At 36.7% G+C, this 144,179-nt stretch overlaps 8 protein-coding genes across 10 annotated transcripts in view; 2 read left to right on the top strand and 6 right to left on the bottom strand.

The window, feature by feature from the left end:
• The window catches only part of LOC117995614 (LETM1 domain-containing protein 1), a 5,166-nt gene extending 1,602 nt beyond the window's left edge, over positions 1-3,564 (bottom strand). The window contains exons 1-4 of one of the 2 annotated variants that reach the window (XM_034983605.2): positions 3,262-3,564; positions 2,392-2,754; positions 1,807-2,095; positions 1-566 (exon numbers count right to left, since the gene is read on the bottom strand). The exon at positions 1-566 is cut by the window's left edge and continues 1,602 nt beyond it. In XM_034983605.2, the coding sequence (XP_034839496.1) occupies positions 243-566; positions 1,807-2,095; positions 2,392-2,754; positions 3,262-3,380 (1,095 nt within the window). In that variant the 5' untranslated portion in view covers positions 3,381-3,564 and the 3' untranslated portion in view covers positions 1-242. The remainder of the gene's footprint in view (positions 567-1,806; positions 2,096-2,391; positions 2,755-3,261) is intronic. The other variant, XM_069508533.1, reaches the window with a different exon arrangement.
• Positions 3,565-10,773: 7,209 nt separating this feature from the next.
• LOC117995616 (band 7 protein AAEL010189) lies at positions 10,774-21,984 on the bottom strand. 2 transcript variants are annotated; one of them, XM_034983607.2, is made up of 7 exons: positions 21,894-21,984; positions 21,402-21,511; positions 19,837-19,909; positions 18,506-18,588; positions 16,218-16,477; positions 13,645-13,825; positions 10,774-11,552 (listed from the first exon to the last, which is right to left on the bottom strand). In XM_034983607.2, the coding sequence occupies exons 1-7, from the start codon at positions 21,913-21,915 to the stop codon at positions 11,454-11,456; spliced, it is 828 nt and encodes a 275-aa protein (XP_034839498.1). In that variant the 5' UTR covers positions 21,916-21,984; the 3' UTR covers positions 10,774-11,453. The 2 variants fall into 2 exon arrangements, with proteins under 2 accessions (XP_034839498.1, XP_069364638.1); XM_069508537.1 differs by lacking the exon at positions 21,894-21,984 and adding an exon at positions 21,598-21,723.
• A 5,009-nt stretch (positions 21,985-26,993) lies between these two features.
• Positions 26,994-39,077, bottom strand: LOC117995738 (uncharacterized). Its single transcript, XM_069508826.1, has 9 exons — positions 39,073-39,077; positions 38,678-38,772; positions 38,078-38,230; positions 37,190-37,325; positions 36,180-36,307; positions 35,151-35,276; positions 29,865-30,029; positions 28,075-28,299; positions 26,994-27,115 (listed from the first exon to the last, which is right to left on the bottom strand). The coding sequence occupies exons 1-9, from the start codon at positions 39,075-39,077 to the stop codon at positions 26,994-26,996; spliced, it is 1,155 nt and encodes a 384-aa protein (XP_069364927.1).
• A 5,879-nt stretch (positions 39,078-44,956) lies between these two features.
• On the top strand, positions 44,957-46,251 carry LOC138404485 (uncharacterized). The gene is made up of 2 exons (XM_069508589.1): positions 44,957-45,490; positions 45,994-46,251. Exons 1-2 carry the CDS (start codon positions 45,410-45,412, stop codon positions 46,078-46,080), a joined length of 168 nt encoding a protein of 55 aa, XP_069364690.1. The 5' UTR covers positions 44,957-45,409; the 3' UTR covers positions 46,081-46,251.
• Positions 46,252-47,588: 1,337 nt separating this feature from the next.
• Positions 47,589-54,410, top strand: LOC117995737 (DNA (cytosine-5)-methyltransferase PliMCI-like). Its single transcript, XM_069508782.1, is given in 6 exon segments — positions 47,589-48,171; positions 48,669-48,885; positions 49,176-52,236; positions 52,421-52,601; positions 53,347-53,528; positions 54,130-54,410. Coding segments are annotated over 6 exon segments (3,978 nt in total). The 5' UTR covers positions 47,589-47,912; the 3' UTR covers positions 54,208-54,410.
• A 4,005-nt stretch (positions 54,411-58,415) lies between these two features.
• Positions 58,416-93,978, bottom strand: TrpA1 (Transient receptor potential cation channel A1). Its single transcript, XM_069508522.1, has 21 exons — positions 93,867-93,978; positions 86,690-86,845; positions 80,134-80,290; positions 78,194-78,284; positions 77,962-78,031; positions 76,875-77,000; positions 76,071-76,367; positions 75,082-75,321; positions 74,409-74,516; positions 73,517-73,695; positions 72,551-72,830; positions 71,835-72,004; positions 71,048-71,192; positions 69,493-69,600; positions 68,026-68,272; positions 67,557-67,765; positions 66,578-66,766; positions 64,483-64,755; positions 62,807-62,966; positions 61,672-61,805; positions 58,416-60,982 (listed from the first exon to the last, which is right to left on the bottom strand). The coding sequence occupies exons 1-21, from the start codon at positions 93,900-93,902 to the stop codon at positions 60,845-60,847; spliced, it is 3,513 nt and encodes a 1,170-aa protein (XP_069364623.1). The 5' UTR covers positions 93,903-93,978; the 3' UTR covers positions 58,416-60,844.
• A 5,630-nt stretch (positions 93,979-99,608) lies between these two features.
• Positions 99,609-101,296, bottom strand: LOC117995613 (carcinine transporter-like). Its single transcript, XM_034983604.2, has one exon. It carries the CDS (start codon positions 101,162-101,164, stop codon positions 99,626-99,628), a length of 1,539 nt encoding a protein of 512 aa, XP_034839495.2. The 5' UTR covers positions 101,165-101,296; the 3' UTR covers positions 99,609-99,625.
• A 5,427-nt stretch (positions 101,297-106,723) lies between these two features.
• On the bottom strand, positions 106,724-143,963 carry LOC117995734 (otoferlin-like). The gene is made up of 31 exons (XM_069508825.1): positions 143,701-143,963; positions 142,128-142,268; positions 141,175-141,319; positions 140,567-140,720; positions 139,962-140,121; positions 138,470-138,656; positions 137,626-137,816; positions 136,799-136,940; positions 135,846-135,872; positions 135,135-135,307; positions 134,035-134,271; positions 131,675-131,848; positions 130,713-130,865; positions 129,188-129,370; positions 127,357-127,473; positions 121,994-122,125; positions 120,544-120,693; positions 119,228-119,370; positions 118,121-118,470; positions 117,280-117,542; positions 117,062-117,106; positions 116,465-116,679; positions 115,657-115,848; positions 114,863-115,033; positions 114,225-114,373; positions 113,118-113,272; positions 111,921-112,105; positions 110,707-110,827; positions 109,883-109,994; positions 107,795-107,976; positions 106,724-106,828 (listed from the first exon to the last, which is right to left on the bottom strand). Exons 1-31 carry the CDS (start codon positions 143,806-143,808, stop codon positions 106,724-106,726), a joined length of 4,962 nt encoding a protein of 1,653 aa, XP_069364926.1. The 5' UTR covers positions 143,809-143,963.
• Between the last annotated feature and the right edge of the window lie 216 nt (positions 143,964-144,179).

Raw genomic sequence — 144,179 nt, 5'->3', positions numbered from 1 at the left:
ATACGTGTTTCACGATTTTTGGAAATTCTACTACCAAGGGGGTTAAATAGGGGATGAAAGTTTGTATGAGAGTCCGTCATTTTTCAAGTTATTTGCATGAAAATTGGTATTTGGGTTTTCGGCAACAAATGATTGTGGAATTGGATTGAATTGCGGATTTGTGGAAATTCAACCCCCACCTCGATTTTCTAAATTCCATCCGAGCGAAGCCGGGGCGGGTCAGCTAGTTTAAGTTATAAAAATTAATATATAAGGACCCAATTTTGTGGATGATTATATGCAAAAAATATTGGACAGTGAAGTAACAATGAATATGTACTTGAATCTATATACTGTGATACATGTAGCCACTGCTGAAGCCAATCTCTCATGTCTTGGTTGCTTAAATGACTACTATGTAACCCTCGGATTAGACATGCATTTCGTAAAGAGTCTGTACTTAAATTTTCTACACCGCCTTCCCTTACAATTGCTTTATCCATTTCAAATAATAATAATGCTCTGTATTTTAATTTTTTTCTTCTGAATAAACTGCGTCTAAGTCCATACATCTTCAGTAAATAGCCCTGAAAAAATTTGAAAAGGAAGCAATGTAAGAACAATAAATCTATACCAGATTTGTGCTGCAGATGTTCATGGGCGGCGACAATCACTTAACATCAGCGGGATGATTCGCTGACACAGTATTGAATACTGATTGACATAACCACTTTTATTTTTATACATTGAACGTTTTCTACGGAAAACTATTTTGATATCAGTTAGAGAAGCAGTATTGTGGAATTAACCAAATGACAATTTTATTTAGCTTGGAGGCCCGAGGCATTCAGTGTTGAACACTGATTTAGAATTATTCTGCAGGTAGCTGACCTGCTTGTTTGCTCGTTATTTATATATCTAATCAAGAAAATGTTTCTGTTACAAAATGTAAAAAACTACAGCTGCTTCTTTGTATATTTTTTTGCAGTTCCATAACATGGGACTTTGCAAGTTCCATGTTATATCTACTTTACCTCCTTAAAATTTGTTTTATAAAATTATTCCTTTTTATTGAATAATAAATACAAACAAGTTTGTGACTGTTAAAAGTCAGTAAGATAGATGTGTGGCAATGGGCAGGGCACATAGTTCGTACAACCGATAGACTTTGGGGTCCCAAGGTGCGTGAACGGCGACCTCGCACCGAAAGACGTAGCGTTGGAAGACCCCCCACTAGGTGGACGGACGACATCAGACGAGTCGCAGGGAGCCGCTGGATCCAGGCGGCGCAAGACCGTGGCGTGTGGAAGTCCCTACAAGAGACCTATGTGATGATGATGATGAAGATAGATGTATTTCACTTTTATATGATACTAGGTGACGCTGACGGATTTAGATTTCATAAAATTCTCGTGGGAACTCTGATTTTCCAGGAAAAGTTGTCTATATCAATTTCCGGAATGCAAAAGACCAAATTTCATCAAAATCGGTGAAACTGTTGTGCCGTGAAGAGCTAGCAGACAGACAGACACACTTTTGCATTTATGATATTAGTATGGACTAGATGATGCCAGTGACTTCGCCCACGTGGATTTACGTTTTTTAAAATCCCGTGGGAACTCTCTGACTTTCCGGAATCAAAAGCAGCTTATGTCTTTCAGGATGCAAGCTATCTCTGTACCAAATTTTGTCAAAATCGGTTGAACTTATGGGCCGTGAAAGGCTAGCAGACAGACAGATAGATAGACAGACAGACAGACACACTTTCACATTTATAATATTAGTATGGATATAGAGATATTTTAACAATATACTGCATAGACTCACCATGTGTGCATACGACAGGTATGGAAGACTGTATGGTTCTTTTCGGAACAAATCTCTACATCTTAATACTTCTTGTGCAGTGGGATGAACACCAGATCCCACCAATGCAAGAATCCTCTCCCAATGTTCCTTAATTTCACCCGGCGGAATATGATCGGCTTTTGCTTGAAGAGCTCGAAATACTGGCTTGTTATACCTAAGACGATCTTTCAGATCTTCAGTTGAGAATTCAACCCTTTGTTGTATAGACCAAAAGTGTGAACATAATAATTTCTTTGGCTTTAAAAACCTAAAATAAAAGCCACATTCACATGAAATGTTACACTAAATCTTATGACAAACAGATTGGACTGAAAACATTTTTGTTAGTGATTGGTTGGTCACTCAAAATGGTTTAAGTCAACTGAGTTTTTTGTCTTTGTTAATTGTATGGGATTGTATAACAGAGAATGCCATATAGGAACTTCTCTCCTTGGATAGAGTATAAATAACTAATTTCTATGTTATAGGTAGGAAGTTTTTCATTACAATTAGTGTTATAAAGAGTTTATTTGTAGGTGTATAATAGCTTGTTGTAATACTTACGCTAATGGAAATATCACATAGTTTCCAAATGGAACTGCAGACAATATCAAAACAGGAGCGATCCTCCACATGTCTGAAGGCATTTTTTGGTAAAGCTCAATATCTTGCCGTGACAAATTTGAGAAGCCACCATTTTTTGTGATTTTTATCCTCAAGGTAATGAAGGTTTTTAAGTCCTTTAAAAAATCTTTTATGCCAATACTGAAGATTCTATACATTCGCATGGCTGATGGGAATCTCTGCTCAAATAATCGAGTGTAATTTTTTACATAGTCAATGTATCTTTGTGTCAAGTAAGTTCTTAGTTTCTCTCTTTCTTTTTTTATTGTTTGCGTATGCTTTGTGCGTTGAATTGTGTGGATTCTGAAAATAGACATTGAAAGTATAAACCAAAGTGAACAAAAATATTATTGTTGATTCATAGATTTGTCATCATTATCCTTGCCGTATTACACTACTAGTATATACAGTCTCTTCTCAGAATGAGAAGGGTTTGGCATAGTGTGCACCACAGGCCAATTGCAGATTGGCAGACGTCACATACCTTTAGAAACAACATGAAGAACTCTCAGACAGATCGGGCTGAAATTTCGCATGCAGATATCTATTATGACGTAGGCACACGCTAAGAAAGGATTTTTGAAAATTCAACCCCTAAAGGGTAGAAATAGGGGTTTGAAATTTGTGTAGTCCAAGCGGACGAAGTCATGAGCATAAGCTAGTAATAGTACAAAACATAATCTTGTCAACCCACCTAACATAATGGTTATTTTTTTTAAACATAGGTACCTAACAAAGATAATTTCATAATTTTAAATAAAAAATGCCTAGGTATTAATTTATGCAGAAATCATAATTATATATACATACATGTTATAATTAAAATTGTTTACTTGCTGGAATTGGTTAGGGCTCCCACCAAAAGAAGCGCAATAACGATTGCTCTGTAGAATTAACCTAGACACTGCTCCTATTCTATAAGTAGACATTTTATTGTATTAATGTAAAAATATCACAATAGTTTATTTGAAACTTGATTTAGGTACTTTAATTATTAAATAGATGAAAATTAAAAATTAACTAGCAAGCATTTATCATTTTAGCATGATTGGCGAGTTTTTTTTTTGTGATTTTTACCATAAGATTTTGTTTTGTTATAGTCAGTGTGACAAGCACGTGACAAGGTTCTTTTGGCGTGTGGCCAAAAACGGAACCACAGAGTACTTTGTAATATAGGTATGAAATACAGACCAAACTTCGAGCCTAAAATTGGAAATGCATCACAAGCGCCCCTAGATTTGAAATTTGGAACTATAGTGATTGAATCTATATCTACGTATATATGTAATACATAGGTATAGGTACTATATACATTTATACGTATAATATAGGTACGTAGGTACTAGGTACCTATATTATCCTACTTTCTTATTATTATTCTAGATTTGGGTTACTTGGCTGATTTTTCAATCGTCAAATAACGATGGATTTTGTGAGTTTTATTTGACGATTGAAAAAATCAGCCCTGAATAAAACAAAGTTATTTTTAAAATAATGTAGGTTATATTTTCTATACTTAATTAAAACAAAATTGATCATTTACATCGTAAAATGTTTTGCTGATGACATGACTACACTATAATTTACACTAGAAGTAACTTTAATACACTAAATATGCACTAAAAGTTTAATACAATGAATAAAATACACTGAATACCTACTAACAAATCCTGTCTAGTGTTCCACGCGCAGAACAAAGACAGTAAATAGTTGCGCAAATATCACTGTAATGAACCTGACCGCATGAACTAAAGCTCAACTTAAAGGCCTCAGGCAAATTCACATTTCGCACGTACCAAAAATCTTAGATTAGGTTATTTAATCCAAAAAATACAACACAACTCATGCGTCCGACATTTTCATTCATTGACTTTTGTTGTTTTGGCAATGACAATCTTAATATTATAAACTTATTAAAAGTAAAAGTTGTATTTTTTTACTAACTAAAGGAAACTAAACCTGTATGCCATGTCTCCATAATGTTCTTTGTGGTGTGTGAATTCTACCAATCAACACTTGGCCAAGGTCATCTCACACTGAGAATCTTACTCAGAAGTAATGAAGGTGCTATCTATATGAAGGGATGTATGATGATAAATTAAATACTTACTTTGTCTTTGAAACTTCTTTTTGTTGGTCTCGAGCATTAAGTACATCCTGAAATTAATAAAACTAGTTAGTTTTTATAATTAACTAGCTTGTGCCTGCGGCTTCGTCCGCATGGACTGGACAAATTATAAACCCCTAGTTCACCCCCGTAGGGATTGAATTTTCCAACATCTTAGCGGATGTCTACATCACACTAGCCATCTGCATGCCAAATTTCAGCCCAATCCGTCCAGTAGTTTAAGCTGAGCATTGATAGATCAGTCAGTCAGCTTTTTTTTCATATATTTATACTAGCTTATGCTCGCGACTTCGTCCGCGTGGACTACAAAATTTCAAAACCCTATTTCACCCCCTTAGGAGTTGAATTTTCAAAAATCCTTTCTTAGCGGATGCCTACGTCATAATAGCTATCTGCATGCCAAATTTCAGCCGGATCCGTCCAGTAGTTTGAGCTGTGCGTTGATAGATCAGTCAGTCAGTCAGTCAGTCAGTCACCTTTTCCTTTTATATATTTATATATTAAAGATTAATTAAGTAGCTTATGCTTATCTGCATGTGTGCATCAAAATCACACACCACCCGTACATTGATATTGATATTCAAAAAATTTATATTTCACAATAGACAGGTTACTTGTGGTTAGTTTTTGGATCTTATGTTATAGGTAAGGTGACATAACATAAACTGCAGCATGCGATGTATGACATTCAGTATTATAATGTACCTACCTATGAAATGACTAGCATGTTTTTTAAATACTAATAGGTAAAAATAACTCACTCTTTGCCAATGTTCAGCAGTTTTGGTCTTTGGACACACCTCCAACAGCGATTAGCTGGAGGGCAACGGTTGGCCCTCAAGCGCATATGGACAAGTCGCGTTGGGTCTGCGAACTCTACTAAGAGTTCGAACTGTCGGACCGACACCCTTCTAGTTGTATGTAGCCATCTATAAAGGCAAGAAGTCAGTTAAAAAGGGCAATTCATGACTCACATTCAAGTTCTATGCTGAAGAACTAATATTAACTAGGTATTATGCTACTGTACACAACAAAATCACTCACGAATACCGGTATTCTACAGTATAGTCATAGTTATTCTACATTAATATGTTTTTCACTTACTTTTCAAAACAAAACCGTAGATCAAATTAAGAAAACATCAGCTAAAAATTAAAATAAGTCTGTTTATCAAAACAAACATTAGGTCGTAACTCGTAATGTCAATGTCAAATGTCCATAGATAATAATTGAAAACTAGTGTAAGTCGTACAAATTAAAAAGTCTTACATTTCTACTACGCTTCCTGTCAGGCAGAGATATTTAATTTAGCCATATAAAGTCGATAAAATACGCTAGTATGTTAATGTTGGCCAACTGCCAAATGTTAGATATTCGTAACTAGTTATCCACGCATGCGATACGGAATACAAAATCACGTGACCTAAATTTCATGGATTTCCAACTGGACTCAAAGTCTAACGAAAACTTTCAAAGATACAGCATAGCCCTGCTGTGCTGCCAGTGTGATTTAGCAGAAATTCAACTAAATAAAGATAAATTCAAAATATTTTATTTTTAACTTCTTAGAAAGAACTACGAAAAAAGCTATACAAAAAAATTTATACTTAACTTCTTCTTTTTTTCTTCTATTCGGCTCTTTATACCGTCGTTTTGTGATTCGCAAAAATTCCGTCAATGTAAATTTAGTAGAGAAACAACGTGATAATTGTTATTTTACTTTTTCTTTTCTTTTCTTTTCTTTTGAATACAAGTTAATTACTTTTAATAAAAAAATAAAATATAAAATAACGCTTTTAATAAAAGCTACCTACCACTTTAGTTGTTTTTTTTGTGCTGGTATAATCATGGAATGAGACCTACCGCCATCTATTGACGACATTGGAAAACATACGCAACACTACTGCCCTCTGAACTTGAATTTTTGAATTACTTGATTATAATACTGCTAAATTAAAAATACTTGTTAAATAAGTAACAACCCCGAATTTTGCGTACTATGTAATTTTGCAGTATAGTACGCAATACATTTCCCTACTTTTTGATCTAAGTTTACGCACCCTGAACGGAACTAACGCTGCCATCTTGTGAAGTGTCATGCTGTCGCTTGGCTGTCCCCTCCAGTCCCCTCATATGCGGTGTTGCTAAATAAAAAAACTAAAACTGTTTTTAAAACATTAGCGACATTCCATATTATATTATACATAACATCACAATGTATCCTGATTATGGATACAGCATAAATGTGTCCGAATCTTATAGCTATATTTAGCACTAGATAAATATAGTAGGTATTTGAGCAGGTGACCATGATAAGTTGCAAGTCCATGGCCTATACTTAAATAATTTTTATTATTCTTTCTCGATTTAGAAATAGGAATGGCTTTCCCAGTTTCTCATTCAGTTAAAATTAGATAGAACATACCGTAAAACGGGGTGAATAGGAACCGGGGTGTGAATAGGGACAAAACTGGGAATGAGATTTGAACGTAAAAATAATACCCAAAACAGCTTAGAATTTTGGTAGCATTGTTTTTCCCTATAGTAGAATATTTGATCTTTTATTTGGCATCACTAAACCAGAGACAAATTGACATTAAAATAACGAAAGCGTCATTGCAAAAACGTTGTTCAAAACACGCTAAGCCGTAGGTCTCAAAACTTTGTTTACTTTGACGCAGTACGAGAATAAAACAGTAGAAAAACTATTAGAAATCATTAAACATTTATCTAAGAGGCGTCACAAAAGCAGATTTGTCTAAATGTTACATATTTTTCTGTAAAAAAGAAAAAATTGGAAACCAGGTGTTTTTGGCTTTGCCATGGGGATTATAGGTACGGGAAAGGGGTGGATAGGAACGCTATACTTACTGAATTGGAACGAATCAAGGTTAAATAGGAACAGTAAGGTTTATATAGGGACAGGGCTGTCACTTTAAATATTTAATTAAATTGTTCAAAAAAATTCTTCCTTCTTGTGTAGTCGACTAGTAAAATTTAGTTAAATGGCATTTTACTGTTTAATATTGATACATAAATAAATAAATAAAAATATTTTTTATTCAATTAAACTTTTACAAGTATAGGTAACTACACTACCTACTTGTAACAGTTTAATTAAATAAAAAATATTTTTATTTATTTATTTTTGAATCGTCAAACCACTGATTCGGAATGCCAGCAACCAGCAAGAAACTCGGCGGTTGCTTTTTTTTAAAGATTTGATACCTACTATGCCATGTATAATAACATTTGGTATGAAGATAACTATTAAGACATAGGCATCCGCTAAGAAAGGATTTTTGAAAACTCAACCCCTAAGGGGTTGAAATAGGGGTTTGAAATTTGTGTCGGACGAAGTCGCGAGCATAAGCTAGTTTTATAATATTAGAGGATAGAGCTAACTTGTGTTTGACAACCCTAACCTTTTTTCCCTATTCACCCCTTTGCCATTCCGTTACACCCCGGATCAAGTATAAATAGGGACAGCATATATTTTGATTAAAATATACCAGTAATTTATCATTATTTTATATTTTTTGGATGTTTCCTTAGAATTCTTACAACCGGAGATGCTTACAAACAGTTAAAGCATCATAATTTGTACCAAAACATCCGTAAATTTCAATGCTAAGTTAGATTTCGTACCTATTCACCCCGTTTTACGGTACTCGACTTTCGACATTGACATTTGCTACACATTCCGTAAAATTGAGGAGATTTTATTTGCTGGCAGCCTTTGTTCTACAACTACGCCCCCCTGTCAATGTCTTTCAAGTGCCAAAAGGTCGTACGTATATTTTGACAATGACATTGACACCATTTTCTTTTTTTTCTTTTTTAATGAAAATATTACAATAAAACTTAAAGCTAGCCTTATCTAATTACTATATAAATCATGACCGCGTGGAATGGTGCCAAGAATACTGGCTGCATTTCCGCGCTGGACAGCCATTTTGATTTTTGACATTGACATATTTTGACATTCATAGAGTCCATAGCATAGACTAAGGAACTATGATAGTCCATAGAGGTAGAATAGGCCTAACAGCGATCATGCACTCATTCAATCCGAATCCGTGAAAATACGGATATAAAAAAATTCTACGTATGTCATAAGCTACTATATCAAACAAAAAGGAACATATTGCGTGCGTGACCGCCGTTAGCGATATTATCGATCGATTCGGTATTGAACCGTTTCGACGCGACGGTGAATTAAATTATTGTCGAAACCGAAACCGAATGACGAAGAAGACGCGATGAAAAGGTTGCAAGTCTTCTGAGACTTTTAAAATTGTTTTAAAAAAGTTGATCAAATGCGGGTCAGACTCAAACAAAAAGTTGCCTAAGTCAGTTTCCGGGACACAAGCTACCTCTATGCCAAATATCATCAAAATCTGTTAAACTGTTGGGCCGTGAAAATCTAGCAGACAGACAGACAGAATATTTATAGTATGGAATGTGGATAGTATGGATAATTGCTAAGATTGGCCTTAGGCCATTCTTAGCAATTATCCATATCCATCCATATCTATCCATAATTATCCTTAGGCCATCTTCTTAATATATAAAATACAAAATGTTTCTATCTGTGCTGTGTCCGTTATAGACTTTGAAACCATCCAACCGATGTGCCCCAAACCATTAGAAAGGCAATAATGAGAAGATGGTTTTAGAGTTACTTTTTAACGTAAGTAGAACTTACTTAGTATCACACGCGGGGTATCCGCTAGTGACATATAAAATAATAAATATTTACTTACCTAATCTTTAATTTTCCTAACTCGCATAACTATCAATTTTGTACTTATATAACTTCTGCTAATAATACTATTTATAATTATGTATATGCATTATCTAATAAGAGATTTGATAAGGAAGTACCTATACTTAATAATAATTATATTTGGGTGAAGGTAGTAGGTACATTAAAATAACATCAGCATTAAGACACGTTTATTAAATACCCAAAAATTGTAATCCTACGACAACCGAGTGATAATCTGCATAGGAAATATTATAATTAATGTCTACAATATTTATCATTTATGTACCTAGGTATTTATATTAATATACAGAATAATTTGTTGGGGGTGGTCTGTGAAGATCCATGAGCGACGACATGGTTCCGAGGACCAAATCCCTGTCCCAAATCTCTTCATACCTACTTAGTTTAAATTTTCGTTTCACTGATCGCTTGCAAATAAAAATCTCGTAGGAATTTATAATCAGGCCCATCTTTCCCACTGGGCACTCTGGGCACGAGCCCAGGGCCCACGATAGATAGGGACCCTCTAGTCCCAGCCAGATCACCAAACTATAACCGACCAACCGTTATTTTATTACCGAAAAACATATTATTTATTTCGATAAAATCAAAGGTCAAAAAGACCCAGTCAAACAGACCATAGAGATAGTAAGCTATAGGCAAGACTGACTTATATTCGATTCTTCTTGTTTACCCCCGACCCACTACTCTGTCAAGGTCATAGGGGCCCAATTATTCTAATGTGGCCCTAATATAGATAAATAAAGATGGCCCTGTTTATTATAGTGTCTAAATTGTCTGGTTTGCTGGGAGGCTACCACCGTGGCTAGCTACCACCCTACCTGTAAAGCTGTGCCACCAAGGAAATTGGCGATCCAGTACGATGCGATGCCGTGTAGAAACCGATAATGGGCATGGGTTCATTAAAAACTGCCACACCATTCCAAGTTATTCCGCTTCCATCTTAGACTACATCATCACTTACCACCAGGTGAGATCGCAGTGAAGGATTAATTTGTAATGGAATTAAAAAGAAGTAAACATACACGTGATTATCACATTCACCACGGAACCCTACACGCTTCAACAATGTGATGAAATTAGTAAATTTTAATAGTATCAAAGTCAGTGCTCTGTTCTCCTAACGTTCCGTGCGTTGCGGGCAATCGGCATGATCGCCCTGTGGAGTCCTCAATCCGTCGTTTAGTGAAAACTATTGAAACAACCGGGGCAGTAATCGATGAAGCAGTGCCTGTATGTCAAAGAAACGCATGATCCTTGGAGAATATTGTTGCCGTTCGGGACAGTGTGCGAGAAAACCGCAGACAGTCTATTCCGCGTCAGCTCGGTCTTCCTGTGACATCAACTTGGCGGATTTTGCGTCGAGACTTGAGTGTTTATTTATACAAAGTTCAATTAACTCAAGAGCTAAAAACCAACGACCACAAATGACAGCGCCGTGTAGGTATTTGCTGATTGGGCTTTAGAATATTTGCCATTTGCCAACTAAGCCTGCTTTTGGTAAGAAATAATCTTCTGTGATGAGGCTCATTTCTGGTTGAGTGGTCCTCTGTCCTTTACTTGAGGCGTGCCTAGATGACCACTTCGCGGCTCCATCATAAGACCATCTCCATGGTACCATATTATTGTATTTTCATTAAAGTTACCTAAGTACAACTTACGTGTGTAATTCAATTGCAAGATTTTACCACATGTGAGTAAGTATCTACTAGCACGGAAAGTAAATAAAAGCTTGTATCATAATAAATAAATAAGTTAAAACATTATTTTTATATCTTATACTATATAGTTATAACTTTACAATAATATGTTTGATATTTTATGATATGAATACTATCATCATCGATCTTTAAATGACCGATGAGTAGGTATTATAACATAATATTTAATATAAATTAATATTAACAAATATGTAATAATAATTAATTATATAATATCCTAATAATCTTTTATCAACTTCACAACAAGTTATTTACTTAAATCATTGATAATATATACTATTTCGATATTCGATACTTTTTTAATTTATTAGACGCTTGAGAAGTAAGCGATGATACAGCCTAAGTACCTACCACATTGAGATTAATTTTCTTCTTTGGCTTTCAAGAAATATGTCAGCAAATCGATAGGTAGTGGAAACACAATCGTAGAGTTCTTCTCGGCAGATATTGTGTTGAGAGTCTGTAAATAATAATAAAATTATGTTGTATAGTAGGTATCTATTATGTTTTTATTTATTAAATTACTAGAATGATGCCCGCGTTTTCGTCCGCATGGGTTTAGGTTTTAAAAACTCCGTGGGAATTCTTTGATTTCCCGGGATATAAAGTAATTAGCCTATGTCCGTCCCTGAGATGCAATCTATCTCTGGATCAAATAGACATAATGCCCGCTAGAAATTTGCCCACACAAATTTAGACCTTTTAAAAAATCCCGTGGGAACTCTTTAGATTTTCTGGGATGATAAAAATAGCCTTTGTGTGTCCTTGGGGATGATAGCTATCCTGGCTTAAGATAATATAGGTTATCTGCTCTTATAAATTAACAAAAAAACTTAACGATTTACATTGATGTAGGAGGATTCTAATAAGTTTCAGTCATCATCAGTTTTTATAGGTTTTTATAGGATGACATAAGGAAATCAGCATTAAGTATCCTATCTAAATGCTGATTTCCTATTACTTTCTTTTATCAGTGGGTCTTCTCCGTTTGGCCGGGACGGACGGCCAGACGGGGGTATGGGACTCGAGGCTTTACTTTCTTTTCCGTTACTTAATAATGATTGATCATCTTCAGGCTCCCTGTCTACTGGTGCGGAGCGGAGTGGAGATGTGTAACTACCTATAGTTGACCAGATGACGGAATAAAATCATTACGTTATTTACCGACAGTCTGATTGGTTTGCTCAACACCTCTCCGCTCCGCTCCGGTGGACAGACAGCCTAATAATTGATAAAATAACTGCAAGCATAAGGAGCTCAAAATTTTTCTTTATCTTAAAAGAAACGGTTCTAAGTAGGTTCTTTTAATTTTTTCACTCTCTGATTTTTTTGGAGTTGGAGAGTTAACTTTCAGCCTTACATAATTCAGCCTCTAGGCTGTGGCTCGCGTATTAACGCAACTGCTTAGCAGTGTACCTAATTCATAAACTTCAAGGCAAATTTGAAGAGGCTTCTTGGCAAGCGCGTTCCATTTTAAACTCCAAAGTCACTTTACAACAAGGGTCTTTGTTTTCAGGGAGTTATCGATAACATAGTATTATGTACCTACAGCATTCTTTTTATGATAATACTAAATGATGCCCGCGACTTCGTACGCATGGATTTAGGTGTCAAAAATCCCGTGAGAACTCTTTGATTTTCCGGGATAAAAACTCGGCTAAGTGCGAGTCAGACTCGCGCACCGAGAGTTCCATACAGCAATCGTATTATGCATAAAAATAATTAATAAAAATCTGTTTTAGAATGTACAGGTCCTTTTCTATACCAAATATCCTAATATGATACCTCACTTGATATAGGTAGTTATCTAACGTTGAAAGTTGAAAATAAGTACTAATTATTTGTTCTTGTACACATTTTTTTAAATGATGTAACCACAAATTCGCGGTTTTCAGATTTTTTCCCTTATGTGTACTATAAGACCCACCTACCTGCCATGATTCTAGGTCAACGGGAAGTACCTTATAGGTTTCTTAACAGACAGACAGACAACCAAGTGATCTTATAAGGGTTCCGTTTTTCCTTTTGAAGCAAGTTAATATTTCATTTTCTCCAGTTTCAATCCTTGTTTAAAATTTCAAGCCTCTATAAAATATTAAAAATATAGAAAAATTGTTCAGGGTGTATCATATTATATCATAACTGTGGTTTTTAAAGACCTAAGTATTCAATGACACACCACTTGCCGTACTCCATCGACTCATTTTTTATTCAAAGTCAAAGTCAAATACTGTAATTTATTTACATTACACTTTTTGATGGTCAGTTGTTGGATTTGTAAGATGATACTTAGTGGTGATACTTAATTTTTAAGCGATATTTTTTTCCAATCGCCGTCAGATCGCCATAATATTGTTTTTCTTAAAGTCTTTAGTAACCATAGAGTTATGATTAACACTAGAAAGATTGAAACAAATAAGTATATATTTAATCTCTACAGCGCCGTAAAGGAACAATTAAAATTATTATGTAGGTATACTTCACCCCTTTGCGTTGCACTGTCGTATAAAAATATGCTGTGCCTCTTCGTTTTGGTGTCAAAAAGTAATCACCTGCAGATAACGCAGTTGCAGAGCCGCAGGGCTATCACCAATTACTTCAGATGCCTCTCGAAGTGCCCTGGAAGCTTTCTGCTCTCCCTCAGCAGCAATCACCTTCGCGCGCGCCTCCCTAGCTGCCTCAGCCTCTGCTGCCATCGCGCGTTGCAATTGCACGGGCAGACGTACGTCTTTGCTATTTTGGCATAAATATATTGTAATTTTATCAAAAATTTCTCAAAACAATTGGAACTAATTTTTTTTTCTTAAAATTAATAAAGTAATTTATCTGTATAATTAAACAGATATATCAACGATATTTATAAAAGCTGAAAGTTCTCTATACTTAGACAAAAAAATTCACAGCTCTATTACCTACTAGCTTATGCCCGCGACTTCATCCGCGTGGACTACACAAATTTCAAACCCCTATTTCACCCCCTTAGGGGTTGAAATTTCAAAATTTTTGTTTCTTAGCGGATGCCTACGTCATAATAGCTATCTGCATGCCAAATTTCAGCCCGATCCGCCCAGTAGTTTGAGCTGTGCGTTGATAGATCAGTCAGTCAGTCAGTCACCTTTTCCTTTTATATATTCAGATTATCTCCCAAAGCAACATCCATGATCTAAACTCCATAGTCGCTGATCGTTCCTCCCTGTGTTGGAGACAAAACGCAGAGAAACTTTTAGCTTTTATAAAATAACGAAGGTCTGGCACGTGCTGGCTTTTAGTTCATAATACCTATTATTAAAACGCTCACGGCTACTATCAGCGCCAAAATGGCAAAAATTAAGTTGATACAAAAACAGGTCAGCAAGGCAATCATATTTCATAAGTCCAGCGTATACTTGTATTTGGTATTTGTAGAGATCAGTGTATACCACAAATATCGTGTCAGGATTATTGATTAGATAATGACGTAGGACTATCATACATTCGTAAAACTAGGTAATAGTTGATAAATACCGTTATCGAGGAAATAACAGTCATATTTAGTTCACTAAGCGACACTATTTGAGCAGCATTGTTGCTCGAACTCGATGTTAGTGGTTTATATTGTAGGTTGTAGGTATAGAATATTTTAAAACCTTGTAGGCAATCGAAGGGAAATTATAAACGTGCCTATCTATTTTAGAATTTCTGGTATATTAAGTATTTTGACATTTCACGATTTCTTCAGGATTGTTACATTACTTAAATCGACGTGGACGAAGTCGCAAGCGTAGCCTGTTATTGGCACTGAGATAACTTGCATCCTGGAGTCGGGCATAGGCATTATCCCGGAATTTTACATATATTTTTACACTTTCCTCACACATACAAACATAATTCTTTTCAGACGTATTTTTTTTTACAAACGTATTTTTTTCAGTAGGTTTAAGTTGGTTTACGTACGTAATATTTGAAACTAGATGATGCCCAAGACTTCGTCCACGTGTGCATTTTTTTTTAAATGCCGCGGCAACCTTTATCGGGATAAAAAGTCGCTTATTTGTGTTAAGTCAGGTTATAAGCTATTTCCATTCCAAATTTCAACCAAATAGGATTAGTCATTGTGACGTGAAGAAGGAATAAGCATCCAAACATTTTAAACTTCTAGATTTATAATCCTACCTACTTATAATCTTCTTCTTCCTTACCTTATCCCACGCTACGTCGTGGGGTTGGCAAAATATGTCTTCTTCTTCCACTCATATCATACTTATAATATAACTAGCTTATGCTTGCGACTTCATTCGCGTGGGTAACAAATTTCAAACCCCTAACTACTTTATCACCTTAGGGGTTCAATTTTCAAAAATCCTTTCTTAGCGGATGCTTACGTCATATTTTTTTTTTAAATTCAAATACAAGTTAGCCCTTGACTGCAATCTCACCTGGTGGTAAGTGACGATGCAGTCTAAGATGGAAGCAGGCTAACCTGGAAGGAGTATGGAAGTTTTTAATAAACCCCCATGCCCCTTTGGTTTCTACACGGCATCGTTTCGGAACGCTAAATCGCTTGGCAGCATGGCTTTGCCGGAAGGGTGGTAACTAGCCACGGCCAAAACCTCCCATCAGACCAGACCAGAAGTTTAGAAATTATAAAATTCTAAATCTCTGCCAGGAATCGAACCCGGGACCTCCCACTAATAAGACCACAGCGCTTACTACTGCGCCAGGGAGGTCGTCATATAATAGCTATCTGCAATCTGCATGCCAAATTTCAGCCCGATCCGTCCAGTGGTTTGAGCTGTGCGTTGATAGATCAGTCAGTCAGCCAGTCAGTTAGTCACCTTTTCCTTTTATATATTTAGATTATTTGGATAAATTAAATAATTTATCCAAATAAAGGTACTCTTATTATATTATTCTTCCCGGGTCAGGTCAAGTCATTGGGTATTTTGTCAAGAACTTCTCATTTGGGACCCGGACTTGGGAAGTTAGTGTTGAACTCGCGTGCCTCAGAGAGCACGTAAAGCCGTCAACCTGTGTCTGTTCTTTATTAAACGATGCTCTACTTATCCAAAGTTTTCTGCAATTTTGGCAACGAGTCTACAAAGTAAATTTTGCCAAGTAATTGTGTGAAAATTATAATGTCACTTACATTTCCACCCTCTCCACTTTAATGCCCCAAGCCTCGGTCGCTTCGTCGAGAGAAATTTGCATATTCCCTGAGATAGTCTCGCGCTCGCTTAGGATCTCGTGGAGCGGCCGTGTTCCCATTGTATTGCGCAGAGTAGTTTGGGCCAATAGTCGGGTTGAATGGTGGGCGTTTTCTACGTTGGCGATTGAAATCGTAGCATTATGAACTCGGTAGTACACAACTGCATCGACGGATACCGTCACAGAGTCCTTGGTGAGCACCTAAGAACAAAAAAGAAATGTAAAAGAAAATCCGTTCAATACAACGCGTGATAACGCGCACTTAATAATGATCTGCCTACTGGATTCGCTAATTCAGTGTCTAACACTGAATGATAGCCACCGAGCTCTTTGACATTTTATTTTTAATCCATTGAAGGTTTTCTACGAAAAAATATTTTATTTTCAGCAATTTAGAACCAAAGAATATGCCAAATCAGCTCGGTGTCTATTATTCAGTGTTGGACACTGAGTTAGCGAAGCACTCTGTGCGCTGTTCTAACCAGGCCTCAGAATGAATTAGTAAAGAAAACGAAATGAAACTAAGTATAAGACTGTATAGAGACAATTTTTTTAGGGTTCCGTACCTCAAAAGGAAAAACGGAACCCTTATAGGATCACTTTGTTGTTTGTCTGTCTATCTGTCCGTCTGTCTGTCAAGAAACCTACAGGGTACTTCCCGTTGACCTAGAATCATGAAATTTGGCAGGTAGGTAGGTCTTATACCTGGCATTAGGGAAAAATCTGAAAACCGTGAATTTGTGGTTACTTTACATAAAAAAATTTAATTGTGGTCATAAACTAATAATAGTATTTTCAATTTTCGAAGTAAGATAACTATATCAAGTGGGGTATCATATGAAAAGTCTTCACACAGTCTAAAACAGATTTTTATTTATTTTTATGCATCATAGTTTTTGAATTATCGTGCAAAATATCGAAAAAATACGACTGTTGCACGGAACCCTGGTTGTGCAAGCCTGATTCGCACTTGGCCGGTTTTTTTTCAATAAGTAGTTTCCTTTCCACTATAATTATATATATATATATATATATATATATATATATATATATATATATATATATATATATATAATTATAGTGGAAAGGAAGTATAAAGGCATATATATATATATATATATATATATATATATATATATATGCCTTTATAAAAATATGCAGAATCTTTGCCTTCAAAATGACTTTGCTTGCAATTTTTCATCACTTGAAAATTTTTACCCCTCAAGTCCCGCTATAAAAGAAAATAATCAGACGAGACTCTGTCCGTGCAGCTGCAGGGAATAATCGACATAAAATTCACTAGCTTGGAACGCCAGCAATACACAAGACCTTTAGAGAGTTTGTTCCTGCGTTTTTCTTAATCATGTGTCTGCTGAAACTAATAGCTATCCGTTGATGTGTGTTTATTTTTTACAGAGAAAACCTACATACGATGCAATATTTATTTCACAACATGTCGTAATAGTCATTATGGGAACACGTATAATACCTGTAGACACGTCCAAAGGCTTGCTCTGCCAATTCAGCTTAGTCAGCGACGCGTTTGACTGACGTGACGTAGGGCCGAGTGAACCACTTAGGCTAGGTTCGTCATCTATAAGTTTTTTTTAATTTATGCAGATACAAGTTAGCCCTTCAATGCAATCTCATCTGGTGGTAAGTGATGATGCAGTCTAAGTCGGAAGCGGGCTAACCTGGTAGGAGCATGACACTTTTGGTTTCTACACGGCATCGTAATAAATAATAAATACACTTTATTTGCACAACCACAAGAAGGATTACATTAAAGAATAAAAAACACAGACAGAAGGAAGATACAAAAGGCGGCCTTATCGCTAATTAGCGATCTCTACCAGGCAATCGTACCAGAACGTTAAATCACTTGGCGGTATGGTTTTGCTGGTAGTGTGGTAATTAGCCGCAGCCGAAGCCTCCCACCAGACTAAATCATAAAATCCCAATTTCCTCTGCTGGAAATCTGATCCGGGACCTCCCACTGATAAGACCACAGCACTCACCACTGGGCCAGGGAGGTCAAACAATAAGTCAATGTGTGAATCTGTTGTCGTACGTTATTTCGATCGAACCTTGTAAACGTTTGTGACGTAAGGAAAGTATAAATTACAGATGAGCTAGTCCTAGATAAATTATTAAATATTACCTATATTCGATTTTAGAAAAATAGCATACTCTATGTAATTTACAAAATAGTATTTTTCAGCTACTTACCTCTTGAGGTGGGACGTCATAGGTGCGAGTTCGAAGATCTACCCGTGCGTATGAGTCAATGCACGGTAGAATGAAGAAAATGCCTGAAAACCAATTGACTTTTTACAAAGGTTGATACATAATATTAGGGGTATATTGGACCACTACCTAAATTGGACAACCCTTATATCTCGAAAAGTATTATTCTAATTTTTTTAACAGCAACATCATACTATACGCACCTAATTTCCTAATTCATTGCATATCGGCCATATTCTTTAGGTACTAGACAAATTGAGCGTTCGCGTCTTGTTGCCGCAAATGTAAATAAGTGATTTGATCTAATTTTGAGTGATTCGTTCTAGGTAGGTAGATACTAATATCTTTACTAAAATGAGCACTTAAATATAATTTGTGATGTAAAAAAATCATGTCACTGTTAAGCCATAAAAGAAAATATTAATTCCACACTAATCTTAGATCCGTAGTCCATACATATTACATATAAATAAGTATATAAATTGTCTTCTGACTGACTGACTGATCTACTAATCTTACTACTAAGATAAGAACTTAAAATTTTGACAGTGTAGGTTCTCTTTAGGAAGGCAAGAAAAGATTTTTGGAAGTTCTACATCCAAGGATTAAATAGGTGATGAAAGTTTGTATGAAAGTCCGTAATTTTTCAATTTATTTCCATGAAAATTGATATTTGGGCCTTTGGTGTAAAAAGGGGAATAAATGTGTTTCGGGATTTTTTGGAAATTGCCTCGCCAATTTCCTAAATTATACTGAAGCGAAGCCAGGGTGGGTTAGTTAGTAAATTAATAGACCCAAAAGAATTCTTAACAACCCTTACTTAACAGCTTGCAATTGATTTTAACAATATGGGACTCAAAGCTTAAACACTACTTAGAAAAAGATATAAGACAATTTTGTCCCGAAAAAAGGGATTCATGCATCTCTATTCTCTACATAGTATAAAATAAAGTCGCTTCCCGCGTCTGTACGTATGTATGTATGTATGAACGCGTAGATCTTTTAAACTACGCAACGGATTTTAATGCGGTTTTCATCAATAGATAGAATGATTCAAGAGGAAGGTTTATAGTTATAGTTTAATTCTCAAAAAATTAGAGATCCCTAGAGAAATTGAAAAAATGTGAATTAGGTCGGAAAAAAATCCTCTCATTTGAGAGTTTCCGAGGCAATGACACCTCAATGACACCACATTAGTATCTACGTTGCACCCATGCGAAGCCGGGGCGGGTCGCTAGTGGTAAATAAAGCCTAAATAGATTCAACGAAGTCGTGAGTAAAAGCCTGTGGTAAAAGCTATCATAAATATTTACCAGGTCCCTTAGCTCCACCGGATAGCAGTCTTCCCAAACGAAATATTACAGCTCTCTCATATTCTTGCACGACCTAGTAATAGGAAGAGATAAATAAAACCAATTAGCTAGGAGTAGATGTTATTAAATAAAATCGATGTTTCAAGTAAAACTTATCGCAACAATAGATAGGAGAGACGACGTTGTGTCAAGTTTATTAAGGGATGCGATGGCATGGTTTGCCGCACGTCTGCCGCAAGTACGATGAATTTTACTTACTGTATATGTTCTATTTTGTCATATTAACTATAGCATTCCCTATAAAGAAGATAACTACATAAAATTCGAAGAAAAGTTATTACAATTATCGAGGGATACGTACCTATAAGCTTTTATTTTATCAAGATTGTGTAGCTCATCTCTATTCTATAGTTACAGAAGAAGCCAACCGCAAAAAACTATTTTGTACGTTACTTTTATTACGGAACAGTTATGAGCAAGAACAACTTTCCATTAAACAAAAAAAATCGTCTCGCGTAAAAGTTCCAAATTTTGTATAAAATATAACACTCGCAATCCATAAACCAGAGTTATTTGACTCTACATCTCTGTTAAAAGTTTTGCCGGAGGGTAATGTGACTGCGACCTACTTATGAATTCTTGTTTTAAGTACATATTGGTATGCCTAGATGTATATATGTGTATACTAGATGATGCCCGCGACTTGGTCTGCGTGGATTAGGTTTTAAAAATCGCGTGGGAAATGTTTAAATTTCTCTTTAAAAGCTCACGGATTATAATAACATACATAATATCATAAACAATATTAAAGCACAATTTAAATTCAGCTGATGGCTGAAAATAGCCTTGCAAAATAGAAAAGTTAAAATCATTTATTTTATGTAAGCCCTTAGTGTAAGCACAATTAAACTCTACCACTGCTTGTTGGTTACTATAGGTATAGTAATCTAAAATACATTTTTAGCATAAGGTACCTACCTACACACATTTTTATTTCTTTACAATAACCAAATAAATGATTTTATTTGATTTAAAACCTAAGTATAATGTAATAAACTAGTGATCTAAAAATTCGTTGAGTTTACTTACAGCTTATTGAGTAGGTATAATAAACAAATTGTATAATGGGGTCATAAATATTACAAATTACAATAAATAATAATCCGTAGATACCTACTTAGTTTTTGTTACTTTATATTCAATTGGAATTAAAAATTTGGCGCAATTCCCTGGAGCATTTCGCTTTAGGAAAATAAAATCGTATACCGTACGATTTAAGCTTTTCGCAGTAATAAAATTAAAAATTTATAGCATGAGACGATATTAATTTTATTCATCATCGCAAAGCGTCCAAAATGGGACCATTATGAGGTTATTGAAAGAGAGATTAAGGAATTCTATGCTACTCGAAAGTTAATGCCATACTTTTCATTCGACACGAAAAAGGTCTACAACAAAAGGCTTTAAAAATAAGTTGCTGCTTACCAAAGCGTAAATTTGTTCCATATATTTCATTTCGCAGAGCAAATGTACTTATAAGTTTACTTGTTTTATACGAAGCATACCTTAAAGCATACGAAGAGTGAGAACGGCATAGTCGCGATGACAAGTATCCAGGATAATACTACCAGGATCTTTCCGCATGTTTTGGACTCCGAGTCCGCATCATCATTTGCTTGAGAGAAACAAAAGCAAATAATAATTAAAACAATAAGGTCCAATGGTTTATTCCTCGCTTTTAATATTATTTTTGATATTTACTTCCAATGGCTATAGTCGGATATAACTGCTGTCGGCTGGACATTTCGAGCAAAGTGGTCATATGGACTAAAAAAAGACTTCGATCGTAAAATAATTACGAAATATGTAACACACCACAGGTAATTTGTTGACGACTGACCCGAGTCCCATAGTAGGCTATGAGGCTATTAAAAATTTATATGGGAAATGAAATATGACCATTCGAACCATATAACTTCGTTCAAACATACTATTTTTTGTCTGCAATATTATTATTGAAAAAAATCATTTAAATTTATTTTAATAATCATACTCACTGGAGGGTTCCGCAACTACCATTGTGGTGGAATCGGAATACCGTGCCAGGGTTGCGATTTATACACGTCCGTTCGTTACGAAATAAGGGAGTTTACTGCCAGGAAGCTGGAAGCATCATAGAATAAAAGAAGAGTCTCTAGCGAAGCATATTTTTGTAAAACCATGTCAAAGCCAATGAATAAATTTTACTCATTTACATGATAGTTGATTAATTTTTTTTCTATTTCCATGCACCATAACATAGTATAAAAATTACCTAGAACTGGTATTATAAGCCATGGTCTCGACGACAGCGGTGGGCAGAGCTGTAGCGGTGGCAAAAGCGGGGCGATTACAATACAAAACCCTTGCAAAATACCAGAGTGAACTAGTATAATATTATGACTTATTTCAATTTGCTGGCAGCGCGTGCGATCCAACTAGTACTTACTTACCAAACTAATTTTTAGTGAACTAAGTACTATTGTTTCTCACGCTTTTGAATCGGTGATTTTTTTTATAATTATTTAGAAACAAAATCATTTTTTATTTTTCCAATTTAATTCTATATTTCTTTATAAACAGTGGGAAAATTGTGCTGCTGCGAGAAGACAACCATTATTTCACGCTATATGGTGCTGCCCTGTCACAGTGAACTAGCACTTATGGATGTAGGAAGTAATAATTCTCTAGCTCTACCGCAGGATGGCACTACATCACTGCCCCGCTCTCGCTGTCGCTCCCTCCCCGTCCACCGCTTTTGTCGAAACCACGGCCTTACATTATTAATGTAAGTTGTAGGTACATAGCTCGCGTAATTCCATTGGGAATTCCGCGCGAATAGACAGCTTTATTTAATTAAAAAGAATAAACAAACTTCATACGTGCTTACTTAGCAGATCATTTACCCTTCCTATTTGTACTTATCACAAATATAATACTAAGACTTATATATTCACAATAAACATCAACAAAGTAAAAAAAGATGGTGTAAGTTATTGAGTTTTATTTTTAGTATTTCATACCTACTGGAACTGGATGATAAACACTGGAAAACTTGTGGAGTTACCACAGCGTCTGGCTGTCTCAGACGTTTTATTAAGAAAATAAATTATTCAGAAAATATAGAAAAGTTTTGAAAACAAAGATATTTGCATTTTTAAAATCATTATAATATGAGAATTATAATTTTGGTTTAGGTACGGTGAGAAGTTTTTTATTATGGGATTCTGGAAAAGGTCTCAAAACTTACAATTGAAAATGTACATAATCTATATTAAAAAATTATCCGATTTAGTTCTGAGAGTAGAGTTTATCGTAAATTAATAATTACTACTAGGCACAATCTATTAATGACATAATTTTTTTAATAACATGCGAAATAGTTAGGTATTTAAATAAAACATATTTGCTGTAAATGCAGATGAGAATTTAAATAGGTAGTTCATGGGTAGTTCTTATATTAATAAGAAAAAGTTTTATAATACATTCACGAAAATGTTAGGTATATTTTTGGTTATGTAAATAATATTGCGCCAGAAATTTCTGTTTATTAAATAAGTAAATAAATAAAAATATGTTTAACTCAATTAAACTTTTATAAGTATTTTGAATCGTCAGATGCATCTATAACTATTACTTATTCTTTGACCTGTTTCGATTGTGATCCGCCCCATGCCAACGCGGAGTTTGGGCAAGTGATAACACCCTTATCTTCTTGGAAGGAACAATAGACCAAGTTTTACGTTCGAAAATACTAGGTATTTAAGCATATTCTGCACCAGAGTCCTATTGTAATAGAATGCTGAAACTGAGTAGGTACCTACTTAATAACCTTTTGTGAATTCTCCCTAAGCTGGATATTGACTAGTAACATTTTGGTGTAATGTACCTATGTACTTATCGAGTTTTTGTAACTCAAATCAAAAACTGACTTGTAATGTTAGTTTGAATAAGTCCTGCAAATTGCTATTGCGCTGGAACCATGTCTCATTAATATCGAAATGACGTCATTTGACGTATATTTATGTAAAAATATACCATCAGCTCGAAACTTCAGTCTAGTGCTGACGTCACTAAAATAGCGGCCACGCGCATTAGCAATTTGCGGGACTTACAATGTATCTCGCGGCAAGCGCCGCGTGCTCCACTCGACTGTCTCGACTCGAATTCAATTTGAGCGTTATGGTCTAAGAGTCAGCACGTGCCAGGCCTTCCTTATTTTATAAAAGCTGAAAGTTCGCTGAAAACTAATTATCTAAAATCGGATATAAGATAATTAATTTTAAATAATTAATTATGGATCATGGTGGTTTTGAGAGATAACAGGTAATAAATCTCACGTCGAAGTAGGTATAAAGTCTAATTTTTTACATTTCCTTTAGAAATCACGTCATGCATTGCCAGACACTTAGTATGGTTACAACCCCCAGCCATTTTATACTTTGACGTAGGTAAGATTTTTTACACCTTTACTACCTGTTATCCCCCAAAGCCACCATGATTCAAACAAACATCCGAAAAAACGTTCCTCCTAGTGTTGGGGACAGTACGCAGAGAAACTTTCAGCTTTTATAAAATAAGGAAGGTCTGGCACGCACTGGCTCTTAGGCCATAAGCTTAAATAGGAAATTTATAATGTGTGTTATTGCGATTATCACAGTGTTATAATGACGATTTCCGTGTTAGCCACGCTGTTATGGATACTGGCTATTTATCTATAGGTGTGGTCCATTCTTGACCTCGATAAACCTGGTTGTTATAAAATCGATGGACCTAATGACATCAAAGCTATATATCCACACAACTAGCATTATAACAGAGGTTGAAGTGTTTGTTTTTCGCAGCTAAACTATATTTACCTAGTAAGGTATTATTATTAAAACGTGTTTTAATGTAGTGCAAATTTCTTATAGGTAGGTCCAGTTATCCAAAACTATGGCAGAATCATTGGCACCTACCAAATGACTGGAAAAATAGGAAATATATATTTTACCGGAAATATTTTACCGGAATTTTTATGCTAGGAACTGTATAAAAATCCGGGCCGATTTAAGCAGTGTGTATCTTTCCTAGGATTTATATACAACTAGCTGATGCCCGCGACTTCGTCCGATTTTTAAAAAACCCGTGGGAACTCTTTGATTTTCCGGGATAAAAAGTAGCCTATGACACTCTCCAAGTCTTTATCTATACCCATGCAAAAATCACGTCAATCCGTTGCACCGTTGCGACGTGATTGAAGGACAAACCAACAAACAAACACTTTCGCATTTATACTGAGGGTAAGTACTGATAAGGGTACTGATTCCTGAATCTTCTTCTTCTAGTGCCATCTACTATCGAAGATTTACAATCATAAAGGCTAACTGGATTTTGTTCACCGCTTGCCCTTAACATTGACCTTGTACCATGTTGAACCACTGCACTGGTGAAAGTTCTTCTGTCAGGATGTTCGTCTACGCCAGCGTTTCCCATTTGCCGGGTCGCGAGCCGGTACCGGACCATCAAAATAAAATCCCGGGTCGCAACATTCCTGCATTGTTTTAAAGAAATTACCAACTATCGATAATATTACCATTAATAAATGTGTATTATTTTACCTAATGAAACCAGCTTGGGTCAATAAATGTTAAGTGGGTCACGAAGGGGCAGTGTGAAAATTACCGGGCCATTTCAGAACAATGTTTGGGAAACACTGGTCTTCGCCTTTTATCTTGCACTGTATTATTTCTAAATGCTCCTCGGAAATGTATAAAATAAATCAGATGAACTGATACTCGTGATGATTATGATGATGATTGATGATACTCACCATAACCATAATCACGATTATGATGATCATGATTTTAATAATGATTATATGTTATTGGTAATGATGGTAATAATGATGGTGAGACGATGGTGAGATGATGGTGATGATAATGATTAAAGATGGTCTACACCAGAAAACTCGTTTCTTCACCCCTTCATTCAGCTTCATCTACTCAACCTTTATCTCACTATGGTTCGTTGTGGAGGTTACTGGTTCGCGTCTCTCGCCACCTCCCCCTATGCTCTATTTGGCCTCGTGGACTCGCTTCATTCAGGATCTCTAAGAAAAACACTCTAGGGGCAGATAAAACTGCGTCATAATAAAGGGAGATAAGGAATATTTGGAAACTTTTCTAAAATCGAATGATAAAAATGCAATGACCCATATTCCTTTATTCTTATTTTATGGATCACTGGAACCCGGCGTAAATTACCCGCGATATCATGCCGGGGTTATAAATTACGTATACAGTCGTAAAATAACGGTAGGTATCTATACCCAGTGGCGAATTATTTAGGGTGGCGCGAGGAGCGGTCGGCCTCGGGTATCTGGTCTAGGGGGTCTCCAAATCTTAAAAAATCCAACAAATTAATTAATTTAACAATCTTAAATCTTACTACAAAATTCTTAATTAGGTATGTTCAGTAGGTACTTACATAGGCAAGCTTGAAGTTTGAAGCCTTGTAGAAAATTAAAAAGTGAAAAGTTATAAACATCACAGGATCGTTTCTGAACAAAGAAAATAATTTGGACTCATTTTGTTCGCTCTTATATTTCACTAGCTTACTCCCCCAATTTAAGTGAAGTCTTTTCATATTATATCCCACTTGATATACCTAGTTATCTTACTTCGAAAATTGAAATTACTAATTTTTAATTCATGACCACAATTTTTTTGTGTGATGTAAGCACAAATTCACGGTTTTCAGATCTTTCCCCTAATGTCTGCTATAAGACCTACAATGTACCTGCCAAATTTCATGATTCTAGGTCAAATAGGTACCCTGTAGGTTTCTTGACAGACAGACAGAAAACAAAGTGATCCTATATGGGTTCCGTTTTTCCTTTTGAGGTACGGAACCCTAAAAATATGCACTTAACTTGCTCCTTTTCGGAAATCATTCAAATAAAAAATACAATAAAATAGGTATTCACTGAAGACGAGCTTAGTCCACATTAGACAGTAAAGTTTTTTTGCGAAAACCAGTTCCGGCCTGTATTATGTAGGTAAACATTAAAATACTATTTTACTATATGATTGATTTATTCAAAAATAAATGTAGATAGGTATATTATCTTATAAAAATTATAAAACACTATTGGTACACGGCTGTTGCACGTAGTTGAGACAAAAGCCACTGTTGTCTATGTCCACCGGAGCTTCAACGTTGTCTGAGTGAAACCACAGGCGGAATGGCTTCACCATACCTAGAAACATGGAATTGCTAAATTAAGGTAGATAGATTCCAGATCTAACTTTTCATACAATGTTATGAAAAATGACTCTGATGAATGATATATTATTTTTTGATATATTATTATTATAGTATGTTTTGTCACACGTTGGGAAAATTAAATTTTGTGTAATTTAACGGCACAAGGTTATTATAGCTACCGTGTAATGATGTGGGTGTCATCACGAGGCTGAAAGTTTTCAGAAAAGGTGACTGACTGATCTATCAACGCACAGCTCAAACTACTGGACAGATCGGGCTGAAAACATGCAGATAGCTATTACGACGTAGGCATCCGATAAGCAAGGATTTTTGAAAATTCAACCCCTGGGGGTGAAATAGAGGTTTGAAAATTGTGTAGTCCACGCGCATGAAGTCGCGAGCTTAAGATAGTATTATTATAAAAGGTAAAGATGATGCACTGGCTGATTGACTGACTGACTAATCTATCAACGCACTGCTCAAACCACTGGACTGGACTGAAATTTGTCGCACAGATAGCTGTTATGACGTACCCTAGGTATCGGCTAAGAAAGGAATTTTGAAAATTAATCCCCAAGAGGGTAAAAAAGTGGTTTGAAATTTGTAAAAAAGTTTGTCAGTTTTAAGGTTATAGCCAGGAAAAATTGGTAGTTACTTGGGCGTTTATATGGAAATATAATATAATATTTTAGAATTTTAGGAAATTCTTAGTGGAAGGGAAGGGAAAACTTAAATGCAGTTTCACAGGTAGGTAGAGGTTTAAGCGGAAGAAATGATCTAAGTAGTTTTTAAAAACCTAATTAAACAAGGACAAGGTCGAGGGCAAAAGCTAGTTACTCAATAAAAAAAATTATTTTGTTCTGTTTACTAAACAGTGTGGTAAGTAATAAACTAATTTTTCTGAAAAAAAATTACTCATTTCTTGCTTATATTCGACCTTATTAGACTCACTTAAGACAGAAGAAGCCTGCATAGAAAGATCGGCTGAAAAAGTTCCTCCACATATTCTGTCAGTGCATAATGCTTGAGCTGGCTGAATTCTTCCAACATTGGCAGCACATGGCACTAACAGCCAATCGTTGGCGCAATTATTTGGCCCAGCGCCAGATCCAATCATTGCGTTAACGGGATTGTTGCTGTTTCCGCTTAAAGTAAATGCTCGGGACCGATTATTCACTGAAAGAAAATGTGTTTAAACTTTAAGCTGAAACTTTTATTTAGCAATAAATAGCAATAAGAATATAATAGAATAATCACTAACAAAAGAGTTAAAAAAATATTTTGTAGATTTAAGTTTATTTAATTGTCTGTCCCTTTTTGAATCCCAATAATTATAAAATATATTTTCATAGGTCATCATCATCATGATCAACCCATCACCAGCTCACTACAGAGTACAGGTCTCCTCTCAGAGTGAGAAGGGTTTTGGCCATAGTCTACCACCCTGGCCAAGTGCGGATTGGCAGACTTCACACACCTTTGAGAACAATATGGAGAACTCTCAGGCATGCAGGTTTCCTCACGATGTTTTCCTTCACCGTTAAAGCAAGTGATATTTTAATTACTTAAAAACGCATATAACTCCGAAAAGTTAGAGGTGCGTGCCCGGGATCGAACCCCCGACCTTCGATTGGAAGGCGGACGTGCGTTTCCATAGGGATATGATATTATTATACAAAAAAATAATTGCAATATCTGTAATCTGTAATAATACGGTATTTTACACAAAGCGAGAAAAACCGGCCAAGTGCGAGTCAGGCTCGCGCAACGAGGGTTCCGTAATTCAGTCGTATTTTTTCGTCATTTTGCAAGATAACTCAAAAACTATGATGCATAAAAATAAACAAAAATCAGTTTTAGAATGCACAGGTAAAGACCTTTCATACGATGCCCCACTTGATATAGTTATCTTACTTCGAAAATTGAAAATATTAATTATTAGTTTATGACCATAAATTATTATTTTTTGTGTGATGTAACCACAAATTCACGGTTTTCAGATTTTTCCCCTAATGCCAGCTATCAGGCCCACCTACCTGCCAAATTTCATGATTCTAGGTCAACGGGAAGTACCCTGTAGGTTTCCTGACGGACAGACAGACAGACAACAAAGTGATCCTATCGGAAAGCTCGGAAAGCTTTGGCCAATGAATTCTTTAACGCTCATACCTCAGTTAAATAATTCGTTGGCCAGATCTCGTTTCTCGTTTTTTTATTTTATTTTATTTTATAACTTTTCCCTGAATTTTCTCTCCCCCAGTCGAGTTTTTTTGTTATTCTTATGTGTATTCTATCTGTGAAAACTTGTCATTAGCTTTAATCTTCTTCTGTTTTTACCTATTTATTTTTTCATATTAGCTGTAAGTTTTCCTGTTAAATAAAATAAATAAAATATAAGGGTTCCGTTTTTCCTTTTGAGGTACGGAACCCTAAAAATTTAAATTTATATTTATATTTTAATTATAATTCCCCCGCACGCGCGCTAACTATGCGCAAGCTTAACTTCGTTAATTAGTCAGTCGAACGCGCTGCTTCGTTGAGCATAGATAACACACTATGCACTAGAGAGTTAGCAGCGGTCATAAATATTGAAACGTCGCTATAATACGTTTCAGTATTCAGCCGTTACGTCCTAAGAGATTTTACTGTATTCGTTTGAATTATGCATTCATAAAAATTTGGATCTATTAACATGCTGGCGCCTTACGAAGTTAGTTGTAAGATAAATAACTGTCATGTACCTGGATCAATACAAGCTGTGTATTGAATGCCGCAAAAGTTTCTTTCCATTCGGACACAGATCCCGTAATCCTGGTTGCTAAGCTGTCGTCCTGATGTTGGGTCGTAATTGAAGGACTTAAGTTGTCCTGAAACGCCCGTGTAGTATTGCAGACAACCCTCATCTGCTGAAATAGGATTGACAAATTTATACCTACTAGCTGATGCCCGCGACTTCGTACGCATTACTGTATTACAACAACAAGTGATAAAAATTTCCAAATGGCCGCTATGAATAATAAAAAATATATAGATATATATTTACTGTAGGGACAATAGTACGGAACCCCTATACCACTTTCTATTCTTCTAAGATTTTTTAATTGGATATAAAAAAGTAAGATGAATGCTGTAAGAATAGACCTCAATTCTGTCTACACTTTCCTTCCCTTACAATCCTACATAGACATACTCACGCCCTTTATGTAGGATTGTACGTTGCATCGAAATATATATAAGTAAATATGTGAGTTTGTCAATAACTAGAAATGCACTAAGAAAAGTTTTTGAAACAGAAACACACTTTCGCATTTATAATAAAGGTTCTAATTTGAAGTTAATCTTCTAATATTTTTTGTTTTATAAGGTAACTGATACAAATAAGGCCTACCTTATTTAAATAGTTGATTACAAAATAAATATAGGTGTGTATCAAAAAAACTTCAATAAATTAGTATTAGATGTTTATTAATATCAAATTAATGGAGTAAAACATTAGCAATATCTAATAAAATGAAGACAAAATCAACAATACAAAAACCTTAGCTAGTGGCCATAATAAGTTACATCTACCAAATAAGGCCTGTAAACTTTAAACTCATAAAATCTTGTTAAAAAACTATTTATTTAAAAAAATACTATTTTACAGCCTTTATTTACCTTTTATCTTTTGATAACTAAGCTTTTTATTACAGTAATTAAACATTTATAAACACAGATGGCTTGTCAGACTTAAGCTCTCATATTAACAATAATATGAATAAACTATTTAAAAAAATATTGTCACTCGTAATTAAATAAATAAAGCACACATTCTGTAAAAAAACCGATTTTTTTACCAAAAAAAATAAAAAAAATATAGGCCTTATTAAATTGCACTGCTATATACAAGGCACTAAACTGCCGCTGCAGGCTGCTAAGCTTTCTTCCGACCAAGTAGCACGTTTAGGAGCCTTTTTAGATTTAGTTATTCGTAGTACTTTGAGAGCTAGACATCAAAATGCGTATTAAAATGCGGGATTTATATTAAGGCCTAGGGTTACAATTAAGGCCTAGGGCCTTATTCGGTACCGTACCAGATAAAATATAAAGTTCCATAATTCGTTCCATTATTCAAAGCAATAATTATCTAATATAATGGCTAAGGTATTATAACTACTCATTAGTTTATATAAAATGTCAATATAAAACCTAATAACATGCCTTGTTATTACGAAAATTTTATAGTGCGCCGCGGAAAACCCGACTTCCACAAAGAAGGTGTCGCAACAAGCTCAGGGAATAGGCGCAGGGCGCCTGAGCAGTTCGTACCTAATCATAGGGCCGTAGTATGTATGTGCGTGAAGAATCTTTTATGTTACATTTATTTAACCGGGTTTTCGGGAGAGTAGGCCTTTTTCGAGCATAGGCCTTATTTGTATCAAGTACCTTATTAAAAGACTGGTTTTTTTTCCTCGATTTCTTTTGCTTGAATATAAATTTTATGAAGATTCCGTTGAAATTTCTCAAAAACTTTTCTTAGTGCATTTCTAGTTATTGACAAACTCACATATTTACTTATATATATTTCGATGCAACGTACAATCCTACATAGACATACTCACGCCCTACCTCAAGGGCGTGAGTATGTCTATGTAGGATTGTAAGGGAAGGAAAGTGTAGACAGAATTGAGGTCTATTCTTACAGCAATCATCTTACTTTTTATATCCAATTAAAAAATCTTAGAAGAATAGAAAGTGGTATAGGGGATCCGTACCATTGTCCTTACAGTAAATATATATCTCTATATATTTTAATTTTCATAGCGGCCATTTGGAAATTTTTATCATTAATTGTTGTTGTAGCGGCAACAACGGCACATTCAGTGAAAATTTCAACTGTCTGTTTCTTACGGTTCACGAGTTCACGATCGCTGACAGACAGACATACGAACGGACGGATTGCAGCGGAGGCTTAGCAACCTTAGGAGGCTTAGGAGGTTTCGTTGGCACCCTTTGTGTACGGAACCCTAAAAATGATGATCGGTAACATTTAGTAAAACCATATCAAAAATATCCAGAAACCTTAAAAAAAATCGATATACATACACTAAAAAAAAGTCGAAAAAAAACGGGCCGAATTGAGAACCACCTCCTTTTTGGAAGTCGGTTAAAAAGGGCAATATTACGTACAAATAGAGAAATGAATCAATTAAAGCAAAATCTAATTAAGTAGGTCCTTACCTCTATCCTGCTTATTGCTTGACTAGTAATCGAAAATCACTGGAGAAAAGTGACTGAAAAGAGCGGATGAACTCTCTCGGAATAATTTATTCCTGCTGACTTAGTATATTTTAATTGAGTCGTTTCGTTTTACGATCGCAGCTTGATTGAAACGGTTACTTAAGAGTCTTGCTGTCATAAAATATAATATCCACTCTAATAAAGTAAATACTGCCCGCAACTTTGTCCGCGTGGATTTAGGTTTTGGAAAATTCCGTGGGAACTTTTCGATTTCCCGGAACAAATAGTAGCCTATGCCACTATCCAGGTAACTATACCCATGCTAAAAATCAGATCGATCTGTTGCGACGTGATTGAAGGACAAACCAACAAACAAACACACTTTCGCATTTATAGGGTAGTTTTTTTAATCAGAAAACCCCCTTTTATTTGCAGTAGCTTATGCTCGTGACTTCCTCTGCGTGAACTACACAAATTTCAAACCCCAATTTTTAAAAGTCATTTATTAGCGGATGCCTACGTTATAATAGCTATCTGGCTGGCTGGCATGCCATACTAAGATACTTTTCAGCACGATCCGTCCAGAAGTTTGAGCTAGCGTTGATAGATCAGCCAGTCAGTCAGTCAGTCAGTCAGTCAGTCAGTCAGTCAGTCAGTCAGTCACCTTTTCCTTTTATAAATTTAGATTTCGGGGTCCCTGAGTGTCAATAATTTATTATTCAGTTGTATTATAAAATAGTATCATTTAATCTATTTGTTTAGTATTAATAACCACTGCCCTCATGACACCGACGCCAAAGTTGTAGAATATGGGTAGTGAAGTAGGAATCAATGGGTAGTATATATGAATATGGATTATGTAAACATTTTAGTACCTACTCAGCAACAAAGTTTAATTTTTACACATTTTAGAGCTGCCAGAAGAAACCTCTTAAGTAGAGATAAGTTTTTGTTTTGTGCATGTCTTTTCACTGTACTAATCATTGATGTTGGAATCCCCCTCTACTAATAATATGTTTTAGTTTTAATAAATCCATCCTAATATTAAAAACGTGAAAGTGTGTCTGTCTGTCTGCTAGTTTTTGACGGCCTAAAAGTTCAACTAATTTTGATGAAATTTAGTAGGTACGGAGTTAGCTTACGTCCCGGGGAAGGAAGGGCATAGGCTACTTTAAACCCCGGAAAATCAAAAAGTTCCCATGGGACTTTTAAAAACCTAAATCCACGCGGACGATGTCGCGGGCATTATCTAGTACCTAAAAAATAAATAAATCATGATAGGAATGCACTGATTTATTCAAGTAGATACTCACTGGAACATGGAACGCCTCCGAATCATTCCAGCGGTTGGGGTTTGTTTTGCGTAATACTCAAGATTTTCAAAATTGTTACACGATAAAACTGCTATTTGACGCTTTGGTTCGTGCCAAGCTAGAAACCAGCGCTTGTATTTGGAATCCATATGAAAGCACTTACACCTTGCTACTTGAAAAGGTTCAAAAAGCCTTTCTAAGGTATTTATATAAAAAATTGCACGGGTATTACCCATTTATGTATCCCACAAAATTTCTCCAAGGGCACTTGGGTTTCCACTCGCTCAAAACCCGAAGAGACTGCGACCAAATTGGTACAATTTGCAAGATTCTTAGGGGTGTGATTGACTGCTCTGAACTACACAACAAGCTCTGCTGCGTTTATGCACCCTCTAATTACAGCTATCTCCGCCACCGCTCCAAATTTTTCGTAAGTCCGTTTAGTCGCACGGTAGCGCGTTCCAGGTCACCCATACCGCGCACTTTGGCTGCGCTCAACGCACTGCTGAAGGAGTCCCCTCGCTGTGACATATTTGCTGACAAATGGGCTGACCTCATGGGTCAGATCTTGCACTTTTGTGAAAATTTATAATTTTGCTTTTTAAAATTTATAATTTTAAGTTGTTAATTTTTGTAAGTATGTTTATGTTAGTTTGTACTCGTATTTTAATTAGTGTAATTGGCTTTATGGCCGTTCTGATTAAATAATAAATAAATAATAATAATAATAATAATAATAATAGAAGGGAACAATGTGATATGTTGTTACTGCAAGCAATTTTAACCGGCTCAATCGATTGTCCTAGCTTACTCTCAGCCTTTTCATTTAATGCTCAACCTTTAAGAACGCGTCACACGCGCCTTCTAAATATTCCCAAATCTAACTCAAATTATGCGCGAAATTCTATAATTCCACGCTTGGTACGTACTTATAACAATCAGTTCGCTGAGTTTGACTTATTTTCCTATCAAACAATAAATTTAAAAAGGAATTAAGAAACTATCATCGTAAAACAAAAAAAAAAAAGTAGCTAACATCTAAATATGCATGCAATCATACACTCCCAGTTACACACACACACATACACACACGCTCACACACACACACACATAAGCACACACTCACACACGCATACACACACACACACAATCATACACACACTGTTGTAATTTTATTTTATTATTGTATATACCTACATTTATTCTAACTCTATTCTGTTAAAATAGTTTAATTATAATTTTAAGTAATCTCTTTTGGCCTTCTGTTATACCTAGATTTAAATTTAAATAATAATTATGTATTTACGCTGTTGATTACTTTCAAATAAACAAAATAAAAAAAATAAAGTCATGTTTTACGTTCTTAATATTTTTTTTAGGTGGGTTCCTTTGAATCTCGAATGAAATATCATCTTCGACGCTAACATCACCTTTGCATCATCACTTACTATCAAGTGTAATAGTGTAATAGTAGCCAAGCGCAAGAAAACTTACCTTTATAAATAGTGCTGCAGGGTATTTGTGTAGTCTTAACTTTCCATAATCTCTCGAATGGATTGCCGCTTGTGACAAAAGTAAGTTTCACAGGATTCGTGGTACCAATGCCAGCGTCTATGTACACTAAAAATATACATAGAAAAACCATTCAAGTGCATGCACTGTCATGACCGACAGGTCAAGATGGTAATCGGGGTATGAGGCGGGAGGACGTCCCGCACACCCGCACATCACTCGGGCTATCCCGCACCGGGTTAGCGCGGGGGCTGTGCGTGTGTGCGGAGCGTCCCCACCCCGATTGCCATCTCGACCTGTTCCGATTTGTAAGGAAATGGGGATTGGATAATGGAATAGGTATACCCTTTCGGCTTTCCCAGTCTACTACAATTTTGGTACCTTCAATAGTTTATAAAGCGTTCCAATTAAGTTGCATCATTCTGGCATCATCACGGTCAAGCATAAAAACTTATCAAATGCGTATCAGAACACGAACAAGGTAGGATTATATAGTCATTCTTACAAAAACCTATTCCTTTTCTTTTCTTTCCTTCTTCGAAAATACCTGTTCAATGAGGCCCTACTCAAAACGTTATGCCAATTTTTTCTCACTTTTTATATTCAGGAGATATTAATTACTTAATAAATTTCTTTTTCAAAAATCTGAATAATAATATGCTTAAATCTACGCAGTGATAACATTTACTGTAACAGTTTCAATTTTACAGCTGTATTAGTTTCTTTTTAAAATGGCTGTGATACGCGGACATAGGGATTGGACGAAACTACAAGTCTGTGGCCCATGGTGGGAGCAGATGCGTCCTGCGGGGCGGTCAGCGTGTAGAACGAACTCTTACTACTTATTTAGTATTTAGGTACAAGAAATTAGATGGAGGGCGGGTCGAATGAGTATGGCATCGCGCCCGCTGGTCGCCCTGTAGGACGAATCCGCTCCCAACTGGACAGCAGACTTGGTACCGTGTTTCATTATGAGATCAAAAAAAATATATTGGTATTTGATTACTCAACTATGACCACCCTGGTTGAATCCACAGATAGCTGGTACAGGGTTGCCACCGGACACGATGAACTGATCTTGGTTACACACGTGGTTAATTCTCTCTGGCCCAGCTATTGTGAAACGGTCAAAATCTAACCTTGATAAAAGTAATCATTAGATAAATATTCAAAGTTATTATATTTCTGAAGCGGTGGCAGCTTGGTGATAAAGACGTCGGCTACCTATTTAGAAGCTATAAGAATATATATAGCTATAAGACTAAGCTAGTCTATACATATAAAAAGACTTCTCCTGACTGTCTGGCTGATTTATCAACGCATATAGCTTGAAATTTGAAATTTTCATAGTAGGATTCTCTTATGACTTAGGTGATTACAATATAGAGTTAAATAGAGTATGAAAGTTTGTGTAGCATCCGTCATTTTATCACAAGAACAATAATTTTCAGAGGCTAAGTAACTAATTCTATCAAGATTCTGAATTCTCATATTATTCGGCTTTACTGGGTAAAAAAAAAAAAAAGTGATATGAAATCAAGTTTGAGTAACTCCCAACTTTTACTTTAGAACTTAGTTCATCGTATTTTAGATTCAATTTTATTCTGAATACGAATAGGTAGGTACTTTTTGAACCAAATAATATTATCTAAACATGGATCGCTAAATGTGTCGCTGATCGCAAATCTCGAGAACAGCTGAACCGAAATCGCAATTTTTTTTTTATAATAGGTATTCCTTGAAGTACGAGGATGGTTCTTACGGAGAGAAAAATTTAAAAAATATGAATCGACGGTTAGGCGGTACGAAGTTCGCCGGGTCAGCTAGTATTAAATATATTACAGAATACAATATATATTATAACACGAACAAATCAGACTACTTTCTGCAATAACGTACAAGTAACGAACCACTTGATTGACGAAAGTACCTAAGAGTGCATCATAACAAAAACATATGTACATCAACACCGGCATCAATGGTCATGTTAGAGTATGTTACTTCGAATAAAAATGAAATACCTTATTTGGCACACATCAGGGTGTGATTTTATGACAGTAAGTTCACAGGAACCAGTGGCGTCATAGGTCGAAGGGTAGCCAGAATTCACAAAGTACGTGCCATTTTCAGAGGTACTACTGCCGCATGATGTCATAACTGAAACAATTGTGTATTTTTCTCTTGCTTTGGTGTAATCTATGAATAACAATAGCTATCTAAGAAAATGTAGCTCTCATACAATTAAATTGGGAACCATAACACATACCAACATACAGCAATACAAGTTATTCGGAGCTTGTAATCGTTTACTAAAGTAAATCCTCATTGAAAAAGCTGTGATAGTCTAGTAGGTAGGGCATTCGCCTTCTAATCGAAGGTCGGGGGTTCCATCCCGGGCACGCACCTCTAACTTTTCGGAGTTATGTGCGTTTTAAGTAATTAAATATCACTTCCTTTAACAGTGAAGGAAAACCTTGTAAGGAAACCTGCATGCCTGAGAGTTCTCTTTAATGTTCTCAAAGGTGCATGAAGTCTACCAATCCGCATATGGTCAGCGTGGTAGACTATGGCCAAAACTCTACTCACTTTGAGAGAAGTCCCGTGCTCTGTAGTGAGCCGGTGATGGGTTGATCATAATGATGATGATGATGATTCCTCATTGTTGAGGGTCATTACCCCTTTCTATTGATCAAAAATGGTAGGAGTTTTCTGAGGTTACCATTGCGGTGGGTTCCCAAACCCTTCCGCTTACAACTTAACTATTAGAAAAAAATCTAGTCTTTTTTAACAGTTACAGATGTTAGTGATAATAACCAGGACCGATGGCTTAACGTGTTCTCCGAATTACGAAGAAAACAAAAAGACCAAATTCAGCCCTCCAAAGTCACACGTCTCCCAATACTACTTACATATACAGCAAAGACCGAAGCCGTTGGCGCAGTATCCATTCGCGGAACCACCCCTGGAGGAGCACTCCCTTGCTGTCATGCATGTGCCATTGTCTCCGGAAGCACCGGTGCAGCCACCGTTTGGAAATGTTACCACGGTGAATAGAGATAGAACTGTAAGTTAGAACAAGTTAACGTAGATTACGAGGCTAGTCTACTAATTTCAATATGAAAAGAACTCTGCTCGGAATTTCTTTGAGGGATAATGTCCGAAACAGTGATTCCCCACAGCACTAAAGTAACATAGCACTCGACTAGCACGCCGAAGTGGAAGTAGGTCTGTAACTTAAAGCGTCTATTTAAATAAATAATAAATATTTATTTTAATAGGTACTACATAGTTTTTAATTTTTATTGTAACATGTTGGTAAATATTTAAATTAATCACAAAAACTAATTCTTGATAAAATCATATCGCTGATGTACTTTTAGTAGGTAGCAAAAGAATACATCAGATGCAGGGCTAGCGTAAGCATTGCATGCTTATAGCATAAATAAACAATCACAAAGCTAGTACATAAATTAATTGTAATAAATAAACAGTAATTAAATTATACTTACACCTACTTTCTTTTTGGATTGGCGGCGACGGCCAAAATCGGACCTCCTTTTGATAATCACGAACTTTATTGAAAGTAGCACTATTCCTTGACCATCTTGGGAAAAAGCCCCCAGTTAAAAGGCCTCTTCTGGGAATTACGTTAACAGAGCTATTCGATTTTTCCGGCTGACCAAAATTCAGTAATAAAGTGCTAAATAAAAGTAAAAGCATTGTACCCATGATGTAGGTAGAGGTGATATTTTTATGAATAACTATATGAATTTAAAACAAAATATAACTTTCACCTTCAATATATAATATGTGGTATGGGAAGGGGAACAATGGTGTTAAATTTCTCCTATTATGTTAGGGTGACAATAGGGTAATTTCTTTGCGCCACGCCAGGGAGACCAACGGCATGGAACGTGCTAATTTTTCCTAAACATTATAGTAATAATGCGTCGATGAAAGTGTAAATGTTTACGGTAACTCATTTTTCTATTAACTTTTTGGCAATTTTACGTGATGTACCTATCACTACAAAGTCCGTCGCGTCGCGAGCGCTGTAGATATGTGCAGAGCAGAGTACCTTTACCTGTTACATAGCAGTTACATCGGTGACCGATCAATTGACAAAAAACAAATGACAAAGTTTCATTTCCCAAACAAATTTTGGCAAAATTATGAATCGTTTTATGATCGTTATAAAACTTATGTTTCTACAAATAATTCATTTGATAAAACAAATTACCAGACAAATTGTTATTTCATAAAATATCATTTGACAAACAATTGATTTCTTTAATCGTGTTAATTAGTAAAACAACATATCGCATTTTTTTTTTGATAAAATGAATTGTTTGATAAAATGAACTGTTTGATAAATACTTTAAGAATTCACCAAATCTTTTATATGTCGACCGGGCCGACGGAAGAGACCGCTTACTATAATGGGGGGGTCTCTTTCCACCCAGAAAAAAGGAGCCCCTCCTCCGCTCCGTCGACGGGCCCCGGTCGACGAGAAGAGACCACCACTATGGTAGGGGGGGCTCTCTCATCCCCCGCGCTCCCACCATCAAGAGCGAGCGAAGCGAGCTCGGGACTTGGGGCACTCCGACTCGGAACGGTTAGGTTAGAAGGGGATGGCGGGGTCTGTAAGACCCCGCCATCCCCTTCGTGGGTTATTCCTTTTTTTACCACCCAGAAAAAAGGAGCCCCGCGCAGCGGGGCTCCGTCGACGGGCCCCGGTCGCCGAGAAGAGACCACCACTATGGTGGGGGGTCTCTTTCCTCCCCCCCGCTCCCACCATCAAGAGCGAGCGAAGCGAGCTCGGGACTTGGGGCACTCCGACTCGGAACGGTTAGGTTAGAAGGGGATGGCGGGGTCTGTAAGACCCCGCCATCCCCTTCGTGGGTTATTTCTTTTTTTACCACCCAGAAAAAAGGAGCCCCGCGAAGCGGGGCTCCGTCGACGGGCCCCGGTCGACGAGAAGAGACCACCACTATGGTGGGGGGTCTCTCTCATCCCCTCCCGCTCCCACCATCAAGAGCGAGCGAAGCGAGCTCGGGACTTGGGGCACTCCGACTCGGAACGGTTAGGTTAGAAGAGGATGGCGGGGTCTGAGACCCCGCCATCCCCTTCGTGGGTTATTTCTTTTTTTCGCACCCAGAAAAAAGGAGCCCCATGATATTATTGCTGCGTTGCATAGGGGTTTGCATAATTATGCAAAACAGACTTTTTGTGTGTTTTTTGTTAATTAGTTATTTTATCAAATAATAAATTTATCATCTATTATTTTGTAAAATCGCGAATTTGAAAAACAAATTATTTGGTGAAATAATAAATTTTTAAATGATATTTTAACATTCAGCAAATTTGGAAAGTTAAACATTTGTGAATAGAATATTTGTCAAATGATCTTTTGTAAAATGATATGTTTGCGGTATACGACGTTTGTGATTTGATTAGTTTTTCAAAAGTTTTTGGTGAACTGATAATTTGTCATACGTTTTTTGTCATTCATTAGTGAACCAGTTACATCGCATACAGGCGCATCTTCATAACGCATCTTCCTCACACGGGTAGGACCGCCTTATGGCTAAAAGCCTCCTCCAAGACTTTCCATCTGACCCGATCTCTAGCCAGCCTTGTCCAGACTCTCCCTGCTACCTTTACAATGGCATCGTCCCATCTAGTAAATGGTCTGCCTCGTTTCCTTTTCCTTCCAAGTGGGTACCAGTTGGTTGTTATTTTTGTCCATCTATCGTCCTTCAGTCTTTGCAGATGGCCAGCCCATTTCCATTTGGATTTAAGTAAAATCTTTTTTTGTCTTTTGATTGGGTGCGGTGTCTTATTTCTGAATTCTTCATTCGATCTTTTAGTTTGATTCCTAGATAGCTTCTCTCGATTCTTCTTTGCGTTGTTTGCATTTTGTAAAGTTGTTTCTTTGTAAGCGTCCAGGTTTGGCAGGCGTATGTTAAGCATGGAGTTAGACATACTTCCATAGCTTTCGTTTTCAATTTAATGGGAATCGTACCCTTGAATATTTCTCTCATGCTCCAATACTTCTTCCATGTGTTTGTTATTCTTCTATTAATTTCTTTGTCCATTCCACTGTTAAAGGAAATTTGGTGTCCAAGATAGGTATATTCGTCTACATATTCAATGTTGGTTGATTGCAGTGTGACTGGTATTTTTGTTACATTCGTCATAACTTTAGTTTTTTTTGTTGATTTCTAAGCCAACTGAGGTACTATATTCGTTGAGAATTACAAGCATGTATTGTAATTCATTATGGTCTTCCGCCAGCAATACCAGATCGCATCCGAATCTTAGGTGTGTAAGATACTTTCCATGTAGTTTGAGTCCGATGTTGTTCCACTTTAGCTTTCTAAATATGTGTTCCAGAACGGATATAAATAATTTTGGGGATAGCGGATCTCCCTGTCTCACCCCACGTTCAATGTTGAAGAGAGGTCCGGGCGAGTCTATTTTAACTCTTCCTTTGCTGCTTTTATAAATTATTTTTAAAGTTTCAATGTAGCCGTCATTTACTCCTTGTTCAGCTAAAGCGCGCCATATTGACTCGTGTGTTATGGAATCGAATACTTTCGAGTAATCTATAAATCCTACATATAGATTATAGAATATAACTTATAAGCAACAAAGGTGGCTGCGAGCAGGAAGTCCGCCGTCGTCGCAACGGCATGGCAAAGAGCGCCATGATTCAGCTTTCTACAATGTGAAAGGACAAGAACACATCACAATGGACAAAAATTCACTTAGTGAGAACTCCTGTGTTTTCCACATTTCTATACGGAGCTAAGACGTGGACTGGAAAAGAGGTTGATAAATTTGGAATCCACGGACTCTCTTGCCAAAGGAGCTCTGGTAGGCTGTTTAGGCATGGCTCTCTTAACGATACAATGAAGTATGTTGAGACCGTAGGTAATAATAAAATGCGGTAACCGTGAAAGATGTTTACTCAGAGCCGGCTTATGATCTACCAAACTTATGGACTAACAATACCAATAAAGAAATCTTACATACTATTGTTTTAAACTTATTGCTTAACGACCTAACCTACATAATTTTGCATCACCTCTCTTTCAATCCGATGTGCAGGCAACCTACTTCGATATATTGAGGAGTTGCATTTTTATGTTACAGCTAATATGAACATGCTACGTTTAAACTGACAATTCGTACATATTACAACTCCCCTGAAAATGTATGCGGTTACCCCTCCCCTTAAAAGAAAAAAAATGTTAGACGCTACATCGAATCAGAAGAAAAGATGATGACAATCACAAAAATAAAATCTAATGCTAAATAAAATTAAAATTATGTCAGGAAACATTTTTTTTTATCGTTACTTCCTGTGCTCAAGTGCAATTTATCTTATCTCTTACTTCGTATGGGCATACTTTCAACCTTACTTATAAATAGAAAAATCGTAACCTAATAAGTGCAGTCAAGGATTTAACTTTTACAAAAGTTTCGAAAAATCTCATCATAATAAAATAATCTCAAAATACCATCATAGGTATTAGATATGTATAAGCTGAGGTACCGATTTCACTAATCGACTTAGTTGTCTCAAAAGATTCTTTGACCTATCAAATCGTCCTCATCATCAGTAGGTATACAGCTGTCGTATAGCATCGTCGTAAGACGGTAAATATAAGGTTTCTATTCTAAAACCCATAATAATACCTATTATTAAGTAAACATCTCAGGTATTCATATTTCCTGGACAGTCAAAATAAATCTCTCCTAGTCTTCATCTTCCTTTCAAGTTACTTCTTCACATAATACAAATAAATAAACAAATCAACAAACGCGGCGCGTACTCTCCTAATTAATATTTAACATAACATGCTTGCGAGCATTTTTCATAACACTTATAATCTTCATCAAACTTATTTCTTTCACTAACATTCAACTTTTCATAAAAATTCTAGGTCTTTCACTAACACCAGCGCGGTAGATAATGATCAAGAGTCTAGACAAATATATAGTTGAATGAGGAGGTACTAAATATGCGCAAAACATCGCATCCAAATAAATAAATAATAATCATCTTCCTACGTCAGTATGTCTCAATCCCAAAATAAATATTGTATATTTTATACCTATAGCACTTCTACAGCCGAAGGGTGATCAAGCCTTTGGTTTGCAGAGTCCTAATTTGTCAAAGCCGGGTATAGTCTTACATCGTCAAAACTTGCACGAAACCCCACCCTGGACACCTCCTGGTCGTGGCCGGGATAACCCTGGACGCACAGCGATGGCCAAGTTGACGATGGACTGATGATTCTCGTATTTTGAGCAGCTGTAGTTTATGAAGCTGGTATTATTGGTCTTGCGCCGAAATGATTTTCTTAAATAATTTGCTTGCCGTTTTTCCTTGATTTCACTTGAAGTATTTTACTAAATTGGTCCGATTGGCTTGGTCGCCATGAAGTATGTTGAGACCATAGGTAATAATAAAATGCGGTAACCGTGAAAGATGTTTACTCAGAGCCGGCTTATGATCTACCAAACTTATGGACTAACAATACCAATAAAGAAATCTTACATACTATTGTTTTAAACTTATTGCTTAACGACCTAACCTACATAATTTTGCATCACCTCTCTTTCAATCCGATGTGCAGGCAACCTACTTCGATATATTGAGGAGTTGCATTTTTATGTTACAGCTAATATGAACATGCTACGTTTAAACTGACAATTCGTACATATTACAACAATTAAAAGAGCTCTTGCCACCATAAATATTCCTGCGCTCATTGAGCCGGCAGGGATTAGTCGGGATGATGGCAAGAGACCTGATGGATTGACGCTGGTTCCCTGGGAACGGGGACGGGCGCTAGTGTGGAACGCAACTTGCGTTGACACATTGGCCCCGTGTCATATCAGGAAGACAGCATCAAAACCGGGAGCCGCAGCAGAAATAGCTGAAAACGGCAAGCGGCGCAAGTATGCCTCTCTTATAGAGAGTTACATTTTTGTGCCGTTTGCCGTGGACACCCTGGGGCCATGGAGTCTTAGTGCTAAAAATTTTTTACGAGACATTTCACCGCGATTAATAGCCTCATCTGGTGACAGAAGGGCTGGCTCATTTTTTGCGCAACGGATCAGCCTGGCTGTCCAGCGCGGAAATGCAGCCAGTATTCTTGGCACCATTCCACGCGGTCATGATTTATATAGTAATAGGCTACTTGACAATTTTTTTAAGTTGGTCTTAAATGGTTAATATTTGTCCTATTATATCAAAAAAATTAACACTATATTTTTTTGCGCCCTAAAAACCGTAAAACTTTAATTTAAAAAAATATTTTTCTTAGACAGGTGAAAACAACCACAGGGTTGTACATAACCACAGTAACCACAGGGTTATACTGTTGTTTACAAATGCATGACGTCAGAGCACAGATAATCTATCGGCCAAACATGGCCGACAGTGTTTTCACCTATCTAAGAAAAATATTTTTTTAAATTAAAGTTTTACGGTTTTTAGGGCGCAAAAAAATATAGTGTTAATTTTTTTGATATAATAGGACAAATATTAACCATTTAAGACCAACTTAAAAAAATTGTCAAGTAGCCTATTAGATAAGGCTAGCTTTAAGTTTTATTGCAATATTAAAAATACTCTTTGGTAGTGGTTACATACTCTTTGTATTAAGCTTAAAAGGGCAAGAACCCAGAGTCGTAAAACCAGTTTTTTAAAAAAATCTTTGTATTTTGTTTTGTTTGTTTTGTCGTTTTTGAGCAGGCCCTGTCAACTGAGGGCCATAAAAGATGCATCAGTCCATTTCTTTCGCACTTTCTATTCCTCTTTCGAAATCCACAGGACTATCTCGCTCCACTCACACAGTATTAAAGGCACATGTACATACAGCACACTATGATATTTTTTGCTCAAATCTTATTGGTCGGTGATTAGATCCAATCGGCTTTCATTACATAGAATTTCGAAATAAAAACATGTCGGTTTTGAGAGATTTTATAACCTAACCTAAAAAACTCAATTTTTCTCCTTAATCCATTGCGAGAGTTTAAACCTTGAAGTGTGCTGCAGTTATAACAGGATATTCGTTTTATATTTCTATTTTCAGTTTTTTATGTTTTTGTTTTAATTGAGAGATATAGTGGATGTGCTCTTTAAACTTGCCTGCCTAATTTAGGCTTAGTACCTAATAATTGTTAGTGTTTCTAAATACCTAGTATCCTTTTTATCTGATATGAGGCAGTGTAGTGTACCTAAGTGTAAAAGCACCCTACATTTACACGCCGTACTTTTTACCGACACAACTAGATGGAAAGCATGGTTGATTAACTGTACATATTTGCGTAAGTACTCCCTTAGGCAATTAAAAAATGTCAGGATTTGCGAATCCCATTTCTTACCTCGGTATATCGTAAATAATAGATTGACAAAAGATTCAATTCCCACGCTGAATTTGCATATTACACAGTCTTCTAAAAACCCTGGTATAGTACATTTTAAAATTGACAAATTTCTAGAGATATCCCCTTTACAGACTGGTAAACCCCTCGATGTTAACATAGTCGATATCCCATCGACTTCACAAACAGACAAACAAAGTAGGAATGAGCAAGCTTCTGTTATTTCAAGTCCTATAGATTTAGTAAATCCCTTGCCAAATATCCCGATTCCTGACAAACAGAAGTCACCAGATTTAATTCAGCACTCTATTTTAGAGCCAACAACTTCTATAACTCATTACTCTCAACCACTGAGTCATAAATATATCATATATATGATGTCCCACATTTACTCAAATGTTTCCACAATAATTTTCAGAAGAAGGACTTGCTCATCGGGAATCAGCGTGCTCAGTGGGACTACATCGAGAAGCTGTTTGCTGTTGATGGTGTGGCAGGTGTTTGATGGTCTACCAAATTAACAGACAAGCATGTGAAACCAAATTGATATGACTAGTTGAAGGCAAGTAACTGAACATTTGTTTTGTAACAATAGCTTTGTGATAATGTCCTTGCCATGGAAAAAATCCAATAAAACTATGGTAGACCTTAGTTATTGGTACTAAAACTTCTTGTTTTCGTGGTGTCTATGTTATCACGTTTTTGAAAGCACTGTCTCTGAAACTATGGGTTGTAGACCTTGTTGTTGGTCAATTTTAAGTTTCAGCGTACAAAAATCTCATCACGTGATCACATAGACACCATAAAAACAAGAAGTACCAATAACCAGGGTCGGCGCCCAATAGTGACGAAGATAATTATGAGCATACTAGGTGATGCCAGCGACTGCGTGGATTTTCATTTTTCAAAATCCCGCGGGAACTCTTTGATTTTCCGGGATAAAAAGCAGCCTATATGTTAATTCAGGGTATAATCTATCTCCATTCCAAATTTCATCCAAATCCGTTCAGCTGTTTTTGTGTGATTGAGTAACAAACATCCAAACATCCACACTTTCACATCCATACTAATATTATAAATGTGAAAGTGTCTGTCTGTCTGTCTGCTAGCTTTTCACGGCTCAACCGTTCAACCGATTTGACGAAATTTGGTACAGAGATAGCTTGCATCCCGGGGAAGGACATAGGCTACTTTTTATCCCGGAAAATTGAAGAGTTTCCACAGGATTCTTAAACACCTAAATCCACGCGTACGAAGTCGCGGGCATCGGCTAGTTTATAATATTAACATTAGGATTAGGATAATTAGGTTTAGGATAGTATAATTATGAGCATAAAAGATAATTTTTTGAATAAAAATTTGAATCCTAATGAATTTCCAAACTACTCATTTAAATACTTTAATTATATTTTAAACCCAATGTCTACTTTAAATCTAAATTGCATAATCAAATTTAGTTTATTAACATAATTATCTATAAAAAAATAACCATGCATTACAGGTGAAACTTGCTGCGCAAGTCTTCAGCAGAGATGTGGCCCACAGCTTAAGAATACAGATGAACACTTATCGTCAATTACAACTGGAACATGGTTATTGTCTATTCTAAATAAAGTTTTTATATTTTGATAATTTGATTGATTTTTTTTGAAAAACTAAATTTCTTAATAAATTATTAGTAGGATTACCGATAAATACTGAAAATCGGTAATTAATAGCAAAACCGTTAAAATCTGTAAAAAGGACATCACTAAAAAGTTACGGTTTTCCTGCTGTCACGCCATCCCTAATTTATGACAATCCGGGCATATAATTGCTATATATTATATAAAGTTAGAAAGAGATGGTCCTGTGGATTCTCATAGTAAAAACCAATAAAATGTGAGACAGACGATCACTACAACAATGACAATTTGTTATATAAATTCCTTGCCTCCCACTTCCCCTTACTACTGAAACAAACATCGTCTATGGAGTTGGTGGTCTGTATCCTATATGTTATTGGTCTGTGGTTTTTGAGTTTTTTGCGGCTTTGGATTTGGACTTTGTTTTTAGTTTAATTGAAAAATAATATATGAAAGAAACGTGTATTTAAAGTTCTACTAACGATTTTATAGAATTGAGTCCAAGAACTTATCTAGAAGTGTTCGTTCAACTATGGCGGCTTCTTTAGGAAAAGATATTCTCTACGAAAATGAAAATTCATCACAAAAAGATCATAATATTGCTGATCCATCAGTTTCACCAAATCGCCAGGATGTTAAATGATTAGAAATACTTTAAATTATCATAATGAGAAATTGATTTTTTGATTGAGGGAAATAACCAACTGCTAACATGGCGAGCTTAACAAAAAAAACTAAGAAGACTAGACAATTAATGGAAAATTTAGCAGCGCGCCTTAAAACAAAATTAAAATGGAAGAAGACTAGACAACTAAAAATTAACAGTGTACTTCCTGCGAAACGCAGAAGGAAACGTACCATTTGCAGACCGCATTTAAATAAACCTGATATTATCTACTACCAAGGCCATCCCCAGTATGCTGCAGAAGAGTCTATAGCATTATCTAATGAAAAATTAATACTCACTTCTGGTAAGTTAAAAATATAAATGGAAATGCTGAATATATTTGAAGAATTTTTGCTATGTTATTACTGTATGTAATAGTCAATGCCTGAAGAATTAATCGTATCCTAATGATTTTATACTTATTTTGTGGTTTAACTACACATTCATGACAACAGGCACAAAAATCAATTTTATTGTTATAACTGTCAATATTACAACAAAATTATCCTATTTACTGATTCTCTAGGTATATACTCTTCGGTATAAATAGGTTACAGGTTGCAATATAATTTTTGTAAAAATTCTAAATGGTGTCCAGGCCATAGGCAACTAATCTTCGAAACCCATTTTATTTTTGATGCCAGTTTTTAATCTAAAAAAAAAACTGGTTGTTTCATAGTTTTAAGTTTTTACTTCTGTCGACAGTCTCCACTGACAGCCAAATTTTTTTGTAAAAAGTAGTTTTTAGCAGATAAGTGTTTTGATGTTAACATATCAAAGAAGTTTCAAAATAATTTTTAGGGAGAGGACCACAACAATCAATAGAGAGACCACACACCAATATAACTGGATTTTCGATATATGATGAGGATGGAAAATTGTGTCCAATTGATGCAGGCCTCCTTGAAAGCGATGTACCGATTTATGTGTCTGGGTATCTCAAGACCATTTGCTCTGACTCTGCTGATATTGATGAGGAATCTGTCCCAGTAAAAGATTGTGGGCCTATTTTACAATGGTAACAATTAATCCTTATTCATTCTTTTAAGTCCCGCAAATTGCTATTGCACTGGAACCATGTCTCATTAACATCGAAATGACGTCAGCCGAAATAAAAATATACCATCAGCTTGAAACTTCAGTCTAGTGCTGATGTCACTAAAATAGCGGCCACGCGCATTACCAATTTGCGGGACTTATAATATTAATGGTATATGAATATGAACTATTTTATTTATTTATTTAATTAATTATATTATTAAATTTTATTATTGAATGTGTAAACCAGATTTTTTATTTTATTTAAAGGTATATTGGCCATGGTGGAGTAAGAAACTGTATCACCTTGTCTACTAAATTCGGCGAATACAATTTACTTAAGCCCAGTGCAGAGTATAAACCTCTCATGGGCAATCTGTATGAAAAAACATGGCTCTGTAAAGTCATAGTAGAATATATAAATGAAAATCATCATCTTCAACCTACATATAAAGATCTATTAGAAATCATCAGAGGACATGAAATTCCAGATCTGGGTGATACGAAAATGTCAGAAAAAATGCTCCACAAACACGCTCAGTTTGTATGCGACCAAGTTGCAAGCTTGGAGGTAGACGAAGACAACGAACCTTTGATTACATTACCTTGTATGAGGGAACTCATTAAATTGATGGGAATTAAATTCAGCAAGCAAAAATTTTGTGCTAAAACTGATTTCAAAAAGGTTGATAAGAAAGCATGGACCAAAGCGACTACTACTCCTCTCGTGCAGAAAACCTTCCAAAGTCTCTTCACTAAACAATTGGATAACACGAACCCTGAACTTACTTTAAAAAAAAAAAGATGTGGGGTGTGCGAGATTTGTCAAGTGCCAGACTGTGGGAAGTGCAAAGCGTGCCGCGCCATGCGCAAGTTCGGTGGGCCCGGTAGCTCCAAAAAGACGTGCGCGCGGCGCCGCTGCCCCAACATGGCCGTGTAGCAGGCCAACGACTCCAAGCCGAGAGATGATGATGACTACCAAACGGCGAGAAGGGCAAATTTTGGTAAAGGCGTAGACTTTGAACTTTACAAAGTGGCTAGAGAATCCTGGAAGAAAATTAAATGGATCGGGGAACCGGTCCAGACAGATGCTACGCAAGTGTATTATGAAAGAGTTGAAATTGATGATGTCGAGTTTTCATTAGGAGACTATGTAATGGTCGCAACTTTGAAACGAAATATTCCTGCCCTGGTTTCGAGATTGATCTATATGTGGAAAGATGTTAATACTAAACAGGGTTACTTCCATGCTGAAGTATTCATTAGATCTTCAGATACTGTACTGGGAGAGGTTGGCCAGGCAAGAGAAGTGTTTTTAGGGGATCTATGTTACCACAGCGTCCCACTTTCGACTATTATAAGAAAAGCTCGTGTTAAAAGACGAGATCCACCAAAAGACAGGTTTGAATCTATAGAAAAAGTAGTGGATGAAGAATATTTAGAGGATGATGGAAAAACATATTTCTATCAAAAATATTATGAGAGAATTACTGCACGTTTCGAAGACCTACCAATCGACCCAGAATGCCCAAATTTCATAAGAAAACATAGATCTTGCCCATCTTGCGAGCGCAAAATGAAACGCTACTTCAAGTGCATTCCTCGAATTTCTGGCCTACTCCCAGTAAAGACCGGCGCAGTTCCGGAAAAGAATAGAGTTGAGTGGACGTCTGTCAAATGGCGAGATAATGAGTATAAGAAAGGTTGTGGTGTATTTCTTAGACAGGGAACTTTCAAATTTAAAAATACTATCAGTCAGAACATAGAGAACAAGAAAATTACTATCAGTCAAAAAAAAAAGAAAAAGAAAATTACTATCAGTCAGAAAAACAGGAACAAGAAAAGGAAGTTAGCAAAAATCGACGAGAATGTATACCCAGAGTATTACAGGAAGAGTGATAATAATTTGCGTGGTTCCAACATGGATACGGGCAGGCCTTTCTGCGTGGGGTACGTGGCCGCCGTGGCCGCGACTAACGAGGGCCCGCTGGTCATGCCGCAAGACATCTACCTGCGCGTCAATGTGCTCTATCGGCCCGAGAACACTACTAGAAAGTTTCCACACCGCGAAGATCTCAATGTAGTCTACTGGAGCGAGGAAATTAAAGAAATACCATTTGCTGCCGTCAAGGGACTGTGCCACTTAGTGTACGTGGACAACATTGCCCAGCAGGACTCCATACATGAATGGCTGGAGATGGATCCCAGCAGATTCTATTTCAAACAATCCTTCAATGAAACCACAGGTAAGTTCGGTGACGTCCCAGACTACACGAAGTACCTTGGTCAAGGAGACAGTGGAAAAGGCAAGGGCAAGGGAAAGGGGAAATCCAACAAACCTCAGAACTCCAGCGTCACTAAGGCTCCTGAGATAAACGTGACCCCTCTAAGAACCCTGGACGTGTTCGCCGGTTGCGGCGGCTTGTCGGAGGGCCTGCATCGCGCCGGCGTCGCCGAGTGCAAGTGGGCCGTCGAGAACGTGGCAACCGCGGCTCAGGCGTACTCGCTGAACAACGAGAAGTGCACCGTGTTCAAGCAGGACTGCAACTCGCTGCTTAAGGACGTGATGGCCGGCGCTACGCACAGCGCGGATGGCCTGCGCCTGCCCGGCCGCGGCGAGGTGGAGCTGCTGGTTGGCGGCCCGCCCTGCCAGGGTTTCTCCGGCATGAATCGCTTCAACTCGCGCGAGTACTCCAGCTTCAAGAACTCGCTGGTGGCGTCGTACCTGTCCTACTGCGATTTCTACCGGCCCAAATACTTCATCCTCGAGAACGTCCGCACCTTCGCCGTGTTTAAGAAGGGCATGGTGCTGAAGCTCACGCTGCTCGCGCTACTGGCCATGGGCTACCAGTGCACATTCGGTGTGCTGCAGGCTGGCAACTACGGCGTGCCGCAGACTCGACGCCGCCTCTTCGTGCTGGCGGCGGCGCCGGGCGAGCCCCTGCCGCTCTTCCCCGAGCCTAAGCACTCGTTCAGCCGGCGCGCCTGCTCGCTCACCACCCTCATAGATGGGAAGCGGTTCAAGACCAACATTCGATGGGAATGGTCTGCCCCGCGACCGACATGCACGATCAAAGACGCGATGAGCGATTTGCCTCAAATATGTAATGGCGCTAATAAAAGCGAGATAGAGTACGGCTCGTCGCCCGCGACGCATTTTCAACGTTCGGTGCGAAGCCGCGACAGGAATGCCAAGTTGCGCGACCATGTCTGCAAGAACATGGCGCCGCTAATTCAGGCGCGCATCGCTCGAATACCCACGGAGCCCGGCGCCGACTGGCGCGACCTGCCCAATACATCAGTTAAACTCTCCGATGGAACAATGTGCAAGGTATTTAGGTACATCTGTTATTATTACTTTCATCTGAGTGACTTCATATTTTAAGAAGTTGGGGGGAAAGTTTTTATGGTAGCTGAGCTAGGTGCTTACTCGACTAACGTGAACCTGCCGTCCTCATATATTTTGATCGAATGACTACGATGATCGAAGCAATAATCACTATCAACCCTTGCAGGTGCTGGAGTATCGCTACGAGGACAAGAAGAACGGGCGCTCGTCCACGGGAGCGCTGCGTGGCGTGTGCGCGTGCGCGGCGGGCCGCGCATGCTCCCCGGCCGCCAAGCAGGAGAACACGCTCATCCCGTGCAGTCTGCCGCACACCGCCAACCGCCACAACAACTGGGCCGGCGTCTACGGTGAGCCTGTACATTCAATCCTCCACCTCTGTTATATATGGGCCAAGTAGATCCCTCCGGTGCTTGCTACGACATAGTCAGTCGCTACGAGGAAGGAAGGGCGCGCAGTGAGCGGCCATCAAGAAGACGAGCAACACGGTCGCAAGGAGGGTTTCCACAACACCTTCTCTATCTATAAAAGTATGACAATCGTAGATTATGCAAATCAGTACACTTATTAAATGCGAAAGTGTGTTTGTTTGTTGGTTTGTCCTTCAATCACGTCACAACGGTGGAACGGATTGACGTGATTTTTTTGCATGGGTATAGATAAAGACCTGGAGAGTGACATAGGCTACTTTTTATCCCGGAAAATCAAAGAGTTCCCACGGGATTTTTGAAAAACCTAATTCCACGCGGACGAAGTCGCGGGCATCAGCTAGTTTATAATAAAAAACATGGATTTGACTCGCTCCAGCAATGCGCGGGGTTGCAATTTGTAAAATGCTTTCACAGCATGGCATAATATCATTGCAAATTGAACGTTTGACTTTTCAAATGTTCAATTGCTGTATTGATGTTGCTATATTGGGGCCGATTCTCTAGTACACAATCTCTAAACTAAACAAAATTAACAGGTCTAAATCTAGTGCTTTCCTTTTCCGCAAGCAACATTATGAAAGGGATAGCAATAGATTTAGACGTGATATTTTAGTTTAGTTTAGAGATTGTGTACAAAGGAATTAGCCACATTGTGTCTGTGTAGGACGCATCTCGTGGGACGGGTACTTCAGCACGACGGTGACGAACCCCGAGCCGATGGGCAAGCAGGGCTGCGTGCTGCACCCCGAGCAGCACCGCGTGGTGTCGGTGCGCGAGTGCGCTCGCTCGCAGGGCTTCCGCGACACCTACCTCTTCGCCGGCTCCATACAGGACAAACATCGTCAGGTAACTTTCTTTTGCTTATTTAAACGCCTAACTCCATCTGTATGGATGACTGAATCGTGAAAATTTCGTCCTCCCGATATATAATAATCTATTCTCAAATAAAAGATAATATAATATGGAGAATATTTTCCAGTATCAAAAAATTGGTCACTAACCTAACCTAACCAATTTTTAGGCAATAATTCGGAAGATTTGTATTATTAATTCTTTCTACAACCCTAGATTTTATTAATTACAGTAAATCCATGGATTGAGATAGATGAGTGGTTAAGACGTCTACCTCCTATTTGGAAGGTCGGGGGTTCAATCTTCTCAAACTTTTGGAAGTTATGTGTGTTTTAAGCAATTAAATATCATTTGCTTTAGTGGTGAAGGAAAACATCGTCATGAAACCGGCATGCCTAGAATTCTCCAAAATGTTCTCAAAGGTGTGTGAAGTCTGCCAATCCGCACTTAGGCAGCATGGTTGACTATGGCCTAAACCATTACGATATGTTGGTTGGGTTGATCATGATGATGAAATCCATGAAAGCAATTAGTTAAAGTACATTGTTATTTCATGATAAAACTATAAATAAATCACAATATTTTTCTATTTCAGATAGGAAATGCTGTACCCCCACCGTTGGGTGCGGCACTAGGCCGAGAAATCAAGACGTGTTTGAGTGCCTCAAAGTGAATGAGACATGTATGTTCACAAAGACATACTTTAAATTATATTGTATTTCTAAATATGTAAAATCAAAAATTGTTTCATGTGCCATATTATTTGTACACAAAGACTTGTTTTAAATTATGTTAATAATACTGTATCTGCGGAAATGCTGTACCACCGCCGTTGGGTGCTGCACTAGGCCAAATGTTCGAGTGCCTTAAAATGAATGAGACATGTATGTTCACAAAGACATACTTTAAATAATATTATATTTCTAAATAAAATTAAAAATTGTTTCATTTGCCAAATTATTTGTATACAAAGACGTCTTGTTTTAAATTATGCTATAAATACTCTATCCGCAGAAAGAAGTTTGTGTAGCGCTCTCTCTATTACATACAAATGATAGTGATAAAATTTTCAGCGGGTGTTAACCATTTTGAGCAACCAGCCCATCATAAACATGTTTTCAAAAAACATTCGAAATTCATTTAGATGACATAGTTTCGTTTGTGATTGGTAGGAAACTAGTTAGCGCTCACTGAGATTTTTGTCTCTATCATTTGTATGGGATTATGTAACAGAGAGAGCGCTATACTAACTTCTTTCCGCTGATAGAGTATAATGGCGTTATTCTGGCAGGGTTTCCCTACCATAAGGCTAGGGTTTCCCAGAACTGGGAGCGGAATATGAGTCGCAGCCCCGGGGGCAGTCGCGCGCGCCAGTCGCGGCGAGGATTTTAAGCTGTGTCTACAAGCAGCGAGGCACGCCACGACTGCGTGAATGAGGCGCATGGGGGATCTTACGGTCGTCGAACACACCAAGGGGTAGAATTATCCTCCCAGAAAATCAAAGAGCTCCCAAATCATTTTTAAAGGTCCATCTGTTTAGCCCATTTGATAGGTAGGATAGTTTCCGTCCCAGAGATGGACATAGACTACTTTTTATCCCGAAAAAAATAATTTCCACGGGATTTAAAAAAAACTAAATTCGCGCGGATGAACTCGTAGTCATATTTAGTTATGTATAGGTATCGAATAAAAATTGTTCGTTTGATAATAATCTACGACCTCCTATTCTTTATGCCATTGACATGCTATTATAACCCGATAACTGTAGTGAAATCCTTTCTTCAGTAAAATCAAGTGGGTGAAAAGTAAATTGAAGGTTATATTCTTTTCCCAAATTACTTAGGTACCAAAATAAAAACAAATAGTTGCACGTCAAAGCGCGCATTTGCACGTCTCCATTTATTTTGCTACACACTTTGTTTTATACATTTAGGTAGGTACCTACTGTTACATTTTTAGAACGCACGTTTTGCATCGCTCCAACTGTTCGCCCAAGCGTCCACTGGCAACTTTTATTGCAAAATCTGTTATATTACTTAAGAATATTTTCTAAAGTTAAATTAACCTGAAAACTAACTTAAAAAGTATTTATCAACTCCTCAACTCTGTCATTTTCTTGTGCGGAACATATCATCAATAATAGTAGATTATTAACCAAGGGGATAAAGCAGTGTCTTCTGTCGCGGGTGACGATTTAAGTTCACCCAAGACTAGGGGCCGGTTGTTTCAAACCGGCCCCTAGTCTTCCGCCGGCCGGCGGCCGGGTGTCTTCGTAAGATCCGTTCGTTAAAATTTAACGGACGTAGACGAACTTTAACATCTGTTAATTTAAGTGCGTTGCTTCATTGTACAAAAAACTGTTCGTCATTGTTATTTTGGTTGCGAAACTAACCCTAAAAATTAACTTACTTCTCCGTATCCTTTTCTTATTTCATTTTAAGTATATTAAATTATATACATAGTTATTAATATTGCTACTTCGCATTTTAAACACTTTTTCTTTCTTACAAAATCTTCAAAAAAACTATCATTAAAAGCTTTGAATTAAATTGATTCCATTATAATTTGTAAATAAAATATTCCGTTTGTAAGAAGTATGAAGTTACGAACTGATTTGACGATCACCAATGGCGCCAGCAGTGGTTAACGTAAACGTAACTTTTTAACGAACGTTAGCGCTAATAGATGCTGAATCAACGCTTTTTCTTTACTTACGTTCGTTAGCGCCATATTTAAAGGTTACGTGTCCGTCAAAGTTTGTTGAAACAACCGGCCCTAAGACAGCTTTATCACCGAGGTAAATACTCTACTTTTCGTACCATTTGCGAAAAAATTAACACAATAATAAATATTTTTAGAACATTAACTTATTTATAAAAATAAATTAAAATAAACTTAACGTTTATGTATTTGAAGAAAACAAAAACGCGGCAAATTCCTAGACTAATATTTTTTTGTCGGAAAAGAAAAGGCATCAATCTCATACGGCCTTGTCGGTTTTCGTAATTTTATTTAATAATCAATTCAATTCAATTCCCAATTATTGGCTTTTAGGTGTGCCAGCTGGGCACAGAGTGTTTCGCCAGTGTCACGTTTATTTAATAATCATATAACTGCATAATAAATGCGTATTCCTTTTTCAAAAAGATGTATAATGCTTTATATACAAACTCAATGGTGTAAACCTTCGTGGTTTTTGCTGTGTCTAAATTGGATTTGTTAAACATTCTTATGTTGGTAATTTAAAAAAAAAAAACAAAAAAAACAGATGTAGTCTGTCTGTCTGGTGGGAGACCTCGGCCGTGGCTAGTTACCACCCTACCGGCAAAGCCGTGCCGCCAAGCAATAGGCTACTTGACTCATATCTAATTTCGTCCAATAAATGATTATTTATTATAGTATTTTGCTTAAGACAACGAAATATATCAATAACAATTATTAAAAACGCAGGATGGATATATAAATCCAATTTAAAAAAATACAGTTTTTATTTTTATTTGAAACGCAGAAATCGCTGTCAGCCATAATGTGACGTCATTAAATATGTAAACAAAGAAATGTCATCCCTATGTCACGCGGGGACTAACGTAGTATCCATATATATAAAATTTAAAGTCCTGACTAACTTATATATCAACGCACAGCCTAAACATCTAACCAGCTGGTCCTAGATACATGAAATTTGGTGGGTGTGTTCTTTGTAGGTAAAGAGAAGGTATCCACTAGGAAAGGATTCTTTGAAATTCCACCCCTGAGTGGGTTAAACGGGGGTTTGAAATTGATGAAGTCCACGCGGGCGAAGTCACGAGCATAAGCTAGTTTTTATATATTTCTAAAAACTCATAGTAAACGTAAAAAAATATCGTTTTCTCTTTATAAATTGAATAAGTTATTAAGTAAGACTTACAACGAAGTGATCTTTGCAAAAATAAATTTGGGTTGAAGTCGTTAGTCATATAAGATCGTGTTACGTATATTTATGTCATTGGGCACTCTAATCCACAACTTTCCTGTGGTCTTTATCGATGCGTTTTTACATTCTCGGATGATACAATAACGATAATTACTATATTTTCCATGTAAACTAGTATAGAAGTCATGTTTATTAAACTTTGGGAAGTTATGCTGTTGTTTACAAATGCATGACGTCAGAGCACAGATAATCTATCGGCCAAACATGGCCGACAGTGTTTTCACCTGTCTAAGAAAAATATATTTTTAAATTAAAGTTTTACGGTTTTTAGAGCGCAAAAAAATATAGTGTTAATTTTTTTGATCTAATAGGACAAATATCAACCATTTAAGACCAACTTAAAAAAAGTGTCAACTAGCCTATTTAGCGTTCCGGTATGATGCCGTGTAGAAACCAAAGGTGTATGGGTTTAATAAAAATTGCCATACTCCTTCCAGGTTAGCCCGCTCCCACCTTAGACTGCATCGTCACTTACCATTAGGTGAGATTGCAGTCAAAGGCTATCTTGTATCTGAATAAATAAATAAAAAATAAATAAAAAGTTCACTATAAATTTCGGTACCTAAGTATTCCAAATTTAAATCACATTCTCTCCCTAGGGGATGAATGAAATTCAGTACAATTTTCTTTCCCTGTTTTTAACAGATTAAAAATGACTATTGTTATGTACGCTTTTTGTGGCATTGAATGTCACTTTTTTGAGCAAGTGGTACGAAAATATAATTATTATTATTTTACTCTTAAGGTATTTTTCGTAATAAAAAAGTTTTCAGCAATTCTATTTTTATTAAAATATTAGTAGGTAGGTAAGTATTTTTAACAATTTTCGATATCATTGAACATTTACTATAGTCAACTATGTATATTATTCATAGACATTCAACAATTGGACTTATAGTCCTTGAACATATTAGTAATAGCTATTATACATAGATGTAAAACATAAACATTTCTTTCCAAAAATACAATCTCGTTTGCAAAGGCACCCCGAAACTTGACAGCAGGTACCACTTACTTACACTGGTATCAGTAGGTACAACAAAAAAGCAGAATTGTACAATTTTGATTATACCTACCTTTAACAATATCGAATGTAGGGCGTATTTTGCTTGGAGAAGAGAGTAGTGGCTGCCCTCTGATCCGAAGAGGGCCATAGAATTTTATGATTAAACAATAGATGTTTATTTAAACCCTTACTATAAATTATATAAAACTAGATGATGCCCGCAAGTTCGTCTGCGTGCATTTATGTTTTTAAAAAATCCCGTGGGAACTCTTTAATTTTTCGAAATAAATAGTAGCCTACTAGCCTATGTCCTTCCCCGGGATGTAAAGTAACTCTGTACCAAATTTCATCAAAATCGGTCAAACTGTTGGGCTGTGAAAAGCTAGCAGACAAACAGACAAATAGACGGATAGACAGACAGATAGGCAGACAGACACACTATCGCATTTATAATATTAGTATGGATTACCTGACTATAGTATGGTACTTAGGATACTTTGCAATACTTTGATGTGGAAATGGCACGTTGTTTGTACCTACCTGTTATTAGGTATGTTATTCATCTCGTAAATATGTTTAGATATCTTAAGACCTCGTAAATAATTACATTACAATATTCACTTTTGTACATATTAAGTTCGTAATTTTAAATTTTAGGTAGGTACCTATTAAAAACTGTGTCTTAAATTGACATCATCTTTAAGTTTTTATTAGTATTTTTTATTTATATAATTATTTCAAAAAACATTACAAACATCTAATTAATACTATATACATTATACAAACAACTAAATACTTCCAACTACGCTACGATGTAAAAATAGATTCATGCTACACAGTTTATGTCAAACATATTCATTCAGTTTTAATTTTCAATCATAGTCTGTCAAAGTGCCGGATTCGTGTCCCGTTCGGGCACCTTACGAGAGAGCCGAGTACACTATATATAGTCATAGAATAAGGATTTGAAATTACATATAGAGGTTTGACTAAGCCATTGATTATTATGTACAGTCATTTAATCCTACTATTAGAGAGAGAACCCGGGAGAGTCAGACCTCAGTATTTATTTCATAAAAGCTGAAAGTTTATCTGCGTATTGTCCGCAACACAGGGAGGAACGATCAGCGACTATGAACTGTGAATCAACAAAAAATTAAGTTCCTTAAAAACTGGTTGGCGATCGCAGATCCAGGGTAAGTACTTGTATTAATAGAGGTAGTGCTCTGACATAAGTCTGTCTCATTTATCTTTACAACTTTACAGTGAAGTCTGTACAAATAATGTCAAAGAACATTCTATAATGTCAGCGTTAGACCAAAATCTTTTGCTTTGCTATTCATTTTAAACTGATTTAAACGTATTGTTTTTATGTGATAAGGAAATAATTAATGGATGTTATTTCTTTTTCAGATATCAGATATAAGTAAATCGACGAAACCCTCAGTAGCCGAGTCGACTCGCGCTTTGTCGATTTTTTAACTGTTTGGTCTGTTTTTTATATAATGTCATAACTCATAAAAATTCACGAAAAATACATTTTTTATTTTGATTCGGAATTTTTAATACCTAGGTATGTATATTCTTTATTAAAATATATCATGTTTTGAAATAATTTTTATTTTATTTTCTTATACCTAAGTAAAAATAGATAGCTATCTACTAACTATGCTTATTATTAAACAAAAGACAAACGTTGCTGATCTTACAACAAAACATTTTTACTTACAATTATTAATACCTACCTACTTTACTTTTGTTATTAAAATCCAGGCTGAAAAAATCGTATATTGTTAGAGTCCTATTCAATACGTTAGGCAACTAGTGCCGAGATATTATGTAAAAATTTGCAAATAAGTCTTTTGTACACAAAATCAATTGACCAAACTTAAAACCCATTTCCGTCCTATTCTGAAGATATCTAAGGACTACTTATCTATGTTAGTCCAATCGTTCAGTCTATAATTCCATTAACTTTGTGTACACAAGATAATAATATGTAGTATACTAACGTGTCAGTCACGAATGTTATACAATGAATGCATATTCTCATGCTATGGCACCAAGTATGGTTGGACCAATTTTATTTTGATCGTACGTACATAATAATGACCTAGAGCACTAATTCAGTAGATATACGTAAGTATTAGCTCATTATTATACCTTAGCGTTTAAATTAAAGAACGGAACAACGAAGTTCCGTTAATTTGTCCTACAATCCATAAAAAAAAATTGATTTATACCATCATCGCTCATGTCTCGTTAGTTAACTTAAAAGTAACACTAGGGCCTTAAGTACTAGGCCCTTTAGGGGTATGAACCTCAGATGAATTAACCGCCCTTGTTAAAAGAAGATGCGGCTCTCAACTTTTTGCGGATACGAGGCGAGTTCCAGCGTGGGACGGTACGCGTGTCAGCTGGGGAAACCCCCTCGTCAACGTCGTCTGCTTCCGTTTTGATTTCCATTTTCTGAAACAAAATTGTCGTTTTATTATAAGTTATGTAGAGCTATGGTTATATTTAGTCTAATTTCCAAGTCAAAATAACCCCACATCCAGCTAGTTAGTGACAAAACTTTATGCGAATACGTTACTCCAATCTGAAAGAATCAACGAAGAAGAAGATAATCGAAACAACGTTTTTCTTAACATTTTCTTATAGCGTGTAAAAGTCTAATAATTTCTCAGCAAAATACGATATCAGTGGATTTTAGAAAAATGCTAGATAATGATGAGATAGTTTTATCGCCAAGTTGAGAACATAACTTAGATTGACACATTGGCCCCGTGTCGTATCAGGCAGACAGCATCAAGACCGGGAGCCGCAGCAGTAATTGCTGAAGCCGGTTACCGGCGCAAGTATGCCTCTCTTATCAAGAGTCACATTTATGTTCCGTTTGCCGCAGATACCCAGGGGCCATGGAGCCTTTGAGTGTAAAAAAATTCGATTTCCATAGCTTCATTTGGTGACAGAAAAGCTGACTAATTTTTTGGGCATAGAACAGGACAGTCTAGCGAGGAAATGCAGCCAGTATTCTTGGCACTATTTTAGGTGGATATGATCCGTTCAGTTATTAGATAAGGTTAAGTTTCAAGAAATGCAACATTTTCATTTAGAAAAAAAAAATAGGATTTATATTTAAAACTAGTAAAACTCACTTGCACGATTAGCCGCACAAGGTGATGAGTTTGATCGAGAGTTCGCGTCGTTTCTCGAGTACGTCGCTTTATTTTATCAATTTCTCTCATTATCACGTCATCTCCTGTCTCCAGGACAAGATCAAGGCCAGCTCCTGTCGAAAAAATATTTACCGATATTTTATAAAATAAATAAAATATATAAGTACAAATAAATAAATAGTAAATAGATACTTTACTCTTCTCTATGGCATAAAACATTGTCGTAATCCACTTTTGTTAATAACTTCTATACTTTTTGGATTTCAATGTTATTTACACTATCAAATTAAAAAAGTATGAAGAAAGATTTTTTAAAAGTACATCTTACATTAAGAATACAAAAAAGTTGAGGCCGCCAGTTAAAAGCTGGGGCTAGAATTAAAATAAAACTTAAAATTGCTTTTTTACTATATTCACGTACTATTGTAATGATCCATTATCGAGATCTATTCATTCCGAAACCTCGCTATGCACTTTTTAAGATTATCGTTTTTGTGAGTTTAAAAGCGAGAATCTTGAAATTCCTAAACGACATCGTGGATCGCAGATATCCTTTATATCTGTCATTTGTGGAACAACCATAAACATACTTAATATTAATTTAATATGTACCTCTATTATCTATAATAACTAGTCAACCGAGAGTCAGAACACGCATAAAATACCATCTTATCGTAAAACAAAAACGAGAATAATCAGAAACAAAATTAATGTTTTGATGTGAAATTTTTCTCTCACTTGTCACTACACATGAAATTAAGCTATGATGGTGGTTAAGACGTGCGCCTCCTATGCAAGTGGTCATAGATTCGATCCCGGCTCGCTCACTTTTCGGAGTTATAAATAAATAAAAATATTTTATTTCAGACAGCAACAACCGTAATGTGCGTTTTAAGCAATTAAATATCACTTGCTTTAACGGTGGAGGAAAACATCGTGAAGAAACCCGCATGAATGACATTTCTCCATAATGCTCTCAAAGGCGTGTGAAATCTGCCGCCAATGTGTGAAACTCGGGAACTGCTGAACAATTGCTGAACCGATTTGCCTAATTTTGATTTCGAAATATTTGTAGAAGTCCAAGGAAGGTTTTGAAAGGTGAGAAAATACAAACCGTCATCGGTGAATGGATTGCAGAACCATTTTCGTAGAATCAAATCGAGGAAGCCAAGTTTGCATTTCTTGTTGTTTGGGTATTCAATCAATTCATCCTTATCCACTTTTTCTAACAAAAATGCAGGCAATTTTCGCTCTAGTTCTGTGTGCAGGACCACCTTGAAAAATATATTTAAAAAATATATATTCCACAATAAAATAATATTTTAGTGTTGCTTATGATATTTCTTGATGATGCCCGTGACTTCGGCCGCATTAGTTTAGGTTTTTTAAAAATCCCGTGGCGGTCTTAGATTTTTCGGGATAAAATGTAGCCTATATACATATTTGGGATACATATGGGATACCTGACCCATCCGTTTAACCAATTTATATGAAATTTGGGTTCCGTCCACGTTCGTTACCAATTTTTCGTAACCAGCTACGAAATAATATTAAATCTTTCGAAACTGGTTATTATTTAAAAATATGTGGTTGACACACGAATAGATAACGTCCGACAATTACGCCGGATGCCGCGCGTCGTGTACAATGCGAATGCAGTACGGGGCGCGGTGCGGGACGCGAGGGCGGACAGATCCCGTTATGCGCCCGCGCCGGCACCGACTGTTACGCGAGGTGCGAGCCAGTCGCGACCAGCGCGCTGGTGCATCGACGTTATTTTAAGAGCATCTACTCGGTCTTTGAGACTTTCACGATCATTTAACGAGCGTGTTATTAATACAACTTATGTAACGACATTAATAGTAACTTTTTGCGTCTTGCTGCCCATTTACAGTTATAAACTATGTAATTAACTAGTTACTTAGTTAATAAACGTTATTGTGTTAATTTCGTAGTTTGTGTTATTTCCAATCATTGAGAAAGCAAAGAACTACAAGTGGTGACCCTCAAGAACACTCGCAAAAATGAGCAGCGACGGCAGTGACACGGACAGAGCAAGCATAAAACAACGTCCACACAAAAGTGCACGCACAACAGATCCTAACTAGTTAATTACATAGTAAGTAACTAGTTAATTACATAGTTTATAACTGTAAATGGGCAGCAAGACGCAAAAAGTTACTATTAATGTCGTTACATAAGTTGTATTAATAACACGCTCGTTAAATGATCGTGAAAGTCTCAAAGACCGAGTAGATGCTCTTAAAATAACGTCGATGCACCAGCGCGCTGGTCGCGACTGGCTCGCACCTCGCGTAACAGTCGGTGCCGGCGCGGGCGCATAACGGGATCTGTCCGCCCTCGCGTCCCGCACCGCGCCCCGTACTGCATTCGCATTGTACACGACGCGCGGCATCCGGCGTAATTGTCGGACGTTATCTATTCGTGTGTCAACCACAAATACTTATTTTATCTGGATTCGTAATGGAATAAGACTAATTTCTTTTTGTAACTGGTTATTAATCTTATCCCGTTACAAATCCGAATAAAATATTCTTTATTTACGAAAAGACGAAGTAATAATATTAATTTTCTTTTGTAGCTGGTAAAAAATTGGTTACGAATATGGCCGGAACCAAAATATGGTATAGACGTAGCTTGAATCCCGGAAATTGATATAGGTAACTTTTTATCCCGGAAAAACAAAGAGTTCCAATTGGATTTTAAAATCCACGCGGATGAAGTCGTGGGTATCAGCTAGCATAACATAAAGTATGAATAATTGCTTACTTGCATAGCCAAACGCTTTAATTGCGCATTTCTCCGAACACTCTCAATATCACCGACAGCTAAACCGATGAGCAGGTTCATTAGCAAAATTGGCATGAATACCATGAACAATCCAAGAATCAGAAACGTTGGCATGGGAAATGGCAATATAATATCTGACTCGGACTTGTAGTAAGGCTGCACGTAGGTCCCAACGAAGTCGATTTCTCCCAACATCATTGCAAAAGTACGCATTAGTGACATCGGGATGCTGCTGAAAGATAAATGCTCCCCCTGCAAGAAATGAGTGTTAGAATCTTCAACTTGATTGTTATATCTACACGAAGGATATAGGGAAAAAATAGAATGTAACACAAAGTCCGAAAATTAGATTACTTATCTAATTTTCGGACTTTGTGTTACATTCTAACACGTAGATTTTTGCGCGTGTTTTTTATGTGGCAGTATTAACCAAAAAGCGTACCTACATACAAGTCATCCTTCCATGAATTTTCCAAAACCATGTGCAGATGTAAAACTGGGTGTCTTTTATATTATGTAAGTATGTATGGTATAAATATTACAAAAATCTTATGTCGCAATTGTCATTCGCTCAGCTTCGTTATTTTAAAAATATTCGTATTAGTCGTAGATAGAATAATAGGTAGGTAGATGTAAGTACTGTGTAACCGCGTATGAGATAGCGATAGCACGACGTAACGATGAATAACACGACAATTATTACCATTGTTTAGTAGTCTTGTATTAACCAATAAACAATATTTGTATTAAACGTTTTTTATGTGAAAACAAGTAAATAACTCATGAGAAATACAATTACGTCACGAATTCTCAAAGTTTGTTTTGCAACTTCTTGTATGTAAGTTGTATGTATGTATTCTTGAAAAAACCAGTTACACGTTAAGGAACAAAAATAGGTTAGCTGCGTCTCTGTTTATCACATTAGTAACTTTATCTGTGCTTTCTTTTTAGTGCGAATGAGAAAGCAAACGTTCTTGCATCTTTATTACTCTATCTACGGTATTAGTAGATATTTTGTCTCTTTCTAACTTTTATAATTTTCATGACGTCATGAACGCGCAGCAGTTTATTATGTGTAATATTTAAATTACTTCTAAATAAAGTTATTTACACGGTGCTACTAAAAACCTATTTTAATAGTATCACGTTGGTGTGCTGACTATCATCATATGCCATCAACAATCGCCTTTTGCACGTTTCAGCCAGCTCTTCTTTAGGTACATCCACACCTATTATTGTGTGAATTATGTAAAGCTGGTTACACATTGGCTACTATCGAGTTTACCTGTAAAATCGTTGGGTGCCCTACAGTTTTAAAAAGCTGAAAATTATTTATAAGTCCTGCAAATTGCAATTGTGCTGGAACCATGTCTCATTAACATCGAAATGACGTCATTTTGACGTCAGCCGATATAAAAATGTATACCATCAGCTCGAAACTTCAGTCTAGTGCTTACGTCACAAAAATAGCGGCCACGCGCATTAGCAATTTGCAGGACTTATAAGTGACAAAAGATGCGAAAACCCCGCGTCAATATTTATTGTGTCTGTGTACGCGTACATGTCACATACACACAAGTGAACGGATTTGCTTTCACTTTCTAAAATCCAATTGTTTAGAAAAAACAAAATATAGTCTCGTGAGGAGTGTGACTCGTTTCTACCGAATTATTACGTACTCAATTACTGAATCGGTAAAGTTCTCGATTGTTATTTTATTATAATAATTTATGTAGTTTAATTTATAGAAAGCGTTTATTACACCAAAAATACTTACTTATGAAATGAAAAAATTCCATCTTTTGCCTATCTGGCGGTTTATAATATTTTTGAAGTCAAAAATGAAATGCTCAAATAAGTAGTTCCAGGTGCCACAGCTGCCAACAAGCTACTAAAACAGTAGCTCAGCTGCTGAAAAGAAGCAATTGCTCAAGCGATAGTAACCAATGGGAACCCAGCCAAAACTCAATTTTATTTTCATTCGAAATTATGAATGTTTACTTTTTAACATGTAACGTTTCATGTGACATTCGCTACAGTTGCATAGTATAAATACCGTTAGGGCATGACCCACTTTAGATAAAAGAACGTAGAAAGACAGTCCAAACGCGATGATCAGGATGGAGAATACCAGCAGAACTTTTATTAAGGTCTGCAAAATTTCCAGGAACATGACGACGTAAATTCCAACTTGGTCGAACCGCTGTAGTAGCAGGAGCAAGTTGAACCAAGACAAAAACACTGTTATTGATGCCGCTGAGAACTGAAAATTGGGAATTAATTTTAATTACGTATACAAGAGTTAATAATTAATAAAACGAATCTAAACAATTGAAAATAAAAATTACAGATCGAAAATATCATCTAAACCACCGCAACGAGGCAGGGTGCCCAGAACGGTGGCAGCGTGCGTTAACTCATTGAATGGCCAGACTAATATGCTGACCGAGGTAACCGCCAGCCCTCCATTCTCCCGTGGATACCGCGAGACGGGATGAAAGGTCCTTAAAAAGGACGTATATATTTAAATTTATTTAAATTGTCTGAATTCGTCAGAATTTATGGGATCAAACATAACTTTAACTTTTCGGAGGTATGTGCGTTTTAAGCAATTAAGTATCACATGCTGCACTGTGAAGGAAAACATTGTGAGGCGACCTGCATGCCTGACAGTTCTTCATAATACTCTCAAAGATGTGTGCCGATCTGCACTTGCCGAGTGTGACGGACAACGGCACAAAAACCTCAGAAGAAACTCAGAAGAGAATTCTGAGAGGAGACGACAGCAGAGCATATCATAATAAGCAATAAACATAAAACGCGATGATCAGGATGGAGAACAAACACCATTAGAACTTTTATTAAGGTCTGCAAAATTTCCAGGAACATGACGACGTAAATTTGTATAGTAATTAGATAAAGCTAGCTTTAAGTTTTATTGTAATATTTTCAAACCGAATAAAATTTCTGACTTGAAAAATGTTAAGTAGATGTAGCAAGAAGTACCTACTTAATGCAACGATTCAATAATAGCATAATTTAATTATACAAACCTGGATATCTTCATAAATTGGATATATGGATGGTAAGACCATGAGCACTGAGCTAATATACAGCATCCAAGAGACGAAGTTCGAAGGGTCCATTATATAATGACATTTTTGCTCCTTTATATTGCACATTTCTCGAACCAATCCAATGAAGTTGTAGATGAGAATCGCTACCGTGCTTGTGTATAATGCAATCCTAGTTTCAAACTCTGCTGAGAATATAAAATTTTTTTAGTGTGACTGTACTTGAATATTACTTTTGTAGTATCGTTTGCCTGTATTAATACTAATGATAATAAAAATTCATTCAGGAAAATTCAGAAGAGACGGTACAAACTAAATCGAGTCTATATCAAGTTGTATGAATAGTATATTCAATCATAAACCACAACGTTGGTTTTCTCTATCTTCAGCCCTAATTAAAGTCGTAATATGTAGTGACAACAGTGATTATATGAATGATTTTTTTTACCTTTTTTGTCAGTATTTTGCGAAGAAGAATTCGTTGAATTCACGACAGGATCTTTCCCGCTTTTCGATACCGTATACGGCATCATCATCAACAAGTACGCGTAAAGCGTTACAAAGGACAGGAAAATGCAATAGAAAAGTAGATTCGCTAGATGGAAATATTTCCCGTACGAATTCCATTTCATTTGCAGGTACTTTTGACTTAGCGGATGGGCTAGTAATTGGACACGACCGTGGGCAACCATAGCCTGAAAATAGCCTTCTTTATTACAATGTTCGTAATCCTAAGTGAAGTCGTATATTTTATATTTGTTGAATATTAGCACAAATAATAAAAAAGTGGCTGTTATCTGTTAGTGATATCGTAAGCCTTTCATTAATTTTAAATGGTTAATTATTTACAAGGTATCAAAATATAAGCACCCCTTTTCAAAAGTTTTGTCCGGGCTTATTTCAAAAACAGATGATTCTATTCTGGAGGGTTAGAAGTAAGTAGGTAGAGGAGAGGAGTATGCAATGAGTCTTCTATATCGAGTGAACAAATGCTTTAACCGTCCCTCTGATTAAATTTTCCAAATACATTAAATTTAGAGAAATCGTTCAGTTACAGTTTTATTATAATAAATAATAAAAAAATCGAGTAATAAATTTATACCAACTTACTTTTATGTATGGGTACCTAATCAAATCTTAATGTCTAAAATGACGTAACAATAGTATTTTTTACTGTCAAAAGGGATTATGCAGCCGATACAGGCGTTAAAGCATTAAAATGATTGCCATTATTACACACTAAACAAACCCATCCACCTTAATATTATAATGTTATGTTATGTTTAAGTGGTAATTATTATAAAGCTTAGGGTGTGAGAGTGTATTATACGCAAAAATAACTGTGACAACATACTGCAATGAGACCATTTTAGAAGAGTCAAATTATGTTTGTAATAGTTTCTGAACCAGAATTGGACTCGGTTTTTATTACAAAGAACCATAGTTAATTTATCAAAATTTCTTACTGTATGTCAATAAAAGAAACCGTTGTCAAAATTTTAAGTTTCTAACACCCGCAGTTCAGACTGTACGTTGATAGATCTAACAGTTAGTCTGGACAAGTCTTTATATGCGAGTATGTATTAATTTAGAACATCCTGATTTACGTATTTCCGGTAGATGATATTCTTGAAAACGGTTTTATAATAGAAGTAAAGACACAAAGTGCTATTAGATTTGCAAAATAGTTCCCATTGCGTACAGACAAACTTGTGCGAAGCGTCATTGTGCTATAGGACACTGCACTCACGTTGATCACACTCAACGGTTCTGGGCGATAGTTTGGGTTGTTCAGCGCCTGTCTTAGCGCTTCGATCTTAAGCTTCGAGTCTTGGTAGAACTTGAAAGAATACTTAATCTGCGACGGCAAAAATATCGACATAATTATTTAGCTGTATACTCTGTTTTAACTTACGTTCAAGGCTGGTAAGGGTATTTTTTGAGATTTCAAAACACTCTCTGGCTTCCTGTTGCCTTCGTCATCTAATGGTTGTGGGCAAAGGGCATCGAAGCTGTACTTGATCTAAATGTTACAATCAGATTTAGTACCAATTTATGATTTTAATAGCCCCAACAAAATTTTGCAAATTATATTTTTAAAGACACAATGGAACAACATTATTTTGCAAAATTGTTTGCTACACCAGTTAACTTTGTCTGTAACTACGAGTAGATTTTTGAAATGAAAACTTCTTTAGGTACATTGGGCAATTTTGGGATAGTTAAAAGGTTGCATTACCGAAATGCGTATAATACCTACCTACTAATAATAATTATTGTTAACAGTGCTCGGAGTGCCGATAAAAAAATAAAAAAATACTAATGTACATCTTTTTAATTTATGAATTATGGAATTTTAATTATCGACTAAACACAAAGCACTATGCACTACTACATAGATCCTGAAAAACAACGCACTTTTCACTCCAACACCGTACGTGACGATGTGGTAGCCGAGTGTAATTTGGAGGATCACTGTGTGTTGCGTGATGGTGGAGTGGTGCTTATTTCCTGCATCTGTAGTGCCGGAAGGGCGGGCAAGAATTATGCATTACGCATATACAGGATGTAACCAGAACGCTAGAAAAAACGAAGACAGTAAACGAAGATAGTAGGGATGATTACTGATATGATATATTACCATTAAAAAAATCGCGATAAAATAAAAATAAAAAATCCTATTATTTTGTAAAAGCTTACGATATATTGTAAATAAAACATCTGACTGACACCAGAGGTCAACGAACGTTACGTTAGTAGGTCACTCGGATTCAATGCCGCGTCGTAAGCGGCGCATTGACCCGAGTTTTGCACGCTATACATTGCGGGTTTGAAAAATACTAAATCACTAAAACTACAAAATGAGGCAAATAGTTATTGGTATTGGTTTGTTTTTAGGTAGTATAACATTAAAGCTACGTTGATAGCGTTCTGGTTACATCCTGTATTATATAGATTTAACTGGTGTAGTAATTTATAGCAAAATAATTGTTGTTCCTTGTATATCATGAAGTTCAGCAAAGCTGCTGCCTGCTTATATTGAATACTAGGCGTAAAAAAACAAAATGTTAACAAAAAATTAGATACCGCTTTGTGTATTGACGTTCAAAAATAGCTTGGCCGTAATTTTAAATAACAATTACGTTACTCAATAAATAAGCTAAATAGTGATCTTGTCGCAATTATAGCGACAGACTTATCATAACCTAACAAATAACCTATTTATTTAGTTTTTTACTTACATTACGTGTTGTCTCAGAAAGAACTTCCAATAAGCTTATAAATAATAGTGTTATAATAATAAGTAAACTATTTTCTAAATTTTACTGATACAGGTCATTTCAAATTAATTTTAGTTCCTAAATTCTAAACTGTTTAATAATAATGTACAATTTCGACGTAATCATTATATATACACCATTTTAATTATTATATCGAGTAAATAATATTATGTCGAGTATAATACTTACATAGAAGCTCTTTGAATCCTTTTTGCAATTAGCTTTAGTGATACATTTGTCCTGTACCGCCTCGAACACCCTCGGCATATAAGCGATCAGAGCGAGCGTCACGCATGGGTGTCGGTCAGAACGGAGTGCCATTACCTCTTTAGCTCTATAAAAATAATTTTAAGGAGATGTAGTTGCGATTTTAAGGAGAGAAAGCCGCGAACGTCACCTGTGGTGAAGGTCACGGGTAAGTGACTTTAATTTTTAGGGTTCCGTAAGGGTGCCAACCCCATGATTAAGCTTCCGTTGTCCATCCGTCTGTCTGTCAGTCAGCAGGCTGTATCTCATGAACCAATGAGGGTGTGGGTGAGGGTGAATTTCTATTGCCGCTATAACAATGCAAGATGATGAATTTCATAGTGGCCACCATGCAAATTAAAAAATATACCTAATATCAGTTGACCTAGAACTTTAGTGGAACAAGTACCCTTATTATAAATGCGAAAGTGTGTTTGTTTGTTGGTTTATTGATTTGTTGGTTTGTTGGTTTGTCCTTCAATCACGTCGCAACGGTGCACCGGATTGACGTGATATTTGCATGGGTATGGATAAAGACCTGGAGGCTACTTTTATCCCGGAAAATCAAAGAGTTCCCACGGGACTTTTAAAAATCGAATTCCACGCGGGTGAAGTCATGGGCATCAGCTAGTATAACATATTTATTTAATTTTTCACTCTATAATAATAGCCGTTCCTTTTCTGTTAAATGAAAAAAAGTGGCCTTGATTGGGTGATCACCTTTCCTTACCTATTTTCATGGGTAACCATAGCAAGTGCTGCGTCAGGGAACTTGTAATAGATGGCATAGTCAATCGCGCTCATATCTAACTTATTGTAACTAAGGCGACACCCCATAGATAGCAGCAGTGATATGGAGTTGGGCCTGTTTTCCATCGTAGCCAAATGTAGAGGGGTGTTCTGGAAGATCAAAATATATTATGTAACAAAGTAATTAATCTGGGTATTATTTGATTATAATACCCAGTCATTATTATGATACATTTATTTTAATTTTATCTACCCGGAAAAGGTATAGGTAGTCTGCCCCATGCCATCTCCGAAATTGAATTTGAATTTCTTGAAGAAAAATTTATAGAGCATCTTCTACGCGCTACGCGAAGCTACGCGTGGGCGTAGCACGTGCAGTAACCAAGCAATAAATTGTATTGGTTTATATTAGCTAAGTATATTATTTCGTCATTTAAGCAAAGGTTTATGACGCGAATAAATAAAATGAAATAAAAATATACTCAATAAAAGTTATTTGAAAGCAGTTTTTGAGAAACGGCTTCATCGATTTGATTAAACTCCAACTGAAACTCACTCTCATAACATTTATTCAAAATGTACCAATTGTACCCAAACTAAACCTACAGGAAGATAAAATTTTGCGGGAACCCGAAGCTCGGTCGCACCCAAGTATAAGTACTTTACTTGGGTTCTATCTATTATTAATTTACTCACCCCATCTTTGTCGGCTTGGTCCAGTAAATGCGAGTGTACTGAATGCAACAGTTCTATAGTTTGTATGTAACCGCTCATGGCAGCGAGGTGAAGAGGGTTGCGCCCATTATGATCTCTGTGCAGTAAAGCCCCGCGGTTCAATAAAAGTTGAACCACTCTCGTATGTCCTTCTCGGGAAGCGATGTGCAGTGGAGTGAGGCCCTCGCCGTCACTCTCGTTTATTATGAAGGTGCCTTTATCTGAGTCTAGTAGCTGGTTGGCAATGTGGTAACGTCCATATCTGAAATTTTAGGTACCGGGTAAGTGAAGAACCTCTCATCATCAAACCATCTCCGGTCCACTACTAAGCAAAGATCTCCTTTCAGCATGAGAAGTTTAGGCCATATTCCATCACGCTGGTCGCTGGCCAAGTGTGGATTGACAGACTTCATAATTATACTTTTGAAGATGTTTTCATTCATTGTTAAAGATGTAACCAGTACCCAAATTATAAATGAGAAAGTGTGTTTGTTTGTGGGTTCGTTTGTGTGTTGGTTTGTCCTTCAATCACGTCGCGACGGAACAACGGATCAACGTGATTTTTCGCATGGGTAATAATAATGACGCATAAAGACCTAGAGAATGACATAGGCTAACTTTCATCCCGGGAAGTTAATGAGTTCCCACAAGATTTTTAAAACCTAAGTCCACGCGTACGAAGTCGCAGGCATCAGCTAGTATTTTTTATAAAAGACACATTCCGAAAAGTTAAAGGGCGCGTACTTCAAATTGAACCCTTGGCCACCCGAATAGGAACCCGACGTCTTAACCATTCTTCTGAATAGAATACAACGGTTTCCCAATACAGTAAGACGTGTGATAACTATTGAAAAATATATTTCAACAACTTTTACAATGTATGACTGCTTCGGCGAAACATTGACAACATGAGCACCCATAGGAACAATCTATAAAATTTTATTTTACCTGGCAGCAAAATGCAAAGGGCTCTCGTTGTTATTGTTCTTCAGATTTATGCAAGCGCCGAGTTTAATTAGACTTTCCAAGGACCTGATGTGCCCTTCTCGACTAGCATAGTGTAGTGGCGAACAGCCCTTGTTGTCTTTCTCATTTAAAAGATGTATCAAACTTTCTTCACAGCGTTTCTAAAAAAATAAACTTTATTATACTTTATTCGTCGCATAATATTAGAGAGCTACTACTTAGCCGATGGTGCCGATTCTGAGCGTAGCTAAATTTAAGATTATTCGCATTATTAATAAGAAAAGGAGAGGAGAAAATTTAGAGTCTTTCAATCTAAAATTTATTTTCTGTCCTTTTTAGCAGTATTAAACAGAAAAAGATGCAGACACTAAATTAGTTTATAAAAAGACAGAATCGACGCTAATGTGCTTCAACCAATCTTTATTTCTACATTTTATTTAAGTATGAAATAATTAAAAGAACACCAGGTTTCGGATATGTTTAATTCCAGTTGATATGAAAAGCATGTTTTTCGTGAAATCACATCAAGACTATTACGAAAGATAGGAAGACTTAAAAATTCTTAATGCAGCACTGTGATCAAATAAAGGTGTCACACACTGGCCTCGTCCAAGTACTACCTTTTTTTGAAGCAAGCTGATTTTTGCCATTTTGGTGCTAATAGCAGCAGTAAGTGTCACGTGAGCATACTCGGAACTAAATTTTAGTGATAATACATCTGTCAACGTAGTGTCAACACTATAAACATTTAACACAAATTCCCGGTAGAGCTTATACCGGGAATTAAAATTAACGCTTCGAATCGGTACAAGCATTTTGTATGACACGCCTCTTCCAGAGTACTTGTATATGTCCATTTTATGAGTGGTCTTACCCTGCAAGTTGCAGCAAAATCTTCCAGTCGTCCACCATTCATCACGATAAGATGTAATACATTTCTGTCGTTCGTATCCTTTAATTCCACATCTGAACCGATACTTATCTGAAAAGGGATTTAAAAATATACATATAATACAATGACATATATAATATAACGAAGTATTGTGTAAGTATGCATCGAATTAAGATTTTTTTTTTTTTTCGTATCAAGTCCGTTATTAAAAATAACTCCATTGCATGATATTTTTAAGAACTGTCATTATAAAAATGCTGCTTGATTCTTAATAACTATCTAAGAGTGAATTATAATGCTTTCAGATATTTACACATTGAACAGTATCTGGTGGTAAAACTGTGATGTAAGAAAAAAACATAGCACTTAAACTAAACAACTCTTTGGTACACTGACCTCTACTAATATACAGTGGACTTACGATTGCCAACCTGTTATTAAAGCGGCTTGATTTTTGCAATTTTGACGCTGATAGTAACAATGAACGTTATGTGCACATATTCCGAACTAAATATGAGACGTTTATCAACATAGTTTATACCATAGACCATTTGGCAAAAATTATCTACTTTAATTCCTGGTTCCTTGGTTTGGCACAACTCTTTCGACGTGGTATATCCATTTCAGTGATTTTCTGTATAAATTAAAATCTTACTAGAGTGTGAACAGTCCTCCATCCAGCCCGTGAGGCAGCCAACAGCAACGGCGACCTTCTTTCCTTATCCAAAGGGTTGATGTCAGAACCCTCGGCTATCAAATAACTAACTATGTCGGGATGGTCGAACATTGCAGCACAGTGTAGCGGTGTCATTCGCTGTACATCGCACGATGTGAGACAAGCCATTTTTTCATCAGGTTGCATGTTGAACATCAGCTTGACGATTTCAAGAGCACCCTAAACAAAATAAAATACAGACCGTAAGTTGCAGCTAGCATAAAGAAGACAAGTGATAGTAGGTACCTACTAATTATAACTGATAAAATTAAAAAAAAACCTCTATTTTTAACAGTTTGCAATGTATTGCAAATAAAACATCTGACTTACGCTAGAAATTAGACATCATCGAACGTTGTGTAGTTACGCGCCGCGGGGTCAATGCCACGTCGTAGGCGGGGCATTGATCCCGAGTTTTGCACGCTATACATTGCGGGTTCGAAAAATACTAAATCACTAAAACTACAAGTATAAGGCAAAGGATTATTGCTATTGTATTGTGTTTAGATAGTGTAATAATAGCGCTTAGTTTTTGCTAGCGTTCTAATTACATCCTGTATATTTTACTATAGAGAAATAAAAGTCATGACTAGATATTATTTACCCAGGTGTCGATTCGATTACTCACTTTGAAACATGGATTAAAAAAATAAAAAAAAAATACAGTCCAATTGAGAATCTCCTTCTTTTTTAAAGTCGGTTAAAAAGAATTACAACGTAATACTAAAATGAAAATAGTTTTGAAAGAAATTATCACCAAAATTTTTCATTCTAATTAATAATTATTTTCTGTGATTATTTTGATTTTCTTTGAAATGTTTTCGAGAGTTGCGTTGAGTTGAGAATGATTATTTTAACATTTTTAATTTTATTATTAAATACAGTAGTTAATTTTATAATACAATTAAGTAAGTTAAGTAAAGCGATACCTGTGAACAGGCCAGATGGACGGGAGTAGAAAAATCATGCTGCTGGGTCGAAATCTTTGCTCCTGATCTTAAACACAATTCCACGGCCCTGATGTCACCCCCGTGCACTGCGGAGTGGAGAGGGACATTGCCCTCGTTATCGTACAGGGATATCATTTGCTCACGAGTGCAACCCTTAGATTCACCCCACTGGAGAAAGACCTCCATAGTTCTGGACGACGCGTTCTTAGCGGCTTCGTGTATTGGATAGTAGCCGTTGTTGCAAGGGCGCTTACATTGTGCGCCGAAATCTGTGATCTGCAAAGCGGTGTGACAAAATTTAACTACTCAGTCAGCGGTAAAACTTTTAATTCAAAAAGTTTCATTTTATCTACAACGTGGCTTACTCAGTTGCACTCAATCTCTAAACTAAACTAATTTAACAGATTTGCCCTCTAACAAATAAACCTGGAATAGCGGTGGAATAGTTATACTCTGTTTTGTCTTTTGCCTTCAAATGTAAAATTACTGATGACAGAGAAAGACAAAACAGAGTATAACTATTCCACCGCTATTCCAGGTTTATTTGTTAGAGGGCTATACTTTAATTTAGTTTAGAGATTGTGTACAATAAAATCCCTGTTTAGAATAGATATAATACCTACTCTTCATTTGACCACCACAAGGAAAGTAATACGCGGACAAAAGGCAGACAAAAGATACCATGCCCTTTGCTACTTCAGCTCCGCAACCAGCTGAGCAAGGTTGGTTACTCTAGTCCTTCCTTCTTGATCACGTAAAGAAACGTAACGAAATAAAACTTACCAATATTCTAGCACAAATGTCGTGGTCGTGAATTGCAGCGAAATGCAACGCAGTGCGTCCATGCTCTCCTCCAAGGTCCACTTTGAACTGGCTTTTGTACTTCGCAAATACTTGTAGTACCGATACCTATTAAAAAATATATTATCTTGTTAACCCACGATCTTCTTTCACCTGGACGTTTTAATAATAGTATCTACTTTGAATGGAGATAAACTCACGAGTATAATAGAGAAATAATAATACATTTCAGGGTACCTCATTATATCTTCCAACATATAATAGTTCAAGAAATAATCCAGAAATATTTTGCATTATAATTCACCTTATGAAAGTGGCCACTTATCTCTTCCATTGTCGTATACACGTTTATAGCAAAAATAAATAATTAAATACCTAGTGTCGGTTGGAACACTTCATGTATCGTGAATATATTGTTAGCTTCAAATATAAAGTTGGTTGACCAACCTAATAACATAATATATAAGCTTTTTTAACATAATTATGCATCTGCGGGTCTGTCTGTGCCTCAACTCAAACGGATCGACCGATTTGAATGCGATTTATTTTATTCGAAATCCAAATATTGTTGGGCTATGTTTGATAGGAATCGGTTTAACCGTTTGAGAACAGCTGTTTTCTCAGCTGGTGTAGGGATATCAGTCACATTGCTTGCACTTGTCTTATGAACCCAACATAACGGTGCCAAGAACACACGTACTCGCTATTTTCACGCGAAATAGCTAGGCTGATAATAATTTGCAAAATAAATGATCTAAATAGATGAGGCTACAATAAATGTGACAATGAATCGCAGTTCAATGTTTCGTAAAAAGTTATAGCACTAGCTTATGCTCGCGACTTCGTCCGCGTGTACTACACAAACTTGAAACCCCTATTTCACTCCCTTAGGGGTTGAATTTTCAAAAATCCTTTCTTAGCGGATGCCTACGTCATAATAGCTATCTCCATGCGAAATTTCAGCCTGATCCATCCAATAGTTTGAGCTATGCGTTGATAGATCAGGCAGTCAGTCAGTCAGTCACCTTTTCGTTTTATGTATATAGATAATTGTATTGTACCAACTTACCTTATTGAGTTCCGTGGCTAGATGTATAGGTGCTTGATTTTTCTCGTTTAAAGCGCTCGTGACTACATTCCTGAAAAGGCAGGTACATTTTAGCTACTAAAGCTCTACCTTAGACTAAGTATAGTTTTACGTGGTAACTGGTGGTAACGTGGTACGTACTCAAATAAGTAGTAATACGTAGTTTATGTAGTTACCCTAAGTATACATTATGTAATTTGTAACTGGCACTTACTGTTGAAGAAGAAATTCTATTGCATCCAAAGATTCATTTTCGACGGCTATATGTAGTGGTGTATTGCCAGCAAGGTCCGCTACGTTTAAATCTAGGAGAAATATGAATAATTTTATTACAGCTTAATATAATAAATACAATATAGCATTAATATATAAGAAAAGATTAAAACTAAATTTTTAAATATGTAAATAAAAAATAAAAAAAAATTACAAATCAAAAATATTATCTAAACCACTGTAACGAGGCAAAGTGTCCAGAATGCTAGGCTGCGTTAGCACTTGGCTTGCCAGACTAATAATATTATGCTGACTGAAGTAACTGCCAGCCCTCTGGTCACCAGTAAACTCCGTGAGGCACGATGACAGGTCCTTAAAAAAGTATCAGTATTATTATGTTCGTAAGAATTTATTGAAATTGAATAAATATTGAATATTAGCTTAATGCTCGCGACTTCGTCTGCGTGGACTACACAAATTTCAAACCCCTATTTCACCCCCTTAGGGGTTGAATTCTCAAAAATCCTTTCTTAGCGGATGCCTACGTCATAATAGCTATCTGCATGCCAAATTTCAGCCCCATCCGTCCAGTAGTGTGAGCTGTGCGTTGATAGATCAGTCAGTCAGTCAGTCAGTCACCTTTTCCTTTTATATATTTAGACTATCTTATGCTCGCGACTTCGTCCGCATGAACTACACATATTTCAAACCCCTATATTATCCCCTCAAGGGTTGAATTTTCAAAAATCCTTTCTTAGCGGATGCCTACGTCATAATAGCTATCTGCATGCCAAATTTCAGCCCAATCCGTCCAGTAGTTTGAGCTGTGCGTTGATAGATTAGTCAGACAGTCAGTCAGTCAGTCAGTCACCTTTTCCTTTTATATATATAGATAAGTATATTCATCTATTGTCACTTCACCTATACATCTCATTGCTGCAGTAGAAAGATGTCTTTTTTGCCTCTAAGAAAGACATTTTTGGAACGAAATTAGCACATCAGAATAATATATAGAGAGCCACTGCGTGCCAGAGCTTCGTTATTTTACAAAAGCTTTAAGTTTCTCTGCGTATTTGCCCCCAATACGGGGAGAAATGTTTGTTTGGATCATGGTGGCTTTGGGAGAGAACAGGTAATAAAGGTGTAAATTAGCTAATCCGAATTCAAAGAGTACCTACGGAATTTTTAAGAACCTAAATCCACGTGTACGAAGTCGCAAGCATCAGCTAGTGTCATATAATAAGAAGCTTATTAACCCACAAAAAAGTTGTAAGTTCATACTTACACTGCTAACAACTTTATACCTTATCATTTAAAATAAGTAGGTAGTTATTAAAAATACTACTTAGAACAGCTTAAGTATATCAGCTTTTTGTAGCTGTAAAAGCACGAGTTCCGTACTTCGTCAAAGGACAGCTAATGCGAAGGGCAGGCTATGCATAAGTAATGAGTAAGCGTTTCACTCTTGCGGCCTTACACAGTTTTGCAATTACTCCTAGCTATATTTTAAGTACACGTATAAAACAAGATAAAACTGCTTTCCAAAAATAAGAGAAAGGTGCACTATTACCTACTTACCATTAACCTATATAAGTCCCGCAAATTGCTATTGCGCTGGAACCATGTCTCATTAACATCGAAATGAATTCATTTTGACGTCAGTAGAAATAAAAATATACCATCAACTCGAAACTTAAGTCTAGTGCTGACGTCACTTAAATGGCGGCCACGCGTATTAGCAATTTGCGGGACTTACTTGCAGTTGTGAGTGGTTATCAAGACATATGGCTAGTGTGTCTAGCCAAGTTCTAATTTGAAATTATCTGTTTACAATTTTTCTAAAACTTGCTAGACCGATTTTCCGAGAGCAGGTTCTTGGGTAATATGAACTCTGTTGATTTTCCTAGGAATAAAAATAGGGCAATAAAATAGTTCATTCACCTCCACCGTAGTTCTTTATGAAGTGCAGTATGTTAGTGTTATTTCGCGCCGCCGCTTGGTGGGCCGCTGTTCTTCCACGGGCATCTTTCACCGACAGTCTCGACGTGTCCATTAGGTATAACCGCATGAAATCCTCTACATTCCCGCTTTCAGCCGCCTGGAAGTATAAACACGTTCAGTACGCTTAAGAAGTATAAGATTTTACGTCTCACCAAACGTTGCTAGAATTCGAGACTCGAAACGCAATAACGTCAATGTAAAATGGACCTAAACGGCCTTGAATTAAAGTTAACAATTTAATGCCATTTATTTTAACTTAGCGCTGGCTGTAGATGTGTAGACAAACTTGAGCTTTTAACGTAGAAGTGTTTCGACACTCGAATACTATCAACGTTGGTGAAACATAAAATCTCGTACTAAGCGTACAGTGCCTTGACAACAACTGGACGGATCGGGCTGAAATTTGGCATGCAGATAGCTATGTATTATGACGTAGGCATCCACTGAGAAAGGATTTTTGAAAATTCAACCCCTAAGGGGATGAAATTGGGGGTTGAAAGTGTAGTCCATGCGGACGATGACGTCATAAGCTAGTCTTCTACTAAAGGAACCTATGAAAACATTGATACAATAACAAAAGCATATAGGACAAATATGGATATTATTCTAATTGCGTGGAAGAAGACTTACAGAAAATAAGAAAGTTAACTTCGTAGAAAAAGGACATAAAGGACAGAACTAAATGGAGGTTTACTCCAGTAAAATGTACGGCTAATGTGTACTCGGGTAAGTTGCTTTGTGAGGTTTACGATATATATGATCCGGCTTATGATTTTACCGAACAAAACGGTCTGTAATATAAGTAACGCAAGTTGCTATTGCGCTGGAACCATGTCTCATTAACATCGAAATGACGTCATTTTGACGTGATTTGACGTATATTTAAGTAAAAACTCGAAACAGTATCTGCTCGAAACTTCAGTCTAGTGTTGACGCCACTAAATAATAAATAAATAAATAATCTTTTATTTCAGACCAGTTCTAGGCCATATTTAAATTTACAACTATATATTTACTAAAGTTAGTGTGTTAGTAACAATATTTCCTTATAGTTATGTTAGTAATGTTAGTGCTTACTGATTAAATAAAGTGGCCTAACGTGGCAGCTCTAGGCGCCCGGTGGCCACAGCCACCCAATGCTTAATTATTGGGCAGCCTATCCTATCTTTAATTGCACCCAGAATGCTGTTGGAACTGCTACGAAGACGCTGTAGGAGGGAGGCCAACTTTTTACGGATGATGGCATGAAAGCCATCAGTCCTGGCCTCCGTGAACATTCCACTAGCGCTACAGCCCCTCGGCAGCCCCAGCAGCATTCTGAATGCATTATTGTATTGTACTCTCAGTGAGTTCAGCGCTTTTTTGGAGTATCTGACCCACAGACCGCTCGAGCCACGCGCATTAACAATTGCGGGACGTACTTTTAAACTAGCTTATGCTCGCGACTTCGTCCGCGTGGACTACTCAAATTTCAAACCCCTATTTTACCCCCTTAGGGGTTGAATTGTCAAAAATCCTTTCTTAGCGGACGCCTACGTCATAATAGCTTCTTCTTCTTCTTCGCTCTGGGCTGGTTTCCGCACTTAAACGTTTCCGTCTGTTGTGCGTGCATTGCCCCTCCCCGCCGAAGTCTTCACTCCAGCCATCCAAGCTCGCTCCAGATAGCTATCTGCACGCCAAATTTCAGCCTGATCCGTCCAGTAGTTTGAGCTCTGCGTTGATAAATCAGTCAGTCAGTCAACTTTTCTTTTTATATATTTAGATACAGTTGCATTGTCATATAATTTGTTGAAGAGCAACTTGTTTGACAATTTACCCTTTACAACTTCTTGAAATCTGTTAAACAATTTTCTTACTTTATTTTCTGCAATACGAACGTAAAGTTAGCGAAACAGATTATGGAATTCGTCACCATTGATGTTGGAACAGTCACACCTTCGTCATATACGATGGTCTGTCTAACATTCACAATAATATGTTTAATGTTTTATGGTGCAAATTTATGGTTAGTTATATCGCTATAGCTAATAGTCGCCGGTACAAAGTAGGTACCTAAACACAGGTTAAATAGGATACCGGATAAATGCGGACGAAACGTCTTTTCTTTTTTATAGCCAACATACGATAGGTACCCAAGGTACCTAGTTTCTCATCAAGTCCGTCTTAATCGTCGCTCGGCTTAGGAACGTCTTATATGAGAACATGTAACGAAGCTCTGTTGTACAGGTTAGAAAAATACGTCGTATTTACCACGATTACTTAAATTTTACCTATAGATTAAAGATGGTCAATATTTCCGCCTGTATGAAGGTAAAATGAAAACGCAATTGTAAGCAATGAAATAACTTATGGATGTCGGTTATAAGACCTAAGTATCGTTGGATGGAAGATACTTTGCTAAATCTATTGTGCTTGAAAGTATGTAGGAAATGAGGATGTACTGATAAATCCAAGCTGAAATTTTTAAAGAAGGTTTTTTAGTGTTGTTGGTGAGACGTTAAGTAATTACATAGACATAGGTGAAGTGGGACTTTTATACCTCTTATTTAAAAAAAGAAGTTTGCCTCTACTTGACTGTTGTATAAATCTGGAGTTGTCTTATGTCGCGATTATGCATCGTGTAGATAGGTAGGTATATTACAAATTTGAATTTTCGACACCCGTTTTATCATGGTAGCATATCGTCTTCTTAAAATTTTTATGTTAATTAGGGGAGGAAATTTAAAAATAAAAAGCTTAGAAAGCTTTTTTGATATTTTATTAAAATAGTTCTAGGTATTAAATTTTACGATTCTTATTTCTTGTTTTAACAATTCGTGTACCCACATTTTCTGCATTTGATGCCTTTTTAGGGTTCCGTACCTCAAAAGGAAAAACGGAACTCTTATAGGATCACTTTGTTGTCTGTCTGTCTGTCTTTCTGTCCGTCTGTCTGTCAAGAAACCTACAGGGTACTTCCCGTTGACCTAGAATCATGAAATTTGGCAGGTAGGTAGATCTTATAACTGACATTTGGGGAAAGATCTGAAAACCGTGAATTTAGGGTTAGCTAACACAAAAAAAAAATTGTGGTCATGAACTAATAATTAGTATTTTCAACTTTCGAAGTGAGATAACTATATAAGTGCGGTATCATATGATAGGTCTTCACCTGTTCAATCTAAAACAGATTTTTATTTATTTTTATGCATCATAGTTTTTTAATTATCGTGCAAAATGACAAAAAAATACGACTGTAGTACGGAACCCTCATTGCGCGAGCCTGACTCGCACTTGGCCGGTTTTTTATTTTATCGAAGCTCATATTACCGCTGTTTGTGCAAGCTGCGACCGTTTTCTTTGTTCTTTGTGAAATGACTCCTTAGAAAATAAAAATGTTCTGTACGCTTAGTATAAGATTTTACGTCTCACCAACGTTGTAAGAAAGAAGAAGAAGCTAAAGAGCCTTGAATTGAAGTCAAAAATTCAATGCCACTGATTTTTATTTACAACGTTTCCGTTTAGAGCACTCGCTGTAGATGTGTATACAAACTTGAGCTTTAAAACAAGGCAGTTAAGATCAAATTTACGAGTACTATAACGCGGAAGTGTTTCGACACTCGAATACTATAAAATCTAATACTATACATAAAATCTCGTACTAAGCGTACTGTATAAAAATGTAAGGGTACCTACCGCATCGCAACTGGTGAACGGTACCTAACTGTTATGGCAATAGCAATACTTCCCAGCGATATTGGTCACAGATGTTTTTAAATTTTCATATACGCAATATATTTGATATTCTCGAAGTCGGAAATGGTCCTAGCTAAATTGATTTGTCAAGACGTTATTTTTGTAGAGTGAAATGTAAAAGTTTATAATCGCGTGGAGCACCAATGCTTGTGTAATATAATGCATAATATTTTATTACTAAAACGAAAATTATAATAGCACGCTCACAGTGTAACAAAACTATTTAAACTGTTTTTTTTAGGAAACGTATAGTTACGCAGAGTGTTCGGAAGGGACAATCAAATGTAAAGGATGTAAAGAATATAACATTAACGAACTGATTTAATTAATACTGGTACATATTTGACACAGTAAAATGTCTGTATTAAAAATATCATTACAGTATTGTCATCCTAAGTCCTAACATAAGCTTAGTTGGAGGCGATAGGAGAGCACAATTCATTTAAAATATACATGTGCCCCTTAGATACCTATTTCATAAAAAAAAATAGATTTTAAGGGTTTTTACAAATTACCAGAAATTCAAAAAGTGATGAGATGAAACAGCCAACAAAAGTTTTCATAACAAGAAAGAAACGAACCTCATTCAACTTGGATGCTGAGATAATTGGGAAGGTGTTTGCTCGCCGAAACAGAAACATTCTTCAATCAGCCAATAACCATAACACTATAATGTCCATCCGTGCTCTGCGATATAGATGTGATAATAGAGCGGTGAACAGTTAGAGTGCCCTTATCGAACAATCATAAAACATGAACCCATTACATTTGATGACAAACTTTGTATTATGGGTAATGTATACTAATTGTAGGTACTAATACTTGAGGACCATAGGTGATAGATAGAGTGAGTTCGTTAAATATAAGTTCACTTAAGTCCACCCTAGCTAAACTTGGGTAGAGTTAAAATCCATACTAGGTAATATCATAAATGCAAAAGTGTGTTTGTCTGTCAGTCTGCTAGCTTTTCACAGCTCAACAGTTTAATAAATTTTGATAAAATTTGGTACAGAGTTAGCTTACATCCCGGGGGAGTACAGGCTTACTTTTTATCCCGGAAAATCAAAGAGTTCCTACGGGATTCTTAAAGACGTTTAATCGATTTACATGAAATGCTTTGCAATTTTTTCTGTTCCGTGTTTGCAATGGTGTGTATGTGATACAGATATAAATCTTCCTCTTGAAATGTATTAAATAATGGTAAAAATCATATTGTTATCCACAAGTAGGTAGGTATTCAATTAGAAATGATGAATGAAGAAGAAGACAATGCATATTAAGAATCTGTTTTATAAGTTTACTGTATCTGGGTCTGTGGTAGGCAGGTACCTGGGACACACAATCCAGCTAGGTAGGTCCAATTTTTAATCGACTTCCAAAAAGGAGGTGGTTCTCAATTCGGCCCGCTTTTTTTTAATGTATGTTAAGAAATAGGTTAGTTGCCGAATCCAACTTGGCTGGGCAGTGTTCAAAGTCCAAAACTCCTCAGTGCTTGAAGACCAAAACCTTCGAACAGTGCGTGTTGCCAGTGATGATATTTTGACATGGTCACTAAATTATGAGCCTCATAAGAAAGCTCAGATTCGTTCAACGAGCAATGGAGAGAGCTATAATTGGAGTTACTGTAAGTGATCAAATCAGAAATGAGGTAAGAGACACACACACATTGTTCGAAACACCGTTACGACGATTACGCACTGCACTTCTGTCATCCGAGTTCTATCCGTCATCCGTGAGAATACCAGCGATTATCTACGACATATATCTATACTTCTATACTAATACTAATACTTATAATATTATAAAGAGGTAATGTCGTTAAGTTTGTTTGTAGGGGGTACTCTCTGGAACTACTGAACCGATTTTGAAAATTCTTTCACCAGTAGAAAGCTTCATTATTCCTGAGTGACATAGGCTATATTATACTTATACACGCGGGCGAAGTCGCGGAGATCAGCTAGTATATCATAATCTAACCATACAAAACAAAAAGGAACGTATTTTCACGGACTCGGATCGGATGAGTGCATAACCGCCGTTAGACGTTGGGGCCTCAAGGTGCTAGTATGGCGACCTCGCACTGGAAAGTGCGACGTTGGAAGACTAGGTGGAGATGACATCAAAAGAGTGGCAGGGAGCCGCTGGATTCAGACGGCGTCAGACCATGGCGTATGAAAATCCCTGAAGAGGCCCAGGTCCAGCAGTAGCTATCAGTTGAAAATGATGATGATGAATATTGATTAATAGGTAGAATAGTTAAAATAACTTGTATCTATCGCTATCAATGAATAAACACGCATTAATTGTACCTAATGATAAAAGTTGTAAATCTGTAAGCTTTTTATGGTTGATTAGGATTGTAATAGGAAGTATCAGATTTTTTCGTGGTACTTATATACATTACATAGTAATAATTTTAGTGTAAAATACAGAGACCGTGGCGTGTGGAAGTCGCTACAAGAGACCTATGTCCAGCAGTGGACGTCTATCGGTTGATGATGATGATGATGATGAAGATACAGATTGGAGTCGTTCTTTAGATGGCACGCATTATGAGGAGGTTCTTAACTCTGGTGTCTGGACTCTGTATTTTTTTGGTTTATGTAATTTTATCGTTTGTTGTTTTTGTTATTTTATTTTTGATCTATGTGTTACCTCGAGTAAGTTAAATAGTCGAGTAGGCTAAGTATAGTTTTTTTGAACAAAATCAATAAGCAGAGCAATCATGTTTTCATTTTTTAATTATTTGTAAAAAGCTTACCCTCAGTATCCTGTAAGGGCTCTCAGCTAAAAGACACACCTCTCCTGAGTTAACTCTCTCGTTGCCTTGGTTAGGAAGCATGGACTGCATCTCTCCACCAGGGTCTGCCTTCGCATGCGGTTCTCTTCGGTGTCCACTAAGAGTCCAGAGCCAGCCCTGACAACAATAAAAGTAAAGGGTTTGAACTTTGAAGTAAAAAGCGCGCTACATTGCCGCTAAAATAGGCCTGTGACGCGCGATTCACCGCCATTTTTATAATATAATAATATGTAAAAGGAAAAGCTGACTTTCAGACTAACTCTATCTATCTATCTATCCATCAACTCACAGCTCAAACCGCTGGACGGATCTGGCTGAAATTTGACATACAGATAACTTTTATGACGTAGGCATCCGCTAAGAAAGGATTTTTCTTCTAAAGAAATCTGCTATATCCTTCTAAAGGTCGATGTTCATTACTTTCGGCCGCGTACTGTACGTACGTATTAAGCCTTTGTAAATTATATTTTTATGTTCAATAAAGAGTTTAAGAGAGAGAGCCAGCGCATGCCAGCCCTTCCTTATTTTATAAAAGCTGAAAGTTTCTCTGCGTATTAGTATTAATTGTCCCCAACACAGGGAGGAACGCTTTTTTAAATTTTTGTTTGGATCATTGGTGGATTTGAGAGATAACAGGTAATAAGGGTGTAAAAATTTTACGTCAAAGTATAAAGTCTAATTTTTTATATTATCTTCGGAGTGGTATTAGAAATCACGTCATGCATTGCCAGATTCTTAGTATCGTGGGAACCCTCGGTGATTTGATAGACCCAGCCACGAAAATTAAAATTTTAGTTAGTTTTTCGAAAATAGTAGACTAATCATACATCGAAGGCTTATGGTAATGAGTTTTGCGGGCATAACATTTATGCATCTACATGTTTTTCCCTTAAACTTTGGTCAAAAATACTCATTTACTTCATATTTGTGCAAATCCGGGAAAATTCAGAAAATTATCTTTCAGCAACAGCGCGATTTCTAGCCGCGAATCCCGTGGGAACTTTTTGATTTTTTAGAGCCTCAATAGCTCAACCGGTATAGGAGTGGACTGAAAACCGAAAGGTCGACCGACGGTTCAAATCCCGCCCGTTGCACTATTGTCGTACCTACTCCTAGCACACGCCTGACGCTTAATTGGAGAGGAAAGGGGAATATTAGTCATTTAATATGGCTAATATTCTATAAAAAAAAAAAACCGGGATGAAAAGTAGCCTATGTCCTTCCCCTGGATGCAAGCTATCTTTGTACCAAATCTCGTCAAAATTGTATGAACGGATGGGCCAGCAGCCAAATAGACGGACAGACGGATACACTTTCGCATTTATAATATTAGTATGGATAAGCATCAGGGCAAAACTATTTCTGTTTCGTGTAAACTGTGAAGGTTGTCGATTACCCCTGGGGCTACGGGGTATGTACGGGTATGTATTAGGTGCATCTAAAATATAGCTATTCTAGGCGATGAAAGAAGTCACTGACACTTGAATGAAGTTAATTATATCTAAAGGAGATAAATCTACATAATAATGGTATAGGATCCCGCTATAGAACGACCATCACCGAGCTGGTTAATGGATGAAACGTATTTTATATTCAATTTAATATGTCAATAAATATATTGGATATGGGTTGCCTAAAAAATTTCAGTCCAGGATAATTAATTAAAAATATTTTTTTTTTAATCATTTCACAAATTCCATACGAATCGAAAGTATGAAGCCCATAGAATATGCAAACGTTGGGTTAATGAAATAATGTTTATTTTCATTTAACTTTAATTCATTAACACGGTGCAAGTTACTAGTATCGATTTACCTGCTTATACCTGCCTACCCGGGGAAAAAATAACGTTTGCATATTTTAAGGACTTCATACTTTCGATTGGTATGGAATTTGTCAATTAAACAAACAGGTGAAATGATTAAAAAATATTAAAAAAAAAATATATTAATTAATCATATACTGGACTGAAATTTTTTAGGCAACCCATATGCAATATATTTATTGACATATTAAATTAAATATAAAATACGTTTCATCCATTAACCAGCTCGGTGAAGGTCGTTCTATAGCGGGATCTTAGACCATGAGAAAGATGTACGAAAACACGGATCTTGACTTTGTTACAAACTAGGTACAGTACGCGGCCGAAAGTAATGTACATCGACCATTAGAAGGAGATAGCAGATTTGTAGAGAACGGTCTCTGTCGTTGAGACTGACAAAACGTCATATAGGTATGAGTGACAGAGACAACGCTCTACAAAGCCGAAATGCCAATCTACACTTTCGGCTGCGTACTGTACTGACATAGCTATAAAATAGATTGGAATTAATAATTTATACGCATTTCAAGAAAAGTGTTTGCTATCCAATTAGGTTCCTATGTATAGTAATAATTATATTGATGTATGCACTGAAGAGTTTACTCAATAGGCGCAAAGTGTGATAATTAATTAGTCTCATACTAATATTATTTTATTTATTTCTATTTAGATACTCATTTTTTTCTCTTTGCCAGAACGGAGTACATACATACTTAATACCTAAGTGCCCACGACTGAAGCCAGAGAGACATGAGTGAATATGAAATTGATCCTATCAGGAACGAAATTCCGTTGCATTCTTAACAAAACCGCAACAGCTCGCTAACTGCACCAGAGAATTTTACGAAACATGTTTTTTAATTCACGAAATTATATTTTTCTCCTATTATCCTACTCCTGAAACACAAACTTAAATAAATAACTAAAAAAAACCTTTATTGCTGAATTTACATTTAACAACTAATTTATATCTCGCACTTTAGTTCCTTTGCGATCAGCGCATCTTCTGACGCATGGGTTTCCCATATGAGTCTGTTTTGTGCTTCTTGTCCATAGTCTACCCAGCGCTTCCTTTGTTTACCCCTTTTCCGCTTTGAGCCATCCCTAACTTCCCATTCTGTCATAGCTTTGGTCAACACAAACTTACAAAACATTAATTATTCCTTTAAAACTCCCTAGAGAACTGTCTGCAAGTTTCATGATAAGATCAATTAATATACTCATTGACTTGTAAACCTGATAGCGTTTATTCACGCATGTGTGAGCAACATCAATGAGACAAGAAATCCCTCAAGGTTTCAAATGACACTTTCTAGTAATGTACGCTACGCCACTTAAGTATGATCTACCACAGAAATGAGAATCTAAATATACAAAAGGAAAAGGTGACTGACTGACTGACTGATCTATCGACGCACAGCTCAAACTACTGGGCGGATCGAGCTGAAATTTGGCATGCAGATAGTATATAAAATAGTAGGAGTAACTAAAGTAAAACCCAGCCAGGCAAAGTATTTATTCAGTGAATTTCACTGGAGTCTCCTGGACTAAATATAATCTTTTATGTCCCTGATAAGAAAACTGTTGAAACTTATTAACGAGCGAAGCAACAAGAACGTTTTACTAACAAGCTTCTCGGCTAACAAAAGAGAATCCTAATGACCAGCATAGCCTTTACATTTAATCGTCTCCTGAAAGACAATGTGTGAACTATGAAACTGCTGACGATTGGTAAGTCATCAAGGTTAACGTTTGATGAAAAAACAAGTAGGTACATACTGTAGGTCTGTGAGTGAATACTGTATTTTTACGCGACTGCAGCGAAACCCAAAAGGAGGGTTGCGTGTTTGACAAAATCGCTACGGACTTCTGCCGACTGGCAGGGTGTATCCGACTCGCACGGACTAAAATAACCTCCCCATGTCTGCCAAGGTTAACACGGCTGACCTCCTAAATTTCTATCTCCTTTGTTTCTTCTTTTTCCCTCTCTTCTCTTCTTATCATGATAGCCCTCAGCATTTAGCTATATCGTTGCCAAAATTGCCCAGCGTTAATGTTTGAAAATAATGGTAAGTTATATTAAACGAGTATCTTTAACTTGAACCCCAATTTATGACTACGAGTCGGGGAGGATCGTAAAGTTAGTTAGTACCTCCGGAGTATGGCGACACTCTTAAATTTAAGAGACTCTCGAGGGAGACTGGGCGATATAGTTTTTAAGTAAGCAGATGATGTGATGGATAATACTAAGCAGTATGAATTCAACATGCAAGGAAAGATGGTAGGCTCAGCTGCTGAACGATTTCGTGGTTTGCAAAATGTCAATGGTTTGGAAGGAGCACTCAGCATACTGCACAAAGTCTCTAATAGAGTATAGCGGTCTAGAAAGTTGAAATAGTTCTAATCTTTATAACCCTTGCTAGGATAGGAAGAAAGAACTATTTTAATAATTATGAATTGCTATTCTTGGCACCGTTCCACGCGGGCATGATTTGTCCAGGCAACCTTTTAATTTTATTGTATCACTAGCTTATGCTCGCGACTTCGTCTGCGTGGACTACATAAATTTCAACCCCCTATTTCACCCCCTTAGAGGTTGAATTTTTAAAAATCCCTTCCCAGCGAATGCCTAAGCTACGTCATAATAGCTTTCTGCATGCCAAACAGCCCGATCCATCCAGTAGTTTGAGCTGTGCGTTGATAGATCAGTCAGTCAGTCGCCTTTTCCTTTTATGTATGAAGGAAGTATGTGAAACTCCAGGTATTTCAGCCAAGGTAGTAAATTTCATTTTTTCTATGACAGTTATGCAACATATCGAGTCACTTACAGAAGCATATCGCTTGTGTAATGTGTATATTATTTTATTTATTTTTTAAATAACTGTGTCTACCTAGAAAAGTTTGTAATTTACGCCCGCTATGTGTGATATATTTTTAATTTTACTACCTTTATCATATCACGTGAACTATAAAAGTACGATGAAGTGTAATAATGTAGAGCTATAAACTGGAATGAATAAACAACTAATATCTACTTACATTATTTTGCAGGATCCATATTATAACACTACAGTTTGCTAATATAGCAAACGGTAGATGTAGGATATCTTGCGTCACACTATGTCAGGACTCTACCACCACTTTACCTTCCATCCATAGAATTGTTACACCTTTATAACATTACAATGTAAATGATAATTGCTAAGCTTAACGACGATGGTTGAAAATTCTATTAACCAACAATTTGCATCGTTAAAGCTATTCATTAATTTACGTAAACGACAATAGCGCAATTAACGAAAGTTAGAACAATTTTCATCACGGAATAACGGTCTTTAAAATTTAATCAAATTATTCATCATCATTAGTTACCTTCTTTCAGCTGAAGCTTGGAAGGTCAGAAAACTGTTGCGATCATGTGCTATTTAAATTAATAAGAAGACATGATTATATGATGCGAACCGCTAAGGTTTGAAAGACCCTTCCGGCGATTGGGTTCGCTGCCACAGTCTAACATAAGATAAGTACGTCAAGGCAAGACACCTTATCATCGCTTACTTTAAATTGTCGTTAAGCACAAGGAAAATAAAATCTAAATTGGTGACAGCGTAACCTTGTCGAAGGTTTCAAAAATCAATACCAAAAGGACGCCGGGCCTAAGGTACCTATGGAAAATGTGGTTTCAGTAAAATGTCCTGGGATTTTCATATATTGTTATAGATTTCAGTGCTCTGAGCAAAAGTCTCTATAGGTGTTACCACTGGTTCCGAGTCCCTTTCAACATTTCAATTTTCAACTGATTTTGTACCAGATACCTAACAAATAGAGAGAGAGCCAGCCTGTGCCAGACTTCGTTATTTTATAAGGCTAAAAGTTTCGAACGACAGGGACAACGCTCTACAAATTTGCTGTCTCCTTCTAAAGGTCGATGTACATTACTTTTGGCCGCCTACTGTACCTACCTATGTATTATGTCCACTTAGTATTAAAGCAGAGTGGACTAGTTTATCAAATAAAAAATTAGAATAGAACTTAATAAAACTTTTTATTCAAATAAACATCTGAATGGGTGAATAAAATCTACTGCGTAACACAAATCTATAAGAAAACTTCAAAACTATCGTGATGTTAAAAATGCAATAACGCCAGGGTAACGTGAAAGTGGAGTGTCAGGTGCCGTCGTCGGCATGTTTACACTTGAATAGCTTGGAGTGGAAATATGTAAACTCGAATAGCATTCTTTCGGTTCAAAATATTTTATTAAATACATTATGTTTAAATTCTTGGTGTAATATCGTTTTCTGGAAATTGAAAAAAGTCCCGCAATATTTAGCCCAGTCTATTTAGCTTAAAAATATATAGGGGTAAGATTACAATAATTCACATAGAGCCAAAGTACCAATGTTCGGAACATCCCCATCGATCCAACATTTGTAAAAAATATAGTATAAAATAATATGATGTAAAATAATATAATATATAATAAATAAAAATGTAATAATTTAATATAATATATAATAAGTTCGGATATATGGGCTATTTACATTTTTCAAACCAAACCAAAAAATTGGTCAAACCAAATTGTAGATCATGCAATTATCTATAAAAGTTGTTTTTTCTAATAAGATTCACCGTTTCTGATTGTTTCAGTGCAGGGGGCTTAAAAAGAATCACCAACTGCAGAGTTGGTACAGTAGCTACGGATAAGTTTAGAAAGGTTTCTAACATTTTGAGTCGATGGTTCAATGGAATTAACGGTAAAAAAATTATAAAAAACTCAATCACCTGCTGTAAACTGTTTGATAACATCTAAGACCACCTAATTACTCAATAAAATATATAATTTACATAAATCATATTCTAAAACCCTTTTTTAAGGCGCTAGTATACCAATCTTACCTACCTCTAGGTACTTATTTTATGTTAGTAATTATTTACTTGTTTTATAATGCTTCCTCTTTACTCTGCATCTGAGAGCTTAATGTAAAATAGAGAAGCAGGAACTGGTTCAATGACTTATTCACATGACACAACTGAACCACATGCATCATGCGGAGTTCGCCGCATTCTTAAGTACCAAGTTTTTATGGTTTGGATTTTAAGATAATATGGGTTTAACTAAAGTATTGTACAAAACTCTACATAATTAGGTTTTGAAAAACTCGTGTGATACTATAAAATACTCGCCTGCGGCTCGTTTTTTAAACTCTCACTCATGTTTAATACCACTCATTATGCAACCGTTTCATAAATTAATGTTATGAAACAAGACACTATGGTACTTTTAAGTATTCTATAGTTATGCCTACTTACCATGAGTCCCGTCTTTCTGGGCATAGCGTTGTACATCTGAGAGACGACCTGCACCGGGGGCGCGTCCCCGTCAGCTGTTGCCACTATGGCAGGGCCGTTACTCCGAGTCACACTGTTTACTCGCTCCCTCTTCGCTCGAAAGGGCCACATGCTCGAACTAAGTCTGCACCTGCATTCGAAATAAACAATTTCAAAGATGGGCAATAGTTTTTTTTATAAAAAGAATATTAGTCATGTTGTTTACAAATCCAACAATTGACAATCCTCGACAGGTTGAGATGGCAATCGGAGTATGAGTACGGGGGAACGCCCCGCACACCCACACAGCCCACACTGGGTTAGCGCGGGGGCTGTCCGAATGTACGGGGAGTTCCCTCCCCGATTACCAACTCGACCTGTCGGGTACTATACCTCATCGATCACGGAATGCTATACCTACTATGATAAATTGTTTGACTTTGACTTTGACTCTGTTCCTCTTATAAAACTTATGCTAGGAGTGTGTACGACAGTAGTGCAATGGGTTTGAAGTTTGAACCGCCGACTTTTCAAATTTCAGTTCGCTCCGTAACTTAAGCATACCACTGCCGTTGAGTTATTGAATAAAGGTTGAATAAAGGTAAAGGTCATTTTAATGAACCACTTCTGTCACATAATTAGTAAACTAAAATTCAACTTATAAATTACTAGCTGATGCCCGCGACTTCGCGTGGATTAAGGTTTTTAAAAATACCGTGGGAACTCTTTGATTTTCTGAGATAAAAAGTAGCCTATATGTCACTCTCCAGGTCTTTAACTGTACAATCCATTGCTCTGTTGCGACGTGATTGAAGGACATACCAACAAACCATTAAACCAACAAACAAACACACTTTCGCATTCATAAATATTGGCAATGACTAAGTGATGCTTGATGCTTCCGAGTCGCGACTTTATCCGCGCGGATTTATGTTTTTAAAATTGATTTTAAAAACTCTTTGATTTTCCGGGATTTTTTTATTACGAGAAATTGTAATCAGAATAATAATAAATACATTATTCCTATAACCTGTAACTAATATCCGCGAACCAAAGAGACATTAAATTGGAATCAATTTACATCATCTAATTTGGATGCAGAGGGAAAATACGTAAGGATTCTGTATTATACGGATTCTCTAGGTTAAATTGGGACGAACGTTGGGCTTTATTTACTATCAACTTTAATGATACAATGGGGCCGATTCTCTTGTACACAATCTCTAAACTAAACTAAAATGACACGTCTAAATCTATTGCTATCCCTGTCATAATGTTGCTTGCGGAAAAGGATAGCACTATATTTAGACCTGTTAATTTAGTTTAGTTTAGAGATTGTGTACAAGAGAATCAGCCCCATTACTTGTTTAATGATTTCCTTTTCAGTAACAGCTTTATCGAAGAGTTGGTTTTACTTTTTGTATATTATTTTAAATATTTTTACTATAAAATAATCAGAATCATCATCATCATGATTAACCCATCGGCGGCCCACTACTGAGAGTTGCGCAGTGCATGTTAAGTAGGTAATTTGTGGTGCTCACTGCTCGACACTCGCACATAGCCAGCGAGGTACATAGGTCATACTATCCTACTCGTCTGGACTCATTTTATACATCGAAACACGTTATTCAAAATGAAGTGGCGTTCAAAGTTTGCAAAAGGTGTGGCTCCATTACCTGATGAATGATATGCTGTTGATAGGATCGCTATCAAATTACATGAAATGGTTACCAGCCTTCACTTTCACTCCATTGTAGATAATTTCTTCATTTGTCCAAAGTGTTTAAGCCTTGTCACGAGAAGAGGGGTTGTTCTTAGGGTTCAGTAACCGAATGGCAAAAACGGAACCCTTATAGGTTCGTCATGTCTATCTGTCTGTCTGTGTGTATGTCACAGCCACTTTTTTCCGAAACTATAAGAGCTATACTGTTGAAACTTGGTAAGTAGATGTATTCTGTGAACCGCATAAAGATTTTTACACAAAAATAGAAAAAAAAAACTATAAATTTTAGGGATTCCCCATACTTAGAACTGAAACTCAAAATTTTTTTTTCATCAAACCCATACGTGTAGGGTGTATCTATGGATAGGTCTTCAAAAATGATATTGAGGTTTCTAATATCATTTTTTTCTAAACTGAATAGTTTGCGGGAGAGACACTTCCAAAGTGGTAAAATGTGTGTGTCCCCCTGTAACTTCTAAAATAAGAGAGTGATAAAACTAAAAATAATATACGATGTACATTACCATGCAAACTTCCACCGAAAATTGGTTTGAACAAGATCTAATTGCAAAATGTCGATAAAATACGATTGTACTACGGAACCCTCAGAACGCGAGTCTGATTCGCACTCGGCCGGTTTTTTTTTTTACTACCTACTATACTTATACTTACAGTGCAAAGGTTTATGATACAAAAGGAATAAAAACGAGCACTGTCGTAGGACGCAGATCCTTCACAGACCAAAAATGTTGAAAAATAACCAGCAAGCGCAGTGTGGGACGACTTCCAACCCGCTGGACTGACGACCTTAAGAAGATAGCGGGAAGTGGGTGGATGAGGAAGGCGGAGGATCGTGTGTGGTAGCGTGCTCTTGGGAAGGCCTATGTCCAGTGGACGCAAACAGGCTGATTGATTGATTGATCTTGTTGTATGTAGGTATATCTATACTAATATCATAAATAGGGAAGTTTATTTGTTTGTAATCAATAAACTATGAAATTAGTGAATAACTCTTTCACCTTTAGACAGCTTCTTTATCCAGAAATAACAGCAATATAATATTAAGCACATAGTACATCAAATTCAACCCCAGCGAAGCCGGGTAGATCAGCTAGTATTGTATAATTTCGAGCAACGTAATAAAATATACTTACTTTGTGTTTCAACACAAAATAAGACCCCGGGAAAAAGATTATTACGAATAGCTTGGTAAAATTGGAGTTAAATCCCAGTTACAAGAATATAAAATAAAAAACAAATGACTTTAATTACGCATCTACGAGTACAGGTGTAGGAATAATTAATGTGCTAAATAGCAACCATGCTTTTCAGGTTGGTCAATAGTTAATGTAAATATCAGTTAAATACCTTATACCCTATACCTAATACATAAACAGACGCCAGTAATTTAAACGCCTTGTTTAGGGTTTTAAGCACTTCCTATTAATTTATAGCATGAAACGGATTCAGACAGAAACATTGGGTGAGTTACATTTCATAAATATTTATGTTTTAAGTCTATTTTAGCTGAATCTATCAATGAATAACTGACTAAATTATTTCAAAAAATAATCAAGTTCAATAAGATAATTAAGTATTTATTTATAAATATATAAATAAGCAAATAATGAAAATAACCTCAAGGTGTGTATTTAAAAGGATATGAAAGAAAACTGTTCGCACGCAGTATGCATATTGATATTCTCCTCTCTCCATTTCAGAAGTACGTTCAAATTACGAGCACATACTTCTACATGACATGTGGTTTATTTGAGTACGTGAGATGGAGGGGAAAGCTAATAATGTCAGACTTTTGAAGAAGACATAATCCTTTCATTTCTTTTTTTTATTACAGGACTTGCGCTCGACGACAATATTGCCTTAAGGAAAACAATGATGAGATCTAAGTTATAATGCGCTAGCCTATAAGTTATACGTGGCAGGAAACAGGGCCGCCGGCAGGGCGTTCCAAACCTTAGCAGTTCGTATCAAAAACGTTGAGCAAAAACGTTTCTGATACGAACGTGCGGGTAGAATGGATGTCGACCACATTAGAAAACACATTCTAAGGACGTTTGTGCACTCATCAGTGATTTTATGGATCCGTAAAAAATACGAATCGAATGTACGTATTTGTATGACGGCCACTTCGAAGAATCACGGATACGAACTGAATACGGGTGAGTGCACAAACGCCCTTAGTCGGAATATGGTTTTTCAAATACGATCATACCTGGTATTCTGGCTAGTGGTTGAGAACAGTAAGTGAGGAATTTAGGAGGAGGTTTAGGAACCAAATAAATCAACCCGCCTCCACCGCCTCTTAGATACTAATGAGTAATGAACAACCCGTTTGAAATCCAGACGTCACTGAGGTTGCATTGGTGCTAAAGCACCACTGAGTCGGTGCCTTTTTGTTTGTTCAATAGCCCTGTCCATACGAAGTTATATAATTCAATGCCCTCACTCGCCAAACATAATAATTGAAATGTAATTCAAAAGTATTCGAACAGAAAATTTGATTCAAGATTGAGTTTCAAACTGATTCAAGAATATAAAGAAGCGTACATTTATGTACTTACATTTTATTGAAACTGTGGTAGCCTAGTGGTTAGGACGTCCGCCTTCCAATCGGAGGGCAGGGGTTCGATCCCGGGCACGCACCTCTAACTTTTCGGAGTTATGTGCGTTTTTAAGTAATTAAAATATCACTTGCTTTAACGGTGAAGGAAAACATGGTTAGGAAACCTGCATGCCTGAGAGTTCTCCATAATGTTCTCAGAGGTGTGTGAAGTCTGCCAATCCGCACTTGGCCAGCGTGGTAGACTATGGCCAAAAACCCTTCTCACTCTGAGAGGAGACCTGTGCTCTGTAGTGAGCCGGTGATGGGTTGATCATGATGATGATGATTTTATTGAAATAGTTTAGTTGAGGAGTTGAAGTCTCTTGTAGGTATGTAATATGATAAATACTAAAATGCGATCCTCGTCGCGTGTACAGTGACTCAGTCACATGCTATCAAATGACCTCTAAACACCTATGGACAAGAAGGGCTCGTTGTTGAGTTTTTGGTCGTTTTGTTTTTCAGAAAAAATACGTATTTTTTTCATAAAAAATTAATTTTTGAAAAAAATGAGGCATATTGCCAACTTTTTATTAAGTTTCTAAGTGGTAGACATCTTAATTAATAACTGTAAGTACTAAAATTAAAATAATCCTTATAAGTTCTTCCGTTAGGGCTCCGAAACTGGACGAGTTTCATAAAGTAGGTACCTATCAATGATTCACTTTGCCAAAAATACTATTTTTCTACATATTCTCAGCAATCTAATAACGTACAAAAAGTCTATAGTAAGTTGAAAATCAGCCGAATCAGAAACGCAAAAATATGAAACAACTAGATATTACCCGCGACTTTGTCCGCTTGAATTTAGTTTTTTTTTAATCTCTTTGATTTTTCGGGTTAAAAAGTCTAAGCACAAAGTCCTTCCCCGGAATGCAAGCTATCTCTGTACCAAATTTCGTCAAAATCGGTTGAACGGGTGGGTCGTGAAAAGCTAGCAGACAGACAGACACACAAGATATTTGTATAAATGAAATAAATTTCGCTCAAGCAATATTATACTATGAAACTATAAAAGATATAAAAAAGTTGATACTAGACATAGGTCTCGGACTAAAGCTATAAAAGTGTAATCGATTGTTATAAATAAATAAACACTATCATAAGTTTATTTTCATAATACAAAAAAATCATGCAATATTATTACCAACTATTGATATTTATATATCTATAATCACGGCCAAGTAATTGTGCTTTCATAGCCAAAAGAGCTGCAAAGTCACAATTTCACCGGCAGCGTGCAAGTACCCAGTAGGTATTAAAGTGTACTGACAACGGGAATGTATGATAATATTTTCTTACCCACGTAATTTAGGATAAATTTACGGTAAATTCAAATATATCCAGCGTAAACTATGCAATAACAAGAATATCTGGAATGATGCAATTACTTCAATATTCATTCATTTCAAAAGACAAATTTTCATTTCCCATATGGGTTATCTTTTTACTTCGTAGGAATGGTATGTCAAATACCTTTTGATTACTAATTAATTCTTCTGCTTCATCAAAGGTCTGAGGCATGTCTTTTCCAGCCGTTTCTGGCAGTGTTAGTGCTAGTAACATTCCTATCAGAGTAATGCCTCCCAAAATAACAAGAGGAAGCCAAGGAATGAAGTTGGCGAGGTACACAATATATGATGATAAAATAGTACCAATGTAACTGAATATATGAACGATGGATGAACCAGAACCTCTCACAGGTGTAGGAAGCATTTCAGCAGCCCATTGCATGCCAGCATTAACACACATATTTATAGAAAATCTTGATACAACTGCACAAATAACAGACGGCAAACCATTGCTGACAAATACTGTTGTTATACTAAATATCAAACATACCATAAAAGCAAGTACGGACATTCCTTTTCTACCTGTTAAATCGATTAAAAAGGAAACTATAATTAAAGAAGGTAATTCAGTTAAAGATACAAAGGTAAAGGATAAAAAGAAATTGAATTCTAGGCCCCCAATACTTCTAACTAAAGCATCAAAGATCGTTAAGCAGCACATAAATTCTAAACAAATACATATGAACATTTTCCTTAACTTAGGTCTTTTGAAAAGAATTAAAATGCTAGCACTTTCTTCTCTCTTTTTGTTCAAAGTAGATGTTTTAAATTGTTCTATCAATTTTGATGGTATCACTTTTTTATTGACCTTTCCAATGGTAAGAACTTTTTTCACAGCATCATCGATGCGACTTTTAGATAGAAGCCACCTAGGGCTCTCTGGCATAACAAAAGGCGCTAATAGAGTTATTGCCATTGGAACACTTGTCACTATACTAAGTGTCTTCCAGTGTCCACATGCAAGTGCTATCCATGGCAATGCTACAGCACCTAATGTAAAAAACAGTGCTAAAGGCAAATTTGACATAATAGAGCGGTACTTTGGCGCAACATATTCTAACACTAAAAGATAAGTCATCATCATACAATTATCATACGACATTCCCATTACAAATCGGCACAACGAAAATTGCAGAAGATTTCGGGAAAATATACTAACGATTCCAGCCACACATCCAATCATATTGCTTACTGTGGCAGCTGGTAACCTGCCAAACCTATCAGCAACCCAACCAATGAAAAATCCTCCTACTATAGATCCAACGAAGTAAATAGACTGGGCCGTTGCTTGATTGCTATTTTTATCACATACCCATCCCAAGTCACTTGAAATAGTAGGATATGGTATTTCAGTTTTATTAAATTCCCATCCATACGGACATGGCTGAGTACTCCAGGTCTCATTAGGCTTTTGGCCTGTTTGTAGCACTTCAAGCCAGTTGGCAATATAAACTTTACATTGCGAATATCCAAATCGTGTTTCAGGGTCCAACGGGATTGCAAGCGTTCTTCGTTCGATGGCAGTTAAATTCTCTAGCTCGGGGATCCAACACCAGTGGTTTGGTGACACTTCTGTCATAAAAAGTTGAGTGTAATATGAGAACACGCCAAAGATATAAAAAGGAAATGTTGAACAAAATAAAATTATTTGGTACGGGCCAAACTCCCCCGCGGCTGATAGTAACTCATCATAATCAACATCTTTATTGGAATTGGCTTCGTCCTTATTATTTTCTGTGTTTCTAGTTTTATATTCACTGTTCTTGCCATTTTTTTCAGTCATTTTTTTTCCTTGCATTTATCACATTTAACAACTTTAATTAACAAAATTAGAAATACTGGTGAGTGTTATGACTAACGACTAACGAGTGCCATCGGCGCTGACTAGAAGTCAAGAACTACTACACTGAATAGCTATAAAATACTTAACAGCTTAAAATTCTTATGATATATTTTAGCATCAGCGTAAAAGATAAGATTTAATTATATTTTCATAGGCAAATAAGATTGCTTGTTACATGCTTGTTACTAATTACATGCTTGTTACTAATATATTATGATATTTCATAATGTAGTTCTGTTCTAATTTTGTTAATACATAAAGGCCGCACTCAGAGTCGCTAATCGTTACTTAAGATTGAGTTAAAACGAGACAGATTTATTTATGTGAGAGATATAGCTCCGTCTCGTTTTAACTAAACTTAAGTAATGATTAAGCGACTCTGAGTACGGCTGTAAGAGCCAGAGCGTAGAATGAAACTCCTTAATGAGTAACAGCAAAGATCCAAACGCATTTGGACGCAACGCGACGCGACGGGTCTGTATACTACTCTTGTACTTTGTTTCAAATGGATTCCAAATGATTGCATTATTCTCAGAGAAGTTTTATGACAGCGGTAGATTTACATTACGCGGCTGAAAATAATGTACATCGGCCTTTACAATGACATTTCGGCTTTGTAGAGCGTTGTCTCTGTCACTCATACCCATATGACGTTTTGTCGGTCTCAACGACCGAGACATGTGCTCTACTAATATGTGACATGTAATCATGTAATACATGTAATCTGCTATCTATATAATCGGCCGCGTACCATAAAATGTTACGCCTGACGGAGCACAAATTCTAAAGTTCGATAAGCTTTAGAGCAGATATTTTGATTCACGTAACCACGAAATGTCAGATCTTTTTCGGAATCACGGAATTTTATACTTTTTAGCTTCGTTCTCCAGGAATCTAGGGATCAAATAATTAGCTAAAATCAAATGATATTAATTTATATTTCATGAAGGAGTGCATGTGCCTTTTTATAATTATATGTCAAGACTCTACCACCCGGTTCAGAAAGTTCCTGGAAAGTGACATAGGCTATTTTTCATCTAGCGAATCAAAGAACTCCCACGAGATTTTTGAAAATCTAAATCCACGCGTCCAGCATAGTCTGCTTATGAAGAATAATATTCTGGCTAACAATGTTGTTATTTTTTTAATTCGTTATAGGCGCACGCCACGATCACACCTGATGGGAAGTGATGATGTGGCCTAAGATGGGACGCGTTTGCCTAAAAGGTGCCTATTCACTCTTGTTTTAAAGATACCCGGATTATAATTGACAGGAAACACCTTGGACTATGTTAAGTATTGTAAATGTATTGATAAATTATTACTTAGGTAGGTACTTACCTAATTCTTTCCACTTTTCCCTACGTAATATATACCTAGATACCTAGTGTAGGTAGGTACAGACTAAATACACTAAACTTAAACGTCCAGGTCCAATCTCATCAAACTTTTCACGTCAAGATTTGCGCGATCCTAGTCTATAAATTGATCGAATGGATACAGGGAATCCTATCAGGGAATGGAAAGGGCACATTTATCTTACACCGGGTCCGCTGCCATGCCCAACTGAGGCACGGCTGTTTAAAGTAATGTACTTAGCTGCCATATCAATGAAAGTAATTCATACTAGACCGTGACCGCGTCCAGGCATGTGTATGGAATATTGCCCGACCGTGGCAAGGCCAAGCCCGAACTCGGCGTGGTATTAATTATCTTCAGCCTTCACGCCTCATTATTCATACATTTCGTTATCCTTAGTATCAGTGACGTATAGATAAAAACGTTTTGCTAATGTATGCAATATCCATCTATTGATCTATCCGTCTATACTAATAAATAAAATTGAAGTGTAATGTCGAAATAACTATGTACCTACCTTAAATTAAGCTCATATGGTTATTTAAACTGTACTTTAAACTTAATTAAAATTTTTGTCTGTTTGTCTGTTTGAACGGGCTAATCTTCGGAACGGCTGAACCGATTTTGATGTGACGGAGCCGAGTGAATAAACTAGTTTGCAAAATATCGAAGAGAGTACCTCACCATACACGTCGTTCATAGACAGGTTATAATACGAAGGTCAACTCGAAGGATATTGAACGAGATCATGTCCGTAAAAGTTTCTAGAGTTGTGGAGTGCAAATCCTTGGGGGATGAAATATATAGCGGGTGTTGGATGGAGAAAATTGCCACTTATGTATTTCTCAAAAACTATTGATTCTAACAAAATTCTAGAAAAAGGTGCAAATCGTTCCACCAACTCCATAAATTTTTGTAGGTAGGTTTTTCTGAACATTATAGGTGCTCGACAGGAAGGCTCAAATTTTGGGCTCGCATGGGCGGACAGCTGCGGAAAAGTGCTACTCCAAGTTTGTGCTTGAAGCAGTCATCAGCATGAGTATGACCGACCACTTTAACCTGTGACTGCATAACGAAGTATCTACGATCTTTTTTAAACTGTCATAAACATATATATCGTAACACAAGTAGGTACAATAATTCTATTGTATGAATTGATGCCTTATTATCTATTTTGTGATCATTCAGTCAAGATGTCTATGTATCTACTTATGTTTATACACGAGACACGAGCAGTTGACGATGACTGCTCAAACGGTCTATGTACCTACGTTGTTCAATGATCAACTGGTCAAGCTGCGTAAAGCCGTTTAAAGGTTTTCTTATATAGAAACAAACATACTGTTAGGTAATGGCACCTACTGAATTTACTAAAACTGCATCATCATAATCAACCCATCGCCGACTCACTACAGCACGGATCTCCTCTCAGAGTGACAAGGGTTTTGGCCATAGCCTACCACGCCGGTCATGTGCGGATTGGTAGACTTCACACACCTTTGATAACTTTATGGAGAACTCACAGGCATGCAGGTTTCCTCACGATGTTTTCCTTCACCGTTGAAGTAAGTGATATTTAATTATTTAAAACTCACATAACTCTGAAAAGTTAGAGGCGCGTGCCCGGGATCGAACCCAAGACCTCCGATTAGAAGGTCTTAACCACTAGACTATCACAGCTTCAACTAAAATTGCATAATCTTATTATATCACTCTACATTTTTAATTAGTTTTATATTGAAGAAACATAAGAACGAAGTAGTCTGATTCGTTATATAAAGTCAAATTAAACTTATTCATATTAACAATATTAATAAGTAATTATTAAATTTTTGTTTTATTACAGAACTATAGTTTGAGCAAAGTTTAACTAATAGGTAAGTAGGTACTTATTATTTTTTACCGAGAAAACTACAATGGTAAAGTATAGGTAAAATTGAAGGTTTACTTACCATGCACAATTTCAGCATGCGATTTGACATGTGCACTTTTAAAAATTATCAAGTTTGTCAACGGTTAGGAAATGTGAATTTTACCACGGTGAATATGGTCATAGCGCGGCGCGGGCTTGAAGTGGTGTGGAGAGGACTACTGTACTTCGAAGCGTGGACATGCGTGCTGCGTACCTCGTACGACTGGAAAGCTCCCTACAACTTACCACTGATCCCGATCATTCGCAAGTCTGACTCACCCCGACTTTTATTTTGAACTATAATTTTTATTACTACTTAGCGTATGCTCACGACTTCATACGCATGGACTACACAAATTTCAAACCCCTATTTTAACCCAATTTAAAAAAAATCCTTTCTTAACGGACATACATATATTATGTCATAATAACTATCTACAAGCTTAGCCCGATCTGTCCAGTAGTTTGAGCTGTGCGTTGATAGGTCAGTGCGTAAGTTATCTTTTCCTTTGATATATTTAGAAAACTACTGCTTAAGTATGTGCCCGGCACCGTTGCAATACCACGGGCGCAGGCTACAAAAATCTACGTGCTTGACGTCAAGCTGCTTGACCGTCTCGGAACCTCTTAATCTAGATATATTATGTATAAAAGGAAAAGGTGACTGACTGACTGACTGATCTATCAACGCACAGCTCAAACTACTGGACGGATCGTGCTGAAATTCGGCATGCAGATAGCTATTATATGACGTAGGCATCCGCTAAGAAAGGATTTTTGAAAATTCAACCCCTAAGGGGGTGAAATAGGGGTTTGAAATTTGTGTACTCCACGCGGACGAAGTCGCGATCATAAGCTAGTTTATGAATATAAAAAAACTCATCATGAGTTCCGTCAATTACATTTGTATGTTAAGCCCGGAAAAACATTATTCATACACACACAAAATACATAGCAAGGAAAAGAGATATTTAAAACTTGCTAAATAATAAATTTAGTAAGCCACTTACAAATCCCAACGTATATAACTTAATGATACCATAATAAATTAACGTTTATTACAATATAATATAATATTTACTTTTAAAAATACGTTTTTCTTCTTCTCTGTAATCTCTAAAATATGTTCATGTAGGTATTTTAATGATATTTAAGCCTTTGCTATATTTATTTTAAATTTTAATCTTTTAATTGTACAAATCATAAAGATTTTTCTGGGTTTATTCATCGAAATGCCTACGTAAGATAAGTATCAATTTTCACTCCGTTAGCCTATTTTTGGGTATTCTTCTTCTAGTTCCTGTGTCTTCTGAGGAGGTGCAGAGTTGTTACATTAACCAGTACTGTATTATTGTTGGCAATTGGAAATACAGTGCCAAAAAAATTGTTAAACAAAGAAATGTAAGCCCGGAAACTACTGTATGTGGCTGAATTCGGTAAATATTTTCAAGATTACAACAAAATCTTCGTGAACTAACTACTGGTCTCCTGAAAGCAAAAAATAAAGAAGATATGTTAATTATTATTATTAGTGACTCTACACTCTCCTATTTCAATATTCATAATATATCTTACATTATTATGTGACGTAACGTGAAATCTGATAACCCACAGACAAATACCTACCCACTTACATGTTTAATATTATTAATACCAATGAGATCTAAGCTATGCGAGAGTAAAGCATATCTCTATATATAAAAATGAATCGCTGAATGTGTTGCTGATCGCAAATCTCGAGAACAGCTGAACCGATTTCGCTAATTATTTTTTCTTCTCTATATATAAAAATGAATTGCTGAATGTGTTGCTGATCGCAAATCTCGAGCATAGTTGATCCGATTTCGCTAATTCTTTTTTCATAATATTCTGTGAAGTACGGGGATGGTTCTTACGGAGAGAAAGCAAAAAAAGACTGTTAGGCGGTACGAAATTCGACGGGGCAGCTAGTTTAGTATAAGTTAGAGACACATTATAGTGGAGCGGCACTACATGTAAATAATAATATGTTTCCGGCCTTAGACTTACATTGGTCCAGGTAGTGGGAATGGAGGCTCTCTACCTATTCCAACCGGCATTAGTGTCGCATTCTCTTGCAGCAGAAGAGTGATCTCTAAATCTATTGTACCCTGAAAAGATTTATTATTTTACTAGACGTCCGCGACTTCATTCACGAGGCTTCAGGTTTTGAAAAATCCCGTTAGGAACTTTTTGAGATTTCTGGTATAAAAATTAGCCTATGTCAAACTCCGGAATATACTCGAAGTCCGGCAAATTGCTATTGCGCTGGAACCATGTATCATACACATCGAAATGACGTCCTTTTGACGTCAGCCGAAATAATAATATACCATCAGCTCGAAACTTCAGTCTTGTGCTGACGCCACTAAAATGGCGGCCACGAGCATTAGCAATTTGCGGGACTTATACAAGCTATCATTAATCCCTTGTGCGAACTCTTTGATTTCCAGAAAAAGTAGCCTATGCCCATCCCCAAGATGCAAGCTGTATTTGTAAGTTTGTACCTTCCCGTCAAAATACTTAGATTAAATGAATGGCCTGTGAAAACGTAGCAGATAGATAGACAGACCCCTAGTATGGGTAATACTAATATTATAAATGCAAAAGCGTGCCTATCCCGGGGTCCTTCCCCACAAGTCTACTTTTCATCCCGAATAATAATAAAGTTCCGCCAGGATTTTCGAAAACATAAACTTAAGCGGAATAAGTCGTGGGCAACATCTAGTTTTTTTTATATAGACTGGCGCTTGGCTGCAATCAGACTTGGTGGGAATCGAATGAAAGTACCTACACTATTAGGGAGTAGTATAGTAGCACATGATATCCGTTATAGTAGTTCGTTTAATTAAGCAGACGGCGGTGGTGCAAATAATACCTACATGTCATTTCAACCCTGTTTTGTACTAAGTACATTACGTCATCCATAAAGAATATTATCTTGGGAACTATAGCCAATTATACATAATTGGCTATAGTTACACACACAACACACAAGGCTATGTAGAAAAGCTCTCAGAAAGAAACCAATTGGTAATTTTTTCCATACATAAACTTTAGCTATCAATATAACTTACAGCTAAGAAACTTGTTCCAGAAGCCTGATCGATAGTACTTAGAGGCCACCAAGCACGCAGAGACCTAGTTGAAAATAGGTTGATTTTCTTAAGATTTTTCAAGATATCCAAAGTACAATCTTCGATTTTTTTCGCTCCTCTTGGTATGGCGTTCAAATTTAGCATGAGCAAACCTGGAAAATAAATGTCAAAGCAAACTGATCAATTATTTAGTAGAAGGTACACAGATAAAAAGGATTTCTTGATATAAGACATATTTAATTATATCAAAACAATTTTCTTCAGTCCAAGAAAACCATTTCCTCCCTATAGACGTGAGACAATATTTTCTTGCCAGAAGAAAAATATAATGCTCTTAGGTATATTTTCTTAAAGTAAGATATTATTTAGTTCTTAAACCAAGAAAAAACAAATCGCCTTAAGCATTCACACTATATTATTCCAAGAATATCGGTCATCTTGGCTAAACAGATAACATTAGTTCAAGAAAAATCTTTTCTTATATTTAAGAATTATTTTCTTCGTGTAAGACGAATATTTGTGATGACCGTGGTGATGACTCTGAAATATAGCGGCTGGCTATGGACCAGTTCCGAAGATCCAGCATTGGGAGAACTACTAGTCGGAGTCCACACTAGGACAAACTCTGGAAACCGCTTAATATCAAAACAAATGAATAAAAATATGTATGAATAATAATATAATATATATTATTATTCATACATATATAATATATGTATGAATAATAATAAATTAAAAATGAATAATAATAACAAATGAATAATAATCTTCTAACAAAAATATCAATATCAGTCGACAAAGCGTATGGAACAGAAGTTTTTGGTCATACAGAAAAAATTGTGTATAATATTGAGTATAATGATCCCCTTTTAGTGTACATCCTTTTTCGATTGATCTTGTATATTGTTCTTTAATTCACCGTAAGTACTAACATAAATTTTAATTGGAACAGCATGCACCATGCATGCACTCACGCTAGACTTCAAGCGATCATGGAGAACACAACTCACAATTAGTATAATGCGTAAAATTTACCTCCTCACGCGCCATTTTAACTTTGTGTCAAATCTCATTTCAATAGTGCGATTTGAAGTAAACCAGTAGGGCGATTGTCTAAAACCGGCATCAATCATTATTACAATCTCAATTGTTCTGATTGGCTGAATTTGTGCAATTCTTGTTGCAACAATGCATTGTAGCCAATAGTGAGCGAGCATTAATCAATCAGAGATGATTGCGATCGTGACATTGTAGCTGTCAAACAACCGCGGTAGGGCCACCGTACTTTTGACATGACAGTTGACCCATAGAGTTAAAATTGCACGTGATGAGTCATTTTGTACGGACTATATACCTACTGTTTAACGGCGCAGATAATGCTTTCACTGAGAAACGCGGCTATCGCGTAAGTATCGCAAGTTTCCTAGTGTTTCCGTAATTTAAAACCTTTCAGCACACGGATATCTACGTTTCAGAGTCAGTTTCATTGTGCTAAAGTTTGCAAACTAGGATCAGATCATAAATATATACTAACTAGCAGTTGCCCGCGATTTCATCCGCGTAAAATTTCTGGTTATTTTGGAATACGACACCACGCCTATCGATTGGATATTGACAAAATAGATCGTTGTACTAATTGTGGGATACTCATTTCTTAGTACGAGATTTTATGTCTCTATGTTATGTATGATAGTATTCGAGTGTCGAAATATTTCCGCGTTATAGGATATGGATCTTAACTGCTTTATTTAAAGCTCAGGTTTGTGTAGGCATCTACAGCTAGCGCTCCAAGCGGAAACGTTGCGAAGTTAAAATCAGTGGCATTTTTGTCTCCAATTCAAGGCTCTTTAGGTCTATTTTACTTTGACGTTATTGTATTTTTTTATAATTTTCAGTGTTTTACCTACACTTCAAGTATTTATAGTAGTAGACGTTATTGTGTTTCGACTCTCGAATTCTAGCAACGTTTGGTGAGACGTAAAATCTTATACTAAGCGTACAGGAATGTATCGAAGCGTTTCGATCTTCTTTTTCGCTAAAGTTCTAATTACACTCTTTATAATACAATACCTATATAATCATCGGCACATGTAGCTTCGTTATCCATTAACTGAACAATTAATATCGGCGGAATACTCTCCTCATACTCCGTAAATATACCCTTTTCTTTAAGAACAAGCTGCAAATAGATAAACAATTTATAATGTTACCTATTGAAAGTAGTACCTAAGTAGATATATATAAGTGTATTATTATAACAAAAAGCAAAATAACTCTAGGGCCTAGAAAACGAAAATTTTGTACAAAAGTTCCCTTTATATAATATAGACAAAGGATAAAGCCGAACTTTCCGCAATTTCCACGGGACAGTTAATAAAGAGGATTCATATCTTCGGAAAACCGACAAACGTTGGAGGTCCCAAGGTGCTTGAATGGTGACCTCGCACCGTAAAGCTCAGCCTTGGAAGACCCCTAATAGGTGGACAGACGACGTTAGACCTTGATACCCCAACGTCTGACGGCTTTTTGAACTATGTGCTCTGCCCATTGTCACTTCCCGATAAGCTAATTCTCCTACAGTTCTCCTCATTTCTGATTTGATCACGTAGAGTAACTCCAAGCATAGGTCTTTCCATCGCCCGCTGGGTGACTTTGAGCCTTTTTATGAGGCCCAGAGCTATCACCTTTGTCTTGGTTCCATATTATGTCATCACTGGAAACACGTACTGTTCAAATAATTAAAAATCTTTACTATCTCCTTCTTCTCAATCATTCACTCTTGACAGAGTGGTCGTGGCTATGAATTCTTCACTGCTGCTCGTGCGATCTCCCTCCAGCGACTTCGGTTGGTGGCATTATGTGCACACTTTACTATCTATTAAATGTCTAACCTTCCGGACTGCTGGTTGATATTGAAAGTTGAAAATCATTCGCCAGTTAAAATTGCTTTCACCAGTCACGCATTGGTAATGTACATCGGTCCTTTGGGCTTCATCGGCGGATCCAATACATCTACAAACGCTATGACTTATTACCATAATAATTTGACACCAAAATCTTCATTATAACTTACGCAATTTTGTGATTCCCAAAGGACACCCACACTAAGCTGTTCGAGTTATATACAACTAGCTAATGCCCGCGACTTCGTACGCGTGGATTTAGGTTTTTAAAACTCCCGTAAGAACTCTTTGATTTTCCCGGATAAAAAGTAGCCTATGTCACTCTAAAGGTCTTTAACTATACCGATGCAAAAAATCACGTCCATTCGTTGCTCCGTTGCGACGCGATGGAAGGACAAACCAATTTATTGGTTTGTTGGTTTGTCCTTCAATCACGTCGCAACGAAGCAACCGATTGATGTGATTTTTTGCATGGGTATAGTTAAATACCTGGAGAGTGCTATAGTCTACTTTTTATCCCGGAAAATCAAAGAGTTCCCACGGGATTATTAAAAATCTAAATCCACGAAGACGAAGTCGCGGGCATCAGCTAGTAGAATATAGTGAAGTGAGTGATGAATAGAGTGAGTTCACTAGAAAGGTAAAAAAATATTATTGGTAATAAACATTATTTCGCCTTCATAATATTAAAAAATATACGTGTCTAATTGAGAACCTCAGTCTGTTTTGAAGGCGGCTTAACATCGAAGTAGATAAACTCTTGCCAACTCAATCCTACTTTTCGGGTAGTTTATGAGTTAAGGATAGAACATAAGCAATACGTTTCATCACATACGTGACAGTGAGTGTGCGATGAGTTGGAATAAAGTAGGACACCGCTTTTCACCGTCTAAAAGGTAGATTTCCGTTGGTTTTCCGTGATAAAAAGTAGCCCATGTCTGTCTCCATGATTTGTTATCTCTGTATCAAAAGATAGCTAGCTATCTTTGTACCAAATAGATGATACCCACAACGTCATTTATGTGGATTTAGGTTTTTAAAAAATCGTGCCCACGGGATATGAGGCCCTGATGGGATGCAAGCTATCTCAGTATCAAATTTCATCAAAAAAGATTAAACAGATCAGAAACGCAAACGCAAACAGAAACAGAGACTAACAGACATTTATGTACGCGTTTATAATATCAGTATGGATTACTTACGCTTTCACATAAAAATCTGAAATCCTCCTTGATTGGCAATTGGCTTGTAGAACAAAAGCTCGAACGGAGTAAATTGTAAGTCTTAGTTCATAGTCTTCTACCTTCCTTGGCGTTATATCAATGGGAGGCGGTATATTTGCACCAGTGTCCAGAGGGAAAATATCCACCCACATATGAATTTGGCCCTAATTAATATAAAACAAGCTAAAATGTTTTAAGAATAATAAATATGTTTGAAATAAAGTTGATTAGATTGTGTGAAACGAACTTTATGCGTCATCATTTTTCATACGCATGGCTAAAGTTTGGAATACTCTACTGCGATCTGTATTTCCTACCGATAACAATCCAGGTGTTTTCAAAACAAGAATGAATAGGCATCTATAGGTAAACACGCCTCATCTTAGTCTGTATCATCTATTTCATTAACATAGCGCTACTATTGTATACAGCGAATACAGAAAAATCAGTACTAGTAGATTGGAAGCCGAGCAGCGTCCTTTGTGTTTTTTCCAAGCTACACGACAAATTGTGCTATGATCAAAAGCCACTTGGTACTTCCAAGAAAAAATGACAATAACTTGTTAGAATTCATTATTCTGATTTATACCAATAATGTATATACTGAATAATAAACCAGACGAACGGTTTATTATTCAGTATGCTAGTTGCATTAAAATGCCGTTTGCTGTGATATAAGTTAAGCTAGGTATGAAATTTATCTTGTATTATGAGTAAGCTTCTAGTTAACTCCTGTACTACGAACGTTAACCGGATACAATAATCCACTTTAAAGAGTAGATTCGGAGTAATGAGAGTCAAAGTCGGTAGGGTAAGAGCTTCATCATCATCATCATGATCAACCCATCACCGGCTTTGTGATGGGTTGATCATGATGTACTACAGAGCACGGGTCTCCTTGCAGACTGAGAAGGGTTTTGGCCATAGTCTACCACGCTGGCCATGTGCGGATTGGTAGACTTCACACACCTTTGAGAACATTATGGAGAACTCTCAGGCGTGCAGGTTTCCTTCACCGATATTTAATTATTTAAAACGCATAACTCCGAAATGTTAGAGGTGCGTGCGAGGGATCGAACCCTCGACCTCCGCTTAGAAGGTGGATGTCCTATTCACTAGGCTATCACAGCTACACAGGATAAGAGCTTGATAGGTATAATTTAAACGTTTGCTAACGTGATCAGTTCCCGGTATATCCAGGTCATACAGAGTCCTTATTTCAACATGTTCAGGTACCAGATGATAGCCACATATAGGTAGCGTGTGCCAGTTATGTAAAATACTCAAACACAAGTTCTCTTTGCATTCAGATGCTGAAGACATAGTTTTCACTGTGAAAAAAAAACCCACGAAAATGATTTACAATTTTATTTACAGAATTATGCCTATTTATATTCTACTTTCTACTAGTAGTAAGGTTAGTACTTTATGCATAACGTACTTTATAAAAGAAAAACTGCTTCATAGGCAGTTTCTTTTATCGTACGCGGATGTTTAATTATATAAAATCTTATATCTCGTTTAATTAAATTGTAGCGAATATAAAGCTATGATAATATAATGTAATTATACTCAGTTATGCTTAATATACCTACTTAGCCTATTTTATTTTTCACCTGGGTCCATGACAACCAAATCACCACAATCAATTTATCGTTTCCTATTACCAGTGGTTGGGAAGCGTAACCAGTGAAACTCTGTCGTACTTCCTCGGGCTCTAACTGGTGGTAGCGGTACCGTTCTCGCTGTGCGCCAACATTGTATAAATGCAGAAAATTATGCAGAGCCAAAAGATTTTCAACTTTCAGTACCTACTAACGCAACAACAACAAAGTCTGTCATATTGGTGCGTCTGGCTCGGTAAAATGCCGGTTGACTACTTGACTACTGGACATGGGCATGGCCGTGCATTTAGAGATGCGCTAAACTAAATCTGTAGCGCCACTGCCGCGCATACCGCACCAATCAGGACCGCTCCATAGAAATACAGGCACTCGATAAGCTTTCAGTATAAGTCCCGCAAATTGCTATTGCGCTGGAACCATGTCTCATTAACATCGAAATGACGTCATTTTGACGTCAGCCCAAATAAAAATATAAAATCAGCTCGAAATTTTAGTCTAGTACCGACGTCACTAAAATGGCAGCCACGAGAATATGCAATTTGCGGGACTTATACTACGTACTTATATACCGAGCGTGGTGATGTCGCACTGCTGCTGCACCGACTAATCAAAAAAGGGCCTTTAATCTTTATTATAATAAAAGGCATCCAAACTTTACCTCGTTCGGTATCTTTGTATTCAACGCTGTTTATCGTCACAGTTGTGCTGTTCTCAGTGAAGACAGGGGAAGGAAAATGGTTGACCAAGCATAAATCTTCAAGTATTGCCGACGGCTTAACACAATCTCGCCATTTATATTTTTCCATTCTATAAAAACGAGACAGCTGGGATTATTTATTTAGGATAGCTATAAAGACAAAGAATTCGGAATATAATAAATAACAAAAAAAAAGAAATAGGTAAGTAAATAATACAAAAGAAAGGTGTACACAACGATGTAAGTAAATAAAAGAGTGTCGTTCAAACTATAACTACTTCTACTACTATAATAACACTAGAAATTCAAAAGTATAAAATGTCTGTCATGGCATTTAACAAATTTTGATGAAATTTGGTACTAAGATGCACGAACTTCGGGAAAGGACATTGGAATTTTTAAAAAACCTTAATCCACATGGGCAAAATTGCGGACCTCATCTTCTTGTAACAGAGTTATCCTTTCTTCATGGAGCAAGATATAGACTAATTTTTATACCCAAATATCCACGGAATTTAAGAAAAACTAAAATCATGTGAACAACGGCGCGGGAATCATTATTATCTAGTTACGAGAATATCAGCAAAGAAACGCTTTACAGATTATATTCTTTCGAGAGACCGACTCGCGCTCGATGTTTGGTGTAAATTCGATCCTCCAAATCGATGCTTGTACAGCCTATCAGTTCATCCGGTTGTGATCCCTCATAATTGTATAGTGAGACTGTAAGGAGATAATCCTCTGGTAAACTGCATCTGAATTCATACATCCTGGAAAATAATATTAATATCCAACGCAATCCCCACACTATCAAGTATATCATCCAATTTGCATGAATGAAGGCTTGATCGTCCAAATTGAATCTTTATTTTATATCTATTACTACATGTTAATAAAAAAGAAATGTTTAGCTCATATTAATGTTAATGGCGTTTTAATAAATCTCCATGTTTTTGGCCTAAATAAACTTTTTCACATTTAACACTTTTTAGGGAGTGCTTAGGGTGTGCACTCTTTTTGGGATTGTCATGTTTTCCTTTATTTCATGCGTATGACTATTAATGAATTCACACGTTTTTTTAACGTTATCCATTTATTTTTGTCAGGTGTCAATTTAGCTAGGGGTGACAAGGGGTTTTTAGTTATTATTGAATTATTATATGAATGTGTCAGTAAAAGAAAACATTGGCATAGGAAATGTAATATTATGATATAAGCTAAGTTCAAAATAACTTTAAAACATTTCAAACAGAACATTAGGTATCTCACAAGTTATACCTAGTAAATATGAGATAAAATTGAGTCTTCCGTTTTCAGAATTAAAGTAAATTGACTAAATTAAGATCTACTTTAACTGCAGCTTCATAAAAAACTTTTTTAAATCTACCCTCACCTTCCAAATATTGGGTTAAATGTGTCCGACACATAGTTATATCGGTCTCCTAAGTGTTTTTTACCACAGCTAAGTATAACATAAGCATCCAATCTTCCAATGTAATCTTTGGTTTTCAAATTGAGTGCCTTGATCAAGTAAACTCTAATCAAAAAATTTGCTGGGTCGTTACTGGGATGGTCATCAAAAATCCTGTTAGAAACAAAAACCGGTGGTACAGTCCGTTATTAACTTGCAGTGTTCTACGTTAAAGTGTTAGGTAGGTATATCTTCTACGACTCGCACTTGGAAGTTTTTTTGTTATTGCTATCCTAGTAATAATCTAAATCAAACCAGCACCTACCCTATTCTTGACAGTGAACTAAATCGCCCACTTCTCGGATTTAAAGAAGCGATTAAGCTAAAGCAAACCTTTTTAGTACAGGAACTGTAGGTGAGTGGTAGGTATGGTGCAATACAGATCACAAAAAGTTAGTGAATATATACGTCTTGATTTAGAAGTAATCAACATCATCAATCCATCGCCAGTTTACTACCCATCACTGGTTCACTACAGAGCACGGGTCTCCTCTGAGGTGAGCTGGGTATATGCCACAGTCTACCACGTCGGCCAAGTGCGGATTGGCTTGGACTTTGAACGTATTATGGAGAACCCTCAAGCATGCCGGTTTCCTCACGATGTTTTCCTTAAGCGATGAAAAGTTAGAAGTGCGTGCCTGGTATCAAACCCGCGACCTCCGATCAGGAGGCGGACGTCCTAACCACTAGGCTATCACAGCTTTAGCTTTTTTGATTTCTAAGTATTTACCCTCTATGCAAATTAACTCCACTATCCGTAACCGCGACAGTGTTAGCGGGAGGTGGCCATCTATACATTGCGATCCCCACTTTTAAAGTCCCGCAGTAGAGTTGTTCGTCCTTCTCTCGGATACCTGTTTTCTTTCCATTATAAAGTTTAAGCGATGAACACCAATCTTTAAACTTTGAGAACTCCGGTTGGTTCTCAAGCTCCGATTCGTACATCTAGGCGAAAACAATATTAATTAAGAAAACATGTTGTATAATATTATTCGCATTTGAAAAAGGCCCGCCAAAATATTTTTCAAAGAAAGACATTCTATCCAATCCCCATCTAACTTTGATACTCTTAGAGATAGCTCTAAATATCTATTTTTTTCGTTTTAATCGGTAACGGTACCTCAGCAGTTTTTGTGTACTTAGCTTTTTATTATGTGATTTCCAAAAAGATCATGTAGATACTTAATATTGTGTTTTGTTTATTTTAAAACTTACCCTGGGGCTTTGTTTTATTTCCATCTCTCTCCAGAACACTACAGTGAATAAATCTATCATTCTCAGTTTTCACTTTTATGCTAGTGGTACATTTTAATATTTAGTTACTCACGATTAATTTTTCTCCGAGAGGTACATTTTCTTCATCATTATAATCCTATGAACAATCATATTATCGTTAGGAAGTTATGCGTGTACGTATTTTAGTTATTGTCAGGACAAGGTTTGTATGAAAGATTTTTTTTGGAAAATTCACGGAAAAAGACTGTTCTCGTGGAACGCGGACGAAGTCACGGGCAACAGCTAGTTTGTAATATTACCAAATCTTACTTTATCGGACCGCAAGTATTTCAACCACCAATCCTTTTCTTCACTGTTCGGCGTCTTCGTAATTACCTTCTGTTTTTTTGTATTGAATATAGGTAGCAAGGTGCATTCTTCCTCATCCGGTTCCCTACGCCAGAACAGTGTGCGCCATTTCATACATTTTTCTTTACATTTATTAGAAGTTTTTATCATAGATTCGTTACTACCGTACTCAACGCTATCTTGGGGTAGGCGAGAACTTTTCTTTATAAATAACATTTGATTCACTGAAAAATTAATATTTATAGTGGCTTTGGAAGATACCTAAGTACCTACGTAATCACTTCTTAATTAAATATAAATTTTTGTAATCTTTGTATTTTTGCGGTGTGCAAATATATCCTACATCCATATTATACTTTTTAACAAACAACTTTGCTGTGTATAAGTCCTGCAAATTGTTAATGCGCATGGCCGCCGTTTTATTACTAGGCGCACTAGACTAAAGTTTCAAGCTGATGGTATATTTTTACTTTAATATACGTCAAATGACTTAATTTCGATGTTAATGAGACGTGGTTCCAGCCAGTGGCGTGCAGGCCATAGAGGCATAAATGCACTGCTTACCCCAGTTGTAATAGCTCAATGCATATTTTTCATTATGACCTGCCAGTAAACAGGTTCCTACCTAACTAATGCCTACCCTGGCTTCAAACACTGTGCACGCCACTGGTTCCAGCAAAATAGCAATTTGCGGGACTTATAACTTACAGATACCTAAAATGATTTATTTATTAAATTTGACCGGAGAGCGTTATTCTCCATTACCACAGCCTTGAAATATTTCGTTAAACTGTGCCCTTACCTTGAACAAAATCCGAGGAAATTACCGACATTCGTCTAAGAGAAGCATCTCTCTCAGTTTTAGGAAGCCAATTTACTAAGTATTTCGAAGGATTCTTGACTACCTTTGTGCCAAGGTACAAACTTCTTCCAAAAGTGCTGCTATCAAATAACTTAATATTTAAAACAGGATTGTAAGATTCATTTAGCGGAGCTTCAAATATATGTGATGATCGGCCGTTCGGGAAGTTGCAGTTTGATTGTTTATTGGCAATGACTTCGGATTTGATGATAACCTCTTCAATCTCCAAGATGACACCTGGCTTCTTTGTAACATGTAAGTTACGGAGGCCCCACCAATAAATGTCAACCCTAAAAACATATCTATATTATCGAAATATAAACATTAAATATCGTTCCCCAACTAGGTGGACGGACTCTGTCCGATTCGCAACAAACACGCCTGTCTCCGTGTCTGCACAAAATGCCACCAACAGAAGTCGCTGGAGGGAGATCGCACGAGCAGCAGTGAAGAATTTATAGCCACGACCACTCTGTCAAGAGTACGCCACTCAACTACACACAGTCCAAAAACTCCACCCATCCCAACGTCATCCTAAGCCGTGGTCCAAACCTCACAGGAGGCGCCCATAGGAGGACGTTGCCCCCCGACCTCTCGAATTATTTCTTCGAGCCCTAGGGCTCACCCCCCGGGTGGAGCTTCGCGCTCGCCAACCCCCCCGGTGACGCAGTAGCGGCCAGTAGGGCCTACGCAGCATAGTCAATCCGAAACAACACACAAAAAATGTCAAGAGTGAACGATTGAAAAGAAGAAGAATAAATTGCAAATGAAAACCTTTGAAATCTTTTACTCTACAAAAGATCACTGTAAAACTTTAGATATTACGAGCTGATGCCCGCGACTTTGTTCGCGTGGATTTAGGTATTTACAAATCTCGTGGGAACTCTTTGTTTTCCGGGATAAAAAGTAGCCTATGTCACTCTACAGGTCTCATACTATACCCATGCAAAATCACGTTGATCCGTTGCTCCGTTGCGACGTGATTGAAGGACAAACCAACAAACAAACACACTTTCGCATGTATAATATGGGTAGTGATAAACGAACTTGTAAGAGGTAGATATGGCTAAAAGGTTAGTCGGTAGCGGTTCAAAATCATCAGGGACATCAACTTCTTTAGATACAGATGTAGATGCATAACATTCCTCAACTGAACCGTACATTGTAGTTTTTAGTACCCTTTCTGGTATCTATAAAAACACAAATCAATTATTATTAGGAAAATCCTGGATATAGCCCTGGATAGGATCAGATATGGTGTGAGTAAACTACTTAGCTGTTTTTGTTTTACTACTAACTCTAGCGCCATTGTTATTTAAAAAGGTTGAAGAGAAGACGTATTCAGTAAAGCCCACCCACCTTTTGGTTCCAGTAGAGACAAGCCTTACGGCGATTACGCTCTGCACTTCCGTCATCCGAGTTCATCATCCGATCAGAGTCCGTGAAAATACGTTCCTTTTTGTTTTGTATGGAAGCTTACGACATACCTACTAGCTGATGCCCGCGACGTCGCGTCATCCGCGTGGATTTACGTTTTTCAAAATCCCGCGGGAACTCTTTGATTTTCCGGGATAAAAAGTACCTTATGTGTTAATACAGAGTATAATTTATCTCCATTCCAAATTTCAGCCAAATCCGTTCGGCCGTTTTTGCGTGATTGAGTAACAAACATCCAAACATCCAATCATCCACATTTATTATATTATTAGGATTAGGATGTCGTAGATAATCGCGGGTATTCTTTTGATGACTGATAGAATTTAGATGATGGAAGTGCAATGTGTAATCGCCGTTAGTCTGCGAGTAGAGATTTACAAGTTACACACATTTGGAATACAACCATACCGTAGTAGCGCCATCTATCTAAACAAACCCCTCCTAGGCCCTCCTACCTCCCGCAACAGACTCCCCTTTTATTGTCGCCACGCGATGCCTTTATATCTACACAGATGGAGTGTAAAAGCTAGAACGGACTTCAAGACTTCAACCTACTATTGCGCAAAATAAACGCATTCAAAATTAGTAACGAAGTGATTTGAGCTGTTATTAGATGGCGCTTTTAACCAAATAGTATCATCATCATCATCATCATGATCAACCCATCACCAGCTCACTACAAAGCACGGGTCTCCTCTCAGAGTGAGAAGGGTTTTGGCCATAGTCTACCACGCTAGCCATGTGCGGATTGGTAGACTTCACACACCTTTGAGAATATTAACCCAACCAAATAGTATGGGAATCATGAATTAATGGTGTTTTTGTTTCCATCTATTTTTAGATTTCCGCACCCGAATTAGGATAAAATACAAAAAGCACATTACCTATATTGAGTTTTTGAGATATTTACCTTGATTCTTAATTACCTGCAACAACTGAACAGACATAAGCACTTGGCCAGTACATTCAACCCCTTTGTACAAATCGTACCATTGCAACTTAGGTGCGGATTCATAGTCTTGTCCTTCGTCTACCGTTGGCTGGATTTGGAAACAACCAATCAGTTCGGGGTTGCTCTAGAAATAAAAATAAAGCTTAAAAGCTTCATTAGAAAAAAATTACATAGGTACCTATAACAGTAGGTAGCTACAAGCGAGGCGATTGATATGGAAATATGGATTACTAGCTGATGCCCGCTACTTCATCTGCGTTGATGTAGGTTTTTAAAAATCCCGTGGGAACTCTTTGATTTTCCGGGCTAAAAAGTAGCCTATGTCACTCTCCAGGTCTTTAACTATAGCCATGCAAAAAATCACGTCAATCGGTTGCTCCGTTGCGACGTGACTCTAACATTCAGACTAAATCAGAGCTACAAAAAAATCGATGAGTGATGAATCCATGACAGTAAACTAGGAACAGTTATAAGCTCGCAACTCCTACGCTCCGCTTCGGGAAAGTGGAAAAGTCATTTGTAGGAATGAGTGTAATATTTTATAATAAAATTCCACAAACAATTTTGGACTTGCCTTTACACAAGTTTTAAAAAATTATTAAAATATTATGCTCCTTAAAAAAGCAAATTATACCGTCAAACATCATGTTATTGATGAAAAAGCTTGGATTTGACTCGCTCCAGCAATGCACGGGACTGCAATCGCTTGTACAGTATGGTATAATAATATTGTGAATTGATGACTTGAAAAGAGCAACCGCCGAGTTTCTTGCTGGTTCTTCTCGGTAGGAACGGCATTCTGAACTAGTTGTAAATTAAACTAGTTGACGATTCAAAAGCACTTGTAAAAGTTTACTTGAATAAAAATATATTCTATTTTACTCTATCTAGTCGCATATGCACGTTTTAGTCTTGCGTCGCGGTTGCATGTGCCAAATTCAAGCTTTGCTTTGCTTTGCAATGCCTTTAAGAATTTTGCACAATGAGTACACCTTAGCTACATTAAACACTAGTTGATGTGCGCAACTTTACCACGTGGATTTACATTTTGTGAGAATGTTTCTGTTTTCGTAAAAAAATTTTTTGGTTATAGAATAGGTACTAGATGATAATCGCCACTTCGTACGCGTAGACTTAGATTTTTAAAATTAACATTAGCTAACTTTGTATGTACTTACTTAATTTCATCAGATTTAGTCAAATGGACGAAGCCCTTGAAAATCCCGTGGGATCTAGGAACTCTTTAATTTTTAGCCAAAAAGTAGCTATATAATTATGATCCGCGGTTAAATCAGGAAAAGGCTGGGAAAAGGTAACAGACAAACACAATTTTATTTCTCATGTATGCATAATACTAGTATTAAGTACCTACATTATATCGTGACCTAAAGTTGAAAAGGTCAAAGATTGACGTGTACACTAACCGATAAGTCGGCATTGTTGACTTCAACCAAAACAATAGGCGGGCTGATAGCCAGCCTCTCTGGGGTCATGAACACCATTCTGTTAATCTTGAGAACCTGGTTCCACACGGGTGATAGTGTTTTACTTTTAACCTTTAATAAATCGTTATTAGGTATAAGTCCCGCAAATTGCTAATGCACGTGGCCGCCATTTTAGTGACGTCAGCACTAGATTGAAGTTTCGAGCTGATGTTATATTTTTACTTAGATATACGTCAAATGACGTCTAAATCATTTAGATGTCAATGAGACATGGTTCCAGCGCAATAGCAATTTGCGGGTCCCTAGTATCCCAGTAAAGTATACTATACGAATAATGTTAAAACGGAATATCATGTTCTATCGCTTATTCCTCTAATAGCCTCATTAATTCTTGTAATAAGTACCTAGGTATCGATTTGTTTGGTGGAGAGTTAAGTCCAAAACAAACAAAGCATGTGACCGCAACTATAGATACACGGCGGACGTCATAATAGGTAGACACGGGCCTGTACAATCTTTCCACAATATAAAAGACACTTACTATACTTACATATAAAAATACTTATCTATACATATAAAAATACTTGTCCTAACTGATTACAAGTTTGGACTGAAATTCCAACCGTAGCGGTTTAGCTTGAGCGTTGATAGATAGCTTGATTGATAGATAGCCAGGACAAGGATTTTTATAATTTTATTATGTACTAGCTGATCCCCGCGGCTTCGCCCGCGTAGATTTAGGTTTTTAAAGATCCCGTATAGCCTATGTCACTCAGGAATAATGTAGCTTTCTACTGGTGAAAGAATTTTTAAAATCGGTCCAGTAGTTTTTGAGCCTATTCAGTACAAACAAACAAACAAACAAACAAACAAACAAACAAACAAACAAACAAACAAACAAACAAACAAACAAACAAACAAACAAAGTTTTCCTCTTTATAATATTAGTGTAGATAATACAACGGGCCGTGCAGCAGAAATCGTAATATTTTAATTTCGCCATAACTTCAAAACCAAACGTCCAATTTTAATCATTCAAAGACCAAATATTATCTCCATAAACTGTTCTTAGTGATGAAATCATTTATTTTGATAAGGATTAATAGCATGAGTAAAATAAACGCGTTTAAATGTAGTCCAAAAAAATTCAAGATTTTTAAATAAAAAATGGTTGCTGTGCCTCACTCGACATAGATGGGTATAGTGTGTCGCGGACTTTTTTGTAGATATTTATAAGATCTACAATTAATTAGAACATTTTATGGTTCTATCTTTTATAGTTTAGGCAGCGTACGCAAAATAAGTAACTTTTCTGGTTGATTTTTTACACCTTGTGTCCGAAAAACCCAAATATCTTACGGAACCCTATTTTTTTCCAGAATAAAATATAGCCTATGTTACTCGTGGATAATGTAGCTTTCGAATGGTGAAAGAATTTTTAAAATCGGTCCAGTAGTTTTTGAGCCTATTCAGTACAACCAAACAAACAAACAAACAAACAAACAAACAAACAAACAAACAAACAAAGTTTTCCTCTTTATAATATTAGTGTAGATTAGAACATTTTATGGTTCTATCTTTTATAGTTTAGGCAGCGTACGCAAAATAAGTAACTTTTCTGGTTGATTTTTTACACCTTGTGTCCGAAAAACCCAAATATCTTACGGAACCCTATTTTTTTCCAGAATAAAATATAGCCTATGTTACTCGTGGATAATGTAGCTTTCGAATGGTGAAAGAATTTTTAAAATCGGTCCAGTAGTTTTTGAGCCTATTCAGTACAACCAAACAAACAAACAAACAAACAAACAAACAAACAAACAAACAAACAAAGTTTTCCTCTTTATAATATTAGTGTAGATAGATATTTTTCAATCTTCAAGGAATAGTGTAAGACGCATGCCATGCATTTCAGACTTTGTATCCAAATAATGTAAAGGATAGATAGGGCGGTATAGCTCTACATAGAGTTTATAATAACGTCTAATTAGTTTAATCGCCGGTGGCGGATTATCCCTAAGGAAACTAGGCACGTGCCTAGGGGCACGAGATTACGAAGGGGCGAGTGCGATCATGTAGAGTTGAGTTTCTATGCAAAATCTTGGAGTGACCGCCTCTTCTTTAATATAGCAATGTGTGAAGTCTTCACTCGTTCACTTAGTATAATCACCAACTACCAGCTTTGCAGTTATACTTACTCAGTACGTGACAGGTCGAGATGGCAATCGAGGAGGAAACGCCCTCACACCCACACAGCCCCTGCGCGGTGCGGGTGAGCGTGGGAAACGTGCGTGTGGGTGGGGCGTCCCCCCGCCTCATACCCAGATTGCCATCTCAATATGTCGAGTTTCGAAGTTAGTTAGTAATTTTGTTATATGGCTGCTAGAGGAGTGCCTATGAGATGCTTGCCTAGAGCACTCTCGAAATTTAATCCGCATCTGTTAATCTGTCTAATTGCCCCAACGCCGAGCTATTAGTTGCATCTCAAGTCGGTTACATCGACTATTAGGCTTTATCACACGTAGGTTAACGGTCATTAGCACACCATCAAACTGTCTATAACGCATAAGTATAAAGTGACAAAGGACTCCCTATATTTGGTCTATCAGATGTCAGTTGCCATTTGAAAAGTACGGTTAGCAAGAAAAGTATTTTGCATGTAAAACTTTTTAATCATCTTTAAATATTGCTTACAAACATACATTATTTAATATTTACCTGCTTATAAAACATTGTAATAACAACACAAAGCTCGAGTAAGTACCTGTTTAACCTTTTTTTTTTATTCAGATACAAGTTAGCCCTTGACTGCAATCTCACCTGGTGGTAAGTGATGATGCAGTCTAAGATGATAGCGGGCTAACCTGGAAGGGGTATGGCAGTTTTTATTAAACCCATACCCCTTTGGTTTCTACACGGCATCGTACCGGAACGCTAAATCGCTTGGCGGCACGGCTTTGCCGGTAGGGTGGTAACTAGCCACGGCCGAAGCCTCCCACCAGACCAAAGTTGACAAAAGGTAGAGAGAGAGACAAATCATGTCGAACGAATCGCGAAAAAATACCGACAAAGGAAGGTAAGTATTAATTGAAGATGAGGGTGAAAACTTTAGATTTATTTTAAACACAGGTAATGAAAACACCTAATATTCTTTTAAGTTTTTAAGTCTGTAGTAGGTATATTTTAGAACATGTTCAATTTTTATATGGGAAAGCAGCTGTGATTATAATAAAGATGATGATTACTCTAAAAATGATGCAGACATGTCAGTGGAGTAATTTAAGAGCTACGTTAGGATTAAATCATTTTCATTCGAGATTAATTATTTTGTATTTACACATACCCGATATGTTTTTTTGCTAACCCTTCCCTAGTAGCCAGTACGACAAAACGCCAATTTCATATGTAAGGACCTAATACATCTAGATAATCGTGGATTGCGACTGTTGTTTGTTTAGATGCAATATGCACAATAATATTATAATATTTTGTGGAGATTCTCGTAGGAGACTTTTGTCCAGCTGTGGATGTATATCGCTCGTGACCACGATGCACTTTTTTTTTTTTTTATAAACAGTTCGCCATCCTCTAGAAACTATTGAACTTGGATCTTGGATCTCTCGGGATCAGCTTATAAGTTTATTTTCACAAAATTTTATACAATTACTTACCTAGTTAAGATATTACAATATCATCGGTCGCCATAATTAAGTAATTAATTATCGAATACATCTATAGACATTTCAACATTTCAATACAAGGTTAATTGGACCGTGATTCGTGGCATTGTTGCGTTGGTCCAGAACAATAAAGTAAATAAGTAACTTCATTTATAATACTCACATTTCCAGGCCCACTTAAATATGTAGGCACATACTGTAAATAATTAATTATTAACCTGATCGAAAGATAAAAATGTATAAGGGTGGTTTGGCATTCCACTTGCAAAAGCATATTCAGTAGATTGCTGATGATTAAGCCACATTGATTTAAATTGGTAACTGGATGGGTAACAGATTTACCGTAAGGGCGGTTACGCACTCATACGATCCGATGAAAATAAATTCAGAAGTAGTCATAGAACCATTTGTATGGTAGCTTATGACATAGGAAAAGGTTGCAATCATTGGACCAGCGCTTTCATTGGACCACCTTAATATTTCAAAAACTTACCACACCAGAGTAGGTACATCGCTTACGTGCCATGCCATTGTCACGCAACCCCGAAGCCCCATAAAGGAATTTCAGTTGCATCATAAGACTCGGTAATGAATAAAGAGCGCAAGTATGTTTTCGATTCCCGGAAAGTAAAAACTACGTAACCGAAAAACGGATGCACAAATCATTACAGTTCCGTTCGATTGAGTTTCATACTATAAAATATTAGAATGTATATTTATTGTATATATATATTCTTGAATAATATAATATTTTTCTCAAACATGCATGCATGCAATATTGTCATTATTTTCGAAAAAAGAACACGCGAAGTATCAAATTTTCGGACAAAGAAAATCAAATCCATTGCAGGAGCGTTTTTTGAATTTGGAACATTACAACGCTCCTGCAATGTCGTATGAAACGGCGTGCTAGGGTTATTAAATACTCTTTGATCGGATCTCTTTTGTCATTCTTGGCATACCATAGTCTCTTTGCTTAGTACAAATTGCGTTTACGTGGCTGTATAGCCATAAATGCGCTTGCCTGTCGGCACAGATGATTAAAAAAATTGGCGGCAAAAGCTGAAAATTAGTCTTGAGTTGTTATTTAGTAGTAGTTAGTAGGTATCTACTTAATAAATATAAATTTAATAATAATTAAAATGAGTTCCCACGGTTCAGAGAGTGAAATTGAGATTGATTGTACTCCACCAGATTTAAGATCAGAAACCAAATTGGCAATGGAAAAGCTGCTTCCAGCGAAGTCAAAAGAAAAATACATGAAAGTACCTACATTATGAAAATTTTAAAAAGTGAAAATTTTCTCCGAAACAGTATTTTTGGCGTATTTTAATGAGATTGCTAAAATTAAAAAGCCATCTACATTATGGGCAATTTATTCCATGCTGAAATGTACAATTCATGTTAAATTAAATTTAATGTACATACCTATAATATAAAAAGTGTGTTTTATTTCCCTGCATACTTTTGAGAAAAGCACTATACATGCCTCGGCGTGAAATGGCAATTGTCTACTTCTCGGCCTTTGCAATAATGTACTAATAATAAATACTGTTCATTGTTTTCAAAAGTCGCAACACCCACTCACCCTCAGAAAATAGACGAAGCAGTTAGCGATTATTTTAGTTAATGGTACTCATCACTACAAGTAATAACACCCACCTTCGTTTCTTTGACACTATTCAATGCATTTATTCTTACAAAAGTTTGAAGAGACTCAAGTCCATTGAAACTGCTGCTTATTTTCCCTTTGTAAATGAAAGCTCGACACTCCAACATCTATAGAATAACAAAACAATAACACATTTAACTTTATCTCCTGGTAAAAAACAGAAAATTTCTTTTATTTTATCCATTTTTAGGGTTCCGTACCTCAAAAGGAAAAACGGAACCCTTATAGGATCACTTTGTTGTCTGTCTGTCGGTCTGTCAAGAGCCTACAGCGTACCTACTTCCCGTTGACCTAGAATCATGAAATTTGGCAGGTAGGTAGGTCTTATAGCAGAAATTCGGGGAAAAATCTGAAAACCGTGAATTTGGGGTTACATCACACAAAAAAAATTAAATTGTGGTCATAAACTAATAATTAGTATTTTCAATTTTCGAAGTAAGGTAACTATATCAAGTGAGAAAAAATACGACTGAATTACGGAACCCTCGTTGCGCGAGCCTGACTCGCACTTGGCCGGTTTTTTACTTCGTACTTAACTCCCAGTAATGACGAGTATAAAACCTCCGCTCCTGCAAAAAGCTTGTAGGTACGTATTACTCGTTTACACAGCCATGCATGACCGCATTTGATGGCCGATATCAATTAAAACACCTTTGTTCGAAAGCAGCTTTGCGCGCTTTAATGTGGTACTAAGTACCTAATTGTTTTCATTTAACGCTACAATAATTTATTGATAGGTAATTAATTAATTTTATTGTTAAACATGATACGCCACGGTCGACAATTACAACGAACAAGGTTCGCTAAAGTATTACAATTATTTGAAAAAAAAATATGAAGGTGTAATTTTTTTTATTCCGATACAAGTCATCTCACTGACAGACTTTTTCAGCAGACACAGACTGTGATCTCACCTGGTGGTAAGTGATGATTTAGCCTAAGATGGAAGCGGGCTAACTTGGAAGGGGTATGACAGTTTTATCAAAACCGTACCCCTGATCGGTTTTGACACTCCATACACGATCGAACTTGAGCTTGATACATGGTAAGAAGCTGTTCCAGCGTGAAGTACCGTTTGTTTTTGTTGAGGATCTGGAGCCAGATGCTATTATCTATAGCTTGAGAGTTGTTGTGAATCGCCATGTAAAAATATTGATAATCCGCATCTCTACATAGTATAAAATAAAGTCGCTCCCCGCCGTCTGTCTGTCTGTATGTTTGAACGGGTAGATCTTTTAAACTACGTAACGGATTTTAATGCGGTCTCCACCAATAGATAGAGTAATTCAAGAGGAAGTTTCATAGGTAAAGTTTAATATTGGTTTGTGTTAATTTGTTGAAATATGACGATATTTGAACAAAATGTCGGAAGCTTCCATCGAAAATTAACAAATATTACGCGCAACAAGACGAGACGGAGGCGGCGGTGGTCGCATTTATAATATTATTAGTATGGAAGTGACACTACATAAGTATCTACATTGCCACCCATGCGAAGCCGGGGCGGCTCGCTAGTTATAACATAAACAAGGGATAATAGGAAACCACCTATTCAGGGAGTCCGAAGTTCGATCCTGGACACGCACCTCTAACTTAATCTAATTAAAAATAGCTTTCTTTGAAGGCGACGGAAATCATCGCGAGGAAACCTGCATGCTTGAGACTTTTTCATAATCTTTTCAATGGTGTGTGAAATGTGCCATTTGCACTGGTCTGTGTGGTGACTTATGACCTAAAACCTTCTCATTTTGAGTGAGCCCGTGATCAATAGTGCGCTGAAAATGGGTTAAGATGAATGTGCGAATGGATTATTACATATACCATGGCAGTAGTTTTTATACACATGTCGTATTCCTTCAATTTAAGATGGTACCCGATCGGCAGACAGGACTCGAACGCGGATCTTTGTCGGTACAGGCCCATCCACAACAGTAGCTCCACTTTACCCGCGATACAGTGGCAGCCTGTAGCTAGCGTGTTGACATGCTTTGGACATTTGAGTGGCTGAAATAAATATATGGCCATAAAGAGATGGCCCATTAACCACACTGATATTATAACCACAGTATACCTAACACCTGCTTTTGCTCGTGTATTTAACCGATCTGCGACCAATGACGTGCGGTTTCTCACAGTACGCGGCCAAAAGTGATGAACATCGATCTTTAGAAGGAGACAGCAGATTTGTAGAGCACTGTCTCGGTCATTGAGCCCGACAAAACGTCATATGGGTATGAGTGACAGAGACAACGCTCTACAAACCTGAAATGTCATTCTAAAGACCGATGTTCATAACTTTTGGCCGCGTACTGTACTTCCCTATTAACTCGTTTTCCCAAATAGGGTATAGGCAATTATATGGCAACCCAGGGCCTTTACACATGGAAAAAGTTCGCGCGCGGCTGCTGATGCATTACACCCGCGCCTGGATTGTCTTGTGCGAAGACGTTTTGTTTTATTTGTTAGGTATATTATATTACTAGCTGATGCCCGCGACTTCGCACGCGTGGATTTACTTAGGTTTTTAAAAATCCCATGGGAACTCTTTGATTTTTCGGCCTATGTCCCTTTCCAGGTCTTAAACTATACCCATGCAAAAAATCACGTCGATCCGTTAACATTTTATATTTATAATAAAAAATATTAAAAACGGTCTTAATAATAAATAAATATAAAAATTTAATTAAATATATTAAATATTTAATTTAAATGCATATATATATATATATATATATATATATATATATTATATATATATATATATATATATATATATATATATATTAATTTATATATATATATATATAAATTAAATTTTTAATATAAATATATATATATATATATTTATATTAAAAATTTAATTTTTTATTAATTAATTAATAATAAATTATTATTATTTAATTTATTGCTCCGTTGTCACGTGATTGAAGGACAAACCAACAAACAAACACACTTTCACATTTATAATTAATAATATAGAGGTAGTGATTGTATAGTAGTATTTGTTTTATTTTGCTATTCTCTCTTTTGTTCCTTGTGTAATTTGTTGGTCAATCAACGTTTTATTTATTTGTTTACATTCCTGTGACACTATGTAATTTTTTTTCAGATACAAGTTAGTCTTTGACTGCAATCTCACCTGGAGGTATGTGATGATGCAGACTAAGATAAAAGCGGGCTATCCTGGAAGTGATATGGCAGTTTATGGCAGCTTAGGGGTATATAAAGAGAGAAATTGATGATCTAGAAAATTGAAATTTATGTTTATAAATATAAATATTTAAAAATATATAAATATTTTTACACCGAGGAGTATTTATTTCAATCGTCAGTAAATAAATAGAACCTTTATATAAACGCTTTGAATTCGTCCACAGTCTTTGCCACTTTGCTCTGGTATCACCGAATGGATCACGTCCGCTGCAGATATTTTTGTATAAGCCACTCTCGAACCTCCATTCAAAAGCCATACTATAATATCAGGCCAGCCATCGAAATTCTGCGCAAAAAATAGTGGGTTAACTTGTCTGTCAAGAGGAACCTCCAATTTCCGGTTGATAAATTAACGAGCTACCCGTGCACCCACTGGCTTCTCCCACCAGTGGGTGAAAAGGGAATTCGTATTTCCCCGTACACCCACTGCGTGGGTAGGAAATAAATGTAAAAATATGTCGATACATATAGTATCGACAAATAAATACGAAATTGTTAAAACATAACACTTTATTAAAAAACTATTATTATAAAATATAAAATTTTATTATATCCTTCCTTGCTTGCTGCATTTTTATACGAAGGACAAAATTCATGGCCATAAATTGAAAAATTATACTTAGATTTTGAAATTTTCAATAATCTATAAGTATAACAAATAAATAATAATAATTAAATAATAAAAAATAATCTTGAATGCGCGAAAAATAATACTTTGTTGTTTCCTTTTCCTACTCTAAAGTCTTAAAAAGCGTACTACTACTTACTACTTATGTAAATTTAACTATTTTGTATCTATTTATCGATACGATGTATCGACATATTTTAACATTTAAGTCCAACCCTAACATAGTGGGTGTACGGGGAAATACGAATTCCCTTCTCACCCACTGGTGGGAGAAGCCAATGGGTGCACGGGTAGCTCGTCGATGAAAGCAGGTATATAATATTTAGTGGGTGTAAAGGCAAAAGTCATTAATTATTATTTCCCCAATGATACTTAATGAGTTTTCCTTTATACTTATATAATAATATATGCATCAGAATTCAACGACAAAATAATAGGAAAGCAGTTTAATAAGTAGTAATTCTTACTTTATACATTAGCTTCGTCAGATTTTCTGCTAAGTTGTACGTTTCCAATAGATAATATTTAACTGTCTTCTTTGTGACAGTGCTGTTATCTCCAACTCCTTTGCCGCATGATGGTACGAGATTTAACGTTGAGCTGCTTATGAATTTGCGTGATATTTGCTGCTGTATCTTTTCCTAGCAAAAATGTATTAATAATTACATTTATAATTCATATATCCATACTAACTAATATTATAAATGCGAAAGTGTGTTTGTATGTCTGTCCGCTAGCTTTTCACGACCCAACCATTTTACCGATCTTGATAAAATTTGGTACAGAGTAAGCTTACATCCGGAACATAGGCTACTTTTCATCCCAGGAAATAAAAGAGTTCCCACGGGATTCTTAAATGCCCATCCGTTTAAATTAACCATTCAACCGATTTACATAAGATACTCTCAATTACCAACTCCTCTACTTAACAGCAAATGATAGCAAAACGTATAACTAATTTAGGTATGTACTACATTTTACATCGAAGTACAAATTCTTATGGAAACGGTCGGCTTTGCATTCAGTAACCCATATGGTAGTATAATAACTATTTTTTTTAAATTGCAGAAAAAGTGCTGAGCAAAATTTATGATATCAAAACTTACTACCTAGCTGTTAAGTTTGAAAGAAAAATCCCCTTCTTTTCGAAGTCGAAAGCCCTTGTTAACTAGAAAAATATAAGGCTTTGCATTTCAATGGTATCGTTTGATGTACCTATGCTTTGTAGTTTATTATTTTCTTCTTTCTTCGCTACGAGTTCTCGTTAATATGTACTTAACCAATAAGCTTGTCTTGAACTCTTTATTGAAACTTTATTTGGAAAATCTATTTGTATTTTACGTGATACAATAATATACCTACGTTATTGTAAAGAAGTACTAAAACTATAGTCTATTTTATAATGCCTGAGATAAAATAACGTTTCGTGTGTTGCCTGTTTTTTTACGGCTCTTTAATAGTGATGTGGTGCAATCGATACTTACCTACCGATAAATATTATTGTAGGTGTACCTACTATCAAGATGTGTTATAACAAAATGTGTTGAAAATAATTCCAATTCAAATGAAATAAGTATGGGCTGATTCTCAATTTATGAGTTTTATATACTATTGAAAAATTCCTTGAATTATTTTTGTATTTTTTTTTTGTTATTAATTACTAGCTGATGCCCGCGACTTCGCCCGCGTCGATTTACGTTTTTCAAAATCCCGCGGGAACTCTTTGATTTTCCGGGATAAAAAGTAGCCTATGTCTTAATCCAGGGTAAAATGTATCTCCATTCCAAATTTCAGCCAAATCCGTCCAGTAGTTTTTGCGCGAAGGAGTAACAAACATACACACACACACACATACAAACTTTCGCCTTTATAATATTAGTCGGGATTCTTTAAATCTTTTAAATAATATCTGATTAGTGCTACGTTTTGATCTCGTAATTACACATTTCATCTCACTCAACTTTTCTTATTTAAAAAGTACCTACTTTAAAACGTAAAATTTTGTTGTGACCTACCTCGTTTTCATTATTTTGGTGTTAAAATAGAAAATTGCGCCAATTCCTGGCAACGACCATGATTTCTAGCTGTCATTTTGTCTCTGAGATTAAAAAATAGACTATAAGCCCTAGATGGTTCTAACAAAGACTTCAGTTTGTAAGTAAATGATGACGTGACATTTGATGACTATCAATTTCTTACTAAAGAAGAGTTTGCCATATTTCGCTAATCTGTGCAAGGGCCGAGTCTTTGCGCTAGCTGATCAGTTTCCATGATGAGGATTCTTAAACACGACGTGGTTTTAAAATATTTTCGTTTGTATGCAGCATATTCTATTATATATATTATATATAAAATATAAAATAAAATATATATAATAAAATATATAAAAATAAAATATATATATAAAATATTAAAAAAGCAAATATATTATATATAGAAGCGAAATACCACTCGCTCACTGACTGACTGACTGACTTGCTAATGACGAAATCTCAGGATCTATAAAGCCTACAAACTTGACATTTGGTATTTTTCCTTCACCATTGAAGCAGGTGATATATAATTTCTTTAAACAAGACTACCTAAATAGGCATCTAGTAGTAAACGCGTCCTATCTTAGGCCACATCAGGTGTGGTTGTGGTCAATCGTGTGCCTATATCTACACATAACTCCAAAAAGTTAGAGGTCGAACACCCGACCCCTCGAATACGAGGCCGACGTCTTAATTATTACTAAGCTATCACCTCTTGTTAGTTAACTACACGCTACAACCAAATCCATCATTATACCTATAGTAAGTAGGTACCTATATTAGCAAAGTCTTACAATTTCCTCCTTCTGAAAAGCCAACTGTTTCAGATCTAACTCGGTAGTATACTGTTGCAGCCTGATGTTATCTCCACCGCAAATACCGCTCGGGGTTGAATATTGCACGATGTCTAGAAACTTTACAATGTTGCCGGAGGCTTCGTCTAAAGCCTTGTTCAGTTGTTCAATGAGCTCATTCGGGGTAGAGTAGTCAAAGTTCTTTAATCGACGTTCTACTTCGCTTATCGCAAAATTCTGTACAACGAAAGCTTTACTACTGTAAACATTAAATTAATCATCATAATTCAACTTAATGTACTTACCTATATTAAATTTATAAATACGAAAGTGTGTCTATCTGTCAGCTTTTCACGACCCATCCGTGAAAGAGATTTTGAAGTAATTTGGTACAGAGATAACTTGCATCCCGGGTTTAAAAGAGTTCTCATAGGATTAAACAAAACCAAATTCATGTGGATGATGTGGCGGCATCATCTAATTTGTATAGAGATAGCTTAAGCATTGAATGTTAATGTGAAAGTCGTTTAATTTACTTGCATGCTTGAAGTTTGGTCAAATAGACGAGATTGAGATCGAATCGATTCAGTTTTCAAGTGCAAGTAAGGTATTTACTTGCCTACTGATAAGAAAATTGGACGATATTCAGTATTCTTGTGTGTTTGAACAAAATAATGACAACTAACTAAGCATAAAAGTAAGTTTTGACGACCTCCCTGGCGCTGTGGTAAGCGCTGTAGCCTTATTAGTGGGAGATCCCGGGTTCGATTCCTGGCAGGGATTTGGAATTTAATAATTACTAAATTTCTGGTCTGGTCTGGTCGGAGGCTTCGGCCACGGCTAGATACCACCCTACCGGCAAAGCCGTGCCGCCAAGCGATAAAGCGTTCCGGTACGATGCCGTGTAGAAACCAAAAGGGGCATGGGTTTATTAAAAACTGCCATACCTACCCCTTCCAGGTTAGCCCGCTTCCATCTTAGACTGTCACTTACCACCAGGTGAGATTGCAGTCAAGGGCTAACTTGTATCTGAATTTTAAAAAAAAACCTTGATGTCGGCAAAAAATTTGATTTGTCTACAATTACTGGAAAAAGAATACCAAGTCAGTGACAATGCCGTGGACCATATTATTTCTGTACATTCTGAATCTGAAGTCTGGAAGTGTCGTAGCAAACTGAAGAACAGGAAAAGCGTTACAAAAATCCAAGTATCCATAAACCGGTTGACTCTTAAATACTTCCAAACAACCTGTGTAATGCTTCTTACGACCTCCTTGATAAAAAAAAATGAAGTGTAAAGAATAAGTCAACAGTATAATTATTATTTGGGTACCCACGACCCGTACAGTGGATAGTCTTAAATATATAAAAGGAAAAGGTGACTGACTGACTGACTGACTGACTGACTGACTGACTGACTGATCTATCAACGCACAGCTCAAACAACTGGACGGATCGCGCTGAAATTTGGCATGCAGATAGCTATTATAAGATAGACATCCGCTGAGAAAGGATTTTTGAAAGATTTTTGAGGAGTCCCTACAAGAGACATGTCCAGCTGTGGACGTCTATCGGTTGATAATGATGATGATGATGGAGGAGGTAGAATGGGAGTTCGAAATTTGTGTAGTTTACGCGGAAGTCGCGGGCATAAGCTAGTACTTCATATACATCGTTGTATCCTTGGTCTGTAATAATGTGAAATGTCAAAACTCTCTGTCAATGTCAAACAAAAAATGTCTGTCTGTAATTTAGGCATCCGTCACACAAACACATTTATTTAAAAACAGTTGAAAATATAGAATACTTACTTATTTCATTCATCGCGTCGTTAAATTCTGTAAATTAAATGAGTTTTTAAAGGAAATGTTAGCTAGCTTGTCTACTGTACAAATCATGCCCGCCTCAAATGATACTGAATACTACTGGCTCCATTTCCGCGCTTGACCGACAGGCTGAACCTTTGCGCAAAAAATGAACTAGCCCTTTTGACACCAAGCTATTAACCGCGAAGAAGTCTTGTATTTTTTTAAGCTATTTTGGGGTACTTAATATTAAGTAAACCGGTGATAACTTAGTGGTTAACACATCGGCCTATTATTCGGGAGGTTTTTTTTTTAAATAATTTCTAACTTGTCGCTATGACAAGTGTCACCGCATCCCTGACAAGATGTCAGAGACTTTTTTAAACTTTATTTAATTTTCAGAACTACAAAAATTTATTACAATTTACTTAATTTTATATCGTATAATTAATTATAGCTAATTTATTTACAGAAGTGTCATTTTGTGCAAGGTGAAAGGAACAGAACCATACAATGTCTGTCCATGTTAATTGGAAGGAAAGCGTCGTGAGGAAACCTGCCTGCCTGTGAGCTCTCGATAATCTTCTCAAAAAGTGTGTGAAGCCTGCCAATTCGCACTTGACCAGCGTGGCAAACTAAGGCCTAAGCCCTTCTGAAAGAAGACCTGTGCTCATTAGTGAGCCGGGATAGGTTTATCATGATGAATTAACTAAGTTACGTAATATATAATCACTTTCCTAAACAATATACATGTAGGTACAACGTTCGTATCACAAATTTCGTCACTGGCAGTAAGCGAAACCGTGGCCGAGTGGTCAAGGCATCGGGCGCGAACCCAGAAGATGCAGGTTCGATTCCTGCTGGTTACGCAATTTTTGATATGTATTTCAAATTATTTAGTAATTTCTTTGAAGTGTAGGAAAAAACACTAATAAAATAATAAAAATACATGTAGGTACCTTCATCGCCTTTATTATCACAAGGTATTTCACCCATCGTTATTGCAACGCCACATAATTTGCCAGCTATCCTTCGGTCCAACGCCGATACTTCGAAAATGGGACAAAACAAACAAAAATCTTCCACTATCCATAGCTGTTCCTTGAAAAAAATATTTAAATTGCGCAGAATTAGTATAGGATTCACCAAAAACTAGGATAGGATCTAGCTTTTAAACGATTTTTTTATTACAATATTAAAACAGTCAAAATAGTCTTGCGCTTGAGAACAATCATATAGGTAACATATCTGAAAAGAAGTGAGTAAGTAAAGCAAAATATAGGATAATAAAAACGAGTGTAGAGTTGAAAAATCTGATAGTAAAAATAAAATATTGTGTCCTATGGGTGTACTCGGATCTTAATATTTAAAGTCAAAAAGAGGACTATTTGACGCAGTGTTAATCGCCCGGTACGCTCGGTGGGGCGCTTCGAATGCACAAAATTAACTGTAATTTTATATGGCACAATTTCTGCCAGCGTATATGTCCCGCAAATTGCTATTGCGCTGGAACCATGTCTCATTAACATCGAAATGACGTCATTTGACGTATATTTAAGTAAAATATACCTTCAGCTCGAAACTTCAGTCTAGTGGTGACATCACTAAAATGACAGCCACGCGCATTAGCAATTTGCGAGACTTATTCTTGTATTTATGACCATTTTAGTAACAAGACGCGAGCACGAATTTTTCATAAGTAGATATTTTCTGACTACCAACAACATACATAAACGCTTGAATTCTATGGATCGAAGCTTTAAAAATATGAAAACTAAATATTAACTGGTTTTATTGGAGCTACTGGTTCTACATTAATGCTTCTGAGGGCCTGCTGATAAAACGGCACAACTGTGTTGAGCGCCACAAGTAAGGCTCCACGATGATAGGGTCCATCTTCTCCAGTCGGACCGAGGGTTCCCGTAAATGATGTACCATACATGTGAATGAGCGATGGCCCAAATGTTGGCAAGAAACCTTAGACAACAAATACTTAAATTGTAATTTAGCAGTATGTGTGTCTGGTTACCTCATACTTACGCAACTAACTTCTAGATGGATTTTGATAATGTAACAAAAAGAAAATCGGAGTAGTCTGTAAGCCTATACTTAGAATATAACTAGCTTATGCCCGCGACTTCGTTCATGTGGACTACACAAATATCAAACCCCTTTTTCACCCCCTTAGGAGTTCAATTTTCAAAAACCCTTTCTTAGCGGATGCCTACGTTATAATAGCTATCTGCATGCCAAATTTCAGCCCGATCCGTCCAGTAGTTTGAGCTGAGCGTTGATAGATCCGTCAGTCAGTCAGTCAGTCACCTTTTCCTTTTATATATTTAGAAGATATTATGTAGTTACACACTATAGCGTAGTATAGAATATACGAAGCCAAAAACACCCATTTCAAAACTCCTATAGTGTCGGTGCATTGGCTTAGGTATGTATCTATAGCACGCTACAAGTCGAGATGCCAATCGAGGTATGAGGCGAGGGACGGACCCCGCACCGGGTTACCGAGGGGACTGTGCGGGTGTTTGGGGCATCCGCACCCCGATTGCGATCTCGATCTGTCGCGTACTATAAGGCTTTAAGTTGTGTAAAATCTTCATTAAATAGTTTTGTATTACCATTTTCGCCATCGTGTGATATCTGCCCCAACTTTAAATGAGCGCAAGCTAAAACTCGATTGAAACATCCCTCAGCAGAGCAAACTTCAAAGCGAATAAACTGACTCATGTTTGGAAACATTTCTACCATTGACATTTTTTCACAATACACTGGATTATTATTACGATGCAGTGTTGCAGTTTTAGCCTGAAATACAACTTTTTGTAAATTTCGTTATAGAAAATTTTCCGTGTCCATCCGTACTATTTTATCAAACACTAGATGATTCCCGCGACTTTGTCCGCGTGGATCTTGGTTTTTTTGAAATCCCGTGGGAACTCTTCTTTTTTCCGGGATAAAAATAGCCTATGTCCTTTCCCAGGATACCTATAAGCTAACTCTATACCAAATTTCATCAAAATCGGTAGAACGGTTGGGCCGTGAAAAGCTAGCAGACAGACAGACAGACAGACACACTTTCGCATTTATAATATTGGTATGAATTTTATTTATTTGAAGACCACCTTCAAGTAAGTATCGAAAACAACTGTATATCAATTCTACGGGATGATCGATGCGCGAATTTACAGGTAATGGACGAGCGAGCATACACACATGAATTCTTATAATAGATATAATATTATAAATAATAAAATAAACTGAGTCATCTGAGCCTAATATAATATACTCTAGTACATAATATCATATCCTAATATATCCATTTACCCTAATATATTACCTACATTTTCTACCTATATAATATTCACTTAAAGTATGTTATTCCCTTGTATAATGTTCTTGGTTGCGTACTCCAATCCAGATTGATCGTCGGATTGGGCTCCTTAAACTCTAAGAGGTAGTTACCAGTTTTTATACGAAGCGATTGTGGCTGGACGCCTGCACCCAAGTAAGGATGAACCAGTAACGCATTTGGCTAGTAGGCATACAATGGCCACTGTGCCTTAATGCGGCCAGTCGAACATCCAGTTTGCGCAAACACCATATAAAATTTATGAAAAATCTTGTCCACTACTTGTAGCAGTCTCTAGACATCGCTAACAGCGGCTCAGAGTGGCGCAACTGTGTCACAAAGTTTGCGCTTACAGCTGCCAATTATAAGTTATTATTACACAAATATCAAAGCTGCGGTTCAACTAGCATCAAAAACGGGTTCACTCCTGAACTATGACAGCCTATCTAATCGCAAACCGTTTTTCAGGTCACACCTAGGTACCTAGATCCTGTAAAGAACCTACCTTCCAAATTTCAAGTTAACAATAATTAAAACTTTCCAATACAAACTTTCATCCCCTATTTTACCACCCTTAAGGGCGAATCAGTCAGTCAGTCAGTCAGGACTTTGAATTTTATATATATTATATGCACCCCCAGGGATGGACACACTAGGCTACTTTTTGTCCCGAAAATCAAAGAGTTTCCACAGGATTTTTAGCAAACCTTAATCTACCTAGAAGAAGTATCCTGGCATCATCTAGTAATGAATAAACTTACCACGAGACCGCAAAAGGAGACCTTGACAAATGTACTCGGAGGTTTCCCAAAGCGCTTATCACCTTGCCCCAGTGAGCCGTTCGGTAGACCAAATGCTCCATATATAGTAATGAGATAATTGGCACATTGCTGCTGGGAACCCAACGGCAGAAGAAGGTTGCTGAGTTAAAGAAAGCACTTTATTATAAAAACCTCGGAATCAGTTTCGCACGAATATTAGGTAGGTGCTGTGTGCAGATGTAAAAGTTGTGATAGTTAGGACTTCCGCCTTCTAATCAAAGGTCGGGGATTCGATCCCGGGCATGCACCTCTAACTTTTCGGTTTTAATTAATTAAACATCACTTGCTTTAACGGTGAAGGAAAACATCGTAAGGATACCTGCATGTCTCAGAGTTCTCCATATAATGTTCTCAAAGATGAGTGAAGTCTGCTAATCCGCACTTGGCCAGCGTGGTAGACTATGGCCAAAACCCTTCGCACTCTGAGAGGAGACCCGTGCTCTGTAGTGAGCCGGTGATGGGTTGATCATGATGATGATGATGATGATGAAAGTGGGTTCGTCATAAATCAAAAGAAAATCTAGATCTATCTTTTAGATTCTTACTCTTCCATCAACTTGTCATCTTTGATTATTGCAGGCATATTGCGTATTTCTCCTCTAAATATTATTGACACATCTACTTGCAGAAACCCAACTGATCCAGCGGTCGTATCTCGAGGCAAACAAAGTTGTGCCCATTTGTGGAAAACTTGATGATCTAAAATAGTCTGGATGTTCACTTCATGTCTAAGTATCCATATCCATACTAATATTATAAATGCGAAAGTGTGTCAGTCTGTCTGCTAGCTTTTCACGACCCGACTGTTTAACCGATTTATACGAAATTTAGTGCAGAGATCGCTTGCATCTCATTGACATGGGCAACTTTTTATCCCGGATTTTCAAAGACGTAAATCCACGCGAACCAAGTCGCGGGTATCAGCTAGTCTTTATATAAAAACTTGAGAGTGATAAAGTCGAGTAGCAACAGCGCATATCAATGGATTATTATGCAGTTTAAACAATGTTGACTCAAGTCATGTACGGGATGGGCGACCGGGTCCGAATTTTTCCGCAACTAAAGAAATCTCCATAAAATCCTTTAAGCGTTTAATGGAATGAATCACAAACCTAAGCAAAGATAAACGTTGCAGCGAGGTTTAAGCACTTACGTGGTTGAGTCCAGATCGCTCCAAGATCAATAATGGCTTCACCGAGCAAACGTGGTGGAGCACAACACCTCGGTTCCATCACAGCGAGCCATAAACTCGACTGCTGTAGATCACGAATGCTCGTATACAGCTCAAAAACGAAGCTCTAAAACACATGGAATTGTTTGCTCAGATACAAGTTAGCTCTTGGCTGCAATCTCACCAGGTGGTGAGTGATGATGCGGTCTAAGATAGAAGCGGGTTAACTTAACAGAGGTAAGCCAGTTTTGTTAAAGCCATACCTACCTACCCCATACAGGTTTCTACACGGCATCGTACCGGAACGCTAAATCGCTAAATGCCATAGGTAATTTCGAAATTATAAATTCCCAAATTGCCCCTGCCAGGAACCGAAACCCGCCGCGACCTCCCACTTGTAAGACCACGGCACTTAGGTACCACTGCGCCAGGGAGGTCGCCAAAAATGACATTATCCTCCATTATTCATATTTAAAATGGCTAATGTTATCTGACATCTGACATATTATGGATTATAATATGACACATGGATCCAAGACATGATCGCTAACTATGGGCCTCATAAGAAAGCTCAGAGTCACGCGATGGTGAGAGCCGACATAGCTCAACGGGTTGCGAAGCTGAAGTGGCAATAGGCAGGGCAGATAGTTCGTAAAACCGATAGGCAACCTCGCACCGGAAGACGCAGTGTTGGAAGTTGGAAGACTAGGTGGACGGGCGACATCAGACGAGTCGCAGGGAGCCGCTGGATTCAGGCGGCGCAAGTCCGTGGCGTGTGGAAGTCTCTACAAGAGACCTATGTCCAGCAGTGGACGTCTATCAGTTGATGATGGTGATGATGATGAGGAATGTTATCTGTCGTTAACTTTATAATATGACTTTAGTGGGTAATACCTACCTATCTAGGATATGTATTATGAAACTTATATCAATACTTCTCTGTAATAAGGTTCCTGCATGTTTCTGCGGATGCTAGTCCTGTGTTTCTTCTTGCCAAGTACCACTATTACATATGAGCTGGCAGAATGACGGTTGCCCCAAACTAGTTTCCTGCTTTCTAAAATATTCACTGAAATCTAACATAAAAACATGAATATTATAAACTAGCTGATGTCCGCAACTTCGTCCGCGTGGAACTCTTTGATTTTCTGGGATAAAAAGCCTATGTCACTCTCCAAGTCTTTATCTATATCCATGCAAAAAATCACGTCAATCCGTTGCACCGTTGCGACGTGATTGAAGGAGAAACCAACAAACCAACAAACAAACACTTTCGCATTCATAATAAGGGTACCTGAACCTGAGGAAAGCTGAACAGAGTATATTTATTTACAGCTATTTTACTTCAGCTTCGTATTGGTGTATCCATAGGGTGTATCGATTGGAGACGTTGCTTCAACCTACTTCAATCTGAGGCACAGATTTTTTTTCTTAGTCTACCATGTGGGGTATCATTGTTATCATAAAAATAAAGAAATGGGGGGCCGTGAAAATTGTTAGTTTACCATTTTATAACGGAGGTAAACTAGTCAGGAACACAAAATTTGGGTAAATTATGTACCAATTTATATACCTATAGGTAAGTATAGGTACTGAAAACAACAATGCATAAAGTATTTTGTAAGCTATCACCAAAATAAATGAATATATTTTTGGATTTTTCTTTGACTACACACGAAACATTTCATACACTGAATGAATGAATGAAATGAATGTACTTCATAAATGGTCGTTTATGAAGTATGATACAGCATATTATGATACAGCCTAAGGAGGAGCGCGCTTCCTAGAAAATGCATATTTACTTTCGATTTGAAAGTCTATGCTAATAAAAATGAAGGGAAAAACGGAAGCTGGAAGAGCATTCTATATCCTAGCGATTCCAATTAGAAACGAGGGAGCAAATCGCTTCGTATGACACGTATTCGTGAAATTTCAACTACGTACGAAATACGGATGTAGAACTTGTCGAGATCTTGTAGCGCGATAGAAGAAACTTGAGGGAGGATTCAGGGACAAGATCAAAAAGTTTTTGAGCACATTTTACTATATTCTATAGAATATCGGCAGAGAGACAACTTTGCGCCGTCTTTTAAGTTTATTGAAGTTTAGGATTGATCAGAAATTCATGTCAGTAGCCCAAGTACTCAGTACTCAGTAGGTACGACAAGGATTTTTTGGTTTTGTATTGACAAAATTTTACAAAAACCACAAGATAATATTGTGGTTGCAATAATTGCGCTTGTGCTGCAAAGTAAGTCAAGTTCCCGTTCTTTCATCAAAAAGCAAAATAACCAATAAGCTGTCTCTCAAACTGCAAATGACCGCAAAATGTCACATATGAAAAACATTCAATTAAAATCGCATGCACTATAATTTACATCGATTCCACTGGTCTGCACAACGACGACGACGGACATCCATTGTATTTCGTGCAAGAAGAAAAACGCGCGCTCCTACCAATAAGGGTTCGTAATAAATAATTTATAAGAATCGCGTATACATAACCTGAAAATACTGAGGCATCGCTTCCGGATTGTACTCATTTTCAATTCTGTATGTCGGCGGTTGGACAACTTTTTGCCTTCCACGCTTCTCTGGCGACTTGGAGCGCATGATCTTATATATTTTTTAATGAATCGATGCGTCGGAACGGTGTACACTCTGCGTTATAAATAAATCAGGAGGAAAGGCGAGTTCGTTTCTTTTATAACGTCATCTGGGACATGTTGATTGCGGTGAATGACAATGTGAATTTGACGGGTTTTGAAGTTTTGGGGTGCTTTTTTTGTGATGAACGTACAGTTTTGACTTTTGAGTTTTCGACTGGTTTCGGTTATGGTTTCGGGTAGTTCTTTATCCCAGTAAACAGCCCTTAATTATTCCTATTTATTTGCTATCTTTTTAACCGACTTCAAATCAGAGGTTCTCAATTCGTCAGTTTTTTTTTGCATAGCAGTAATAAAACAAAGATTTATCACATGCTA

This window comes from Maniola hyperantus, chromosome Z (genome assembly GCF_902806685.2).
Source record: "Maniola hyperantus chromosome Z, iAphHyp1.2, whole genome shotgun sequence".
Classification (NCBI taxonomy): Eukaryota; Metazoa; Arthropoda; class Insecta; order Lepidoptera; family Nymphalidae; genus Maniola; species Maniola hyperantus.
This window is presented reverse-complemented; position numbering and strand designations above follow the sequence as displayed.

Bases quoted from the DNA above. Each gene is read 5' to 3' on its own strand.
- LOC138404485 (XM_069508589.1), top strand. From the start codon at position 45,410: ATGAGGCAGTGTAGTGTACCTAAGTGTAAAAGCACCCTACATTTACAC. The intron at 45,491-45,993 runs GCATGGTTGATT...AATAATTTTCAG, and splicing joins CCGACACAACTAGATGGAAA to AAGAAGGACTTGCTCATCGG.
- LOC117995738 (XM_069508826.1), bottom strand. The intron at 38,231-38,677 runs GTAAGTATAATT...TCTAACTTACAG, and splicing joins AATCCAAAAAGAAAGTAGGT to TTCTATCTCTATTCACCGTG. The intron at 37,326-38,077 runs GTAAGTAGTATT...CAATTGTTTCAG, and splicing joins CTTCGGTCTTTGCTGTATAT to TTATGACATCATGCGGCAGT.
- LOC117995613 (XM_034983604.2), bottom strand. From the start codon at position 101,164: ATGACAGAAGTGTCACCAAACCACTGGTGTTGGATCCCCGAGCTAGAG.
- LOC117995616 (XM_069508537.1), bottom strand. From the start codon at position 21,658: ATGACCACTTTGCTCGAAATGTCCAGCCGACAGCAGTTATATCCGACT. The intron at 16,478-18,505 runs GTAAGTAGCTGA...TTTTGTTCTTAG, and splicing joins ATGACGTCCCACCTCAAGAG to GTGCTCACCAAGGACTCTGT. The intron at 13,826-16,217 runs GTAAGTGACATT...ATGCCAAAATAG, and splicing joins AAAGTGGAGAGGGTGGAAAT to CAAAGACGTACGTCTGCCCG.
- LOC117995734 (XM_069508825.1), bottom strand. From the start codon at position 143,808: ATGCGCTCCAAGTCGCCAGAGAAGCGTGGAAGGCAAAAAGTTGTCCAA. The intron at 140,122-140,566 runs GTAAGAATCTAA...TCTTTAACTCAG, and splicing joins GATGACAAGTTGATGGAAGA to CAACCTTCTTCTGCCGTTGG. The intron at 136,941-137,625 runs GTTAATATTTAG...ATTTTTTTCAAG, and splicing joins CAGTAGCTCCAATAAAACCA to GAACAGCTATGGATAGTGGA.
- TrpA1 (XM_069508522.1), bottom strand. From the start codon at position 93,902: ATGTACAACGCTATGCCCAGAAAGACGGGACTCATG. The intron at 77,001-77,961 runs GTAAGTTGGTAC...ATTTTTTAATAG, and splicing joins TAGCCACGGAACTCAATAAG to GTATCGGTACTACAAGTATT. The intron at 75,322-76,070 runs GTATCGCTTTAC...TATTTTGTTTAG, and splicing joins TCCATCTGGCCTGTTCACAG to GGTGCTCTTGAAATCGTCAA.